Raw genomic sequence first — 144,179 nt, 5'->3', positions numbered from 1 at the left:
ACAGAGCAAACTCCCTAGCCCCCAGGCTGAAGTCTTTAATAAGATGGCTAAGATATGTTTCAGGGACGACATGAAATAGAAGCAATTTTTTGAAGAAAGTGGGGGATTTGTCATAGTTACCTTCAGCTGTCAACTTGACACAAATTAGAGTAACCCAAGAAGAGGGAACCTCAGCTGAGGAATTGTCTAGATCAGATTGGCCTGTGGTCATGTGATCTGTGAGGCATTTTCTTAATTGCTAATTGAAGTAGGAGGGTCCAGCCTACTGTGGGCAGTGCCGTCTTCAGGTAACTGGTCATGGGCTATATGAGAAAGGAAGGTGAAAATGTGGGTGGAAAGCCAGTAAGCAGCATTCCTCATGGCTCTTTCAAGTAGCTTCCTTGACTGTCTGCCTTGGTTTCCCTTGATGATGGGCTCTAACCTGTAAGCTGAGCTATGTCCCCTTCTCCCTAAAATGTATGTAACTTATTTTGGATTTTACAAGAACCTGATGAAGAGACTTTGAATTTTTAAAGGGACCTTGAAGTTTTGAAGTATTGAGCTATTAAAAGAATATAGGGCTTTGAAAGCTAGACTTTGTTTTATATTGAGTCAGTAATATGACATCTTGCAGACAAGAAAGGAAAAGTATTGGCTCAAGCGCCATGTTTGCATGTCAAAATTGACAAAAGGTAGAATATCATAGCTTCAACTGTCAACTTGGCACAAATCTAGAGTCACCTAGGACTCTACAGAATTGCCTAGATCAGATGGTCCATATCTATAAGGCATTTACTTAATTGCTAATTAATGTTAGAGGGCCCAGCACGTTGTGGACAGTGCCATCCCGAGGCAGGTGGGCCTGGGAAATAAGAGAGGAGGCTGAACAAGAACTCAAAAGCCCTTCAGTCAGAATGTCCTCTATGGTTTCTGCTTCACACTCCTGCGCTGAGTTCCTGCCTTGACTTCCCTTTGTAAGCAACTTGTAACCTATAAAATGAAAAAGAAAAAGAAAACCCTCTCCTCCCCAAGTTGGCTATGCCCATGGTGTTTATCACAGCAACAGGAAGCAAACTAGGGCAGGAGTTAATTCCACAGGTGCTGGAAGAAAGATATTCCAGGGAGGAAAGAACTAGAGCACACACCCTCTGGGGGAAATATGCCTTGCAATATTGAGAAACGTCCAAGAGGCCAGCAGGTGTGTAGCAAAGGGTATGAGACCTGAGGAAGAGAAGAAGAGAGATGAATCAGGGAGCACTGAGTTCATACGACCTGTGGACTAATGAGCATGATTGGCTTTTACTCGGAGAGAAACAGGAAGTGGAAGTTTAAGTAAAGGAGAGCCATTATCTAACTGTGCTGAGATTTATTCTGGCCAGTTCTGAGAATAGATTTGTTGTATGGCCAAGACAAAAGCAGAAAAACCTGTTAAAGGGTAATTATAGGTGAGGGATGATGAGGCTGCAGGCCAGAATAGTATGAACACTGCAAGGTGGGTTCTGGATTTTGAATCCTGATGGGTGGGATATGGGATGTAAGTGACAGAATGGAGCCAAGCATGATGCCAGGAAGTTCATTATGAGAGCCTTCTATGCAGGAGTTATCATAAGACTGCCAAGAGTAGTCAGCCTGAAAACATACAACATATACATTCAAGTACCATTCTACAGATTTATCAGGTTGTATTTATATATTTAGGAGCACACACTCATGCACGCACACACACTCACCCCACTCCTCAGCAGGTACCTGCACTTATATGCTTATATGTGTACACACACACACACACACACACACAACACCAACTAAGGAAAAAGAGGCCATGAATTTAAAAGCAAGCAAGATGGGGCTACATGGATGGAAGATTTGAAGGGAGGAAAGGGAAGGTGGAAATGATGTAATTATAATTTCAAAAAATTAAAAATGCAAATAGCAGGACTTGAGGACAGAATAAAAATGTGGTTGCTTGGCAACCTTCCATTGGCACTTTCTGGTAAGATAGAGCAAGCACAAGGAGAGTAGGTGTCTGTGAACTGAAAGAAACTTTGAGTTCAGCAGAGGGGCACATTTCAGATACACTCATCGCTTCTTCCCAACACTCCTGATGTAACAGCAACATTGCAAGAAGAAAAAAAATCCCCCAAAACCAATGTCTCTGAAGCTAAAAGTGTTCTAAAAGACTTAAACTCAAAAAAGACCAACTCTGAAAATGAAAAACTTCCAAAACTGTTTAAAATTATTTACCTATACTTGTCTTTTCATATATTACACAAGAATAAAATTTATGAATTTAAAATTCTACACAAAAATTCTAAAAGTCTATCAACAAATTTAACTCTGGTGACAAGAACTCAGATCACTTTTCCTTGATACAGAAGTATCCATTTAACTGGTTATAGCGGTTGTGACAATCTGCCTTCTCCCTGTCACTTCCAGTGGGCCAGTGTTGTGTGATGTATATGGGTCTTTCCATTTCACCCTCAAAACAATCTTGGGATGACATTGTCATCATTTTACCCCTTGAGAAAATCCAAGACAGTGGAGAAAATGTAGACACTTTCTGTGTGTCCTATATGATCTTTGTACTTTAAAAAATACTTATCAGTTGTTATTTAATGGAATAATACATCAGATATTGCAAGTTTGGTTTCAGACCACCTCATTAACGCAAGTTCCACACTCTCTTTGTTTCTAACTGCAAGTAAGAGTCATGTTTACGCAAGTGTGTTAGTTCATTGTGTCTAAATTAAGAGGTAGACAAAACTGTAATGGTTAATCTTTATTGATGGGATTTAAAATGAGCACTAGACATGTCCATGAGGAGTTCTCCAGATTAGGTTGATTGAGTTGAAAAGGCTACCCTAAATGTTGGGTAGTCCTAGAGTACTCCTGCACTGGGGGTCCTAGAGTAAATAAAAAAAGAATGTGAGCAAGGCACCTGCATCAACTCTCTCTGCTTCCTGGCTGTGACTGCAATATGACCTGCCACCTGCTGCTCCTGCTGCCATCTATGCCATCTTTGGTACCTTGTGGATGGTACTTTCTAGCTGTAAAACGAAACAAACCTCCCCCACTTAAGTTGCATTAGCCTGATAGTTTTTCACAAAGAATAAAGTAATTAGTATAATGCCTCAATTTTAAAGTAGTTCAATGTTGCAAGTCGCTGATCACCGGTGGAGTCTTCAGTGAGTAGTCATCTTTTTGCTCATAGGTTTTGCCCAGATGATGAAGGCTGCTGACTGGTTGTGTTGATTGCTGAAAGTTGGGTGGATACAGCGATTTCTTCAAATAAGAAAGAAATCAGTAAAGTCTGCACAATATTATGTCTTCCCTGCACAAGTATTTCTCTGTAGCCTGTGAGGTTGTTTGATGGCATTTGTTTGTTTGTTGACACAAGTTTTCAAATAACCAAGGCCGAACTTGGACTGAGTAATAGCTAAGGACAACTTTGAATGCTTGGTTGTCCTGTCAATCTTTCAAGTGCTGGAATTATGGGAGCGTGCTACCACGCCCAGATATATATATATATTATAATATTTTCAAAATAAAAGCCAGTATTGTCAAACCCTATCTATCTCTGCTTTACCAACTGAGATTATGTAATATTCAAATCTGTTGTCATTTCAACACAGTTCTCAACATCTTCACCAGGAATAAACGTCTTGAAATAAAGCTCTGATTATTTTCTTTGCTCGTTCACAAGAAACAACTCATCCACTAAGGTTTCATCATGAGACTGCAGCAATCCAGTTGCATTTCAAGGCCCTTTACTTCTGCTGCTGTTCCTGCTGCCTCTGGAGTGACTTCCTCCCCTGAAACCCCGACTACCTCACACACACCTGTGACAATTTTCCTTGTGTTAATGGAATAAGATTCATTTTAATATTGATTACTTTTCCTTTCTTTGGCTTTTTATTTTAGACCTCACAACGTACTGATTTCCTCCTGTTGACCCTGAACAAGTCATCAAAATTGGTAAGAAGTACAGTTTGTGTCTGCTACACTACTAGTTGGTTTTGACTACAAAATATTAGAAAAAACAGTGTACATGGACATGCATACTCCCTTCATGAGTAAATTCAAGTGACATACCCATAGTATTTCTATTCCTTCATAAGAGGAATGTACACTCAGTATCAGACACATAGCCCTTTGTTTTCATATTTGTATACCACCAAGAATAGCAAAATATACCAACCTTTTACTCTTATTGTTGTATAAATTTTACACGAATAAATAAGCATGCAAACTTTCCATTGGTATTGCCCAGCGTCATCGGAGAAATTACTGTCTATGTATTCCATGTGAAATATGTCTCTTAAATAGTAAGATTTGAAGTCAAAATTATTCCTTGATACATGACTACAGAATAGCTGTTGTGTTAGCAGACAGAAAAGCCACATGAGTCTCTGTATACATCTCCATCTGCAGCTGGAGTTACAGGCAGCTGTTGGGCATCTGGTGTGGGTGCTGCAAATCAACTTAAGCGTACATTCTTGCTGCTAAACCATCTCTCTGGCCAGAAAGAAGCTAACCCCTAGTTAGCTTCATCTCCTCCTTCTGCCTTTGTAGAACTGAAGAGAGGTAGTGTCTTACTGGAGATGGACATTGGCTAGGGGAATATTGAACTGCTTTGGTCTACCAGGACCATTCAATCTTTATATCATCAATAAGACATTTCTCTTTTATAGCATTTGGGTGATCATTTCCATTATATCCATTACTTAGCTGTTTAAGAGGCCTAGCTTTCAGCCTCTCCTGGCTTTTCTACATGCTAGTTTAACAATGTCTAGGTTTTAATTTAAAGTAAGACATGTGTGTCTCATCCTTTCCCTAGAACACACACAGTATATGTATGGAAATGGAGGGCCATTAACTGGTGTAATTTCAGTGTTGTTGTGTCTCAGGGACTAGAGAGGCTGGAGTAGAGGAGAATATGGGGAAGAGCTGATATTTGGAACACTCTGAACACAATGTGTCTTGACTCCATTGACCAGTATGAATAAGGTTCATGTCATCCCCAAACCACTCTGATGTTGACCTCAAGGATCATCATAACAGATATAATAATGATGAAAGAGTTTGAAATACTGTCAGAATTACCAAAATGTGACCCAGAGTCAAAAAGAAAGCTGATGTGTTTTCTCTACACAGGATTGTCACAGACTTTCAACCTGAGGTGCTTGGGGTGAGGGATCTACAAAACACAATAAAGTGAGTGCAGCACACTAAACTGAGACATCCTTGTAAGTCCTCACCTATAAGAATCCAGAGAAGAAATCCTTCCCTGCTGATTCCATTATGTCACCCCACATCTGGATGCTCTCTCTGCTCCAAGTCAGCTTCTTCTGTGTCCTATGGTTTTCCTCCCCTCTACTCAGGCCACTAACCAGAGAAAGGCTACATTAAGTCCAAAGGGGGTATCAAGGCTAAAAGGAAGAATAAAACTTGGCTCTTGGTTTTCAGGTACTTAGCGATTATAAGTTATACAACTGCATGAATGGGTAACAGACAATTGCATGCATAACACATGGCAGGTGTCTTGCCTCTGATATGCTAAGCTCTGACAAGAAATGGACAACTCAAGAAAAGTTCTGGGGAAAGAGAGAAATGTGCTTTAAACTCTTTGGCTTCACCTTGTATCATGGATCTTTTGGGCAAGAATCCCTAGCTGTAGCGACCCACTTAGGGAGTGTTTCAGTTACAGCTTTTCACATCTTATATGATGTAGGCCACAAGAGCATATGGTATTTGTTTAATCTTGAACTAAAGATGGTAGACCAGGTTATATAAAAGTTATGAAGATGATTCAATTCCAGCTTCCTGTGAAAAGCACAAGACATTCTGACACACAATTATAAAAGCATTCTACTGGTCTAGCACAAAACCTCAGCTAAAATAAAAACAAAAACAAAATGCTTAACACAGTGCCAGAGACTAGATAGGAGACAGTAACATTTACTGAGCATTAGGCAGGGACATACTGCACTTTTGTCCATGAATAGTCCACCCTGAAAGATCACAGATATGGTTAAGAAGACTGCTTATCACCTTCCATTCATATATGCTAAGGGGTCTCTTAGCTTAAAAGGACCTCAGAACTGAGGATGCATCTGCTCCATTCAATGCTTTATGATGGAACAGACTTCTTTTTTTTATTTAAATTAGAAACATGAATGCTTCACATGTCAATCCCAGCTCCCTTTCCCACCCCTCCTCCCTTGTCCCTCCACCAGCCCCCCCAGCCCCTCACCCAATCCCCACATCACTCCCCAGGGAGGGTGAGACCCTCCTTGGGGGGGATCTCCAAAGTCTGTCATTTCATCCTGGGCAGGACCTAGGTCCTTCCCCATGTGTCCAGGGTGAGAGAGCATCCCTCTATTTGGAATGGGCTCCCAAAGATCATTCATAAACCATGATAAACACTGATCTACTACCCAAGGTCCCAGTGATTTCTGTGGCCTCCTCACTGAGACTACATTCATGGAGTCTGGATCAGGCCCCTATTGGCCTCTCAGGCATCAGTCTGGGATTCAAGAGCTCCCCCTTATCCAGTCAGCTGTCTTTATGGGTTTCACCATCATGGTCTTGACCCCTCTGCTCATCACTCCTCCATGTCTGTCACTAGGTTCCAGGAGTGCAGTTCAGTGTTTAGCTGTGGGTATCTGTCTCTGCTTCCATCAGTCACTGGATGAAGGTTCTAGGATGGCATATAAGGTAGTCATCGACCTTACCATCAAGGAGGGACAATTAATGTAGTCTCTCCACTATTGCTTAGTTTGCCAATTGGTGTTATTTTTTGTAGATCTCTGGAGATCTCACTAGTGTCAGCTCTCTCCTCAAGCCTATAATGACTCAATCTATTATGGTATCTCTCATCCTGCTCTCCTCTATTCTTACCTCGACTCAACCTTCCTGCTCCTGTTGTGTGAATGGGTGTCTTTTGGGTATATGCCTAAGAGTGGAATTTCTGGGTCTTGTGGTAGACTGAGTCCCATTTTCCTGGGGAATCTCCACACTAATTTCCATAGTGGCTGTACGAGTTGGCACTCCCACCAGCAGTGGAGGAGTGTTCCCCTTTCTCCACATCCTCTCCAGCATAAACTGTCATTGGTGTTTTTTTTTTATTTTAACCATTCTGTTTACAGAACACCAAATAGAGTGAACCATAAAAAAGTCCCCTAATCACATAATAATCAAAACACCAAACATACAGAATAAGGAAATAATATTAAGAGGGGCAAAGGAAAAAGGCCAAGTAACGTATTCAAACAAACCTATCAGTATTACACCTTACATTCTGACAGGAGTAAGATGGTATCTCAGAGTTGCTTTGATTTGCATGTCCCTAATGGCTAATGATGTTGAGCACTTTCTCAAATGTCTCTCTGCCATTTTATACTCCTCTATTGAGAATTCTCTATTTAGTTCAGTTCCCCATTTTTTAATTGGATCCTTTGGTGCTTTGGAGACTTGCTTTTGAGTTCTTTGTAAATTTTGGAGATCAGCCCTCTGTCAGATGTGGGATTAGTGAATATCTTTTCCCAGTCTGTGGGATGTCTTTTCGTCTTGCTGACTGTGTCCTTTGCCTTACAGAAGCTTCTCAGTTTCAGGAGGTCCCATTTATTAATTGTCGATCTCAGTGTTTGTGCTACTGGTGTTATGTTCAGGAAGCAGTCTCCTGTACCAATTCGTTCAAGGGTGCCGCCCACTTTCTCTTCTAACAGGTTCAGTGTGGCTGGATTTATGTTGAGGTCTTTGATCCATTTAGACTTAAGTTTTGTGCATGGTGATAGACATGGATCTATCTGCAGTCTTCTACATGCCAGCATCCAGTTATTTCTACATGCCAATATCCAGTTATGCCAGAACCATTTGTTGAAGATGCTATCATTTTCCCATTGTATAATTTTAGCTTTTTTGTCGAAAACCAGGTGGAACAGACTTCTTAAAATACCTGTCATCTATTTATCTAGGGGTGGGGTCACGTGCCACAGTGAACATGTGGCAGTCGGAGGACAACTTTATAAAGTCAGTTGTCTCCTTCTACCACTCGGACCCTGGGATTTTAATTTCGGTTCAGACTTGGTGGTGGATGCTTTTCCCAGCTGAGCCACCTCATCAGGATTATTTTTACCTGATTCACAAATGAAAGCCCCTTGTACTGAAGAGGTATAGACATGTGTGCTCTCCTCTATCTCTGGTTGTTAAGAAGACATTTCCTGGAAGAAGAGACTGTAGTTTACACAATGCACACAAACACATACACCAAATCACTGTCATTTTGCACAGGCCTCCTGTAAGAACATATCAAATAGCAGAACACCAGAAATACATTAAACAGATGTCTTGCTAAAGAAAAAAATCTGCACAGAAAGGAAACATTCATACTCAAGACTGTTGGTAAAGGTTCTTACTTGTTATGGAGTAATCTTTCTGTATGCTATGAAGATGTGTCACTCAGGCTGGTTTAATAAAAATCTGAATCATCCATTCCTAGGCTGGGTTCCAGGCACAGAGGACACTGAGAAGAGGAAGGGTAGCTACGCCAGGGACACAGAGCAAGCAGGATGGGCACTATGGAGAGGAGGTAATAAAGCCACAAGGCAGAAAGTAAGTGAATAGAAATGGGTTGATTTAAGTTATAAAAGCTAGTTAGAAACATGCAAAAGGTATTGGCTGAGCTTTCATAATGAATAATCAGTCTCTGTATCATTATTGGGGAGGCAATGATCCTGAAGAGAAATGTATCTACAAACAGCGTCCAGTGTGGAGTATGAGAAGGCTTTTTAAAAAGGTTCCAAACACACAAAAAACAGAGCCAAATGTGCCTTCCTAGTCCCACAGTCTCTCATACGGGCTGCAGTACAGAGATGTGTTTCCCAGCCTCTGTCTGCAGGCTTGAACAGCTAGTGTGCCATGAGCTAAGCTGTGAGGCAGTTTAAAATTTTGCTAATGCAGACAGAAAAGATTACAGATATGTAGTTAAGCAGGTTCAGACTGAAAAAAAACCCAGCAACCTCTAAACAGGTTACACTGTGTTTAACAATGTGCATAGCTTTAATGGGGGAAAAAAGAAGGATATAGATTCATAAAAAATAGTTTAAAAATAACAAAGTACAATCTTTAAAGAGGGAAGTAAAGCAATAAAAACAAGCCACATTAAGGAAGGGAAATATTATTACACCAGATTTTGTGTGTGTGTGTTTGTGTTACCTTTGAAAGCTTATGTATTTTCAGAACAAAAGTGCTAAACACCAATGAAAACAGGTAGCCCAGGTGATCCAGCCTCAGAATGCCTCTGTTGCAATTTCCTCAAAATTCTGCATCCAGAACAACTTGGAAGCAGCTAGATGACATGGTCTAGTCTCATAGACTATTCTAGCCAAGACTTGATCATTATTAATTTTCTCAGGGTCGCCCAGAGATGCCAGTGCCCTCAGACAACAGGAAGCAGTCTAGAGAACACAATGCCCACATTCCTAAGAGATGGAGTGGGTGCGTTTTGGTCTTTTGGTAGGTTATAGATGTTTGTCATTGTTTAGGGGGCGTGGTTACAAGTTGTTGGTGGTCATGGTAGGAAAAAAGCTAAACAAAGGAGATTACATTCAGGGATGTCTTTCTGAAAAGAATAAAAGGGGGATATAGAAATGATAGGATAAAAATCTGAATCATCCTATTGAATTTACTTTTAAACTAAAAGAAGCAACTACTAGTCTTAAATATTTCATGTTGTATGGATTTTTGTATATTTATCCAAATTTAAAGTTATTTTATTATATTGTATATATGTTTCTATTCTCGTGTAAGATATTTTTGTATATTGATACAAACTTAAGGTTATTTTTATCATACTGTATTATGTGTTTCTATTTCTTGCTTAAGGTATTGTACTTATGCAACTCACTTAAAAATATTAAGTTCTACTCCTTGAAAGCTATTTAGGATAATAAGGAAATACAGGTTAATACGTAGTCATCTATAACAATCAAACTTATAGTCATGTTAGGTATGCTTTCAAGGTCAATCAAAGACATATTTTAAATAGATGGTCTTCAAACACTTCAGAGACCTACAGAATATGGTATTTAAAACGTTTTAATAACATATGGCTTTTCATGACAGTGAGACACATCTGCTCTTGGCAGCACTAATTTATTTCATAAAAGGATGATGGGATTCAAAGAAATTCCATAGGGAGTTTACTTTCTTTGTGGCAAGAAACTGCCCTTACCTCGACTGCTGGAAGTATGTTGTCCAAATTGAACATGCAGGACACAAAAGAAACCAACTTCCAAACTTTGCCAAGACAAGGTAAGATAGTCCTTCAACATTCCTGCCTTACAGAAAAGTCTGTCAGATATTTTAGGCCTGTAGGCCGAAGATGGATGCTCCAATGTTGCAGAGGAATTCTGGGGTGACTGTCCAGGAAGCCAGGTGTCTCTGTCATTTCATAGTTTTGGAAATTGCTTGATCTACACTTTCTGTTTATTCAGGTAATACTATATTCAGGAATAAACAGAGACTCATGTCTCTGATGGAGTTGAGCACTGGATAGTTATAGTCACAGTTTTCCTTAATTATGACAAAAAAGTAAATTAGGTTCAAAACCATGGATTCATCAAGAGAGGATAGATAATAGAGTATTTTCTCTAAATTTGTCAAATACAAATGGACGGAACATTGTGAGTGTAATTCTCACTTGATAATTGTTCTTATTGTATATAGTTTTACTACGTTAGAGTTAAAATCTTTCATTTTCATTTAGTCAAAAAGGGGGAAATATGGAATAATTTTTTGTACATTGTGAAGACATGTCACTCAGATTGGTTTAATCAAAAGCGGCATGATCAATAGCTAGGCAGAATTTTCAGGGAAGAGAGAATGCTGGGAAGAAGGGGGAAACATCAGGCTTCCTCTCTGCCCTGCTTGCAAGCAGGATGGGCACTATGAAGATAATGTAATAAAGCCACGAGGAAGAAAGTAAATTAATAGATACAGGTTAACTTAAGTTGTAAGAACTAGTTAGAAACAAGCCTAAGATATCCGCAGAGCTTGTATAATTAATGCTTTGTCTCCATATCATTATTGGGAAGTCAAGGATCCTGAAGAAAAATCCAGCTACACTTACTCTCATGTGTAGGAAAGTGGGCATATTAAAAAAAAAACTTCTTTTCTGGGGTTGAAGAAGAGATAGCTCAGCAGTAAAGAGGACTGGCTGCTCTTCCAGAAGAACCAGGTTCAATTCCCAGCACCCACATGGCAACCTATAACTACCTGTAACTCTAGTTTCAGGGACTCTGACACCTTCACACAGACATATATGCCAGCAAAACATGAATGAACAGGAAGTAAAAATAATAATTGAATTATTTCAAAAGCACTTCTTTTCAGTTCTAGAGAGCTTTATTCAGTTCTAGAGAATGTTGTGCACAGCACAGAAATTAGAACTAATAACAATGTATCATACATGGCAGAGTGAATCTTAACTGTTCCCACCACAATTCTCTTTTAAATAATGTTTGGTGATGAAAATGCTAACAGCTTACTGAGTCAGTTCACACACATCAAAATGTCACTCTGCACTTTGTAAGTATACACAATTTTTATTTGTCAATTATATTTTCTCAAAGGTGGGGAAGGGTAGATCCCAAATAGAGATGTAATGCTTTAGTCTTATTATCAAGGGAAATAGTTTCAAAAACAGTAACAAATAACAATGTATTTCTCCCTACCTATCATCATTACACTTAAATCCCCACCAAGGTGAGTGTGAGAAGGGATTGAGCCTTGGTGTGAGGAGTTTTCAATACACTACTGCTCTCCTTTGCTCCATCTGTAGATGCTATTGGTGGAAATGTATCAGAAAAAGAAGAACCTGAGAAAATCACCTTAAGTGTCTGAACATGTAAGTTAGATACCTCAGTATGATTAGTTGGAGGACACATGGGAACTCTACATTACAGGCCAAGCATTCTGTTACTCTTTTCAAATGTAGAGACCAGCTGCTTCCTTATTTGGTATCCCATACCTGGATTTGGGTCACCAGGATTCCTGTTAGGACATGAGTCTGCTATCATCTGCTTTTCAGTGTTACCAAGGCATTTTTCATGACAACAAACCCTAGCCGGGAACAGTTTTGTCTGGTTGTACACGAACTTCTATGTTAAGAGAGAGTTACTGACCATTTGATCCATTTTATTTATATACTGAAAGAAATCTCAAGTCTTCTTAAATACCCTGTGGTATTTCTGAACTACATCCTATGATAAATTGTAGTTTACTTCAAACAACATAAAGTCTTAGTTCTCTGGTCTAAGTAGTAATCGGTGTGGTCTTAGCTCTCTGCTTTATTTCAGTAAACATTGGGTGACATGGATAAAGCCTGAGACAAAGGAACAAAATACTAGAGAACCACTCAGAAAGGCAAGAACCTCTCTCTTGCTTTGTGTGATTACTGCTAGACTCGGATGAGTTGATTACCAGCATCAGAATGAGAATAGTACAGCTGGTCATAAACAGAATCTGAATAGGATTATTGCAGAGTGAAGCCTTTTCTTTGCCAGTCGCCTGGGCTCTGCCACATTGTAGTCGCCAAATATCACACAGGACACTGTATTAATTCTGAAGCTGTTGGCCATTTGCTTGTTTCTTACTGGCTATCTCTGACTTAAGTATTTACTCCATAATTGTTAATCTATGTATTTCTCTTACCGGAGAATAGGTCTGGACTTCTTACCCCTATGGCGGTTACATCTTGACTCCCTGTGTTTCTCCTACCCAGAGTCCTCCTGGACTCCTAGTCCCACCTATCTTGCTTCCCTATTGGCCAACAGTGCTTTATTGACATATACACAGGACTTCCCCATCAGATTATAAAACAGAAAACGTGTTATCATTACCCAATTCACCATCTCAGAGTCACCAACCCCGTTCGCTCACGGCTTCTTAGAAAACGGTGCCGCTTTCTTTGGTTTCTTTCCAGATGCCTTGGCAAAGGGTGAAGAGAAAGAAGCATCTTCTGAATTACTGTATAATACTGTAATACTGATGAGATGGAAATTCATTTACTGAAAAGGAAAGCTGATTGGAAAACAGCAGTCTCCTACCTCAACCTTCCCTGTCTTTCCAGTGCCCAGCAGAAAGGCAGCCATGTGCGAACCATGCTGGTCAGCCAAGCTGTAGACAAGAGTGCTGCACCTTGGCGCTGTCCTTCTTCCCACTCAATGTGAAGCCCTTTCTGAACCTGTCACACAGATAAAACACTCATGCACATTGGATAAAAGCGAGTAAAATTTAAAACTAATTAAATAAAAAAAAAAAAACAAGGCACTAAAGTGACCAAGTGAAGGTCTGTGTACATGGCCAGGACTTGGCAACTGGAGACCAACTGAGAGTAACTGGAAAGTGAGCAGAAGTCACTACTGGGAGGCCTTTCTTCTGCCTTTCTCAGAACGGGAGGAGAGAGTATGCCTACCTGTCAGTACTTTGCAGGCTAGATTCAAAGCTTTCAAATATTTACCTAAATGCTCTGCATCCTCCTTGAGTACTCTTTTCCTAAACCTGGGAATGGTTTGAAGAAGGCGTGGCCTCCCGTTCCTTCCACATGCTCAGGCACTGGCGCCCTACTCTGCCAGGCCAGGTGTGTTTCCTCCATTCACTTCCTATTTGTGATAAATTATCTCAGCTGCTATTATTTTCCTTCCTGTTGGTGGGGGTGGGGTTACACTATTTTTTAATGGACACTGTAACTAATTAACACAAACTTGATGGCTTAAAACAAAACATGTTTATTACTGATAGTCCTAGAGAACTGAAGTTCAAGACCTATCTCGTTATGCAAAAACCAAGTGGTAGGTCTGCCCATCTTCTGGAAATACTACCAGACATTGTTACGTTTGTCTTTTCCATCCTTTGGCAGCTGTCTTAATTCCTTAGTTCATGGCTTTATTCTCCATCTTCAATGACAACAGAAGAGCAAATTCTGGCTTCTCCTTTCTGACTAATGCCCCCTCTTCTCATTTTTATCAGTGTAATTCACCAAGCCACACATCCCAGGATACTCTCCCCACCTCCGATTCCTTACTTAATCCTATCTACAAAAATCCTTTCTGCCAGACCATAGAAATATTTAGAAGTTTTGACAATTAGGACATGGTCTTTTGTGAGGAACATTCAGTGTCAGTGTCTGAGGCAGTCACAGTGACCTCGTCCTTGGACAGTGTTCTGCTGGTTCTGCAGTAAGCTGGTGTGGGAAGAGGGTGACTAGCTATCTCTCTCCTTTGGAGAAGGCAGAGCAAGTAGAGAAATAAGGCCCAGTAGACTGCACACATCCATTAACAGTCAGCACTGGGACCCTGTTCTCTGGGATCTGCATTTATATATTGCTGCTACTGTTGCTGCTGCTGCTTGTAGGGGGTCACGAGGATCTTGGTCTCCCAGCTGCCTGGAAGACTGCATAAGCAACTAAAGATATTCAAACTCCCCTGGGAGCTTTCCAACTTCTTTCTTTGGTACTCCATGGACACTCTGAGGTCTTTGAAGCCTTGTGTTTATATAGCAGTATCTTTGGGGAAAACATTGCTTTGCCTCATGCAAGGTCTCTTCTTCCCTCACTGTGGAAGGTCGGGGAAAAAGGACAGCAGCATATGCTCAGCCACTTTGTTTGACCAGAAGCCCAAACAGTCTACGTCCTGAGTCCAGCCACTGAGGTTCTTCTCACGTCCATTACTGATATAAGTATACCAAGAGCATAAGCGTCATAATAGAAATAATCCAATCTCAATAAGGCCCTTAAGCCATTCATGAGGTTGTGACTGATCTCAGAAATGTCTTTAGAAACCCCACTAGTGCTTGAGAAGGAAGCTGAGGGCAAAAGTGAGAGGAACCTGGGTAAAAGTGGAAAAAGAAATAAGGGGAGATAAAAGGTATTTTTTAAAGGTGTGCATATAAAGATGAAAAAGTGTGTGACTTAGTAATTTGGGTGCTAGCTGTGAAGCAGTGGACAAGGATGGGGAAAGATGGAAAGAGTGAAGCAATGCATTTTTTAAAAGCATCACTTAGACGGGAGAGAGAAGGCTCAAAGGTTAAGAGCACTTGCTGCTCTGGCAGAGGACCCTGGTTCCGTTCCCAGCATCCACGTGGTGACCCACAACCTTCTGTAATTTCAGTTCTAAGGAATCCCGTGTCCTCTTTTGACCTCCACAGGCACCAGGCATACATACAGAACATACACATACATGCAGGAAAAATAACCATATGCATAAATTATTATGTTGTTGTTTGTTTTTCAGACAGGGTTTCTCTGTGCAGCCTTGGCTGTCCTGGAACTAGCTCTGTAGACCAGGCTGGCCTTGAAATCATTCTCCCTGCCTCTGCCTCCCAAGTGCTAGGATTAAAGGAGTGTGCCACTGATGTCTGGTCATAAAAATTATTTTTAAAATCTTTTTTTAAAAAAAGAATTTACAGCTGCAAGTTCTAAACTCAGATCTTAATTCTCAAATTCATAGTCTGATCTTGTACAAGTCCATTAAGTATTTTCATTCGATAGCACAGGAAATTGAAATCCAAAGACACTGGCAATGAGGCCACAACATGAAAACCCAATAGCTAGAAGGCAGCCTAAAGAAAAACATCTTCACTATCTTTAAAAGGATGGACTAGTCGAGCTATAGAAAATGTGTAATGTGGGTATGACTGCAGATAGAAGTACCCCTTCGAATCGTTCAAAAGATTTTGTTGAACTCTTCCTACATGCTAACACCATGCTAGGCATGAGGGATATGATGAATAAGGCATGAATAAGATAGGATGTCTGACACACAGAGGTTAGAGTTACTAGACATTAAACAAACAATCAAAAGTAACTGTGGCAAGGGCTTTTATGGGAATAGAGTTCAGCACCTAAGCCAAAGTAAACTGCTTGTTGGCATGGGACCAGGGTCTGATTTTAGGTAGGGGCCTCACTGTCACCAACACCTCTCAGAACTCAACTAAAAAGCAGGAGTTCCTGGAGCCAAGATGGAGGAAGAACTTGGGAAGAGAGTTTCAAGCATCCTGCTTCTTTGCTCTGGAAAGGGAAAGGGTCTCTTGGAGATCTTTCACCCTAACTCTAGTGTCAAGCAGGGAAGTAGACAGGGCTCACTGAGAAGACAGTGTTCCAATTGGTATGGTCCCTCCAAGTCATGGGATTCCTTGACTTGCTTTTCAAAGCAAGCTCCCCTTGTCCCATCCCTGCTGCATTTAACAGGAAGGACCTGGAGCACAGAAATGAAGGGCATAGACCATGGACAAACTGCAACTCTCCCACTCTAGGGATCCAGACATCTCCTTTATGACTTCTGGTCCCTCATCTGTAAATTATCCCTAATATCAATATTTTCTTTCACTGAGTTGTTATGACAAATAAATGAGATAATGTATTTTAAAGTGTCTGGAGGAGTGGCTGGCACAAAGGAAGCATTCAGTAAATCTTTGTTACTATTATTGTTTTCAATTGCCAACCACTGGCCTTTTAAATTTTTTCAAGAAGGAATGGGCCATGTGGATTTACTTAAGGCATTGTTTTCAGTTGCAGAAACACTGGAGAACAGCAACAGCACATTAACACCCGGTACTATATTGCAAAGCAACCACAATCTTGCTGATCACTTCTGCAATTCTGAATCTTGAGACAGTGGAAAGTCCAAAAGGCATCGGGGAGGTCCTATCTTTCACATTTTATGGAATAGAAACAAAACTGCTGCTGACTACATCCAGCTGTGTTGAAACCAGGTCCTCAGGAAAGCAACACCTTGCTGGAGCCTGCAGGATTCCGGCTGCAGTACAGAAAATACAGATGCACCCAGTTATGGTCCATCTGAGGGAGACTTGCTGTGTGCTCCAAATGACCAGAAGGTTAAAGCTAGAAACTCAACTGCATTCATTCAACAAATATTTAAGTACCAGTCAGTCTTTTATATATGAAAGATAAAGTAGGGATTGTGGGGTAGGGTCTACCCTGAAGAATGCAAACAATAAAGAATAATCGAATTAAAATATAGAATACCAGAAAGGAATGGTACTACGAAAGAAAAGAAAGCAACTGCTGTGTAGCTATTGAAACATAGCCTCGCAGAACAGGAGGGAGGTTCATAAGACTCAAGAGGCTAAAGGAAACTCAGAAATTCTAAGATTCACAAGGCTGTTCCCCAAGGTTACGCAAGCAGTGAATAGGTATGGAGTGGTGCCTGAAGTTGCTCCAGGGAAGCAGTTTTCCTGGACTTTTGATTTTGATGCAATTGCCTTCAAGTCACTGATGCTTCCAAAAGTCATCAAGGTGGACTTGAGTGAGAAAATCTCTCTCTCCTCTCTCTCTCTCTCTCTCTCTCTCTCTCTCTCTCTCTCTCTCTCTCTCTCTCGTCTGCCTTCAGTGCTCTGATGGGATGGATAGATGTTTGTTCACATTTCCCAGGATAAGTCACATAACAGTGAGAAGAGAGAGAGAGAGAGAGAGAGAGAGAGAGAGAAGAGAGAGAGAGAGAGATCAGAAAGGCAGAGAGAGTTGACGTGGGGATAAGCAATGAGGCAAGAATTATCTTCCTAGAGGCTATAAGAGCAAGGGCCTCAGGTAGAGTACAATCTGGTCACAAAACCTGAAAATAAAGAGAGAATATTTTAGTGAATAGCTTACAGACTTAGCCAAGGTAATATATAATCACAAAACAAGATGATGCCCTTGACTAGGTGGATAGTTCATGATCATCTCCTTGGTTGGGTCAAGTGACAAGCATAATGCACGTGCGCGCGTGCGTGTGTGTGTGTGTGTGTGTGTGTGTGTGTGTGTGTGTGTGCACGTGCACATGCATGCACTCGTGGCCATTGATTGAGCCAGCAATCTGCTCAGAGAATTTACCAGTTAATAAAAAGTACCCCAGTCTTTGTCCATTCTGCCACAATTTTCAGAAAAGGCCACTGTATCACACCACTCAGTAATATCCCTCTTTTGGGATCCCTTCCACTCTCCTTCTAGATTTTCCTTAATAAACCTAATTTCACTTTCTTCACTCATTTGTCCATGATGTCTCACATCAATGTGAGACAACCAACTCAAGAGCCACAGGCACAGGGTGAGTCTGTTGACCCTTGATCATCTGGTACCTTAGTTCCCACCAGCATTCAGAAAGGCCCCATCATCCTCAAAGATATGCCTACATCAGCATGAATGGTGTGCTGGTTTGAATAAGAATGTCCCCCGTAAAGTCATAGATTTGAATGCTTGGCCACCAGGAAATAGCACTATTAGGAGGTGTGGCCTTGTTGAAGTGGGTGTGGGTTTGCTGTAGGAAGTATGTCACTTGGAGGTGGACTTTGAGGTTTCAGAAGCCTAAGCCAGGCCCAGAGTTTCTCTCTCTCCCTGCTTCCGGCTGCTTCTCTAGTACCCTATCTTCCTGAGTGCTGCCATGCTTCCCACCATGACAATAATGGACTAAGCCTCTGAATCGGTAAGCCATCCCAAATTACATGTTTTTCCATTAGAAGAATTTCCATGGTCATGGTGTCTCTTCATAGCAATAGAAACCCCAACTAAGACGAACAGCGTATCTGAGTAGCTGGTGTAGATGTCAGGTGAATGGGGTCATTTAAGAAGCAAGGAACCGCCTGTGCAAGGCAGAACAGAAAACAAGAGCATGAGCAAGGTCTGTAGGGGAGACCTGGGAGAGTCGCTAGGCCTTTACAGTCAAATGGCGGACTGGCTGGGCAGTAAGATCAGGAAGAAAAATGAGGAGATAATAAGGTCTTGAATTCAGGATCAAATGTCAGAGTGTTAGCTTTTACTCTGGCTGGAGAGGGGAGCTGCTAGAAACTTTTAAACAGGCATGCTATAATACATGTCTGCTTTACATTTATTTATTAATCACAGAGGAAAGTCAGGTATCCAGGCAGAAGTCAGAGCACAACTTTGGAGAGTTGTTTTGCTCCACTCACATTTACGTGGTTTCTGAGGATCAAAACCAGGCAGCCAGGCTTCTAAAGCAATTTACCTTTAGGAGTTATCTTGCCAGCACAAGCATTTGTTTTAACATAACCATTCTGGCTGCTGTGTTGAGGACAGAATATAGGTTCAGGCTGGCTGGTAAGATCTTTGTCACATGTAACAGTGGTCTGCGGCAGCAGGCTTTCAGTAGAGATGGTCGTCTATTTTGAAGAGAGAACAGGATTTGACTATGAACTATATGAGGGTATGGAAGAGTGGCTGAGAAGTAGTGATATGACTTGGTGGCATGTGTGAAGCCCTGAAAAATAAAATAGCTGTTGAATTATCCCTGGCAATCAACTATGGAGTTGCTATTAACTGAGACAGTGACAGTTACAAGTAGAAAAGGTCTTGAGGGAAAATACTGATTGGGAATTTACGTTAGGATATATTAAAATGGATAGGTCTATTAAGCATACTAGCAGATGTGTTGAAGTAGTGGAATTAAGTCTGAACTTCAGATGAGGAAGCTGTGAGTATTCGTGGTTGAAGTCATAAGATCGGGAGTATTCAGGGAATATAAAAACAGATGGGGAGCAGTTCAAGGGTGGAATCTTGGGAGAAACCACAATATTAATTGGTCAAAATACCAAGGAGATTAACAACAGTAGCATAGGAATGAACCAGGGAGTAAAGTGTCTTTGTGAGATATATAAAGAAATATTCATGGAGTAGCAAGTAAGCTACTGGGACAATTATAACTGATAGGTCAAGACAGACATGGGAACTGGCCATGGGGTTCTCACCATGGAGAGCAGCTTCATAGAACACTAGGCATGAAGCTGCTAGGAACTGGAACAACGAATTCACTATAAAGAACAGAAAAATGGTACTGGAGGTGTAAGGGGAGGTAGATGACAAGGGCTTTTGATTCTCTTTGGGTTTTTACCTCTAATTTTCATTCATCATCTTTTATTTGTTTTCTCCCTTTCTCTGAATAAACTGATCTTAAGACACAACATATGGATTAAAATGGAAACATGTAACTGGTAAACAGATCAGGAATAGTCATGAGTACTTCCGTGATTTCTCTGTTTTTAGAAAGTCAAAATCACAGATGACTTAGTAAGCATTTATACCAGTGCCTCCCTGCACTGATTTCAACTATGAATAGTCTCAAGCATTCATCTACCCTGCAGGGGAAGAAGTAATGGATGGACCAGATGTTTGAAATGGCTGAGTAGGGCATACCAGCTTGCTTCAGAGAAACTCTAACCATCCATTCACTCTTTCATTCAAGAAACATTATGTGGGGATGTTGAGTTCAGTCTTCAGCACATGGAATAAAATATTGAACATCTATAATGTACCAGTGACTAGTGAGGCAAGTTCAAAGAAACAAGCTTTGCCTTCAAAGAGCTTATAACACAATAAAGCATGTAAACAAGTGAGTGGATGTGTAAATAAAATGCTTTAATAAAGACATACATGCATATGGTGGTTTGAATGAGATGACCCACAGACCCCATACATTTGACGGAACTGTTTAAGAAGGATTAGAAGATGACCTTGTAGGAGGTGTGTCCCTGGGTGGGCTTTGAGATTTCAAAAGCCCACACCATTACCTGTTGGTGCATTCTCTCTCTCTCTCTCTCTCTCTCTCTCTCTCTCTCTCTCTCTCTCTCTCTCTCTCTCTCTCTCTCTCTCTCTCTCTCTCTCTCTCTCTCTCTCTCTCTCTCTCTCTGTGCCTCATGTTGTCTCAACATATATGTTCTCTGTGGTAGTTTGAATAAGAGTGGACCCCATAGGATCATAGATTTAAATACTTAGTGGCACTATTTGAAAAGAATTAAGAGGTGTGGCCTTGTTGGAGGAAGTGTGTCACCTGGGGTTGGCTTTGAGTTTTAAAAGCCCAAGCCAGACCCAGTATCTTTCTTCCTGCTGCCTGCAGATCTGAATGTAGACTTTAGGCTTCTTCTTTAGTACAATGTCTGCCTGCAAGTCACCATGCTCCCCACCATGATGATAACAGACCAAACCTCTGAAACTGTAAGCAAACCCCAATTAAGTCATTTCTGTGATAAGAGTTGATGTGGTCATGGTGTCTCTTCACAGCAATATACCAGTGGCTAAGACACTGTCAGCTACTGCTTCAATACCATGCCTGCCTGTCTGCTACCATGTTCTTCACTCTGATAGCCACAGACTCCACTCCTCTCTGGAACTGTGAGCCCCAACTTAAACACTTTCTCTTATAAGTTTCCTTAGTCATGGTATCTCTTAACAGCAATAAAAAAGTAACTAAGACATTGTACATATAAGAGACAACAATGAATTATGTGACTTACTATTCAGAGGTGAAGACATTTGGGCCATTTATTGTATTAAGGCTCTTGGAGAAAAATATTTAGGATGTCAACTGTCATATTAGTACTTAAGGAAATCTTAAGGGAAAAATGCCTTACGTACTTCATCTTGATTGTGGGGGTAACCAAGAAAACAAACCTAGACTCAAAACAGACAAGTTGCAAATTTGTTTGACAACATATGGAGTATTGATTATGTCAGGTTCCAGATATTGGCTTTAGAATTTTAGCAGGGAGCTACTCATCACTAAACATAAAACATAGTAAATTAAGGATACAGAGTGTCAAGTCACGATTTTAATTTGTATGAGAAAGACCTCAGTAAGAACTTCAGACCTGCTCAGTGCAAAGATTTGAAGGATATAACAATGTTGGCTGTTTGAAAAACAGACCTGTTGAGTAAAGGAACATCCCAGGGTACCAAAAGCAGAAAGTAAGGGATGGCATGACAGGTTTTTTAAAGACGCTTTGTAACAATCCAGGAAGCAGATGAAGGTTACTACGGACCAGACTCACTGATACTAGTGAGAGTCAGTCAGTCTGGAGATAAAAGTTTAAGGTATCAATGAGATACCCTGCTGGAACAGATGTGGGACCTCACTAATTAAGATGGGAACAACCACACTATTTTGGGCACCTTACATTGTCACAGCCTCACTTGTGGCTCTATAGGAGGGCCTTTAACTACTATCCTACCGCTGCTGCACAAGTGACCCCAGGCAGTAGACACAACAGCACTCTGCCTTGTACCCTGATGACACATCTTAAAAAAGTTGAACACCCACACAATATGGAAGTATATGTGCATTACTGAGATGCAGGGGGCGTGGTGTAAGCATGCCTTTGAATGAAGTTTAGCCTCGCCTGCTCTTCTATTTTCTGAGATTCTGCTCTCTAAGAAAGTAGTACAGATGCTTTTGCCTCAAGTTCTGTCTTCTGGAAGAACACAAGCTAAGACAATATCTAAGTAGGTATTGGGGAAGAAGTTGTTTACAGGAGTCATAGTTTGGGAGAGTGATTTAGGAACATGAAAGTTTGAGTGTTGTGAATTAGACAGTGGTAGACATTATGGTCAGTGGAGACCAACCATCATGACACTGGTTGAGAGCACATAGGAATGAACAAAAAAAAAAAAAAAAAAAAAACAGACCCTGGGAGAGCAGAGACATCAGATCTGTTTACTGCTGGCTGTCACTTCAGTTTCTAGAAAAGTGTACAGCGTGTTCACCAGATAATTTTAGGATGAATAGAGTAGGTCATCAGAACTTTGGGGGTTAGACAGGAAGGAAAATCAAGCCATAAGGAGTGATGAACCTCGGTAAGCAGGCTCAAGGAACTTGAACCCCATGAAGGTAAAAAGTAGGTCTAACAGTAGAAGAAGCAAGAGAGGAAAATAACAGAAAAAGGAAGCTGTGGTTAGAGAAAAACTCTCAAGTACACTTTCTGCTTGAAGCCTTTTACAATCAACTCATGGGATGTTCCCCCAACCTATGCCTCTTTGAAGATACTGCATCTTTTAGGTGTCAAGTTTTATCCACGTGGCTTACTTTTATCTCTTTCTTCACCACCAGTGAAGACACTGCATCAGGTTATACCCACATGACCCATTTTCATCTCTTTCTTCACCCCTAGTATGGACCCTATCTTCCAACAGAGGCTAAATTAAAAAAAAAAAAAAAGGAAGTGATTTCAACTGTGTGTTTGAAAGTTTAGCATTCCTGGTTTGTATCTATGGTGTACAGACTGAAACAAAAGCAGAGTATTCATTGGAAGGCTGGGTTTCAAATCTAGATTATGCCTAAGTACAGCAAAACAACTTGCATTGAATGAATCAATACAAATGAGCAGGGTTATGCCTGTACAGAGGCCACTAGATAGAAAACATAACTGTTAGAGTCCCACTGGCCGGATGGTATGATGCAGGTGAAAATAATAAAACAAGCCTGATATTAGCGTGCACTTCAGAACTGGCAGATGTGCAAAAAAATTAAGGTCTTATGTGTGAACAAAAGGGGGAAAAACACAAAAGCAAATTGCAACGTGTGATGGGTATCTTAGTTTGCCTTCCATCGCTGCTAGAAACATTGCCCAAACCCAACTTGGAGTAGAAAGGGTTTACTTTAGCTTACAGCTCCGAGGTCACAGTTCCACAAGAGATAACTGGATTCAGACATGTAGAAGATTACAGGTAGATTCGTATTTATTGCCATGCAAAAACTTAAGTGCAAACGGATCAAAGACCTCAACATAAATCCAGCCAACATTTTTATGAATTCAAGACCTGTGGAACAGTGTTCTTGGTACATCTCACATTTTATCACCCAACAACATTATGAGGTAGGAGCTATTTTCTTTATTTTACAGATGGGGAAACTGAGTCACAAGAGTAATTTGCCCAGAGTCATTAGCTAAGTGGCTGAGTTAGTACCATGAATTGAATGTTTGTACTCATTGAAATCCTACTCATCAACATGTTGGTGGGTTTTTCGGAGATAAATAGGTCCTGAGGGTGGAGCCTATATGAATGTCTTACCTAGCTTGTTTCTCTGTTGCCGTGATAAAATACGGACCCAGAGCAATTTGGGCAGAAAGGGAGTTTATGCCATCATACAATTTCCAGTTCACCATCAAGGGACACTAAGGCAGGAGCCTGGAGGTAGCTCTGCATGACCTACTCAGCTTGCTTTCTTATACAACCTAGGACCACCTGCACAGGGGTGGCACCAATCACAGTGGACCAGGTCCTCCTCCATCAATCATTAATTAAAAATATGCAAGTCCTCAACTGAGATTCTCTCTTCCCAGGTATGTCAGGTTTGTATTGTTGATAAAACCAACCAGTATATATCTTTAAAGATCTAACATATATATATATATATACACACACACATATATATACATATATATATATATATATATATATATATATATATATATATGCACCATGTGTGTGCCTCATGCCCCTGGAGGCCAGAAGAGAGTGAGGAGTGGATAATGTCCCAAGTGAATGTGTATTGTTGACACAAACACAGTCATGTCAAGGACACCAAAGCCTATGGGAATGGCAAGGCCTTCCCCTTGTTCCAAGTATGACTGATGAAAGATTGTCCTGTAGTTTCAACCAGAACATGTATAAAGTACAGACTGCAGCTTTCTCATCACCATGAGTACAGCCTCAGGCGGCTCCTCTCCCAGCCTCCTCTTTTGTGCTATATATAACAAACATGCTGTTTCCCAGCTGTTTGTGGTGCATCTCCATCCAAGTGCAAGGCCTGGCCCATTCCAGCACCATATTACTTGTGCCTGTCATTTCTTTGTTCCCTGTTGCTCCATACAAGTCAACCCTAAAGCCATGCAGGTTAAGGCAGAAGATGGCAACAGATGCCTGGAACTGGAGCTACAGGCTGTTGCAGGCTGCCGGGCGGGTGCAGGCAATGAACCTGTTCCTCTGTAAGAGCTCTTAATTGCTGACCCACCTTTCCACCCAGTCAGTACCCTTAAAAAGGAACCCGAGAGCTCTTGACTGCTTTTTCACATTGTGAAGCTGCAAGGAGAAAGTGGTGACTTGCATCCCAGAAAATGGACAGGTTCAGAGCCTGGCCATACTGGTAGTCTGCTCTCAGACTTCCAGATTCTAGAACTGGGAGAAATTTGTTTATAAACCACTAAGTCGAAATGCTTTATTATAAGAACTCAAATCCACTAAGAGTAGGATATGAATCCAAAGATGCTATTAAAAAAATAGTCTGAAACCATAGAGAAATCCAGTTTGTTGAATAAATAGTTAATGAGCACTTGCTATATCTTACACATGACGTTGCTAGGGATGCTAGGAATGGGAAGGAAGAAAAGCAAGCAGTAAAAAAAATCAGGGAATCCTGCCCTGTATACACATTACAAGGTAAATTAACAAATACATTACAGATACCATGAAATAGAAAAGGAAGGGATGGATTACAACCTGGTAAGAGTATTCTGGGGAAAGGGGATGGCAAGTGCAAAAGCCGAGGTGACAGCCTGTCCTAGAAGGGAAAGGGGGAGAAGAGTCTGCAAAACAGAAACTAGTTAGTATATGTGGCTGGAAAACAAAGAGTAAAGGAGACTGCTGGGGAAAGTGGGAGAGACAAGTCCAGATAATGGCGCCCTAGCCAGCAAAATGAAACCACTTAAGGGCTTCGGAAAGATAGTGCCCTGACTGGATCTGTGTCATCGCAATTCATTTGGCAGCGGAGTGACAAACAGACTGGAGTGGGGCAAGAGCAATTTTAGGGAATGTGGACAGTGGCTACTGCAGGACCACAAGCAAGAGAGGAAGGCAGCTTAGCAAAGAGTGACGGTAAAGGAATGGCGAATGACATGGAAACAGATCGTACACCCGAATTTTCAGGAAGCAGACCATTTAGGCTAACCTATTTTGTATCAAGCGTGCTAGGTTTCTAGGATATCGGAATGGATGTCTTGACCCTTTGCTGAGCTAAGGACTGTGGGAAGAAGGTTGGGGGGGAATATGACGACTCAAGTTGAGTAGGACTGACAACACGCTCTGGTCACTCAGCCACATGGACCTGCAGCAGAGGCTGCTGGAAAGATGAAATCCGAGTTCCACGGCAAGGCTTAATGAAGACTGGAGGGTCTGAGAGAGGGCATCTGAAGCCAGGAGAAGAGGATGAAACCATCTAGGAAAGAGACTATGGGCACTCATGGAGGCTCACGGCTCGGATGATTCCAGCTCAGGAGTTAAGACAGGGAGAAGCTACTTGCTGAAGAGTAAGAGTAAGAGGAAAATTGGCAAGAGAAGAGAGGAGAGTGTATTTGGAAGAGGCCCAACAAGATCAAATGGTCTTCTAGAAGGAAGACTGAAAACTAGATAGACAGGAAGAACGTGACAACAATTCAGAGCCACTGCAAATGGAGAGGGGTGGAGCTAGAGAACTACTCAGGGAGGAAGGTTTTTAACATATTTGTTTATTTATTGGCCATAAATATGTACTGTAGTATAAGTGCTGAGGTCAAAGGGTAACTTATGGGAGCTGGTCCTACCATGTGGGTTCTGGCAGGTGACCCCAGATTATCAAGCTTGGTGGCAAGGGACTTTATCCATCTCACCGGTCCCAGAAGAATATTTTTAAAGAAAGGATGAGGCGTTAGCATGCTTACAGTTCTGGTTAGAAGCAAAAGGGAAATCAAGATACTACAGAGCAATACCCCTGGCAAAGTAGGAAGGGACGGCAAACTCAGTGTTACAAAAAGGCAATGAGGGCCAGAGTCCAGCAGGAACAAAATGATAGGGAGAAGGCTGAAAGCTTCCACAACAACAACAACAAAAAAAAAAAAGGGCGAAGAGCTGGTGGTAAGAGGCAACCTCAGTTGCAGTAGCTTTGAGGCTACGGAAGTCACACTTGTCAAGTTCCAGGGGTGGAAGCCGCGCCACCTCGCCGCAGCTGCACGCCACCACTGCAGAAATGGCTGAGAAAAGGCAACACAGGATGTTGCCTGAAAAAAGGCAGGCAGGTAGGGTTAGGATCGATTTCGAGTGTTAACAGCAGCATCAGCTAGAGCAGATCACTTCTCCCGCCTCAGAGGGAGGACAACGTACCACAGAGCTCTGGCAGTATGCGTAGCCAAGCTGAATCTCACGTGCCACGTGTTAGGTAGCTTTCATCCCGAAAAAGAACCATCTCGGGCCTCTGTGGACAGTTCTCGGCAGATTCCCCTTACCGGTGGCCGGCATCGGCCTGCCCTCCCAGCTCGGCTGCACCGCTCCGGACCCTCGCGGCTTATCAAAGTTCCCGGGCGGTCTGCTTCCGCCGCAGGATCAGACCGCACGGGGGTTTCCATCAAGTCCCCGCCACCCCGGGAATCCCCCCATCTAGCCACACTGAAACCCCGCTTCCTCCAAATTTCCTCAGCCGGTGTTTGAAGCCTCAGCTCGCAGTATTGAGGTTTGGACCGCTTCTGCAGAGCCGGTCCCAACACGCCTACACCTGCCTACCACGATCAAAGCCTTCGCTGCTCCCGGAAGAAGCCGAAGACCTTCGGCAGGTTCCGCCGCCAGCGCGGGGGCGGGGCCTCTCGAGCGGCTCCGTGCCGAGCTCGGCTATTTCCGTGAGTGGCCGCTGCGCACTCGGCACTGGGCGGCGCTGGCTGGCTCCCTGGCTGCGGCTCCTCAGTCGGCGGCGGCTGCTGCTGCCTGTGGCCCGGGCGGCTGGGAGAAGCGGAGTGTTGGTGAGTGACGCGGCGGAGGTGTAGTTTGACGCGGTGTGTTACGTGGGGGAGAGAATAAAACTCCAGCGAGATCCGGGCCGCGAACGAAAGCAGTGACGGAGGAGCTTGTACCACCGGTAAGAGGAGCAGGAGGAGGAGGCAGGAGCCGGAGAGAGCCGGGGGGACGGAGGGGGGCCGGGGAGGCGCCGGACACCCGCGCTCGGGGCCTTCCCCTCGCAGGAGGGGCCGCGGTAAAGATGGAGCCTCCGCCCGAGCCCCACAACACCGCCGCCGCTCGCAGCGAACAAAGAATAATGGCGGCGGACTGGAGCCAGCGGCGGCCGGGCGGCAGCGACTCTGCCTGCAGCCAGCGGCGGCGCTCATGGCGGGGGGCGGCCCGGGCGGGGTGCGAGCAGGCGGCCGGCCGGCCGCGGCAAGCTGGCGCCCGCGTTCCCGCCGCCGGGCCGGGCTGGGCCAGGCGCGGAGCCGGAGCGGAGCGGAGCCGCCCCGGGGGAGGCCGCCCGCCCGCCGCCGCCGCCGCCCCCCGCTTGCCGCCGCCCGCCCGCCGGCTCGCTCGCTCGCTCGCTCACACACCTCGGCTGTGCCGGGCTAGCCGCCCGGGCCGCCGCCTGGGTGCCCGTGGGGGGTGGAGGAGGAGGAGGAAGAAGAAGGCGACAGTTGAGGGCAGAGGAGGTGAAGGTGCTGCCGCCTTCTCGGCGGTGCCTGCTCGGCGAGCGGACGAGCTGCAGCGTCCGACCTGCTTTCCTCTCCGCTCTTTGTGCAATAAAGTTCGAAACCCAAGGTTTTCTCTGGTGCTGTATTTTATTCTTGCCCTACTCCCCTGCTCCCACGCGGTTGGAGAAAATGCTGTTTTCTGTCCTTGGCTGCTCGAAGGAGGATTTTTGACTATTTCTCTCACCCTTCGGTTTTGAAGATGAAGAATAAAAACAAAAAAAAAAACTACAATAACAACAAAAAAACTCAGTCATGGAAATGCATTCTTTTGGGAAGGAAAGGGGTGCTAAGAAAACATTTGTAATAACTTTTTACAGAAACTGTTGGGATCTTGTAAAAGGGAAGCTCATGTTTGAAAACAGTTTCGCTTTTAACCCTTTCCAATAAGATAATAATCATTTGAGGTCAATCATTCTGAAACCCTTCTTAGAAATGAATATTAGTCGAAGTACTTTTTGTTTATACCATGGAGGGGGGGCAGTCGTGCCAAGGTTTTTTGAGTCATCGGATCTCCCCTTAATCTTACCACCATGTTTCTCGCACACGTCTGTCCAAACTTTAATAGAAGATTGATACAATTCTCACTCTAAAAAGGCCATTGAAATTGTCCATTATTTGTGTATTGTGTAGTAGGCAATCCCAAGTCTGAGGTTGATGACAATTTAAAGCCAGCAGAAGTTGTGGTGTTCCTTTTCTTTCCCTTCCTCTATAATATTGGCAAAGGGGACTGACTGTCAGAAAGTCATCGATTACATTAAAGATTGAAAGACATTTTCTAAGAGCATTGCAGTATGACCTATTTAAACCTGCTGTACCTTCTCAAAAGTTACCGTTTGATTCCAGTTTGCATCACATCTACCTTCTAACGATTTAGCATAAGATACTTTTGGGCTGTCTAATAAAATCTTGTGCACCTACTGATCATTTCCCGACTTAAAAGCAAAGCCCCAAATAATTATTTTAATTGCTTTGAAAGATGCACAGTTTGTTTTTAAAACAACCAGCTACTGTACAATTGAATTGTGATTGATGCATACAAGGCTTTCGGGTAGGAATAAATATTGATTGACAATAGAGCCATTGTGTTTGATTTTACTGTGTGTCAGTAAGGACTTTGAAACTTTGTTGCATTGGTAGTCTTTAGCACTTGGACAATTTGCCATTGTCAAGAAAAATTAAGATGCAGTATAGGAATGCTTCCATAGGATTGAGATGACAGTTTTATTTCCACGAAATGAAGAAGTGATTAAAAGTAATGATGGTAAAATAGTTTTTTCAAAAGATTTTCTACAAGCCAATAGCGATTATACAAGAAGACGATTCTTCCCTTGTGAGAATAAAAAAACATTCCTGTCGTGTCCTTTCTTCAGCCTTGATCAAAAGATATTTTAATTTTTATTTATGGAGTCACTTATCGAGAATCAAATGATTCTCAGTAGTTGCAAGTGAAACTTGGAATACTTTTTGTCTACATTAGTTTTCAAGCAATCACCTGGAACCTGGCACTGGATTGTAATTCTCTTCTCTCCCAGGGGCTGGTAAAAATTACAGCTGTGTGTGCTTCCCTCCTTTCTCTCTTATTATTTTTTGGATGCATTTAGAAAACTAATGAATTATTTGAAAGACTTTACCTAGTGGATACTAAATGAACGTTCCTTTTGGAATTCGAAACTGGTGTTAACTACTTGTGAACAAAATTTCACTGGAGCCTGAAGAAACAGAAACCTGATCCATAAATTTCCTTCTTTTGTGTCCAGAAATTCACATATCAGCTCTAAATTAGTAGAAATTTTAGTGTTCTTAGAAAAGTAGCTGTGTCTCTCCTAAGGCACTTGTTTTTGTTTGTTGTGAGTAGTTGTGGAAGACCAAGTGTGTATTTTTTTTAAATCTCATATAACTTTTTAAAAAATAGTAGACAACATTGTTTACTTCTGGCAATGCTTGCACTATGCCACTGAAATGTAAAGTGTTAATAATTCCATAAACAGGTAGATTGGCAGGTACAGCCGTACAAACTTTCCAGTTACACATTCATGTAGATATCTCTCTTGCTGTGTTACTTCCAGCACTGGCTTCTGTATTTTGAATAGTTAGCGTTCAAATCTGATCTTAAGGACATAGCAGAAACCAGAAAGTAGATAATCACAGCAGTTTATTCCTTGTGCATGTGTGAACTTGAGTATATTGCTGTAACACATGACAGTAGTCCATGGTGATTTGAATATTTAACACTAACTGTTGACAGCGGTATCATGGAACAGTATCTGTCTGCTTTGGAAAAATTACAAGTCTGGTTTTGAATCCTAACATTGCCAGGCCTGTCACACACCTACCAAGGGAATGTGTCTGCTTTTCTCTGCCTCAAGTTTCCTCATTTGTAAAATTAGGATAATAGCAAATACTTCTGGTGTTTTGGGATAAATAGGAAGTACTTTCCTAAGGTGGGTCTTCAGCGAATTATAACTGTCCATCTTAGCTTTAATTTCCTACCTCATGAGCCTTCTGCAGGTGTCTTGATTTCTCCAAACTTCCTGTATTTAATATACTGGGCCAGAAAGTCCACAAATCTAATGAGGAATTTCACTGCCTAAAAAACTGTTGGGAACAGTTACTTATCATTAGAAAACAATCAAAGGAAAGAGAAGATTCTTGGCGAAATAAAAAGGAGTGCCCCCTTTTGTATTTTATTTTGTTTTTTTAAATTATTCATATGATTATAGTATAAAACAAATAAATAATAGCCTATATTCTCCTATCCACTGTTGCCCATGTGTCTTCACAAACACTACCCATGCACAAGTAAATATGTGTATCTTCATCTATACAAATAATAGTATGCAATAGAGACTGCCTTTAATTCTGGGTTCCCTTGCCTGTCTGTCTCTCTAACACACATTTCCCAGGCTAATTATAATGGCCTAGCAATTGGTTTGTATAAGTACATAAAGATCTTTAAATTTTATGTGTGTATGTGTATGCTTGATTATATGAATGGGCACTGTGTATGTACAGGAGCCTGACATGGTCAAGAGAGAACATCGGATTATCCCCTGGAATGGAGTTACAGACAGTTGTGAGCCACCATGTGGATGTTGGAACAGAATCTGGGTCCTCTTTGAAGAGCAGTAAATGCTCTTAACCACTTGGGCCCTCTCTGCGGCCTAGACCTTCTTTAAAAAGTACTTTTTATATGGATATGCTTGAATCTATTAATCTTTTACTGAGCTGATTCTATTTCTAGGTCATACATGACCTTTTAAATTGTAATGCCACCAAGCTTGGTAGATGTGCACAGCTTTAATTCAAGCACCCAGGGGGCGAAGGCAATTGGATCTCTGAATTCAAGGCCAATCTGGTCTACAAGTAAGTTCTAGCCAGGGCTACATAGTGAGACCTGGTCTCAAATGAACAAACAAAAACTTTATTTCAGCAAGAATCATCAGAGTGAGAAATAATGGAATTTGTTTGTGAAAGGAAGCTGACATTTAAACTTCTTTATTTTAACTGCACTTTATACACTTTATAGAAGCTTTAGTTAAAAGATGAAGATGTATATATAGGCAACTAGAGTGTGTAATGAGCGCAAAAGGTGAGTTTAGGCTGACATTGAAATTCTTACCATCCTGAACATTCAGCTAATTATTTTGACCAAAAAAAAAGTATCATGGGAGTTTTCTCTTGATAAAGTAAGAATTTCATTTAGTTTAGTGTTTTTTGAAGGAAGATTCTTTTCTTACTATTTATTTTGGTTGAGAGAAAGGGTCTTGTTATGTAGTCTAGACCATTCTAGAACTCATTATGTAGACCAGTTTGGCCTCAGACTTGAAATCATTCTGTTTAGCTTCTTGTAGCCTTTTGGGTACTGGGCTTACAGTACTTTTGATGGTTTGTTGGTTGGTTTGTGTGTGTGTCTGTGTGTGTAATCAGTAAGTTTTCTGTTTCTTGCGTAAATAGAAAATGGGTAATTTGATGCACATCTGTTTCCTGAGACACTGTACTTTCTTTCTTTCTTTCTTTCTTTCTTTCTTTCTTTCTTTTTTTTTTCCGTGAAAGCCCGTAGTCAGCTGGACTAAGTCAAATACATTTCAACCCCAGCACAGATCAAGACTCAGTAGCTCTTTGTTTCCTTCTTGACTCTTCAAAGCAGCATGAGGCTGTAGTACATTTGATATATACATGTGACAGTTTCTAAACAGTGCATCCCACTTTTTTCTTGTAGTGTTAAGCTGCCATGATAGACTTAATTGTAGATAGGCTTGAGTTGAGAATGAAAGTGATATAGCACACAGGCTACATTTTATAAGACTGTAACTGCTAACTTGGAGGTTTTGTTAGTGTTAATATGGTAGTAACATGCTATTTTTACCTGCTGCATAATTAAGGTGTACACAAAGCATCTAAATAGATGTGGTGAGTGAGAATTCAGGGAAGTTTATAAAGGCACGTGACTTCTAAGGATTTGCTAGCTATCTGTAAGGTAAATGTTTTTTCAGTGTGTTTGAGTTGCATCCTGGGGTGGAATCAGAGCTCATTGGTGTACAACAAACTGTTAATGTGAAAATGGCTATTTTGTTAGTTCTTCCTTCAGTTTAATGTTTGCTTGGAATCATTTTCTTTGTTTTTTGAGACAGGGTATCTCTGTGTAACCCTGGCTGTCCTGGAACTTGCACTATAGACCAGGATGGCCTGAACTCTGCTTCCCAAATGTTGGGATCAAAGGTGTGGCTGGCTTAGAATCATTTTAATATAAGTGTAAGCTTATTACATCTATATATGTAGGTTTTTGAAATTAAACTTTGAATAAGGGTAGCCATTTAGTTTTTCCAACATTCAGAATGTGTTTCTTCCATTAATTTGTGCTCACTATTGTCTCAAGTTCTGGTTTTGTTTGTCTTATGTTCTTCTCTTTTCTTAATTCTTCCAGACAAATTCATGGCAAAGTATATTTTGCCTAGATTTTTGATTATCTACTGGATTACCAAAGGAAAAAACATTAACAGCTTTCATATTTTAGCAGATAAATATAAAGTAGTACCTTCCCTAATACATACCTATCTGTAATTTATTCACACATTAGACATTCTAGCCATGAAACATTATCCAGGACTGCTAAATACTTACTTCTTGAGGCTGTTTATATAAATCTCAAAACAGTAGTTCGAACTGGTTATATAACACCGTGAGAGAGAACACTTGCCTACTGTAAGCAAGGGTTTGATCTAAATAAATTGAAGCAATGTTTTATGAGGAGGTGATCTAGGGGATTGACAGAATTTTTTTCTGAAAGGAGAAAAGATTGATCCTTACTTGAAGAAGAGTAAGTTACATGGAAAGACAAAGTAGCTAAGTAACGTTACCTTGATGCAGGAATGAAGTTGACTAATGCCAACTGTGAGGGAAGGTTTCTTTCCCACATGTTAATGGATCTTTTTTGGAACTGGGATTTCAGTTTTAGTTGTATCCTAAAAGCTGGTTATTTGCATGTAAGATTCTGGTTGCAATTATGATATAGATGTAGCAAACACTGTTTAATTTAGCCAGGATATAATAAAATATTTTTGAGAAATTTATCCCTGCTTGATTTAGCAATTGACAGGAGGAAACTTGGAGGCATCTAATTTTTCATCACCACAGTGATAATTATTATTGTTTATTTGGAAGCATTTATATTCTTCTTAGGGTTTTTCTTTTTTACTTTGTGATTTGTTTGTTTGTTTTGAGACAAAAGTCTCACCTTGTGCTTTGGGCTGGCCTGGAACTCACTTTGTGAACCAGGTTAGCCTTGGATCTAAGGATCTACCTCCCTCCACCTTCTGTGCTGAGTGCTGGGGTTAAAGGTATGCCCCACCATCAACATCCATTGTTACCCTGAAAGGGGTGTCATTTTCTTCAATCAGTAGAGGCATTATAGTGTGCTGCAAATAATAATAGTAATATTCTGTTCTTATTGGGCTGTTTATCAACCTAATTTTTTCATGGAACATTTGCTGATCATCGATTCATAGTTGGTAGAATAATCACAAGAAAGTGTATTCAGGTATTTAAGAAAATAATTCCTGGATATTAAGTGAAGATTGTTTATGTGCTATAAACAGAATGTTTGTATATGTCTCCTACCTACGAAGAGCTTGCAGTACACATACTGTAGGGGCTGGTGATTCAAGGACACCTCACTGCTGTCATGAAGAGCTGTAGAGTTTAGAAAAGAAAAAAATTCATGTAGTAAGTCATTGTGGGCAGGTGGCATTCAAATAGAATATTGAAGAATTTGTATAGGTAGATGTAAAAAGAGTGTATTCTAGGCAATAAAATAGACTACAAAATGAGAACTGAAGTTTAGGGAACTTGATATATACACAAATTGGTGACAAGAGTGTTAGAGTACTGTAGAGTAACATTATAAGGAATCCTAAATATGAGGAACAAGTTTGTTTTATATAAGAAGCAAGAAATACACACACACACACACACACACACACACACACACACACACACACACGGAAAATACAATGAATTATCTTAAAGTGTACATCTCTTGACCTCCAGTGTATTGTAGAGGACAATATGGTTTCCCTATCAGCTTTATTGAAATGTTATATACTATATAAAATCCACCCATTTGGTAGGTACAAGTCCATGGTTTTTAATGTTACCAGATTGTACATCTATTGCACTGAAACATACTCATTACTTTAGAAAGGAGGCAGCACTCCCTAAGCTCCCCACACAGCAGCTCTAGACAACTGCTAATCTGCTTTGTGCTTTATAAATTATCTGCTTTGGACATATCATATGAATAAAATTATACAATGTATTCTTAATCGTGATGAACTTAGTATATATTTTCAAAGTTCACCCATATAGTATTTATCAGTACTTATTTTTGTTGCCAAATAATCTATATTATGCTCACTGTTTTACTCATTAGTTCATAGACACTTTTTGACTAAGTGATACCTATATAGACATAGTTTCATTTATCTTGCACAGATATCCAGGAAAGTGTTGAGCTGTATATTAACCCCTTTGTAGCTGTTTAGAGGAACTGTCAGGTCATTTTATATATCTTTGAGAAGTGTCTATTTAGATCCTTAGCCTGTTTTTAAATTGACTTATCATTCTAAGTGCCTTACCAGGTATATGATTTACATTTTTTTCTCATTCTATAAATTGTCATTTCACTTCTTTTTTTCCAGACAGGGTCTTACTGTATAGCTCTGACTGTCCTTGAACTCACTATGTAGACCATGCTAGCCTCAAACTTATAGATACCTACCTGCCTCTCCCTCCCAAGTGCTGGGATTAGAGGTATGTGACACTACACCCAGCTCCATAACTTTTTTGATGTTATTGTTTGATGCATGAATAGTTTCACTTTTATTCCTAATCCATCAGTTCCTTTCTTCTGTTGCTTGTGCCTTTAGAATGTATGTTATGTTTGTTTTTTTCTTTGTTTGAGACAGGGTTTCTCTGTGTAACAGCTGGCTATCCTGGAACTCATTTTGTCCACGAGGCTGGCCTCAAACTTACAGACATCTGCCTGTCTCTGCCTTTCAAGTGCTGGGATTAAAGTCTTGTGCCACTACTGCCTAACTGAATCTTTTCTTTTTTCATTTTTTTTTAATGTCACATTTTCCAAATAACTCTGAAATCCCAGCAAACAATACCTACCAGTGTGTGGAGCTATATTCTACCTCCAGTTCTTCTCCTTTAACCTGTGGCCATATACTTTTTTTAATTAATTAATTTATTTTTTGGAGTGACTGATGAAAGGAAATGAAAATGAAGAACAAAGAAGTGACAATTTTGAACATAATAATTGGCTATTTTTTGAGTGAAATAGCCACTTAATGATGTCAGTGTGAGAGTAGTGTATTTACTTATAAACTCTTCTACTTGGGAAATTCAGTTTTAAACTTAGACGTGAGAGGAGTGTCTTCATTTTCTTTTAGAAAGACTAGACTGGCCATGTGGAATGTAAATGATGTACTCACTGTCATAGGAATGCATTTGTTTTTATTGTAGCATTATCTCTCTGTGGAAAAAGTTTGCAAGGATCTTGTTTTATTAACTTCTAAAGTTTGTCTTTAAGAAGCATCCGTTTTAGTTTATAAATAGATAAGTTAGAGGAAGTATTCTAGTGTAGATCTTAGAAACTGAACTAATTTCATTATTTTACTAATCAGCTCTGTATTAGTAGAGAGATTACAATAAGGTCATATACCCCTCTCCCCAATTTCTTATGTCTCAGTCATTCCCAAATGGAAGTGTGTGGTTTTAAAAGCTTATTAAATAGTAATACTTGTTTAGAGGGAATATTTATTGGGAGCCAGGTCATAAGTTTACTTTATACTTGTCTCCTTTGATGTAATATTTCATCTCTAAGTTGTAGCTCTTTGCAAAGACATTCTTGAGTATTTCATCAGAACATTCACTGTGCAGGAAGCACACCTCTTCTTTAGTGATTTACTCTTTGAGGGCCATAAATTTGAAAGGAACAGTCTTCCTTTAGCGTTGTACAGATTAAAAGAAGTAAACACGTTTGCTGTAATTGCAGACTTCCCAACCACCACCACCATCACCACCAAGCAGGACTTCTTTATGTAGTTCTGACTGCCCGGGACCTTGCTCCGAACTAAGAGTTCCACCTGCTTCTGCACGTGCATGCAAAAGGGGGAAATGCTGTGGAATAACCCTTCTGTACACTGTGAATATGTATTATTCTCATTGTTAATAAAGAGCTGACAGGCTGCTAACAAGACAGGAAGTATAGGAGGAACAGCCAGACATAGAGAGTTCTGGGATGAAGAGGGACCGAGTCAGCAGCTGCTAGCCAGCCACCAAGCAAGCAGGACTTGTAAAAAATGAGGTAACAAGCCATGAGCCATGTGGCAAAGCATAAATAGAAATATGGGTTAACTTAAAATGTAAAAGCTAGCTATTAACAAGCCTGTGCTATAGGCTGAGCATTTATAATTCATACTCAGCCTCTGAGTCAGTTTTTTGGGACTGGGCTGTTGGGACAGGACATCTGTTTACATATGGCACCCCGGGTTGGGTGCCAGATGAAACATTAATCTAATTAATAACAAATTAGGAGCCAAATATCTGGATAAAAACCTGGAAGATCAGAGAAGCAGTGGGGCAGCCACAGTTGCTTCCTACCTCCTCTCTCCACCTGCCTTATCACTTCCTGTCTGTCTGTACAGTCCTCCAGACCTCTATGGTTAGTGACTAGCTCCACCCTCTTGACTACAAGCAAGCTTTAATTTTTAGAACACAAACAAAACTGTCACACAACACTATACTGGTGAATACATGTCATTATATATTTGTCCAGATTCACAGTGTGTTGTACCAAGAATAAACCCTAATGTAAAAAGTAAATAAATAAAATTTGTGCCATTGTCTGCATGCCATTCATTTATCAGCGTTATAGAATAACCATGTCTGTTTTAATTAAAGTATGCTATATATTTGGAGTTTTTTCATTTGCTGACTGGTAAGCAACATATAATTAAAATAATTTGCATATTTCTTATTCTATAGAGTTTCGATGTTGACTATACAGACAGTTCTCCACTTTTATGATATTGTTGGCTGTAAGGATAGTCCTGAAGCCTGTAACAGACCTCTCAGCATCTCTAATTGTCTGTGAAGTCAAAGCTAAAGCTGGGATGTGTGTCCTATGGCCTCTGCCCTAACATGCAATCTCACCTCAGGGAACTCAGTTTTCACTGTTCCATGTCTGACTTGTAAACATTTCACCAAGAAAAGCATTTCAAGACTAGTTCAAAGTATCCAATATTGCTGCTTAAACTTACAGACCTCTTAAAAAAAAAAAAGTGGGCGTTCAGGCTCCATTGAACATAATGGCCTCACATAGTCACTTAGGTTTTACTAAATATTTAAGTTCAGGTCATTACTTTGGGATCCTTACAGTTTGGGAGTTGAACTAGATTATAAATCAGAACTTAAAATTTAAAGACAGCTTTACTCTCCTTTAGTGTGAAAACTACTTTTACAAAAGTAACTACTTGTTGAAAGTATATAATAATCATTTTTATTTTTAAGAAATGAGCTTCCAGACCCATTTTTATAGCACTTTATATAGAAATTTCCTAAAGGGTCGGCTCTTTGAAAAGATTCAGTGTAAAAGCTGTATGAAATGAGTGTTTGCAAAGAAAGTTCACTGGGAAGAGATGGGATTAAAAATGTTGCCATGTGAGGCCAGTGATAGGGCTCAGTGGGTAAAGGTGCTTGTTGCCAAGCCTCATGGCCTGGCAGTCCACTACAGAGTTGTTGCCAAGCCTCATGGCCTGACAGTCCACTATAGAGTTGCCCTCTGGCCACCATACTTGTGCATGCCTATGGTAAATATATTTGCTTTTTTTTTTTAAGGCACTAATGTCATCATTAAAAAAGAAAAAAGTCACTGTGTCAAATGTGTTGCTTGCCAGGTAGCACTATCTCTTGGTGACCAGATAGAAGAACACGTATTTTCAAAGCCATTTGTAGTCTCACCTAAAAGAGAACAAGGCAAGTGAATATTGCTGATATTTTAAAAACAAGATGAAAAACTTGGGTTTTTCACCTTTATTGTTGAAAAGAACTATATACAAAACTGCAGTAAATCATAAAATACTAAAATTAAGATTTCTCTGAGTTAAGCAAATAAATCAGGGAATTTATTAAGTAATATTGTGTGTTACCATTTGCTGTCTCCATTTTGGAGTGGTGGTTAGGTTATACTGGTGTTTACTGTTAGTACAGATTGTCTAAGAAAGTATGAAAACTAAATTTATTTATGGGGCATGTGTGTTTTATGCAGCACATGTGTTTAGGTACCTGTCCATCTCATTTCCTAGAATAGGAGTTATATGCAGTTGTAAACCACCTGATGTGCTGGGACCTAACTCTGATCATTGAAGGGTCAACAAACACTTTTATTTTACTTGAGCTCTCTCTCCAGCACCTAGAATTAATGTAAGTCATTACATTATCATCATCTTCATATTACAACTTTTCTTGTTTTCTGTTATCTAGAGAAGAGATTTAAGCATAAATTTATTCTCTGTTTGAAAAAAACTTTGCTAAGGGCTCAGAAATTTTGAGAACAGAATTTAATCAACTTGATGTAGATAGCTGTTTATTTTAATTGATCTCATTGCCTGTCTTGACTCATTCTTTCAAAATACGTACACTTTCTCTTTTTTTTTTTTTAGAATATAACCAATCAGTCTGAATCTTGGGTTTACACAGTTGGGGTTAATAAGTATTATGTGTCTAAAATGTTATGCATATGATGCCTGAATATGACTTATCTGGTTTTAATGAAGGAATGCTATTATTAGTCTCAGAAACTTGGAACTTTGCTCAGTTTTGAGTATTGATTTATATACATCTCAATTCTGATAGACTAGACAGAACAGATAAATGGCAAATGTTTCAAGGCAACAGCCAGAAAGAACTTTACAGGGGTTCGGTAGAGGAGAGCAGGGAGTGCTACATGGTTATTGGCTGTGAAATAATTTCTGTCCTGCAGAAGCTGAGCTTTTGCCATTCTTCAGTAATACCTCAGAGCGAAGCACATATTAGAAGCAGAAGGATGGATATACATTGTAAGGTTTATTTTTAAAGGTTATCGTGTGTGTGTGTGGTGTGTGTGGGGCCGCACGCATTTGAGCATATATGTGCAGGTACCTGCTGAGTGGTGGGGTGAGTGTGTGTGTGTGGTGTGTGTGTGTGGTGTGTGTGGTGTGTGTGTGTGTGGCGCACGCATTTGAGCATATATGTGCAGGTACCTGCTGAGTGGTGGGGTGAGTGTGTGTGGGTGTGTAGGTCTGTACTGAGGCCAGAGGTGTCAGATCCTGAAACTGGCCTTGGAACTCAGTGTGAGGTCCTCTGGATGAGTGATCCACACTCTTAACTGCTGAGTCATCTCTCTAACCCTAGTCAGTTTTCAAGTTGTGCTCAAATATGCCTTTTTCTGAAGTTGCCCTGGAAACTTCAGAGTTGTGTTTATGTGGTTTCCTGAAATCCCTGGAATTTTAAGAGTTGAAGATGAGTTGTGAGCTTGTTCTTGTGCTGGGGAATCTTTTTCTCAGTCCTAATTGAGGTCATTTCCATCTTAACAAACAGCATATATTCCATTAATTAGAAATGCATTTCTTTGAACTCTTTATCTGACATCTTTAAAAGAGTTAAATTTGGGAAGATTAAATAGGCAGGTTGTGAGAAGATGGATTTGTTCCTTTTTTCTTTTTAAGGTTTATTTAATTTAATATGTGTTTGCTTGTGTGGTGACACTAGGCATGTTTGTGCGGGTGCTGGCAGAAGCCAGGAGGTAGCCTTGGCTTCCCTGAGGTTGGAGTTACTGGTTATTGTGAACTGCCTGATATGGGTGCTGGGAGCCAAACTGAGGGCTCTGCAAGAGCCATCACTATGTACTCGTCACTTCTAAACCATCTCTAGTCCCTGAAGATGGATTTTCTTTTCAAAACCTGTAAAATATAGAGGATCTTAAGAACTGAGGTTCTTATGAAAATCAGAATAAAAATCAAGAAAAAGAAGTGAAATGAAAACCTCCTTTTCACCTAGTGATTGTAAAAGTGGCAGTTTGGCTGGCTCTGATGAACTTTAATTTGCAGTTTGATGACAATTTGTGTTAACTTGGTATAGACAGATAGGGAAGTAGTGCTGCCAGATTTATTTCCGATTCAGCACACTTCTATATAGGTGCTACTTAGGGAAATTAAATGCTACCTTGTTAGGACAGGTTCAGTGGTTAACCTTCATAATACTGAATAATATGCCACACACAATACTGCACTATTTTCACTATTCTGATTTTCCTACACACTTGCACCCTCTGACATGATAGACATTTTGTTAGCCTGCTCTCTTGTCCCGCTCCTGCCCAGCAGAATGTAAGCTCTATAAGGAAAACTGGCCTAAAGTTTCATTCTGTTCTTTGTTTTCTCTCAGTAGCTTGAACAATGCTCAGCATGTTCAGATACAGTGTTTTCATATAAGCATAGTGTATATAATGTAAATTGACAAAATTTAAGACTATTGTTAATAAAGGGAATTTTGTTGTGAATTAGCCCATTGCACTTTAAAAAGTGTAAGTCCAGTAGCTGCTTGAGTTATGATTAAAAAATATTACTATGCTCATGACAGGGTAGTAATGATGGCTATTGGAGGATGACTTTTTGGAATAAGTTTTTTTGTTTGGTTTGGTTTGTTTCTACCTTTGAGGGGGGCTTCCAGGGATCAGACTCAGGTTGTCAGGCTTGCATGGCAAGCACCTTTACCTGCTTTGCCTCTGCCCCAGGGGCTAATTTTTATATTCTTATTTGTTTAGGATCCCACACATTGTTTATGATAGGTTATTCTGTGTCTGGATACGACAGTTGGATTAATGAAAAAACTGAAGATTCTACACATGTTGCTATACAGTCTGTTCTTCTCATACTAGAGGACATAAGCGTAGACAAAAGGTTTTAAAGTGTGACATGACTGATCCTACTTCAAATGTCACCTCAGTCCAATTGGAAAATTGCTGTTGTGTGGTGCCTTGAAGGTGGAAACCAGGAGAAGAATGTCTGTAATAGTTGAACCTTCTCAACTGCTATAGTAATTCTTACCACCACTGTTTTCTTATGGAAGACACTATTTGTGCTGTTGACCATTTGGTTGTTATCTGTTTAAGCTAAATGTTGACAGTTTAAGGCTGATCCCTACCCTGAATAAGGTTCAGTAGCCACCTGAATGAACTGGTAACAAATACTAGCAGTTTAGTTGGGGGCTTGTAGCCACTGGAAAAAATCATACATAGCTTTCAATGAGAAAGAAGATTATCTAGTTGGAGTGGGGAAGTAAAAAAAAAATCATAGCCCTGTTTTTTACTTAAATTTTCTGTTCTTTTATTATAATTTAATAATGAATCTTATTTTCTGAACCAAAGTCCCATAAAGAAGCTTATCCCTTAATTTTTTTTAAAGTAGTAAGGTGTGTTGTAAAATAGAAACAAAAAGTGTGACCCTTTGAGCTGATGGTAAAATATAATTATGTGTGAATGGCAACATAGCTGTAAAAATATGTGTGGCTTGGAATTGTCTTTTTAAATGACTGTGTATTTTATCTGCAAATTTTCATGAGTGATAATAACAAGGTTGTTTCAAGTTTTCCCCACATTTGTAAATACAGAACAGTCAGCCAAAATAGGTAATTACATATAAAAAAGTGAAATTTGAGAAAATGTCAATGGGTGTCTCCAATCACTATTGAAATACACTTTTGGTCCATGGCTCAGAAATGTTATTGATGAGTTTTTTATTCTTAAAATTGTACAAACACTCTTGAATCCCTAGAAGTAAAAAATCCTCAACTAGTTCTGATAGTAAGGTGTGTAAAAAGAATACAGATGATGAGACTTGTCATCCTCTAAGAGTTCTGTAGGTAACACTTCCAGCTGAGTGTTTAATTCCCCACACTCTTCCCATGGATGCACCTTCATATCTCTTGTTTTCCTTTGTTTTGTAAACAGAAATGGGATTCCCTTCAATTTAATGTCATTGTGTTAGACAGGTTTCTTTTGACTGCAGTAATTCTTTTCATAATCCTCCTAAAGATGGTTATATGGTATTAAAAAACATATTCTACATCAAATACCTTTGAACTGCATTTTTGTAAACTAAATATTGAGTTTCATACTGGCTCAAATTCCACTTTGGATGATATTATGGTTATCATGGCAGTTATTTTTCCCAGTGCCTGGAGCTTTATGACTGTTTTAAATAACCATGTTGTCAAGTCTTTAGTTTGTGTTTTGTGAATACTGGTATTTCTAACTTTTTATATTTTGGAAGAAACATTTTATCTTCAATTTAAACTATTATGAATAATGATGTGTTAAATATCGAGTACATTTTGATAGTATATAATGATTATGAGTGTCAGTTTTGATTCTTAGTTTTAGAGTTGTTTGGTAAAGCATTGAGATTTCTCTGTTATGTGAGGGATGAGTATAGATACCACTCATCGTAAATTCATTTTTGTCTGGTAATATGTAGGCATTGAGCTAGAAGAGGGATACACCAGAACTATTCCCTTCACACACACACACACACACACACACACACACACACACACACACACACACACACACGTACGCTAGAAAGGACTGCTTACCCGATTATCTGAAAATTTACTAATCTGCATGTAACTACTGCCACTAGGAGCTCTTCACAAATACACAAACTCTTGGCAAAACTACTTAGCAAATGTACTAGAGTTCGTCAGGTATATAAAAAGGTATTTGCTTCTATGTTGCACTCTGCCATGGGTAAGGAATGTAGCACCACAACTTTCTCAGTGTTTGGAGTCTCTGATTAGGCTCTGGCCTTAATCTTACCTTTTTACCTCCATAGCCTACTCCATGGGCTTTTGAAAGTTGGGTTCATTTGCCTTGTTACATTTGTGTACTAGGGAGTGGCTGACAGTTGCTCTGCTTCTTGCTCTGACAGGAGGAAATGCCTAGAGGAGGGATGTGAAGCCAATATCTCAGACCTGACGCTCGCTCCTGCTTTCTACCCTCTTTCTGAACCTGGCTGGTGCAGCTTGAGAAATCAGCTTTGCTGACACCTCTGCCCTCCTCGTTAGTAAGGAAGAGGCATGAGAGGGACCATCCCTATTTCCTGTTAGGAAGAAACACCCGAAGGAAGACTTTGAATTTCTTCATTGTTTGTTTTTTAAAGGTACTAGGGTTTATAGCTCAGCAGATTTGAACAAGTTGAGTAAAGATCAGCTATATTGTTTTAACTAGATTTCTAAGTGCATTTACTAACCTAACCATCACATAGACCTATTTATAATTTGAAGTTTGCCTTTAAAGTCACGCAAGTACAAGGCACTGTAGTGCTGGTAACGCTCTTCCATATTATTGTAGGTAACTAAATGACCATGGAATCTGGAGCAGACAACCAGCAGAGTGGAGATGCTGCTGTAACAGAAGCTGAAAATCAACAAATGACAGCTCAAGCCCAACCACAGATTGCCACATTAGCCCAGGTATAAAATACATGGAGAGATTTCAGTCTGTGTCTCTTCCAAGAGAATTTAATTTTTAATGGAAATATACATAGAATGATGAAATTTTTCTTAAGACTATGAGAATTCAAATTCACTGTTAGTATTAGTTTATGTTTAGAAATGATAGTAATGATTAATTAACAGTAAAATACATCATTAAACATTAGTATAGTGTGTGTAGTGACATGATCCAGAAATAATTACTTTTTACTAACGTAAATTAACTGGCCCTCTCAAGGCAATGAAACATTGATTATGACAGCTGCCTTTTTTTTATGTTTTACTACCACACAGACTTATTTTGGAAGTACAGATATACTCTAAAACTAAAAAGCAGATTAAGCAAATAAACTGGTGTGTGAATAAGTCCTAAGAATGAAAGCAGTTTTTCTCCCCTATATATCTTAAGTACATTTAGTCTGATTGTGTTTTAAGCATCCTGTCCTTAAGGCCATTCATCATCTCTGTACTTGTTTTGCTCTTATCTGTTTTTCCCTTATTAACATTTTTAATCTCAGTATTAGTAAAAACAGTGCTTAATATAGAAACCAAATACATCTAAACCTGTAGGGTAAGACTGTGATATTTCCTTTCCCCATTTTTGAAGAAAAAATGTCTCTGTGTAGCGCTGGCTGGTCTCAAACTCAGAGATCCACCTTCCTCTGCCTCCACAGTGCTAGGATTTAAAATGTGCATGACCACACCTGGCTGCTTCCTCTCCAAAGTGAAGGCTCCCAAGAAAAATAATCCTGCCAGAGGCTTTGCTTTGCCTAGCTCAGTTTCTCCAAGAGTTAAGAATCTACCATGGAAATGGCTGATCAGAATAAGTCTTGGGAAATACAGGGCTCACCACAGCTGGGATGAGGGTAGAAGTGAGTCAGATACCGGGGCTCCTGCAGGAATAGTCAGAAAGAGTAGGCAGGCTGCCTGCGTTTTCTTGTAAGGGAACGGGGTTTCCCCTGCAGATCTCAAGAGTAAGACAAAGCCGGATATACTTGGAGATAAGTTAATATATCAGATGAGGCAGCACTTTGTCATTACAAACAGAGAAATGGAGGTTCATCTGAGCATTTAGCTGAGCAGGCTCCTTGAGGACAGCCTTCAACATTGTTCTGTCCTGGCATTATTCTTCTGGTCTGTTTGTTCCATCAGTTGACTATATAGTCACCTTGGAAATTCTTTCTGCTCTCATGACTTTTTCTTAGGGAATTCTTGATAAGATAGAGCATTTAGCTAACTGACTCTTGAAAAGAAGAGATTAACTGGAATAAGAACTCTTGGTAAGAAGACTTTTTCTTTGGAAATTTTCTGTTGTTATCTATGGTCCACTTAGTGTTGTTTACAAAATGTGAGGGGATTAAATTCCTTTCTTATATCTAGTATATTATAAAATGCCTTAGGTCTCAACTTACAGTGCATACTAATAATTTGGTTCATTTCTATTCTCTGTATCCAGTGGTCCTTTTATAGTGGGAATTCACATCCTCAGTTTGGGGAAATCTCTTTCAATTAGTTGGTGGTGATTTTGTTTTTCATGTCTTTTAGGATCCTTGTGATCCAGATGTTATACTTCTGGGACTTGTTTGTTTCTTCATTTTCCTTGCTGTTTTCAGCCTTTTTGCTCTACTTGTTGGGAGATTCTTCTATACACTTTATCCTGCCTGTGAAATTTTATTTTGCTATCATACTTCCTAGAGTTCTGTTTGTTCCCTGGGTGGTCCTTTGGTACCTTCTGAGTATCCCATTTCATAAGGCAGTGTCTTCTTCTATCCCCAGGGAAAGACTAGAGGCTTTCACCAAATTCTTAACACTCTGGATGTCTGCTCAGGATTAAAGTGAGGAGAGACTAGAAGATAGGATTGTAGCTTAATGGTAGAGCATATACTTAGCACACGAAAGCCCTGGGCTCATGCCCCAACATGAAATAGGTAGGTATAGATAGATAGGTATACATGACTAAGAAGCTACTTTGGAAGCTTCGTGGGTATGGTTGGAGTTCAACAGCTTCCAACCATGAACTTAACTGTAAGGTAATGGTGGTCTTAACTGTTAGTGTCTTGGACCTTCTCCTTGAGTTTGACAGGGTCCTCAGAGGTTTCACTCATCATGTTTATATGGAAAGGGCCTGGGAGCCAAGGGAGAGAAGAGAGCTGGGATTTAATACTGCCTCAGTCGACCTGGTGTTACGTGGTTCTGTAGTAGTTCTATACTGTTCTCTTATAGTGGGCCAGACTTTTCTTCTACAAGAAAGGATTCATTTGTTCCTAAAGAGGTTCCAACCACCCTTTTGTTTACTTGCAGCCCATCTCTTCATGCCACCTTTTACAGTATTGAAGATACCACACATCTAGATTTTTGTGGTACAAAGCAGGCTTTCCCTTCCTCCATGAATTGGCCATCTGTGGTTTTGGGGTGGTTTTTTGTTTGTTTGTTATTATTGATCCATCCGCTCTCTAGCCAACAAAACTCTGTTGCCTCCTTTCCTAGTTTCCACACTTATATGATTTTATATATGTATATATGTATATATATAATGTATACATTATAAAAGTGAAATCAATTTTGTGAGATATAATTCGGAACTCAGAAGGGAACATGTTCTGTTTATCATCAGACAACCCTCCAGCACTGAAAATTTAGAATGTGTAGTTGAACTTGAACTTGAAGAAAGCTTATCTTTTCTTTTTCCTTCTTGTCTAGTTACTTTTTGTTTGTTTGTTTGTTTGTTTTTTGTTTTTTTTGGGGGGGGTTGTGGCTTATCCAAGTCCTTAACAAACACTCCACACTTTTAAAAAATAATCTTTTTTTGACAGCTTGAGGCATTCATATAATGTATTTGGGTAACATTCATGACCTCTTTACCCTTTCCCTCCCACAAAACCCCTTCCTTCTTTCTAAGACCCCATCTACTCTGATGTCTTTTTGTTGTTATTGTTGTGACCCACAGAGTTTAATTATGGCTGCTTACATGAATGTTGAGTGTGGAGTTACTTACTGAAGTGTGGATAACTTGCAAGTGCCTATACTACTAAAGAAATGTCTGTTGCTCTTCCAGCAGCCATTAAACTGCTAATAGTTCCTCAGGGAACTTATGAAGCCCTAACCCCCATTCTGTCCATAACAGAATGGTACAAGCTCCATCTAGGCAGGTAATCAGAACTGTTTTGAGTTTGTTAGTGTAGCAGCAATGTCATGTCCACTGCAAAGAGTTTCACAGCGTTCCTTCCCATCCTTTGACTCTTGCATTCTCTACCCTTTCTCTTTTACTGTGCTCCAGGGAAGTGTATATCATGGATTTTAACATAACTTCCTGCTAATTCTGACTCCAGATAACTTTTTACTGCCAGATTTTCAAAACTAGAAAAACATTGTAAAGCTAAGGCAAGATGATTGTGATTTTGTCAATGAATAGGAGGACAAGAAAACAAAGTGAATCCAAGTAGTAAAGGAAGTTAGATTATCAACAAAAGTACATCTGACTTTAGAATTTAAGGTCTAAAGACGCCTCTGGTTTTGATCGTGAGAATGTATAGTTTTAGTTTATTAAGACAGTTCATCACTGTGTCCTTAGTTAGGCTGGCCTCACACTTGGAGCCGTTCTGCCTTCCCCTCCTCAATCCTAGGTTTACAGACACTCACCTTCACACTCAGATGAGAATGTAAAATTGTAATAAATCTAAGTAAAAAGTAATAACAGGACTTTATTAAACATTCTATAATATATCCTTTATATAGCCGTATTTTTAGTAAAACTATGCAGAGATATTTATAATAGATTTTAAAACTGTAAAACAGGTTTCATGATGTCATAAAAATTGAATACATCTGTGTGTCTCACTTGGGACCAGACCACATGTTTCCCAAGATAGCTGTGAATGTGACCCAACACATTTGTACCTGGCAACATCACTATGTCAGAAGATAGGACACCTGTAATAGGAACGTGCCTCAGTATAGAGTACTGGCCTAGCAGGCTTAGCAATTACACGGCCCTGAGTTTAACCCCTGGCACTGAGTAAAAAGAGCCGTCGTGGTTCTGGTAGTAGGAATATATGGAATTTTTAGCCAGGCTTTGTAGGACAAGCCTGTAGTAACTGCTGCTTGGGAATCTGAGGCAAGAGAACCACAAGTTCAAGGTCAACTTCAGTAATCAAGTGAGACCCTGTCTTAAAAGTGAAAAAAAAGGAGGACTAGAGATACTCTGTGCTAGAATCTGCTTCTCACCCACGTACACAGGAAGGGGGTAAGGCTATTTAGTACTTTATGTTAGACTTACATGCCTATGGAAGCTTCTAAGTAGGGTAGAAATCACTGGGTTAGCTTGTTAATGTTCACCTTTAAAGGATGCATGGAAGAAGACACTGCGCTGTAATTCAAATATTCAAACAGCTTTCCTATGGAATTAAGCTCATAGCAACTCTGTAACTGAACCTTTTAAACTTGAGTGGTCAGTATCCTTCCTTAGTTTCCTCTTAGATTATGATGTTATAAACAGGACAACCTATGTGACTCTGCAGATAATCCTGGTACCACATCTAGAGAACCAAGTAAGATTAAACAAAATTTAAGAGTGACCAGAGAGAATAGGACCAATAAAGAAAGGTTTTGTGGCCGGCTAAGAAAAGGAAGCTTCTACTTTTTAATCTGTGTGCTGAAGATAACTTGTTTTCGAAAGATCTTTTCCCCAGCTTCACTGAAGTACCCACTTCTTGCTGTATGTCTCTTCAAATCCACATTTCACTACAACCCTGGCTATCCCAAACCTGTCTCTCTTTCATTCTGTTTCAGTTGGCACATTTGCCACTTCTATCATCTTTAATTCCTCTTAGCTAGTCATTCAAAAAGCCCTTCCTTACCACCTCTTACTGCCCTGCTTCTGGCCTTTATTACCTTACCCTAACCACTATCTAGTCTTTCTCAGAGTCCCTCCACCTCCAGTTTTCGCCCTCTGAAGTGTTATGTCTTTTATTCATCCACTAAATCAATTGATCTAAAATGGAAACTTAACCATGTTATTTGATTTTTAAAAAAAGAAGAAAAAATCTTCAGCAATTCTTCCTATGTTCTCAGAATAGATGAAAGTCATTTTATATTATTTTTGAGACAAAGGCTCAAATGGTAGCTTAAGCTGACTTTGCTTAAACTTGTAGCAGTCCTCCTGCCTCAGTCTCTTTAGTATTGATATTATGAGATGCGATGCTGTAACTGATTAAAATGCAAGATTTTTGTTCGAGACACCATCTCACTGCATGTCTGGCTAGTCTAGAATTCACAGAGATCTACCTACATCTGCCTACTAAGTATCGGGTTTAAAGGCATGTGCCACGATGCCTGGCTTGAAAGCTTTTTTAAGGCAGCATGGAGAAGTTTTTATGATTAGACCATTGAAGCCTTTTGAACCTCTGTATCTCTGCTTCTGACATTGGGCAGTAGTGCACGCCTTTCCTCTAAAACACACACACACACACACACACACACACACACACACACACACACGAAAGGCATCTTAAAATTCCTCTGGTTCACCAGTTTAGTGATTTTTTTTCCCCCTGAATGGGAGGAACTGAAATTTTTAATTACAATTAATATACTTTCTTGTTAATGAAAAGACATGCTTGTAATTAGTCTAAAGTAGAATATTAAAATAAATATATTAGAATGTGTTGTTCTAAACTTAGTAAGTCCTGTTTACCCAAATTTGAAAAGTTAAGGTTTTAAAACATGGTTTATTTAACACCAGGGTATTCTGAAAACTTTATGCTTAAGGCAGGAATGCCTGTTGTTGACCTTGTGTGAATTAATCTCTTAGCATGTTTTTGTCTTTAAGTAAAAATAAACCTTATTACTCAGCCTTTAATTTAAAAAAGAAAAATCAGATATAAAAGCAGGCAGGAAAATGTAAAGCACCATATGAATCAAGTGTTCCTTAGCTTTCAGAGCATGACTGGGATTCGGGTGTAGATGCTACATGAGATAGCTGGCTTTTTTGCCACTTGGGTCAGGCTGAAAAGTAGAGGGGAGGAAGATTTGTGTAGGGTTTGAAATTTTCCTTAAAATATTAAATCATTGAAATATTGAAGTACTTATCAAGCAGGAAGGTCATAGTTTTGCTTTATTAGAAGTTATTTCATATTGAACCTGAGTAGTCTCACAGAGGCTTCTGTGATGGTAATTGCTTTCCATGTTTCTATAGGTATCCATGCCAGCAGCACATGCGACATCATCTGCTCCCACTGTAACCTTAGTGCAGCTGCCCAATGGGCAGACAGTCCAAGTCCATGGAGTTATTCAGGCAGCCCAGCCATCAGTTATTCAATCTCCACAAGTCCAAACAGTACAGGTATGTGTGTAAAAAGTTCTGCATATATTTAATAACTTATTTATAGCCATTTCTGTCTCTTTTTATTAGTTGTGGAAATAAGGACATATCTAGTTTAAATTTATTTTACTTCATAGTAAAGGAATATATTGTGTCTGTGTAGTTATGTTATATATGCAAGGACAGACCTAAAATACTATTTTTTTAAGCTACAGAAGAAAAAGCATTCATTTAGAGAGATAGTAAATACATGTGATAAATGGAAATGTTTAGGAAAGACTTGGAGGACTGATGTACCTCAATTAAGGAAAATGAACCTAAAATAAACCTACGTTTTTATGGGGGAAGACTTCATAAAGATTGGTAACCTTGCTTGAGATAGGATTTGTACTTAGAGATCACATCAGACATCCTATTGGTTGCTTAGAGCTTTTAGATAGAGTATATAACTTTGAAATAAAAATATATTCAGGAGGTACATCATAAGGATGCTGATTCTATCACATATGCTATCTGACTCTTTGGAGAGTCTGTTCCTTTGAGGTAAAAGGGAATAAAGGCATTCTAAACTTCTGAACGTGACTACTTAGTTCTAGGGACCCAAGAGCAGTAGCAGTATAATACTTTGCAATTCAGCTGATTGAAGAAAAAAACAAAGACTGAACATTCATGCAAGTAGGCCATAACCCCAGCCTCCCATTTCATATTTTTTACTTCACAGTCTTCCTGTAAGGACTTAAAAAGACTTTTCTCCGGAACTCAGGTGAGTCCTAGGTCCTAGATTTGAAGAAAACTATTTTTAGAAAGGAAGGTGAGAAATTATTTATGTCTTTGTCCTTCTCTATGAACATGGAATTTCAAGGTTTGAATCAAACTCTCAGTCTGAGTGTTGTACCTACTCATTGCTTGGTTATTGCTTATTTCCTCTATAACATTTTTCCTCCAACTGGTAGCCCAGAATTGCATGAAACTTTGAGAAAAAGGAAGCTGTACCTCCAGAGGACTGTACAATTAGAAGTGAAGCTATAGCTGAAATATTGGGTAGCAAGCCAGAATATGCCTTTCTGGTATTGTGACCTGGTGATTCTAAGAACTAAGCAAATCTAATTCTTTCCTGTAAGACTACTTCTTTTCCCTTCTTTCCCCACACCCTTCTTACTTTAAAGAAAATTACAGATTCAGCAAGCTTCAACTTTCTCCCACATTTATTATATGATGTAACCTTTGATTTCTCTTGCTCAGCCTTCATTGTTTTTTATGAGAGCTGTTACTTTTTCCTTGTATGCAGAACTGATTTGATATTTGCAAGGGGAGGGTGCTTCCTCTTTTGTCCTGTAACCATTTTGTTACTTTCATCAATACCCGTGTCAGGTTTTGTCAGCTTTATGCTGAGGTATTGAGCTGCTATTACCTCTTCTACTTTTTACTTTTCCTTCGTGCCTTTGGTTTGCTTTAACACTTAAGGGGGTAGAGAACTCTTGTCATGTGAAATCCTCCAGGAAAGTTACCAATTTCCTGCAGATACTGGTAATGGACTTTACTAACAAGTCAGTGACAGTATTGTCCAAGTAAAGTCCTATTTCTAGAAACCTCAATGATAATTAGTCTTTTGACTTAGTTTTTGTTTCATTGAATGCTACCTTGTCATCCTCCATATTATCTCATTACTAATTCCATACTTTAACTCTTCTCTAGAATATAATGGAGAAAAACCTGGTCTGCTAGTCAAGAGTTTTAGAGATCAGACCTACTTTGGATAATAATAAGTCAAGTGACATTGAACACATTGGCCTTTATTATCTTTTACGCTTATAGAAGGTTTTACGTTAATTAAAAACTAAAACTAGGCTACAAAATGTATATTATAGTTTTTAATTAAGAAAATGTGACGTTTAGTTGTTGCTTATATCCTTAGCCTTAATCTTATTTTGAGGCAACATAACTTAAACCCGGATAGTAAATGTCCTTAACCTTGTTAGAAATATGTATTTGTCTTTTCAAGAATACTTTTTCATCACAGTGAGCTTTACAATTTAAATATATATATATACTTAAAAGAGAAAAGTTGAACTCCTTGAAACCTGGACTATATGGAGATGTAAATTTTTCTTCTGTGTTAAATATGCTAAACTAGAGAATGTGCTAAATGTGCATGGTTATTTGAGCCAGCTAGCTAGCAATGGTTAGTGTTAGTAACTAGGAAGTGGTGGTTTACAAGAGGTTACCAAACAGAGTGAAAGTGTCCCTCAAACTTCTAGATGGTAGAACGTTAATGTTATATAACACAACAAAGTTCCCAAAATTTACAAGGTATATGTCTCTTAATGGGAGAATAAGAACAGTGGACTTCTGTTGATATATTTTAATATATCAGAGACTGTACTGAACTAATATTTCATGTACAGCTTCACTTTGTCATCCTAATTTATTTCTACATGTATAAATACATCTCACAGATAATGTGAGAATCCTTACAAATAATGGCAGTTTCAGTGTATACAGGGTTGGTAGTGGCACGTATCAGTTTGGGCCACATGTCAATATAGTGCTGTCTAAATGTATCAAAAAGGATTTATAGATTTTTATTACTTTAAATTATTACATCCATTTCTTCACCAAATGTTTATTGATCACATGCTATGTGCCAGTCATTGTTCTAGGTGCTATCAAAGACAGCAGTGAACAAACAGTACATCTCTGTTCTCATGAAGATCACATTTGAGTGAAGAGAGACATACTATGAAAAAATAAAATATGTCAGGTGAGGATAAGTGCTCAGAGGTTAATTAAACAGGGGAAAGGGTAGAGAAAGATGCAAAGGGAAGGGTGCTATAACTCATGTAAGGTGGTTGGGAAACACAGTAGGCAGACACCAGAAATCAGTAAAGTAGTTGAGCCAAGCCATTGATAAAAACAGTCAAAGATGTGGAAATGAGTATTTTGGAATTTGAAAGTATCTACTGGTTCCCTAAGTAGAGTATGGAGGAGGAAAGTGCCTGGAGACTCAGTATTAATAGACTCTTCTTTAATGCTTTGTTATGTGATGGGGACAGCAGTAAAAACCTTGTATAACGTAGTCATTCTGTGGCCATTATACAGCGTTACTGTCGACTGGTTTAAGAATAGGGATGGTCAGGGAGTGGCTTTTGTATTTTAATCTAAGACAAGTGTTCCAAAGTTTCTGGTTTTGGTGATGGCTAGCAAGGGCTTTGAAGGGATATTTTACCTGGTAGATTTTTGTTTTTAAAGACATCCATTTGTTTAATAATAATAAAAAAAATCATTTCTTGGGGGGGCCGCTACTAGCCACAAATGAAATAATAATTATTTTTTAGAAGAAACTTAAGCTGTGGAGAGAAATTTGAAGAAGCTTTCTTAACTTTTTTCATGTAAACAATGTAGGTTTTTCTTCTTTAAAAACTATATACTTTAAATTCCTAGACTTTCCTCACTTTTTTTCAGAAGTCTCAATCTCAGTAGCTGCTGGGCTTCCCAGTTAAATATAAAACTAGCCTGGGCATGGAGGCCATACCTTTAACATTGGCGTCAGGGAGTCAGAGACAGGGGGATGGGTGTCTATGAGTTCAAGGCAGTCCTGGTCTACAAGGCAAGGTTCAGGCCAGCCAGAGTTTTTTATAATGAAATTCTGTTGCAAAAAATAAAAAACCATACCTTCTTTCTAGAGCATAGTAACTAGGTAGATCCAGGGATCAAATATACTCGATAAATCTCATCAACAGCTTACCTCATTGATAGATGGAAATGAAAAAAAAATTTTAAGCACAGCTATAAAAGGACTTAGTTTTGTTAATCTGTACATTTAAAGTTCTCTTCAAATGTGGTATCCAATCACATGTCCAAAAATTTAAGCCTGGGTGGACAGGGTAAGTGCTGCTGTATAGGCAGCCCTTGCAGGGTCTGCCTCAGCGCTGGGATTAAAGGCATGTACCTCCCTACGTGACCAGAATCACTTATTGAAAGATGTTAATGGTCTTTCAGTGAAGCACATTTAAGGACATTGTTCTCACTCTTAGTAAAAAAAAAGAAAAAAAAACTTAATTCTACTTAAATAATTTAATATTTATGACATCCTAAGAACTTTTTATAAATAACATTTAAAATGTGTGTGTGTGTCCATGTCCATGTGAAATTTTCTAATGTGTTTGCATGTATTCGTGTACAAAGATGTGCATGCCTGGTACCTGTGGATGCTAGAAGAGGGTATCCTTGGGACTGGAGTTGGAGGTGGTTTTGAACTGCTATGTGGGTGCATTGAATCCAGGTCCTTTGGAAGAGCAGCTGGTGCTCTTACCTGAGCCATTTCTCCAAACCCCAGTTTTCTCATTTATAAGGGACATAAGCAGAACAAGTTTTAGGATCAGTATTCTAGGCTAAATTTACTAAGCTTTTTGAGTGAAAAATTATCTAAACCAGGAGTCTTAACAAATCAAAACACTTTAAGCTTGCAAAGGATTGTATAGTTTTAATATTTCTTTTGAATGTCAAATAAAAATAATGGTTTAGATTTTTGAAATGTCTAGACTGTTACGGATGGCCAAAGGTAAAGACCTGTTTAAGGAACTTGGGAAGACAGACGTTAAAGGCATGTCAGGAGGTGTGAGGACAGACAGAAGGAGCTCTGCTACTGGAGGATTATAGTTGTGGAGCCTGTATTTGCATTTTAATTTTTATATGTTTATGAATACTTATAAAATTGGATCTTGATATTTTATTAGGGTGAAAACCATGGATCATGTATTTTTTTAAAGATTTCATTCTCAAAAGCAGCTTATTTCACAGCAAAATTGAGAGTTACAAAGTTTTCTCATGTATTCCTGTCCCCACATGCATAGCTTCTTCAATGTTAACACCCCCACATACCAGATTGCTGCATTGGTTAGAACTGCTGCATCATATAATCATCGTAACTCCAAGTGTAAAGATGGTATACAGGCTTGTCTCAATGTTGGTACATTTTATATCCATGTGGTTTGGGTTTTTCTCATTTTAGTTAATTCTGTTTAAATTGGCAAAATTTTTTAGATTGGAGAGGGGCACAAAATCTATTGAGTTGGTATAGGAAACTTAAAAAACAGTATTTCATTTCAAAACCAATCTGTACTTAGTTTACTTATTTATATATTTTGATTTTTGTTGTTGTTGAGTCATGTGCCCAGGTTGGCTTTGTACCTACTATATGGCATGAATAACCTTGAATTATTTAACTGATCCTCCTATCTCCATCTCTCCAGTGCTAAGTTTATAGGCATAAGCCACCAGACCTGCTTTCATACGGTGCTGGGATCAAATCCAGGGTTTTGTTTCTACTAAGCAAACTAACTGAGCTACATAGGGCTTGTTTTAGTGAGTTTCAGAGTGAATGAGGTCTTCTGGGTCAGTGTGTGTCCTTAAAATCTTGCTAGTAGTTAAGAGCAAGACATGGTAGTACATGCCTGTAACCCCAGCAGGGTTAAGAGGATTGTCTGTTTGATGCCAGCCCGAGTGACCAGGAAAGCCTCATCTACCCCCAGGAGAGCTAAGGTTAGCAAAAATAAGTATACTTTCCATAGTACTGCCCACATTGAGTTTATTGGCTACTGATTTCTCATGTTATTTTATGTCGTGCCCCTCTCCCGTTTCTGATCTTGTATTTATCTGTGAGGTCATTTGTGTAGAGCCAGTGAGTAGGCTAGGTATAGCAGCTAAAGTGTTCCTTATTTCTCTCTGAAGTGGGTATACACTTCATGTAGTACTGTTAAAAGGGGAGAGTGTCCATCCTAGTCCTTGAGCTGGACTGCATGTGGAGTTCCTTTGGAATTTCTTTTTTGTCTGAGTATAGTTTTTCTTATTACTGTTGTCGGCTATTTTGAGGTGGTGCTAACCCACATAGGCCCTCTCATCTTGTTTAAGTATCCTTCTCAGTGTGACAGCATCATGTACTTCACATGAGGCCTCTGCAATATAGACTAGAAAAACTTGATAATGTAAATTTTACAGACAAGCACAGATGAGTGGACCGTGAGTCTAGAGTGACCTGAAGTGCTACGAGGTTGTTGCTTCTGGCAGCATTGACACTGGGACCACCAGGGTTTTAATGCTGGGAAAGTCTAAAGTGGAAGTGCTGACTGTGAGCAGGGGTCACACTCCAGCTATGTGGTCCCATTGAGAATCTACTCTGCTTAAGTCTCAGTTCTTCTATCTCCTACTATGAGCCTAAGACCAGTACTTACCTGATACCTGATGTTTACCTGATGTATGAAATAATGGACTATGTGGATGTGTTAGCATGAAATCTGGCACATAATAAGTTATTAGTAAATTCTAGTTTCTATTACTCCATGTAGTCTTTATCTACCCATCCTCATTTTCCAGTCTAAGGGAAATTACCTTGAAGTTTTAATTAAAAATAATTGTAGAATGCTAACTTTGAAGCATGTTTATGTATAATAGAGGATGTTTACTGACTTGCAGGAAAACAACAGTAACTTTGCTAGGATTACTTTTGCTCTGATGAAGCACCATACCCAAAGCAGCTTTGAAGACAAGGTTTATTTGGCTTATATTTTCTTCTTCTTCTTCTTCTTCTTCTTCTTCTTCTTCTTCTTCTTCTTCTTCTTCTTCTTCTTCTTCTTCTTCTTCTTCTTCTTCTTTTCTTTTCTTTTTTTTTATTTCAGTTAGAAACAAGCTTGTTTCACATGTCAATCCCAGCTCCCTCTCCCTCCCTTCCTCCCCTGCCCTCCCCACCAGGTTCTCCAGTCCCCCACCCAATCTCTTATCACTGATCATCATCAAAGGAAGTCAGGGCAGGAATCTGGAGGCAGGAGCTGATGCAGAGGCCATGCTGCTTACTAGTTTGTTCTTCTTGGCTTGCTCAACCTACTTTCTTACAAAACTCTGGACCACCAGCTTAGGGGTTGCCCCACCCACAATAGACTGAGCCCTCCTACATCAATCACTAATTAAGAAAATGCCCCACAGGCCTGCCTACAACAGGATCTTATAGAAGCATTTTCTCAGTTGATGCTTCTTCCTCTCTGATGACTAGCTTGTGTCAAGTTGACATAAAACTAGCCAGGACAAACAGTCTACAGTGTGGTAAATGTGTGTTTGCACAACAATTATATAAGAAAATATGTTGTTAGAGACTTAGGCCCAACTATTTGTTCTTCCCTGATGACAGAAACATTATTTTGGTTGGCAGTTCTGTTCTAACAACTGCAAGGAATAAGCTGTTAGTGATATATTCAGGATTGGTTGCTTGGGAGAAATTAAAGACATTTTCAGGACAAATATTTTTGTTTCCATGACATCATTTTAGTCTGTAGGAAATGAGTTTTGTTGGTACAGTGTCTCCATCAAAAACTGAAGAGTGTGTAAGAGTTATATATATATTCTTTGTATTGGACTTAAATATTTTGTGGGAATTAAATTTGATAATCAAGATAAAGTTATTCTTTGTTTTCAGATTTCAACTATTGCAGAAAGTGAAGATTCACAGGAGTCTGTGGATAGTGTAACCGATTCTCAGAAACGAAGGGAAATTCTTTCAAGGAGGCCTTCCTACAGGTATGTGATTTAGTAGCCTGAGACATGCAGAAAGGCTAAGTACTCGACAGATAGTAAGTATCAGAACACCTAGAAAGATGCTAAAGCAAGTATCTTATAGATGATTTTTTTCTCTTGAGTTATTTCTCAAATAAGTTAATGTTTACTGTGCAGAATAAGACTACTCTTTACTGTAAACCATGGATCATGACCCCCATATGACCATCAGAAAATGATATTTACATATTTACATGATTCATAACAGTAGCAAAATTACAGTCTTGAAGTAGCAACGAAAAAAATTTATGATTGTGGTCACCACAACATGAGGGATTGTATTAAAGGTCACAGCATTAGGAAGGGTGAGAATCATTGCTCTAAACAGTTTGAGAAAACATTTTCCCCCTCATTCTGTTGTTGTATCTGTTGACTGCTGCTTTTCCTTTAAAAAGTTTGCGATACATTTGAATTATAGCATTGTTTTGGGAATACACTAGTAATCTGCTTAGCTGTACATCTACAAATGTTTTTATGTCCTGGTACTTAGCAAACACCTGTATTTAATAGTTTTCAAGGTAGTGTTTGTTCACATCCTCTAGTTTGGGTTCAATCTTGTCTATGCCTTGCCTTCTCAAAGGAAGGTCAAAAAGAGTATGTACATCAGTTGACTCTATGTTGAATATATCCAGAAACAACATGCCTACTAATCTCTTAAGCTTACTATAGAATTCAGAATTTTCAGGTTACCTCCCCCCCTTAATTTAAATTGTGCCTATTTATCTAAGTTCCTATTGTTTATCATTTATTTTTTGTGGCAGCCAGTGCTGTTAACCACTGAGCCTTCTGTATGGCCTTGCTCCTTTTTCTTTTTTAACAGTAATTGATGCCTCACCTTCTGCCATGTACTTACTTATAGTTGCTACTAAGTTCTTTTTTCGCAAATTATGATTTATAAATCTTATTAGGCGATTGATTTTAAGTATTAAGACTTTTTATGTTGTGCGATATATATTAAAGGCAGTGTATGTAATCTATTTGTTATTTTTATCTCTTGTGTATGAGTGTCTGAATGTATTTCTTTGCACCATGTGCATGAAGTACCTACAGGGACTAAAAAAAAGATGTCAGATCATCTGTTACAAGCTGGAGTTACAAACATTGTGAATTGCCATTGGTGCTGGGAGTTGAAGCTAGTAACTGCTGAGCCATCTCTCCAGCCCTTCTCTTTTGTTTTAAAATATAGCAAATGATAGATTTTGAGACATTGAAATATATATCATGTTACTATATAATAGCTTTGATCCTGAAGCAAATCTACCAAAGTTTTACAAACAAGTCACATGACTTCTGTAAACTATGCAAATCATAGCCACCAAGTCATCCAGATGGCTCTATCAGATAAACATGCTTGCTCAAGCCTGATAAGTTCCATCTATGTAAGGCTAGAAAGAAGGAAAGAACCAGCTCCACAAGTTGTCCTCCACACACATGCCTCCTACCACATACACACTCAAAACAAGAAAAAGAAAAGGAAGAGAGAGAGAGAGAGAGAGAGAGAGAGAGAGAGAGAGAGAGAGAGAGAGAGAGAGAGAGAGAGAGAGAACGAGAACCCACTAAGACACCAACTTTATATTGAAGACAAATTTGCCTTAGTTTTTTTTTCTGGCCATAATTCTACCACATGATATTTAAATAATAATCTAATAAAGCTCTAGAGACAAATCATGTAAAGAAAGGGTTATAAAGGATGTTACCTTGCCTTATGAGACTGTCACACTAGGGTAATATTAATATGAAGTTTATGAATTCCTGAAATGTAACCTTTATATCTAGATTATAGAAAACTGTTTAACAGAAGCTTGTATAAAATGCTTGCAAGGTTGGGAAAATAACATTGGTTGATAATATAAATAGACTTTTATTGACATAACCTATCCTTATAAAGGAGTTGATTTGTATGTAGCAGGAAGGTGCTCCATTTGGGCTCATTTGACTTGATATTTCTACCAGTAATTGATCTGGTAGAAAACATAAGCCATACATATTGAATTTATAAATGACAGAACCAGAGGGTTAATGGGTGTCCTGGTGCTAGGAGAATGAGTACTCTAAAGACCATAGCAGGCAAAGAAAGTGGGTTAAAACAAATAGGGTGATACTATAGTGGTAGTAATTGGAAAGTCTTCAAAACCGATTATAAAGTAAACCAGTTATTCAAATATTTGATTCTGGATTAAGAATTTATTTCAAGAAAGTTAGTTATTTTCTTCAACAGTATGGTCTAGAGTAACCAGAAATAGAATGTCAACAATGCCTTAGTCTGTGTATTTGGATTCTCATACAAAAGGAAGCTGGATTAAATTGTGAGGCCAAATTGATAATTTTGAACCTTAACTATAATCCTCAATAAGGAATATATCTTCATGTTACAGTTTTGTATAATTATCTATAAATATGTATGTTTATGTTTAGAGCCATGGAATGCAGGACGTGTAACTAACCCCAGCATTGGGGAAACTGAAACAGGAAGATTGTAACTTTACCAACCTGAAATTAATAATAAGACACTTTTTCTTTTGGGGGGGCGGTTGAGACAGCGTTTCTCTATATAACAGTCCTGACTGTCCTGGAACTCTCTTTGTAGACTAGGGTGGCCTCGAACTCATAGAGATCCATCCACCTGTCTTTGACTCCCTAGCCCTGAGATTAAAGGCATGTGCCACCACACCCAGCAAGACAATGTCTCAAAATCCAAATTAAGCTGGATTATTAAAGTCACGCCCCTTTGGTCCCAGTACTCAGGAGGTAGAGGCAGGTAAAATCTCTTTGAGTTCCTGGACAGCCAGGACTACACAAAGGAATCCTGTCTTGGGTGTGTGTGTACACACAGAATTAATATATATGACATGTAAAAACTGGATAGAGATGGCTCACAGGTTAAGAGCACTAACTGCTCTTTCAAAGGATCTGGGTTCAATTCCCAGGACACACATAGGAACTCAAACCATCTAACTCTAGTCATAGGGTCTGTGGTGCCCTCTTCTGGCCTCTATAGGCACCAGGCATATGCAGACAAAACACTCAAAAGCATAACATAGCAAACAAACAAACAAAAAACCTGAATAGTGATATTTACTGTAGCCCCCACACACACACACCTATTTCTTGTATTTGAAATCCCTGCTTTGTTTGAAGTTTACTTATATAATTCATGTATTTTAAACTTTTGTGCTATATATTAGCAGTTTTCTAATGTTTATTATTTATACTTAGTGAATTTTATTTTTAATTAAAATAGCTTCTTATTTTTCTAGGAAAATTTTGAATGATTTATCTTCTGATGCACCAGGGGTGCCAAGGATTGAAGAAGAAAAGTCGGAAGAGGAGACTTCAGCCCCTGCCATCACCACTGTAACAGTGCCAACTCCGATTTACCAGACGAGCAGTGGACAGTATAGTGAGTAATAACTTTTTCTATTATGAAAAGTGAGTAGGAAAACTGTTAGATTCTCTCTAAAGAAATGATAAATGCCAAGACTTTAGCTGCTATTGTTGTTTGCCCCGTTATCAGAAATCTAAAATGAAAAGGCTTTCCTTTGTCATGTTAGGAGTACATAAGTGTGTGAGTCAGTTACATTTGCTTCAGTTTAGTACAGCTTCATGAAGCAGTCTGAAAGTTTTTGAAGGAATAAATATCTAGATTTAGTTCTCATAATGTTAAGAGAAGATGTTTTCTTGAGATAAGGCAAACATATGATGAAGACCAAAAATAGTTCCATTATTGTAACTTTTTATTTAATCCTACTTCCTAAAAATAGCATTTAAAAATCTTTGTGCTTAGTGTTTCAGGTAGGAGTGCTATTGTGTTCAGTTATTATTCTTTTCATAGAAAAGGTGATATAGTGAATTATAACAATATGCACATAACTACTAAAACTGACAGATACTGTCACTTTTCTAGTTTAAAAGAAAAAATCCTAGGTGTTCCAGGTATTGTGTTGCATGGCTTTAATCCTAGCACTCAGGAGGCAGGGGCAGGTGGATCTCTATGAATTTAAGATCAGCCTGGTCTACATAGTTAGTTACAGGACAGCCAAGACTACATAGAGAGACCCTGTCGGAGGGAAGGAGAGGAAAATACTATGTGTATTAATGTTTGCCTGCACGTATGTATGTGCACCATGGTGCCTACAGAGGTCAGAAGGTGGGCTCACAATCCCCTGGAATTAGATAGAGTTGTGGATGGTTGTGAGTCACCATGTGATGCTGGGAACTGATCAAGGCCCTTTGAAAGCACAGTAAGTGCTCCTAGCTGGTGAGCCATCTCTCCAGCCTTGCTGTGCTTTTCTGAAAGTAAAGACTTTTGACAACCATTACAGTTTCCATTTCATATCTGTACTGCATTTAATTCTATCTTACTTCTCTTTTTTTGTTTTGTTGTTGTTGTTGTTGTTTTTAGTCTTTTACCTGAATCCATTAGAAAGTACTTTTGCGTTGATAAAGGACATTTGTGAAATATGATTTTCCTCCCCCCATTCTTGCCTTCCATGTATCTCTTACATGATTCCTACACAAATTACTAGCTTTTTAATTTCAGCATAATTGGTTTGCCTACCTGCGATTTACGTTCCACCTACATTAAAAATAGATATTTAAAGCAATATTTTTAGCTTTTTCCAACACTGAAACTTTTGATATTATTTATAAGGAAGGGCTTTTGTTTTTAAAGATTCGTTATTTTTATTTACGGGTATGTGTGCACATCTGCATGAATTTATGCAAAGCCTCTGGATCAGACCCTTTGGAACTAGAGTGACAGATGGTTGCTGGGAACCAAATTCGGGTCCTCCACCAGAGGAGTAAGTGCTTATTCTTAGCCACTAAGTCATCCGTGATGTTTTTGATAACTACTTTACTATCATGATAACTCAGCTAAGTAAGCTTAGATGAATTTTTTTCCTTCTTAAATTCTTTATTGGCAGTTGTAAAAGGGTATCCTCCTCCCTGTGTATAGTTTAAGATCATTTCATATCTAGATAATTTTAGGTATTCAAGATGGTTCTTCTCTGACATTGTACAAGACTTCATTTTCCCCTAACATGAATGTTCTGAGAACTATAACACATTCCTGTCAACGGTAGATTCACTTACTGCAGAGGGTCTCACTTAAACTAGAAATAATGGTTTTTAGAAGAACCATACAGAGACTAAAAGGAAGAAGTAAAATACAGGATTGCCTGCCCTTAGGTACTTTATTTTTCAAACTGCTCCAACAACTGATTATTGATAGTGTAAGTACACTAGTACTTTGAATTTTTTCCTAAGCTTTATTCATTTTATCCACTATCATCTTTGTACGTGCATGTATGCCTTTGATGAAACTGATTTAGCATTATGTTCTTGATTTTTTTTTCCCGTAAGAAACATCATAATGGATACTCACATATATAGAAAGCTACATATTTTATAACTTGTTTATTTTTAAACTTTTTTGTTTGGTTGGTTGGTTTTTTGGTTTTTTTTTGAGACAGGGTTTCTCTGTGGCTTTGGAGACTGTCCTGGAACTAGCTCTTGTAGACCAGACTGGTCTCGAACTCAGAGATCCACCTGCCTCTGCCTCCCGAGTGCTGGGATTAAAGGCATGTGCCACTACCACCCAGCTATTTTTAAACTTATAAAAAAAATTTATGTATGAGTGTTGTGTCTACATGTATGTCAACACCACATGTATGCAGTGCCTATGGAGGCCAGGAGAGGGCATTGGATATCCTGGAACTGTAGTTACAAATTGTTGTTGATTGTCATGTCGGTGCTGGCTTGACCTTCTAGAAGAGTAGTCAGTGCTCTTAACCTCTCAGCCATCTCTACAGCTCTGTATTTTTAACTTAACATGGTTATCAAAATGTAAGGGTTAGGGTTTATAATATCTATAAACTGTAAACCTCTCTCATCCTTTCCCAGTAGAAAGAATTGTATACATCCCTCCTTTTTCATTCTAATTTTTACATAAACTGCCCTATATGTGTACAGAATCTCAGATAATACAACTTAATTGAATTTAGATTATATTAAATTGTAATGTATCTCTTTAGTTTGTATTTCTTGTTAGTCATAAAGTAGACCTAGAGTTATAAGTTATGATTGTCTTTTTATTCCTGTTTTAATGAATTTGGTTTCGTTGGAACTATCTTACACTTTTAAAATAATCAAGTGTACAAATAAAACATAACAGTTAAAAAACATATATAAGTTTTAGATGAAACATTTTCAAAGAATTATATATATATGTGTGTGTGTGACCTTATTTAATGTTTACAACAACTACACATCTCTATGATCAGATGTTTTTAGATTTCCAAGAAAAGTAACAGAATCAAATGATTGCTTATCAAACAAGTGCCTGTATCTTTTCATATGTAGTTTTTTCATTTCACTTTGAGCTCACTTGAATTTGTAAGTTAACGCTATATGAGGAATGAAGATTTGATTCTGTTAACCTTATGATTCTTTCAAGTGTATGGATGTTTCACCTGTGTACCAGATGTGTATGTGCCTGCAGAGGCCAAAAGAGGATGTCCAGTCCCCTAGAACTGGTTGTAAATGGCTGAGAGCCTCCTTGTGGGTGCTAGGAATAGAACCCAGGTTCTCTGAAAGAACAGCCAGTGCTCTTAACTGCTGGGTCATCCCTTCTGCCCCTTCTAGGAGATCTTACAAAATTAATTGTAGAATAATTCTTAGGCATTCTTTTCACATCAAAGATAGTAAAACTTGGGATTGGCTAAGCTAGTGTGTTAATTTCCACAAGTTTTCATCTTGATAAAGTGATCAAATAATAACCATTCTTGATTGAGCAGTGAATGATCAGTTTTCTGTGTACACGTCACTCAGGATGATATAGTTCCCCAGAGCTTACTGGTAGTGGATCCCAAACTAACTCCCTCTCTGATCAATGGTACCATATTTAAGTCAAATACGTGGTTATCACATTTTTGAACCTTTCTTCTGTTGCAATTATAATCTATTATGGAGAGCTGGAACATAACTCAGTTGATAGAGTGCATTCTTACCATGTGTGAGGTCCTGGATATACACATGTGCAAGCACATGAGTACACGTGTGCACACACACACATACACACACAATATGAAGTTTGTTCAGGTAATCTTTTTTGGAAAACTTGGTCCTTAGTAAGATTTGTAAGAGAAGGATCAACCTTTTTTTTTTTCAGCTGTGCTGTCTAAAGGATTATGGCTTACCAATAAGATTATAACTTAGCTTTCCATTAGTTTTGTGTGTGTGTGTGTGTGTGTGTGTGTGTGTGTGTGTGTGTGTGTGTGTGTGTGTGTACCATTGTATAAAGGTGGTTTAGGTTAAGAATGAAGTGTCTATTAGGTATATATTCGTTAGTTTCCATTTGCCAGATAATGGCAAATGTGCTTATTCATCAATCAATGAAAGACCTTATATGAGGACTCAGAGATGGCGCTTAGAGTGTAGTGAGATATTTTATCTAAATGATGGTCTTGGCCTTTAATTTTAAACTTCATGAGACACTCATAATGACTAAAGTCCAGACTATTTCGATCCTCTCATTGGTGAAATTCTTGGTGGGGATGATGGGTAGCATGTGGAAGAGACTGAAGTCAAGGCCTTAAACGTTTATGGCGATCTGTGTATTGCTGGGTTCTTATTTTTCTTTTTTTTTAATTATTTATTTAGTTTATTTTGAGATGGGATCTTACTATTTTTCCCAAGCTGGTCTCAAAACTCCTAGGCTCAAGTGAATTTTCTGCCTTAGCCCCTTGAGAAATATCATGTCATTCCCATGACTGTTTGAGTGCACTACCGACAGATTTTATAACTCGCTCTAAGAGTTAGAAAGTATAATTCACTGACAAATGGCTTTATTAATTATATTTAACAAGCATTTATTGAGTGCTCTTACATTAGTTAGTTTCTACCTACAAGAAATGCATTTATGATTAAGGCAACAGATATAAATAACAGATGAGGCAGTTAATGGTCCTGTAAAATATCATTGTGAAAGGAGGGCCTCCTCAGAGTTTAAATAAGATCAAAAAGAATTTGAGTTTTTTCACTTAATTCTTATATTATTACCACACATTATTTATTGTATTACAGTTCCTAGAGTTCACTTCTCATGAAAATTGAATATGTTTTCCTGAGTACACATTTACTTGAATATACTGAGTTTTTCTTAGAGATGTTACTGTTTATAATAATTTCTCCTACATTATGCTTTGCTAATTGCATGGGTTTAGTGTGTTTTAAAAGTCGTACTTGGTATTAATTAAACTTGTAACAATAAAATTCATTGGGTTTTAGTTGCCATTACCCAGGGAGGAGCTATACAGCTGGCTAACAATGGTACCGATGGGGTACAGGGCCTTCAGACATTAACCATGACCAATGCAGCTGCCACTCAGCCGGGCACCACTATTCTACAGTATGCACAGACCACTGATGGACAGCAGATTCTAGTGCCCAGCAACCAAGTTGTTGTTCAAGGTAATGGAATTAAGAATTCATATATATGGTACATTCTTTTAAAAATCAATGTGTACACAGGAAAAGTAAGTATATTGCACTATTAAAGTAGTTTCTTCAGTGTAGATTTAGATATTAAAGATTTGGCTATGTATGCATTTACTACATAAATAAATATTTCTCATGAAATTCTATTTTTTTCCACTTAGACAAAAATGTCATGGCATAAAAACAACTATCTTTTAACTTTAAAAGGGTAATACCTATCTTTAATACCTTCAGTTGTCAGGGATAGAAGAAACATGATAAATCAGAAGAAAAACTAAGGAGATCACAACTAGGCTGTATGACTCAAGTTAACACCCACCTACTATGGGCCTCTTTTTCTCCCCATACCTCATGTGTGCCAACTCTTTTTTAAAGAATTTTTAGTGGATCTTGTTCTCTGTGGGGTTTTGGTATTTCTGTGTTTTGTTTTTTAGGTTTTTTTATTTATTTAAAAAGAACTTAGATTTTTTTTCTAAAGTTATCAATTTTGATTTCAGATAAAAACATTCCAAAGAACATATGTCATTATGTAAGTCTTGTGCTCTTTGGAGAACAAATTGTTCTCAAGGAACTAGAGGAGTCTGGAGAGTGTTAACTATTCTCCATTAATTCATTTGAACAGTTCATAGTTTATACCAGGTTAAAAATTTATAGGCTGAGAATAATATTTGTTTCTAAAACATTTTTGTTAATAATAACAAAAATTGCCTGTGTTAATGAGTTATATCCCTTCACCATGGATAATTACTTTTTAATGGTACCAAAACACTAAGTAGAAAGCCTTTTATTTACTCAATCCCTAGTATATTTATACAATATCCTGTTATTAAACCAATGATATTTGAAGAAATATTTTGCTTATTAATGGGAGTAAAACACCTTTTCACTTTACATGCAGGTACTCAAAAAATTGTAAAGCAGGATGTCAGTGAATTTGAATTCTCAACGTCAGTTTGAAGATGGTAACATGTTTAGTATATAAATATTTGTCACTCAAACAATACAATTGATATTTTAACTGATGAATGATTTTATAACGACCTTCAAAATCACTCAACATAGTGTTAGGTTACTTATTAGGACAGTGTATCATTAAGCTGTTTTTAGAAGCAATTAATTGACAAATTGTGGTTATGTTTCTTTTCACATATGGTAGATTGTATGTTTAGAAAAAACCCAAAGCCATGCAAGGTGGTGGACACCTTAATCCCAGCCCTTGGGAGGCAAGGCAGAGGCAGGTGGATTTCTGAGTTCTAGGCCAGCTTGACCTACATAGTGAGTTCCAGGACAGCATAGTGAGACCCTGTCCCAAAAAAAACAAAAAGAAAAAAAAATCCAGCTTGAGTTTATTTATTATCACTTACATTAAACTAGTATGTTTAAATATACCATGATTGGCACCCAGTAGTCCACTTTTTCATACTTTGAGTTTTGTTTGAATTAGAAATTCGTAATAGTTGACCATATGCTTATTTTCTCTTCCATTTTGCTATTTATGAAAAATCATGGTCGTTTTTATGTCGTGGCAAGAGTCTGCTTGAAATTTTTTAATATGAATTTATCCAAATCAAAGGAGGACACTGAGGACTTTATCTAGGAAGATCATCTATGGTGGGCCTCACTTTCCTTTTAGACTTAAGGTTGGTAAGCATGTTAACCAGCATAGTTCTCCATCCCAATGCAACATAAATGTAAGACCCAGCAGAGACACTAAGACATCCTTACCTGTACTTGCACTAATAGTACAGTAAATTGGCATCTTCTTTTTAGCCAGAATCATCTGTTCCATTTCCCTTCTAATCCAAGTATGTTTAGATTGATTGACACATAATTGGATTAAATTATAGTGTTTCTGTATCTTATACCTTGTTCGCTCTTTTTTGCAGCTGCCTCTGGCGATGTACAAACATACCAGATTCGCACAGCACCCACTAGCACCATCGCCCCTGGAGTTGTTATGGCATCCTCCCCAGCACTTCCTACACAGCCTGCTGAAGAAGCAGCCCGGAAGAGAGAGGTTCGTCTAATGAAGAACAGGTATAGATATTCCAGATACTTAAATGCTGTGGGTCAAGTACATCTATACATTCTTCCATGCGGGCCTTTGCATCTCCTGGCAGTAGATTCTGTGCACTGATTTTTTTCCTAGTAGAATTAACAGATCTTGGCTTCTTTATTAAGCTGCATTATTGGCACTTTAGGTCCATCTTCAATCATAAAGTATTTTTTTCATAGTTTTTCCACAAAATATTTAATATATAGCTTTAATAAATTTGTACTTTATCCCAACCAACTGGGTAGGTTAATGAACATTTTTTTCATAAATAATATTCATCAGTGTCATGTATGTACTAACATTAGATTCTAGTTTTCTTTCACTAAATTTATTTGTAATAAATGTATAGTAGCCATTTTTTGTTTTAATGAATGCTTTTGCATTTTATTCACTTTAAAGATTTATTTATATATATTTTATGCATATGTGTGAATGCCTACGTGTAAGTATGAGCACCACATGCATACGTGGTGCCCACACAGGCCAAAAGAAGGCATTGGATCTCTTGGAATTAGAGTGACATATAGTTGTCAGCTACCTGATGTGGGTGCTTTGAACTGAACCCAGGTCCTCTGCAAGAGTAGTTAAGTGCTCCTAGCTGCTAAGCTCTTTCTCCAGCCCCTTGTTTTGTATTCTTACGTCTTTTTGCTATGTGGGCCAGAGTGGCCTGGAACTCTTGCTCCTGCTGCCTCGGTCTGCTGATTTTACCGTCCCGTGCTACCATGCCAGGCTTTGGGAAGCATTCATTTTCTTTACTCAAAATAATAATTTAACATCCAAACATTCTTTTAAAATAGATTAATTCTAAAAAATTATGGTATTCCTGACAAAGCCTTAATGTGCAGTTCTTTTTAGTCTTCAGTAATTAAAGTGCTAATAGGAGAATCTATAAAACATACATAAGACTTTCTTAGAAACTTATTAGCTTTCAGTGGTTTCGACATCTAACAACAAAAGGAAGTTATTAATGTGAAAATGATTAAGAAAAAAACAAAGCGAATGATCCAGGGAAATGGATCATTTGTTAGAGCACTGGAGTCAGATCCCCAGAACCCACATGAAATGATTGGTAGGCCCTGCCCGGAATCCCAGTCTGATGGTGGAGATATGGGGTTCCTGGACAGGCCGATTAGGTGAACTGCCTGTTTCTGTAAGCTCTGGTTTTTATGAAACCCTACCACCAAAAGGGTAAGCTGAAAGTAGCATCAAGGAAGATAGCCTTCACTTACAAAAAATGTGAAAATAATGTGGTGGGGTGGGGTGGGTGGAGTGAAAACCAAGGGTGTACACAGATAGAAACTATTTGAAATGGTGAAGTTCTTGTACTTATCCCAAGAGCTCATATTCTATAATAAATTAATTGAAACAAATTGAACTTAGAAGATCTCACTTCAAGTCACCTTTCAGCTATGATTCTGAAAAAACTCATGACTTGAGTAAAATAAGGGCACTCCTTGTACTCGGGGTCAGGTAAGATTAGTCCCGAGAGCATGCAGTAACTGTGGCGCTCCAAGAAATGCTGCTCCTCTTTGAGCAGTTCTGTGTTTCAGAGGACAGCCTCTTTGTTGCTAAAATAGTTTTAACTATCACAGTCTAGTAAATCATACCTAGCCCTGAGAAAGGGGAGAGCCATTCTGAGACATTAGGGGAAAGTTAGGAAGATGCCTAGTGCACCAAACAGCTATAGGTAGTTAAAGCATAACAGAAATGTAAATGCCTAACTTTTATTTAAGTATATTTGAAAATATGAATTAAATTACAGATTAATGTGCTGAGTTTTAAAAGTATTTGTTAAGAAATGGTTGACCTTCTCTAAAATAAGAAAGTATTGTGTTTAAGAAGTCTCAAGTAGACCTAATTATAAAATCTAGGGCTGCAGCACTTACTAAAGAAAACAACTCTAAGTAGACACAGTAGTCAGAATTAGAAAGGACTTTAGATTATGTCCACTTCGTTAGGCTCTGTTGAGCGGAGCTCCATCGCCTGCACAGACAGATGAAGAGGCTGTGGGACCATGTGCAGGAGGAGGCAGCACTGCAGCTTCTTTCCTCCCTGCCTTCCTTACGGTACTGGGGCTCGACCTTTGAGCCATTTTCTGTTAGACAGGCACTCTACCACTGATCTGTGGGTTGTGTTTATAGCAGTAGTGTAACACCATGTGGTTATGTTAAGCAAACAAAAGCAGTGGCAATAGCCTAAGTTGTTTTGAGAATCTTTGGGGTCTATCTGACCAGTAACTTGTAGGGAAGTATTGTTATGATAAAGAGTGTGGGGGACCTTGGTACATTCCATGGCAGGGGAGGTTGACCTAGGGAAGGGACAAACATACCAGGCAGACAGAGCTTAAGTGAGAAGTTTTATTAGAAAGGGAGATGGGGAGGAAAGAGATACAGAGACAGAGAGGACAGAAGAGAAGAGGAAGACAGGAAAAGTCCTTTCTGCCCCAGGGGAACAGCAGGAGAGAGATGGAGAGAGAGAGGGGGGGGAGAGGGGGGAGGGAGGGAGAGGGGAGGGTAAATGGGTGTAGGTCTTTTTTTTAAGGGTTCCTTTGCACCTGGGCTGACCAGGGTACTGCCTGAGTGCATTCTGCCAGGTGACAGGAGTAGGCGAGCATAATAAATCCTTACAGGTATCTCCCTGAGATTTTCATTTAATAAGCTATGTCTTCTGGAAGCAGCATTGTCCATCCATGCATGCTATGATATTATGCTGCCAGGTAAGATGTGCCTATCCACAAGTGTAAACACAGCAGTTACACTGCTTTTACAGCAACAGTGAGTTTTCACTGAATTGAATTCTCCCAAAAGGGAATTCATGTCTGGTACTTTATGATGCTTTGAAAAATACCTGTGAGAATTTTAAGGGGGATAGGTGGGACTTATTTTAGTTCATGGATTCAGAGGTTTCAGTTCCCTGTTAGATCCCCTGCTTTAGGCCTGAGGTAGTGCAGAGTATTATGCCATACAAACATGAAGCTGAGACCACTGACCTCATGGCAGATGGGAGTAATAGGAAGGGGGTCATGCCCATGTTACATCTTTCAGAGGCAATACCCAGAAACACACTTCCTCCATTTATACCCAACTCTACACAATCCTACCACCTCCCAATAGTCTAGAGTTTGAGTCCATCAGTGAGTGAAAGCATTGAGTCTGAGTTCTTGTGTTCTAATCATCTCTGGATACATCCTCACAGACAGGTGAGCATGGTTAAGATGTAGCAAGTCTTCCTCTTCCTCCCCACAGAATCAGCAGCAAGGTTCAGTTGGCAGTCCCTATGTAAATAAGTAAGATGCTATCTAACAGGCTGGTGTGGCAATGCATGCCTGTAATCACTGCATTTGAAGGCTGGGGGAGGATGGGCAGGAGAGCTGGGTTAGTTGCAAAGAGAGACTCTCTCAAATAAAAGTCTTCCCATGAGAAGGATCCATTAGTAACTTTTCCTGGACATCTCTGTCAAGCCAGACAATTTGAGAGTCAAGATTAAATATGCTTCTCCTGTTATTAATTTTCTATATCAGGTTCCTTTTAATTAGTATTTACAGTGTGTCCTCACCAGTCTTTTGATCCTCACATATCTTTCTTTGTCTTTTGAGGTAGACATCTTCAAGAAAACATATCATTAAGACATTGCCTTGGGGCTGGAGAGATGGCTTAGTGCTTAAGAGCACTAACTGCTCTTCCAGAGGATCTGAGTTCAGTTCCCAGCACCCTCATGGCAGTTCACAATTGTCTGTGGCTTCAATTCCAGGGAATCTGACATCCTCACACAGACATACATGCAGGCAAAACACTAGTGCACATAAAATAAAAATAAAACCATCAAAAATAAAAACTTATTATTATTTATTTGTTTATTTATTTTTAGGCTTAGATCAGGAATTCACAAACTGTGTCCTATGGATCAAATCTCGCTCAGAGTCAGTTTCACTTATATATGTCTATGCTCATATGCCAACAAGCCCTAAAATACTTACTATCTGCTATTTTATAGAAAAAAAGTGTCTTCTGATTTTTCTATTTCTCATTTTTCTTTTTGTTTTTTGTTTTTTGTTGTTGTTGTTGTTGTTGTTGTTTTTGATGGGGGGAGGTTGAGACAGTTTTCTCTGTGTAGCCTTGGCCCTTGACTGTCCTGGAACTCACTCTGTAGATCAGACTGGCCTCAAATTCAAAAGATCCCCCTGCCTCTGCCTCCCAAGTACTGGGATTAAAGGCCTGACTTTAATTGATACTTTTTTTTTTTTTTTTGATTTTTCGAGGCAGGGCTTCTCTGTATTGTTTTGGAGGCTCTCCTGGAATTCGCTTTGTGGACCAGGATGGTCTCGCACTCACAGAGATCCGCCTGCCTCTGCCTCCCGAGTGCTGGGGTTAAAGGTGTGCGCACCAACGCCCGGCTTAATTGACCCTTTTTAAAAGTATATTCATATTGTAGATAATTTGTGTGTATGCTTGCACACTTGCACAGGTCCTCCTTGAGTGTGTATACAAATGAATGTGGAGGCCTGAGAATAGCAAGTGGTGTCTTCCTCCCTCATTCTTCACCGTACTTTGTAGACAAGTTCTCTTATTGACCCATAGACTGTCCAGCCTTTGGCCTAACAACATAACATTGTAATGAGTATATTCATAACTACCCTGGGACATATGCAGCCTGTGGGTTATAAGTTGGACACATCTGTTTTAGAATATTTTTTAAAATTGGAAATTTTTAATGCATTCAACTTTCAACTCTCCCATGGTTTAGACTAATGTATTGTTTTTACCATAAAAGCTAATTTGAAATCTATTTTTCAGAAATGTGTGTCTATTGGCAGTGAATTCGTTCCAGTTCTGAGAAAATGTTTGATCACATTTAAGATCGTTTTGCCTCCCTCTTTTTCTGTCTTCAGTTTTACCTTTGATTTCTAGAAATGCCCATGTTATGCCTCTTCCCTTAACTCTATTCTTTTACCCCTACCACATTTATTATCATGAATTTTGCAAACTTCTCAATTGCAATTCTACCAGTGTGGTATCTGAGATATCATTTCACATATGTTGCAGTGTTTGAGACTATGACACAGTCCTTCGTTGTTTTCCCCTTGTTTTTCAGTGTAAGTGGTTTGTAGTGTCCTGTGTTCAACTACACTTGTGCTTTCTTCAGCTCTGTTACTTCTATTCCTATGGGAGATCAAAGGCATTTTATCCCTGTTGCTATTAGTGTCCACCTCACTGCTGAAATGACCCTCTGTTATGCATATCGTGCACTTTTCTGTGACACTGACCCATTGGTTAAGAGTTACCTTGCATTTTCTATTTAATGTTTCCAACATCTGGGTCATAGTTTGTGAATTTGCTTGCTTATTCAAATCTGTCTAGTACTTGAAAGCCAGATAAATAACAGGGTAGGGTGGGTCATTTTTTAAGCCTGGAAGTAGGTACATTTTTTTTCTACATGGAAGGAAGGGCACTGCTGGTGTCCAGGGAAGGAATTGGACTATTCTGTTAGGGTCACTGTCATCTTTGTACTGTGGCTTTCATAGGGTATTTACATTTAGAGCCATTTTCCAGGGGTTCTATCTGTTCTGATTAAGGCTTAGCCTCAGGGTCGGTCAGTCTCTCTCTCTCTCTCTCTCTCTCTCTCTCTCTCTCTCTCTCTCTCTCTCTCTCTCTCTCTCTCTCTCTCTCTCTCTCTCGAAACTTTTTACTCAAAGAACTAGACCGCTCACACCTCTCTCAGCTACAGTGAGTGCTGCACGATGCCCTAAAGCCAGGAATTCTTTAAGCCTTCTCAACCAGGGTGTGGTGGACTCCTGTAATCCCAGCACTCAGGTCAGAGGACTGAATTTTGAGGCCAACCTGGTCTACTTAGCATGACTCTAGGGAGGAGGAGAAACGTGCTGTCATGCACATAACTCAGCACAGTTCAGTTTCTTGTTCCTCCCACCCAGCTGCATTCCTTCCTCCAGGTCTGTACTAAGTAGAATTCCTTGGACTCTGCATTCTTTCCTTACTGCCTGAGGGGGTTCTTAGAGAAGTAGACATGGAAAAACTTGTAAATTCCTCCATTTTCCATACTCTTCAGAAGTTAAAACTACCCTTCTCTGTAAATTTCACATATTTTAGGCGAAGTGATAAAATGCATTTACTGTTACCCTGTTGCCTCTATCCCAAGTGAGGGTGTGATTTTTGTCTCCTGAAATTTTAGTAACCCTCTTTATAACAGGTAGAGTAGGAATAACTTTATCCTTTCACTACATCCTGGGGCAAAAGCCAGAACCAGTATACATTTTGTTGTTGTTGTGTGTGGTGGTGTTCTTAGGTGCCATCCATATTTCTCCCATTGACCTGAAGCTCAGCAAGCAAGTTTGACTGGCTGGCCAGTAAGTTCTAGGTCCCCACTATCTCTGTTTCCCCAGGGCTGGGATTACAAACACATGCCACCATGCCTGACTTTTTTACCTGGCTCTGGAGTCTAACTTGTGTCTCCATGTTTGTAAGACAAACCCTACCAACTGAACCATCTCCCTAGTCCCCAGTACACACAGTTTTTCATTGAATAATTAATGCAGATTAAGATTGGAAAGACTTGTATAAATTGTGTATTTTAGATGGGATGTTATTTGTAGCACAGGTTGGCCTGATACACAGTACAGATGTACTTCCTGCTTCAGCCTCATGTGCACTAGCTTTTGTAAACTTGTATCACTATGCCCAGTTTCAAACTTGTATAGGTTTGTAGGCAAAAGAGAAAAGATGGATAATGTGGAAGGATTAAAGATGCTGAAAAGGGAGTCAACAGAATACTAAATTGACCCCTGACTCATTCCCATTGTCAGCACCTTCCTCTAGACCCTAAGACACTCCACTTGCCTTCTTTATTGTTTAGTGGTATGTTGAATTTTCTAAGTATTATTTCTGGAGAGAATTTCTTCAGTACTAGTATAATGTCCACATCTATCATAATACAGTAGTACCACTTGAAATATCAAAAATAATAACATAGCAGGCAGTGTTTTATGTGTTTTACATATTGGTTTATTCCTTGTAAAACTTGTGGTACATGACATTGTCATCTCTTTTTATACTCAGTAATAAGGCTGAGTACTTTACCTCTTCCTTGTATAGTTCATAGTTACAAATGATTAGCTGTAAAATTGCTTAGTTTTTCATATTTTACAAAACTAGAATCTTTACTTTTAAATGCTAGGATCATTGAACAATAGATGTAGCTTTTGAGTTTGTGAGTTTGTTTTGAAGCTTGCTAAAGAATAGATTTTTATTTTCTTAATCTGTTAAGATTTTTTTCTAACCTTTTTAAAATAAAAATAACAGCAGAAGTTAATATCGACTACTTTTAAATTTACAGTTCAGTAATGGTGTGTATATTATCATCATGGTTCAATAGATTTCCAGAACATTTTTATCTTGCAAAACACTCAGCCTAATGGATCATGCCTGTAATCCCAGCTATCCAGGTGGCTGAAGTAGAAGTTTTGCTCTGAGTTTGAGACCAACCCAGGCTACATAGTGAGTTTCAGGCTAGCCTAAGAAGTGGCGTGAGATCCCATCTCAAAACAAGACCCTAAAACCCCCTCTGTACTTAAACAGATCCCCACTAATTCCATCGCTATTCCTTGGCAGCCCCATTCAGTGCTATGAATTTTACTTTAACTACCTTTTCAAAGTATAACTGTACAGTTTTGTCTTTTATGACTACCTTATTTCAAATAGCAGTGTCCACATTATAGCATTTATCAAGTTTTCCTTCATTTTAGGCCAAGTAACATTGTGTTTATGATTGTACCACATTTTCTTCATCTGTCAAGGGACACTTCATTGCTTTTGCATATCTTGGATATTGTGAAGAGTGTTATAGAAACAGATATATAAAGATCTCAGATTCTTGTTAGCCCAAGCAGTATAGGTATGGGTTCCATCTTGTGGAGTGACCCTTAAGTCAACTCAGATATTGGTTGGTTACTTCCTCAAACTTTGCACTACTAATGTCCTAGCATATCTTGCATTCAGGATACCATCGTAGTTCAAAAGGTTTGTGACTATGTTCATGTTAATGTTTCTCCTCTAGTAACCTGCAGAATACCTTCCTATAAAAACAAACACTGGAGCATACACATGAAGGCTTCATGTAGGCACTAGCTCGACTTCAATTTGGTCAGAGTAGTGTAGATGTTGGTTTCAGCAATAGATCACTACCCATCAGTTTATAGAGAGCAGGGGCAACACGGAATTGTTTGTGGATTACCTTGGGAACACTTTGGCCAACAACTCAGATATAACCCCGTTCCAGTACTGGAAGCTTCTACTATATTACTCAGATAGCCCTTGATTTTAGCTGTCTCTCCCCATATTCCCTCCTTTGTCCTCTCGCATCCCTCTCCCTACTTGATCCTCCTGTCTCAGCCACATTCACACACATTACCTCCATCCAGAAAAAACTATATTCTGTTTTGCTTTCCATATGACACCTATCTGTCCACTGTCTAGTCCCTCACTCCATACATGACCTCTGTGGTTTTACAGATTGTAGCTTGGCTATCATTGACTTACGAGCTAATATATATAAATGAATATTTACCATATTTGTATTTCTGGGATGGGCACTCAGGATAATTTTTTTAAGTGAATTTCATAATGTCTTTTTTTTTTAACAGCTGAGTGATGCTCCAGTGTGCAAATGTACCACATTTTCTTTATTTTATTATTCTATTGATAAAATATAGGTTGTTTTCAATTTCTGACTTAAGAATAGAGCTCGCTTGGCAGTCCAGGCTGGTCTCAAACTCACAGAGATCCGCCTGCCTCTGCCTCCCGAGTGCTGGGATTAAAGGCATGTGCCACCAATGCCCGGCAAGAATAGAGCCTCAATGCACATGGTTGAGCAAGTGTCTCTGTGGTGGGATGAAGCGTCCTTTGGGTGTATGCCTAGGAATGATATAGCTAGATCTTGAAGTAGATGTATTCCCATCCTTTTGAGGAACCACCACACAGAGTTCCAGAGTGGCTGTACAAGTTTGCGCTCCCACCATCAATGGAGGACTGCTCCCTTTACTCCTGACCCTCACCAGCATGAGCCATCATTTGTTTTGCTACTCTTAGCCACTCTGACAGGTGTAAGAATCTCAAAGTAGTTTTGGTTTGCATTTCTCTGATGACTAAGTATGTTGAATGTTCCTATGAGTGTTTGTTAGCCATTTGAGTTTGGGTTTCCTCTTTTGAAAATTCTCTATTAGATCTATATCTGCACCCCTCTCCTTTTTGGTTTTTCAAGATGGAGTTTCTTTGTTTACCCCTGACTGTCCCAGAAGTGTATAGACCAGACTGGTCTCCAATTCAGAGATCCACCTGGCTCTGCCTCCCAAGTACTGGGATTAAAGGTAGGCACCATCACCACCTGGCTCCACTTTTTTTAATTGTTATTAGTTTTCTTGACATCTAGTTTTTTTGGTTCTTCTATGTATTTTGGATATTATCCCATTATTGGATATATAGTAGGTAAAACCTTTTCCCATTCCATGGGTTGCCACTTTGTTCACAAATGGTAGTGTCCTTTGCCATGCACAAGCTTTTTAGCTTTATGAGGGCTCCTTTATTAATTGTTGCTCTTAATGCCAATGTTAATGGTTATTCTGTTCAGAAAAATGTTTCCTTGTGTCAATGATTTCAAGGCTATTTCCCACTCTCTCTTCTATGTGGTTTGGTGTATCTGGTTTTATGTTGAGATCTTTGATCCATTTGGAGTTGAATTTTGTGCCGTGTGATGAATATGAATCTATTTGGACTCTTCTCCATGCAGCCATTCATGTTAACCACCATTTGTTAAAAACACTGACCTTATTCCAATGTATATTTCTGGCTTCTTTTTCAAAAATCAGGTATCCATGGGTGTGTGGATTTATGTCTGGGTCTTTAATTCAGTTTTATTGATCAATGTGTCTGTTCTTGTGCCACTACCATGCTGTCTCTATTACTTTAGCTTTTTAGTACAATATGAGGTCAGGGATAGCGATACCTCATGCAATTCTTTTATTATTCAGGATTGTTTTAGCTATCCTGTTTCGTTTGGGGGGGTGTCTGTCTGTCTGTCTGTGTTCCCATATGAAGCTGAAATTTGTTCTTCCATCTGTGTAGAATTGTGTTGGAATTTTGATGCGATTGCATTGAATCTCTAGATTGGCTTTGGTAAGATGGCCATTTATACTGTGTTAATCCTACTGATCCATGAGCATGGGAGATCTTTCCATCTTCTGATATCTTCTTCAATTTCTTTCTTCAGTGCCTTAAAGTTTTCAATCACACGAGTCTTTCACTCGCTTGGATAGAGTTACACCAAGATATATTTATGTTATTTGAGGCTATTGTGAAAGGTGTTGTTTCCCTGATTTCTTTTTCAGTCCATTTGTCATTTGCATAGGAGAGTTACTGATGTTTGAGTTAATTTTATATCCAGCAACTTTGCTGAAAGTGTTTCTCGGATGTAGGGATTTCCTGGTGGAATTCTTTGAGTCACTTATGTATACTGCCATCATCTGTGAGTAACGATACTTTGACTTCTTCCTTTCCAATTCGTATGCCCTTGATCTCCTTCAGTTGTCTTATGTTCTAGCCAAGACTTCAAGTACTATATTGAATACATATGGAAAGAGGGTCTTGTTCCTGATTTTAGTGGAATTGCTTTGAGTTTCTCGACATTCAAATTGATGTTGACCATGGGCTTCTTGTATACTACCTTTATTATATAGAAATATGTCCCATGTATCCCTATTCTCTCTAGAACTTTGATCGTGACGGGGCTTTGGATTTTGCCAAAGGCCTTTTCTGCGTCTAATGAGATGGTCATGTGGTTTTTGTCTTTCCATTTATTTATATGATGAACTTTATTTATTGATTTACATATGTTGAACCATTCCTGCATCAGTGAGATGAAACCTATTTGATCATGGTGGATGCTCTTTTTGATTTGTTCTTAGACTTAGTTGCAAGTATTTTATTGAGAATTTATGCATCTGTGTTCATAATGGTAAATAGGTCTGTAATTCTATTTCTTTATTGGGTCTTTATCTGGTTTGTATATCAGGGCATCATATGGCCTTGTAAAACAAATTGAGACATGTTCCCTTTTTCTCTGTTTTGTGGAATAATTTGAGGAATGTTGGCATTGACTCTTTGAAAGTCTGATAGAATTCTATGGTAAAAACCATCTGGTTCTTGGCTTGGGGGTGGGCAGTTAATGACTGCTTCTATTTCACTAGGATTTATAGGTCCATTGAAATTGCTTATCTGATCTTAATTTAACCTTAGTAAGTGGTACCATTTCTTTTAGGTTTTTCCAATTTGGTAGAATAATGGCTTTTCAAGTATGTCCTAAAATAAAAATAAAATAAATACCTTTAGCTGGGCAGTGGACAAATGCCTTTAATCCCAGCACTTGGGAAGCAGAGGCAGGTAGATCTTTGAGTTTGAGGCCAGCCTGGCCTACAGCGCAAGTTGCAGGACAGCCAGGACCATCCAGAAAAACCCTATTTAAAAAAAACCTAAAAAATAAAGTGTATGTCCTTATGATTCTCTGGATTTTCTCAGGGTTTGTTGCTGTGTCCTGCTTTTCATTTTTAATTTTGTTAATTTGGATATTCTCTTTTTGCCCTTTAATTAATTTGAATAAGGGTTTGTCAATCTTACTGATATTTCTCAAAGAATCAAATTGTTGTTCCACTAATTCTTTGTTTCTATTTTATTGATTTCAACTCCAAGTTTTATTATTTCTTGCCCTTTACTCCTTTTGGGTGTGATTCCTTCTTTTGTTCTAGAGCTTTCATGTGTGCTATCAAGTTACTAGTAGATCTCTGCAAAATCTCATTTCTTTTTTCCTTTCTTTTTTTTTTTTTTAAGGTAGGCACTTAGTACTATGAACTTGCCTCTTAGAACCCTGTCCTGCATGTTTGGATATGTTGTATATTCATTTTCATTCGATTTTAGAAAGTCTTTCACTTCTTAATTTCTGTCTTGACCCATTTTTCACTCAGTAGTGAGTTGTTCAGTTTCCATGAGTTTGTAAGCTTTCTGTTGTTGATACCCAGCTTTAGTCTGTAGTGGTCAGATAGGATGCTGGGTGTTATTTCAGTTTTCCTGTGTCTGTTGAGACTTGCTTTGTGTCCAAGTATGTGGTCGTCTTTGGAGACCATTATATGAGGTGCTGAGAAGAAGGTGTATCCTTTTGTGTTTGGGTGAAATGTTCTGTAGATATCTATCTAGTCCATTTGTTTTATGGTGTCACTTAGTACCCACATTTCTCTTGTAGTTTTTGTCTGAATGGCCTGTCTGTTGGGGACGTGGATTATTGCAGTCTCCCACTATCCAAGTATGAGACTGAGTATGTGATTTAAGCTGTAGTGTTTCTTTTATGAACTTGGGTGCCCTGGTGTGGTGTGTAGATACTAAGAATTGCAGTGTCCTCTTGGTGGATTTTTCCTCTGATGAGTATATAATGTCCTTCCCTATTTCTTCTGATAAATTTTGGTTTGAAGTCTTATTTTGTCAGGTTCTAAAATGGCTACCCCAACTTGCCTCTTAGATCCATTTGCTAGGAGTTCCTTTTTCCATGCATTACCCTGAGTTGATGTCAAGGTATGTTTCTTGAATCAACAGGATGGATTCTGTTTTCTCATCCATTCTGTTAATCTGTCTTGTTCGTGTTCCTAAAGTTTTCATTTCTAGGTTTTTCTCAATTAGGGTTTTCTGGCCAGGTAGTGGTGGCATACTCCTTTAAGCCCAACACTTGGGAGATAGAAGCAGGTGGATATCTGTAATTTCGAGGTCAACCTGGTCTGCAAATTCCTGAATTCCAGGACAGCAAGGACTGTTACTCAGAGAAACCCTGGGGGGAGGGGGAGTCAATTTGGATTTTCTTTCTTGAGTCTATTTCCACTTTCAAGTTTTGAACTATTGAATCTTTCTGCTGTTTGTATTATCATAGATATCTTTAAGGGATTTATTCATTTTTCTTTAAAGACCCCTATCATACTGATAAAGGCTATTTTAAGGTCTTTGTCTTGTCTTGAGCTATGTTGTAGTACTCATGGTCTGCTGTGGTGGGGTTGCTGGGCTCTAGTAAAGACATTGTCCTGGCTGTTGCTGTTTATATGCTGATATCTAGGCATCACTTTGAGAAGAATATAACTCCTGTCTTCTTTTGTTGGGAGGGTGTTTTATTCCTTGGTTTCTGTTTCCTTCTCATTCTTTTGGAGAATGTGGTTGCCATGTGTTGCCTAGTAGGAAATTCTCATGGGATTCTGATAGATGTGGCCACTGGGGGTTCTGGGTGAAATGTGTGTGTAGGTATTGGGGTCTGACACTTAGGAATAGAGATGGTCTAGGATGGGTCTGGGGGTAAGGTGCACAGAAAAGGAGGAAAGCAGGGTGTTCCACCAGGATCTGCTTAGTCCCCTGAGAATGGAGCCAGAGAGTGAGGAGAGGCCACCAGAGGTAGTCTGCTACATAGCTGTGGATGATACTGGGGGATTGGACTTGGAGGAATGGAAGGAGAGATAAGGAGATAGGAGCATGGTGAGGGGGGACACAGAATCCTCAACAGGTGATCTGCTGCAAAGCTATGGATTTGGAGGAGAGATAGGTAAAGATGAGTAGTTAGCCTGCCAATTTCCCTGGTCAGAGTGTCCTGTGGATTCCCAGGGAGTGCCTGCTAGAGTTGGGGTCTGGGATATAGCAATGAGTTGGGGGAGAGAAGCCAGGAGGGGAAGATCTGTGTGATCCAGTGGAGATAGGAGCTGCTTCCAAATTACCACACAGAGTCTTATATTAATTGTAAATGTGTGGCCAATAGCTCAGGCTTATTACTAACTAGCTCCTAGATTTTAAATTAACCCATATTCCTTATTTGCCACATAGTGATACCTCTATTAGCATGGCACATTCATCTTGATTGTTTGAGTCTACGGACTCTCATTCTGTCCTCCCCCACCACTACCACATCCTCCATTTGATCACCTTGCCTGTACTTTTTGCCCAGCTGTTGGCCAATCAACTTTTATGAGCCAGTGAGAGTAATACATATTCATAATGTACAGAAGGATTATTTCACAGCAAGGGTGTGGGAAGCCCCAGCAGGTATTCTACTGCAGAGCTGGGATGAGACTGGGGGATTGGATTTGGAGGAGCAGAGAGGGAGAGATCTGCGTCAGCCTGCATGCTTCCCACCAACCTTCAGTTTTGAGACCGTCTTAAATCTGGAGGTCAATATTGGCTAGGCTTTATGGCCAGTTCATTCCATGGAGCCTTCTGTCTTCTGTCCCACCTCACTGTTGGCTTTTACCAAGGTGCTAGGGATGTGAATTCAGTCCTGGTGCTAGTAGTGCATCTGACATTCTGCCTACTGAGCTGTTTCCCCAGCTCCCAAAAGAATTGAAAGAATTTTTTCACGTTTCCTGTGTGTGTGTGTGTGTGTGTGTGTGTGTGTGTGTGTGTGTGTGTGTGCGCGCGCGCGTGCACATCTATAAAGAAAAAGAAGTAAGTTCTCACCTTCTACCATGTGGGATCCAGGGTGAAACTCAGGTTAGCGATAGGGCCATTCCATACATGCCATCTCTCCAGGCATCCTCAACATCATTTATTGAGTATTTATTGTCCATATAATACTGACCATTTGTTCATTTCAGCTGTTTTCTCTAGAAAACATTGTATTCTAAAACTAGTGGAATGGAATTCATGAAGTGATTTTTTTGTGTGTGCTTTCATTTTTAGGGAAGCAGCAAGAGAATGTCGTAGAAAGAAGAAAGAATATGTGAAATGTTTAGAGAACAGAGTGGCAGTGCTTGAAAACCAAAACAAGACATTGATTGAAGAGCTAAAAGCACTTAAGGACCTTTACTGCCACAAATCAGATTAATTCGGGATTTAAATTTTCACCTTTTATGGTGGAAAATGGACTGGATTGGCCACAACCAGAAAGACAAAATAAACATTTATTTTCTAAACATTTCTTTTTTTCTATGCGCAAAACTGCCTGAAAGCAACTACAGAGTTTCATTCATTTCGCTTTTGCATTAACTGTGAATGTCCAACACCTGCTTCCACTTCTCCCTCAAGAACTGTGCAGCACCAGGAATCATGAAGAGACTTCCGCTCTCCACCTCCCATCCTCCTCAAGAAGTAATCATTTGTTTACTTGTAAATTGTTGGGGGAAATGAGGAAAATGAAATCATGGCTTGTTTTGTTTTGTTTGTTTTGTGTTGTTTTAAATGATTTCAAGGTTTGTGCTGAGCTCCATGATTGCCTTAGGGACAGAATTACCCAGCCTCTCGAGCTGAAGTAATGTGTGGGCGCCTGAGGAAAGTAGGTAGGGTGCAATGAAGAAGTGTTGATTGCCAAACTGATGTTTCTACAGTTTCATTGTGAATTATGTAAAACTGACTGTTCAAAGACATGCCCTCTACAAAAGGATTTTAGTTCAGTGTTGAAGAGTAGATTTTCTGTGTATGTTCTTTTCTTCAGTACTAACTAAGAGTCCTTGGTTCTGAGAAGCATTCTGTATTAGCCCCAGCTCTTCTGTAGGGCAGTTGTTACTTCTGAATTCAGTTCTGTGTGTTCAGCAATTTGAATGCATTAAAAGAAGTAACCAACTGAAAATGAGCGTGGTATTTGAGTTTTAGTTAAGTTAAAATCCAAGTGCAAAGCTTATTTTGGTTAGTACTAAATCTTAATGAACAGATGCTGGCCAGGAAGCCAACTCCTTGAGTTATATTACAAGGTTTTAATAAATAAAAGCTTTTGCCCTTGCTTTCAAAATCCTATATTGTCACTCATTTCCCTAAAAGACTATTTCTGATTCATTGTTGCATTTACATTGTGCCACCAACAGGAAAGCTTTCAAGATATCCAAGCTGCTGACTTTAAAGAAGTACTAAATTAACAACCATTTCTATATTCAAATAGTTTATCAGAAGACCTCTTAGAATTTTTCTAAATGAAAGAAGTCACAGGGTGTGGAATTAAATGCACACAAGAAAAGCAGTTTCTCTGGACACAGCGTGTCTGCTGTGGTACACAACTGGCAAAGCTCCTCTCCTCCCATAAAAGTGGCGCTGCTCTAGCTGTGTAGAAGCTATTCTCTTGTTCCTAAAGTCGCTCCCTACGTAAGTCCTGACTGCGTTTATGTGTGATGTTTCTGATAAGACTTAGTAATAACTCATCTTTGTTCACTAAGTCTGATAAGATCTGAAAGTTCAGAGACAGATATGAGGAAGATGGAGGCTGTCGTATTATATTCATGTTTGAGAAAGAACTTGGACTCAGAAGCTTGTTTTATATTTGCTCATGGGATATTAAGAAAGCTGGTTTTTTAATATCAGCATATACATACGAGCATTAGATGTTTGGCCCATTTTTAAAAATAAGTCTTTAGGTTACTCTCTGTAAATGTTATATCTTGTTTGTAATAAACCATTGTCTTTTTTCAAGGATGACAGTTTGTGAAGGAGCATCATTCTAAGACTTGAGTGATGTAATCCTTATGTTTGGACAGTTCACCAGATTCTCAAGAAGGCTTTCAAACGACTGTAAAGTTTGATGTTTGTCCTGCTGAGCTTACTGGGAAAGAGATAGTATAAAAACTGTGTACCAGCATGTAGATGTATCATTTGTTAAACAGAGATGAAGCAAAAACCACAATCTGTTGACAAGCTGGAATTACTTCACTTGAAGTCAGAATGTCAGTCTGAGCATTTTAAATGTCACAAGTGGAAAGTTGCCTAGTGTGTAGAAACTGTGATCTCTAAGTGTCTGTTTTCAAAACTTGAGGCTTTCTCCATACTTAGGAAATGGGTGGTCTCCTTAGTCCTTTGTAGGCCAAGGCAGCAGTCTCAGGCACATTTACTAGCTAAGTGGGTTCGAATCCAGAGGCCTGGGTCCTTGTGCCTGGAGCACAGCTGCACTGATTTGAAGCTGTCTACTTAATAAGGTGAGAAAGAAATGTGTGGTGTTGCTAAATCTGACCTGAAGATTCAGTTTATACAGAAAAAATCAAGCCTCTTTAATGCAAGCTGTTTTTTAATATAAGAATTAGAAAAAAAAACCTTTGTTTTTGAGCTACTTGGAGAATCTTTATTAAGAAAATGACATAATTTTTTAAAAAACACTTATATCCAAGATTGTATGTGGCCACATTAACAGTGATGTTTTTCTCTTGATATTGGCCAAAAGGGAATGAAAATGTTGTCATAGGAATCTGTACATATGCTACTGATTTACCTAGAAAATAGCAAGTTTGGTATTGCTCACTTTGCATATATAGGGCCATGTGGCACTTTTATCTATAGGACAGATTAACTCTAATAAAAATGAAATGGGGAGGGGTTTATTTTTGATATATTACTCTTCTGAGTTTTCAAGCTTTGATAGTGTTTAACTGAAAAGTGGTTTAGAAAGGGCTAGATCCAATATGTTCATATTAAAAAATTGATATGAGACACAGTTTAAGTTCTTTATCAAAAACCATATTAGCAACCATCATATTGTCATAGGTGCTGTGCTTGTTTAGATGTTATAGAATGGGTGGGGAAGTGGCATTTTGTAATATATGTGTACATATATACATACATATAGTATATCATCTAAACGCTCTGAGAGAGCTGTTACGTCAGGAATGCTGAGTATTATAGCGTATTGAGGTCAGATGAAATCCCACACTTCTGCGCAGTCTTCGCATCTCTTCTGGTTTCAGTGATTCTATTACTCCAGCACTCAGAATTGGTTTTTATCCTTTATTTTTTCGTCCAGTTTTTTTTTTTTTCATTTTCTTTGGCTTGATGCATTTGGGTATGTTACCAGTCACTTGAAAACTCCTAGCCCCCACAGCTTTTTTGTTTTTGTTTTTCCTGCTTTGTTTCTGGCAGCTATAAAATTGGTAAGAAATTTTGACAATAGCTTTTCAAAGATTTTTTTTTTTTTTGAGAATCATATTGGGCAAAGACTTCTGGTGTTTCATTTGAACAGGGATTTTGTCAGGAAATGTGTTTTGATGGCAGGTCAGCAAGCAGTGCTAGTGTCCAAAGCTCAGAGCCAGGCAGGCAGGCTGTCCACCACAAGTCACCTGGCTGAAGTTTGTCTGTCTCTCAGGACTCCTCCCTGCTGCTTCCCACCATTGAAGGTGACGTGGAATCATACAAAGATTTGGGGCTTAGCAACAGAGTTATAACCCAGGTGCTTTTAGTTACTTGGAGTGACTTCAATCTAAATGTCTTCTTTCTCTGCCAGCTCCAGTGAGCTAATAACATGTTCATTTCTCTACCAATAGCTGCTTCATTTTCAGTTCCTTCCAGAGGCTTGGTTTTGCCTTTGTAAACACTGAAAACTGGTGGCATATCATTCCCTGGGGCCCAATACAAAGGTTGTATATTTACTTGGGGTTGTAGTTACATTAATTCTTTGTAAATGTTCGGTGTAATTTGCACTTTTTTTAAATGACCCAGTTTGGGTATCAGCAACTTGGGAAATTCCCTCATCAATTAGTTCTCCCTGACTTTTCTGTCTTCCTCCTCTCTCCAAATCATGGCTCCTTAATGGAAGCTTTTCGTTGATTACAATATCATAGCTAATCTAAAGTATGTTATAAAAACCTCAATATCTGGAAATTAGATTTGACTAGTCCAATTAATTAAAAAGTGAGCTGAAACTTTTTCATCATGAGCAAATATTGAAAGAAAAAATAAATACCTGTAACTTTAAATTTCATCCTCACCCCAACATTATTTCTATGTAGAGTATGCCAAGAATTTTTCCAGAATAGTGCAAACTTTGTTAAAGCAGCTAACTTATTGTTATCACGGGAGATTATGTAATAATCATTGTTACTAAAGTATTTTCATCTTAAATTTGGCTGTGTTAACATCAAAGAAATGATGCCTAAACTTGGCTGGTTTCAGATGAGGGGGCAGTAAAGGATGCTTTGTTAGGCCTGTACAGGTGAATCACCATAGTATAAACTTGTTCACAGAGTAGTACAAAGCACAACTAGAATTTCTGTTGGGTGGCTCACATGTGTCTTTCAATGTTAATAATGTTGACTTTTAAGTTAACTGTCACTGTTTAAGTCCTAGGAACTGGTTTCCTTGACTTTCTAGAATCAATGGCCAAGAGAGGCATATAATCCTTGAGGGGTTGAACATATCATGAAGTTGAGTCAGTATGGAAGAATTTCAAACAAATCAAACAGGGTGCTGCGGTTCCGGCTGACTCATCTGCTCATGGTATGCTTCCTCATGAGTGAATGTAGTTTTAAGCCTTTGTATGTGTCCTCAGGGGCAGACAAACTTTCACAAGGACCAGAACCATTTGAATGGAGGAATTATATTTCAGGTGTTTTAGCTTGAAATTTATTTTTTAAAAAAAGAAAAACTAAAAAAATAAATAAGAGAACAAAGTTTGGGAAGCAAGTTGACAGTTTAAGAGCAGGCAGAGCAAATGCTGGCCAGTCCTCTTTCTGGTACTTGTGGGGGCAGGTCCCAGCTGGGTAAATGTTAAATTATTACCAGCAAGTAAAGGAAGATGAATAATCTATAGGAAGTATGTGAGAAAGGTCAAACAGTCGGACACAGCTACTTCCCAGGCATGATTCACTACTTGCCATAGAAGAACAGCATTTCTAAGCTTCTGTCTGAGGGCCGTCTCAGAGATGAGAGTCAATCTGAGATGTGGAAGAAAAACAGTAGGGAAGAAAGGTCTCTGCGGATCATGATCTATGTTGGCCACATGAAATGATTTATTATATTTGGGAGGTTTTATTTTCTTATGTTTTTTAAAATTGAATTGGTAAATGCTTTATAGACGTATTTTTACCCAGGTGCCACTTCAATGTGTATGTAATAAAATTATTTATATTAAAAGTGGGAAATCTGTCAACATTTTTCTGTGTGTGTAGATTTATTAGGATGGAGATGTGTGTTAGCAGTTTTTTTGTGTAAAGCTGTCTTCAGCTCATCTGTGCACATCGGTTATAATGCCCCCACTGAAGGGATTATTTCCAACCTAGACATGTGTCACTTGAAATAACCAGGAAAGTCCTTGAATGGTTGTTTGGCTTTTTGGGTTTTCCTTGAGTACTGGAGTAGAGAATACCTCCCCTAGAACTGTCAGCACAAAACAGGGTATCTGCTTTTAACTCTGATGTTTCTATTGGAGTTGAGTACTAATAACTATGAGGAGGGAAATACATTTCTAATAAAATTCCCTACAATCTAGAAACATCCCTGTTTGAAATTTTTTACCTAAATCTTTTTGTGCTTTATGTGTAAAGAATAAAAGTACCAAGATACCATGCATTTTATTAACACTATGTACATACTGGCTGCTTTGTGTTCAGAATGGTAGCAGTTGCTTTGTATATTAAAGTGATCCTTGTGAATTTGTGAAATATTGTCATAAAGTGCTTTTCTTACTGTAATCTTTGTGGTATCAACTGTCATAATGCCCTTTTTACACAGACATTTATGTGCAGACACATAAACATGCTTTTAAAACTCTGTAAAGTCTCTTTTTTGGGCCGGGATATCTCCCCTCTCCCTTTCCCTCTCTCCCTGTTTCTCTTCCCTCTCTCTCCTCTCTCTTCCCCCCTCAGTTAGTAGATGTTTAGCCTCATTTTCTTGAACTTGAGTTTATTAATTTTGTCAATTGAGCAAAGAATCTAGAGTCAATTTTATTGAACTTGTTTTTTAGCACTTTTTTTCCCCAGTAATGTTGAGCAGTGACCTAAAGATTTGCAAGTGTTGCTGTCCTGTTGAGTAGCTAATGGAGGCATGTACAGCATCTTATAGTTAGGAAATGTGTGTATTAACAATAACATAACTTCTCAGATCACCTTTATTCTGAACTAGTGATTGTATAAATTGCAGTGGGAAAGAGGTACAGTAGTATGCTTTTGTAATTCCAGACTTGAGAACGTTCGAGGCAGCACCAAAGGCTAGGTTGGGCTATCTCTGGTGAGGTCCTGTGGGGAAGCAGGGAAGGGTGTGAACAAGGGGTTCTAGGATGGGTGTGGTTATCATTGCCAAAGAACTAAGACTAGAAGGTTCCTGTAATATTCTGAGGTAAGTTCTGGAACTTGTAAAAAGGTAACTTAACTTTAGTCCTAAGGTGTGTAATATTTCCTGGTCATCAAATGCAGTCTTGAAGCTTGAGTCACTTGGATTCATGTTTCTCCATCTACAAAACAACCACACTTACTGAATTACCGAGACCTCAAGAGTGAAAGGATGGAACATGGCATGGTCGTGCACACCTTTAATAGCAGCACTTGGGAAGCAGGAGCAGGCAGGCCTGATCTACAAAGTGAGTTCCAGGGCAATGAGACCCTTTCTTTACAACACACACACGTGTGTGTGTGTGTGTGTAAGGCTGCTATCAATTTTATGAGGACAAGAGTTGGGCCAAGCATTTCAGTCCTGTGATCACATTTTGGTGAGCTATGGACCTCTGGAAAAACTAGAATACCTGTCTTCATGATGGCTGTCACCTGATGTTCATTTGAGGACACACTTCTAGAAACTGGAGGGACAGGAAGTTCTTTTTCTGAAATTCTAACATTTCTCCAAGAATAATGTAGTAATTTTATATAGTTGGTAGCCCTTTCCTCTGCAGTGAATTCTAGACTTTCATGTGTTACACTCACTGTGAAGCACAGGTCCCAAATAGAACTTTTAACTTCTCCAAAATTTTCATGTCATAAATGCTGTCACTTTCCAATGCCTTCCTCCATGCTACCTTGCCCATTAGGTACTACATTTTCTCCACATTTTAAGCAGGCATCGGATGAGGGGCTAACATCAGGTAGAATTCAGACTCATCTCCAGGAATATTATTTTTGTTTTTTAATTGAGATACAAGTAGCAAAATTACATTGTAGACTGAAGCACTTAGCAGTAGCAGTGAGTGCACTCACACACTTATGCAGCCACCATTTCTGTGTAGTTCGAAAGCATTTCCATTACCTGGATAAAATGCTACTCCCACTAAATGTTTAACTTTCCTCTTCGTGTCTCTGGCAACCCACAATCTGCTTCCAAGGAATCTACCAATTCTGAGAATTTCATTCACATAATGTGTACGACTTTGTGTCTAGCTCTATTCATTAAACATATTTCTGACACTGGAATTGAAACCAGTACCTGTTTATACTAGTCAAGTGCTCTGTCACAACCTATATCTTCACATGTGTGGGGACTGAACCCTGGGTTCTTGCATGCTAGGCCAGTAATTACGCTGAGCTGCATCCCTTGACTTCTTTCATGTCTGACTCCATTGCTGTTGGTTTGGGAAGAAAAACTGGAATGGCAGAGCCAATTTCACACAAAGTTATGATATGGGTAGACTTTCTAGTCTTAGTTTTCCCTCTAGCCCTCATAGTTAGCTTCCCATGTTGACAGTATTTCTTTTCTGAGACCATCTCAGGATTTTTAAACTTAACCCTTTCCTGGTTATACCAAGAAGCATTTACAGTTTAAAAGCATTAAGAACCTTTGGGCTAACAAGCCTTCAAATGTTCAAGCACAACTGAAGACTGCCTAAATTGCTCAGCTTGTGTGAACACGCCTCTAGCTTGCTAATGCAACCTCTCACAACAGTGATTCCCTTATTCTTTAGAGAACTTAGGTGCTATTTTCTATGGGGTGATTATGGGCAGCAGAAAAGTTACAAAACAAACACATGCCTCCTACCAACTCAAGTGCTGAAACCAGCACAACTTACCAATACTGTATATTGGTGGGTTGTTTTTTTAATTTGTTTTTAAATACTCTAAGGTTTTTGTTCTGTTAAAGAATTGGTAGAAAATTATAGCAGTTTTCTGGGGTTATAGCAAAGTGTGTAAGAGTGAGACAGGAGGATAAGTTTAAGATCATTCTGGACTATATGAGACAAGGTCTCAAGGGGCAAAAAGTATAGCAGTTAAACAGCATTGGTTATTGGTAAATCTTATATACATTCATGTAGCTTCATAACTGAGAACATGTTTTATTAATTTAATAGCCTGAGAGTCTATTTCTGCTTAGGTAAATCATAATAGACTTTTTTTTTTGCATCAGTGTTATTGAGCTGCCTTTATGACCACCTGAAATTTAGTGGTATGCTGTTTTTCCAGTATAAATTATATTTGTTAAGAGAATATCATAGGCAAGCTAGGAATGACGGCATGTGTCTGGTGTTTCCGGCCAGCCTGGACAACATGGCTAGGTTGTCTAAAACAGTAAGTTGTTATTCCATCCCAAAATCAAATCTAGCAGTCAGGGCTGGAGAGTGGCTCAGTGGTAAGGAGCACTTGCTGCTCTTTCAGAGGACCAAGTTCAATTCCCAGCACCCAGGCAGCTCACAATAACCTGTAATTCTAGCTCCAGGGGATACAACAACTCTAGCTTCTATACACACTAACATGCATGTACCTGCACACAGGCATACATAATTAAAATACCAATTTTTAAAATCTGCTATTCCGTTCATTTACTTGAATGAATTACAATTGTGACTTCTATGTAAAAGAATTTCTGACAATTGCACCCCTCTACAGGTATTTTCTTCAGCCAAAGGTTGTACCCCTTTTAGCCAATGGCCAGACCACATTAGGATGTAAAGGTCAGTGTGTGTGTGTGTGTGTGTGTTCCCCCCAGGGAATCTGACTTGAAAAAATATTCCAAACATCAAACCACTAAAAGCACTTAATTTTCAGCCTAGCATTAGTGGCGCATGCCTTTAATCCCTGGGGAAGGGGGGGCCCAGAGGCAGTGGATCTCTGTGACTTCGAGGCCAGCCTGGTCTACAGAGTGACTGCCAGAACAGGCTCCAAAGCAATGCAGAGAAACCCTGTCTCAAAAAACCAAAAACCTTAATTTTCACTTATAATGACCAAATTAATTCTTTCCCCTCCCTCCCTCACACACACACACACACACACACACACACACACACACACACACACGCGCGCGCGCGCGCGCGCGTGTGCTCTATTTGTAAAAAAAAAGGAGTGGGAGTGGCAATACTTTCAACCTTCTCTGATCCTTAGGTACTATTTTATGAAATCACGCCAAGAAGCCTACTAACAGCAGCATCAGGTTTTCATTGCAATGTTGGTGATGCTGTCAGGCTTTCATTTTGTTTAGAGCTTCAATGTCACGGTACAGTAGTATTTCAGAGTCAGTAAGCTATGTATGTTCCGGTTTCATATCATCAGAACTGTTTAAGCAAGACATCACCAAACACTCATAGCTTTTAGCCCACCTTTACTAAAGTAAAATTTTAACTTAACTACACCTAAAATTAACTAAAACCCCAAGGAGCTGGGTATACCTGTGAGGGATTTTTCTTATTTAAATAATTTGATAAGGGAAGACTCACCTAAACATAGATGTTTTGAGATGGAAAGATCCACCTAATCTGGGCCACAGCTTCCGGTGGGAGCCTATATAAAGGACATGGAAGGAGGAAATCTTCTCTCTCTGCCTGTTTGCCCTCACTCTCACTTTAAGCAAGTTCATTCCTTCACTGGCATTAGAACCTACTTCTTTGGGATTCCAGCATATACTGAATGCCAGACAGACATCCAGCCTTGTGGACTGAACAGTTAGTGGATACTTGGACTTTCCATTAGTAGATAGCCATTGTTGCACTATGTGAACCTCACAGCCTATAAATCACTTTTAATAACCCTCCCCTCTTCTCTCCTCCCTTCCCTGCTCCCCCCGCCATTCTGTTCCTCTAGAGAGGATCCTGACTAATATATCTACCATTTTAAATAGATGTAGAAGACAACAATATCAGATATTTTCATATCCAAAATATTTATTAAAAGAAAATGAGGTCTTGAATCATCTATACAACAAATACAACAAATTTCTACTACTAAATGCCATTGTAAGCTCATAATATCCCATGGTCTAAACTTGTAGCTGGGCGTTGGTGGTGCAAGCCTTTACTCCCATCACTCGGGAGGCAGAGGCAAATGGATCTCTGTGAGTTTGAAGCCAGCCTGGCCTACAGAGCTAATTCTAGAACAGCTAGGGCTGTTACACACAGAAACCTGGTCTCCAAAACCAAAAAAGAAAATTAATAAGAAAAGCTTGTATTGATAACTTTTGAGAAAACTCAAAAGTCAGTAACTTTGGCTAGAGATGTAATAATTCAGGGTTAGTGTTTGCCCAGTGTGTGCACAACCCTGGGTTTGATACATAGCACCACAAAACATCAGTGACCAAAATGGAATTTACCCTAAGCATTTGGTTATATGCTTTTTACTGGACACCAGGGAAGGAAAATGAGAGAGGGCTCCCAGCAGCTTACAGCCCAGCAGGAATCTGTCAATCCAAGGAGTAATTGCAGGTACAATACAGGGTTTGTACCTTGAGAGCTAACCTTTATGAAGAAATGAGAGTTAACTTTTAAAAACTAACATACTAAAAGGCAGGAAAAAAGTCATCTAAGAAACATACAACAACAGTGAGAAATGCAAAGCTGAAACAAGAATCATTGTAGAAGAAAATTTCAGCCCACAATTTTATGTAATTTTAAATGTAAAAAATTTATTTTTATTTATTCCTTTGCTTACATACCCCTGAAATCTGGCAAAAAAAAAAGGTATCATATGAGAACCAGAAAACTTATTCTTATCTCAAGATGCTTAAGAACTAAATGGTAAGCCAGATGTCATGGCACACACGTGTTGTAACCCCAGCACTCAGAGGTCAGCCTGGTCTACACAGGTTCAGACCCACCCAGGGCTACAGAGTAAGGCCTTATCTCACAAAAAAAGTAAGAGACTTCAACAGCATAAACATTTCAGGAATATATGCAGTAAACCCCGTTTACACCAACAGCCAAGGAAACAAACATACAGCCCAGGACATATGACTGAATCTCACCAGTTTAAAGATACCTCTACACCATTCTTTTCAGATTGTCAGTGGAAACTGCTTACCAAGTGGGCACATTGGCTAAGGAAAGAACAGCAGCCAAACCTCACATGTACATTTACTGCTCAGCAGAGTCAATCGTGACAGACAGTTATGGCAATGGCTCAAGGTTTGAATTTGTCTGCAAAGAGCACAAATGCTTTGTTCTTGAGCAGCTCTGGTTGGACAGACTTGCCGTCTGCCATCACATTAACATGGGAACTCTGACTGTTCTTAAAAACAATGCCCACTACAAGTCCTCCCTCTGGTCTCTCTTCTGTGCTTTGTAAATATGTACATCCTTCTCAGGATCGTAGTGGACCTTACTCACAGCAAACTGCCTCTCCAGCATCATTAAGAAGTTGTTGTCCCGTTCATAGCGAATTCTGCAAGCTAAAAGAATCACAGAGCGGCTGCTACAGAGATGTTCCAATGTTTTAAGAAGATCTGTGAAGGTATCTTCTAAGTAAATGACATCAGCGCCAAGTATGAGATCAAATTCTCCAGGCGAAAAACTTTCCAAATTTTGTCCCCAAGTCAGCTCCTTAACAACAACTTTGGGTTGGATATGGGAAGGTAGATTGGCTTCAACATTTGACTTAAGAAACTCTAATGCTACTTGTCGATCCGTGATAGTCACATGAGCACCTACAATATGGGACAAACAGAAAGTAAGGTGAACATCATACAACCATGGTGGACAGAAAGGATCTACTCCAGTTAATACAGGGCATTATCTATCCCAGATGTTATGCAGAATACCATGACCTTCCACAGAGAGGTAACCAAACCAGAACTGTGTAAATAAACCTTCAGCTTGCTTCTGTGGCATACCTACTGTTTGCCAAAGCGTTTCTAGTAAATTGTCGAGTCACAGAACGACACAAGCTGATGCTCCTCAATTCTCCAAGTAGAGCTGGCCCAACTTGATTCAGTGAGTCATAACCTTCAGATTAGTAGGGCTGGGGTAAAATAAAATTCAAGACTGAAAAACTGAGAAGTTGAATATGACTATCAAGATGAGAAGATACAGATGCAAACCAAGTCTGCTTTAGAGGGACTAATGGTAAAACGGAGTTGTCACAGGAGACAACTCAGCTACTGAAAATGTCTGGACTACCTTCATGCTATTCTAAAGCAGCTGAGCTTTTATGTGATACAAACGAAATTACCGAAAACCTGTCCTCTCAATTAGTGTACAGACTTAGTGTGTACTGGGTGATATGTTAAAGGGTAGTTCATGTTCTCCAAGTGCTACTCTACATGAAAATGAGGACATTAATGACACAGTATTCTATTCATCTGCCTTTATGGCAGTGAGACAGTGAACTCTAAGAGCTATTTATATTTCTTTATGGCAGTGAGACAGTGAACTCTAAGAGCTATTTATATTTCTTTATGGCAGTGAGACAGTGAACTCTAAGAGCTATTTATATTTCTTTATGGCAGTGAGACAGTGAACTCTAAGAGCTATTTATATTTCTTTATGGCAGTGAGACAGTGAACTCTAAGAGCTATTTATATTTCTTTATGGCAGTGAGACAGTGAACTCTAAGAGCTATTTATATTTCTTTATGGCAGTGAGGCAGTGAACTCTAAGAGCTATTTATATTTCTTTATGGCAGTGAGGCAGTGAACTCTAAGAGCTATTTATATTTCTTTATGGCAGTGAGGCAGTGAACTCTAAGAGCTATTTATATTTCTTTATGGCAGTGAGACAGTGAACTCTAAGAGCTATTTATATTTCTTTATGGCAGTGAGACAGTGAACTCTAAGAGCTATTTATATTTTTTTAAACCAATGTGGGTATGAGAAAACTGAACCTCGACCAACCATATTTGGTTTTACTACAACTCATCTATGAAGTATAATCATGTCTAGTTTTGACATCAGAAAGCTTTACATTTAAAACTGTTTTTATTCCTTCATAATAGTATCTTTGTATTTTTTTTTCTAAGCTCCCACAGGAGTCCATCACTTTCCCAGTGGCAGCTTATACCAGGTGTTTCTTATCTTAATAAAACACTAAGACGGTATGTAATTAAACCTGAGGTTTACAGTTCTAGATGGTGATACCGATAAAAATGCTGTCTGGGTCTTCAAGCCTGGACCTACCATTCTAATGATTCACTGACAGACTGTGTTGCCCAATGAGCAGAATTCAATGGCTGTTCTCTGAGGATGAAAACTGCAGCAGCCTTCCTGGTTTGAATTAGTACTTTTACTTGTGAATTTCTTGGCAGGATACACAGCACTCAGCTGGAAATACCAGAGTGACCTACTCATTCAAGCTTCACCTCAGTGCTTACTCTGAGCACTCCTCTAGTGCCTATCCTGGGGTCTCTACCTACTAGATACTACTAACTTACTAGGTATTCCAGAGCTGACACAGTACCCTGAACATCTACCAATTCTACAAATATCTAAGTGACTAATGCCAGCCAGGGAGCCCAGCAGTGCTCACTGCAGCCACACTTAGTTGAGCCAGCACAGGCCTGGTAGGAAAACCTGCATTTTACCTAGGTCAGTTACAGCGTGGTGAAGAAGATAAGGTAGGAAGGGCATGACGCTGGACCAAACAAGAAGACATAAAATGGCTTCCTGTAAGATATATACTACAATTAGAAACGCAAGTTAATATTGTTCATAAATGACAACGGAAATGACCTAGCAAAAACGCAGTGGGGTGTCACTCAGGAACGGAAAAACAATGTGTAAACCTTTATCACCACTTTTAGTTTTTGCATTGTTCTTTTGCTTGGGTGGGTGGGTGGGTGGTTGGTTTTGGTTTTTGGAGACAGGGTTTCTCTGTGTAGCCCTGACTGCCCTGGAACTCATTCTGTAGACCAAGCTGGCCTTGAACTCATAGAGATCTGCCTGCGTCTGCCTCCCCAAGTCCTGGGATCAAAGGTGTGCACCACCACTGCCCGGCTTAGGTTTTGTTTTATAAGCACTGCTTTACTTTGGATAAAACATAACCCATGTGCTAGAAACACAAAGCTGAGCGATAAAATCCTTACCTGGAGCAAAGTCTCCCGAGTGAGAGAAAGCTAAGAATAGCCATGATGCAGTGGGGGACAGAGAGAGAGACAGGAATGTGCTGTGCACCAGGACTCACACAATCAGAAAGAAATTCCTCAAGAGAGGGAGAGGCCAAAGCAAGGGAAACCTGAACCTACACATTAGAGAAGGTCGTGAACTTACACATTCAAGGCAACAGGCTGCAGGCATAAGCAGTGTGCGTCCTGGGAACTTCTCAAAGCATGAAAGAAGCTGATAAACTGTACAGGACGAGACTACAAAACCTACCCAACAAGCCAGGGACGTGGTCCGCAGCAACAGAAAGGCACCGGATGTGTTTAAACACAGACCACACCATCAATTAATAGCACATTTTAGATAAGTATCTGGCAGCTACTCCAGGAAGTGAGTCTGAGAAAGCAGAGGCCAGGTGGGAGGAGGCTACAGTCCTGCAGGGGACAGATGGGCAGGGCTGCAGTCAATAATAGAGAATAGTTACGACACAGAGTTCAGGGCTGCTGAATCTGAAACCGTAACCCGTTAACTAACTCTGTGGTCCCATCCATTATACCACAAGAGAACATAAGTCCACCAGGTGTACTTGTCATGCAGGCTTTTGTAAGAATGACACTAACCGTACAGTCTATCCCTCAACTCTGGAGATACTAGGACAATGGTCTAATGCAGAAGTAAGAAGGAAAGGGAAGAAGTTCTGGGGAGAGAATAGTCAGGGGCGATGTTCAGGGATGCAGGTCCAAGGCTCAGCTGTTAGAGAATGACAGCAAGTCAGCAGACAGCATTTGCCTGAGCACTGTATTTTAGGACAGGGGTCTCCAGGCTTAACTGGGCATCAAATTACACAGATTTTTTTTTAATTCAGATTCTCTAACCCAACCCAACTTACAGAATTCTATCTTCAAATGGGATTTGGTTTTCCCCTATGTATAAGTAGTTCCCAAGTAGCATAAAGATTCAGGGGGTTTTGAAAGTCAGAAATAGATTCAAAGTCTTGCCATAATCCATATCTGTGCAACCTTGAGCAAGTGACTGACTTCCATTAACTCTTTTTCCACACTTAAGGAAACTCATGAGGGAGTCTACTTAGATACAGGTCACTGTGAGAATGACCCTGGGAATATACAGCCTAACCGCACACAGGAACTGGTCCTCTTACTGAGGGAGCCTCACACCGACTACTGCACAGCATCATCTACTTTTTACCTAGTCCTTCCCTCTGAACTAAGCTTCGCAAGATGCCGATCTGCTGTCAGGTCACCGTGTGCTGCTCACACTGACCCAGCTGGCACTTGGTGAGTAATCAATCACTGGATTCAGGGATAAGTGACTGAGTGCCAAAACATGAACCTGAAAAAGAAAACAACCAAGCCCTTTCCAAATGTTTCCAAATCCCTACATGTTTTGGTTGTTTCTATTTTTAAAACTTTTTCTTACTCTCAGTTTCTGGCATCAAAATGTCTCCAATCTAATCCTTTGTAGTGAGTATGAAAATCACACAGCAACACAGATGCTTATGACAGGCATAGGAAGAAACACACACTTGTACAGATGCACACAGATATATAAAACCATAGCAATAACTGTGAGCATGTAAAACACAGATGGAGAAAAGAATACACCAAAATGCAAATAGGAATTCTGCTACGATGCTAATTACTTTTGTAAAAAGTTGTATCCGTCTTATGATTTTTCATAATTTCCAAAAAGTCATCAATCTAGTTGGTTCATGTTTGTTTTTTAAGCTTTAAACTACGTGTATGCATGTGCGAGTCAGGTGCCCAGAGACACATCTCCTTTGGAGTCTCTGGCCAAAAAGCAAGGTCAGCTGGCTGCTTCTCAGCTTCTCTGGTCTAGCAGGGTTTCACACACATCTGATTTTGAATCTTCGTTGGTAAATAGAAGGATAGAGATTTAATTTAAACCTATATTATCAACGGCCACAGCAGAGGGAGGTGTGGGACCAAAAGCCCCTCCCCATCAGGCCACAGTGTGGTGCTGACTTTGCAGGCTATACCCCCAACACTGCAGACAATATTTAAAGTATCAATAGATTCATGTGCAGCCACTAAGCCAACAGAAACACATTACAGTCTTTGCTTCTAGACAGATGAAACAATCAATGTGTATCTCAAAAAAATTTAGCCTTCATTTTTATTTTATGCATGTGGGTATCCTGCCTGCATGTGGTCTGTCTGTACACCACTTAGATACGGTTTCTATGGAACCAAAAGAAGGTGCTGGATCCCCTGACACTCAAGTTATAGGCCTTTGTGAGCAGCCTCGGGGTGCTGGGAATCAAATCCAGGCTGTCTGGAAGAGCAGCCAGTGCTCTTACCTTCTGAGCCACTCCTAGCTGTAAGAGTACTTTATCCACTAACCCCACCCTTGTTCTCCAATCAAGACTGAAGAAAGCAACACTGACTATAGAACCAAAGCAGAAAAGGGAACATTGAAAACTAATGAGTCATCAGAGAAAAGGATGGGACAACAGACACTTAGGTTGGGCCTAAAATACCAGTAGAGTACAAATAATTCAGTGTTCCGCTATTCCAGACCAGTCATTTTCTCAACAATGAGGGACTAAGTCTACTGGTCTATGGATTTAGCACTTTAAGCCAAAGAAACTGTACACAAGGGATATTGTCCAATTCTACTGTCTGCATCATAAAATCAAAGAGAGCAAGGAGATCTCTCAGTAGAAGTATGAATTAGGAGAATGATTGTCAGCCCCCAGAGCTGAGAGCATCAGCCGGTGGCCCACAGCTCATAAGCATGGGAGAAGAAGTTAGCTCAACAAGGGGGATCCCAACCACAAGGAAACAGCAAGTACCTCTCAATGAGTTCTGCTCATAAGGAGTGAGCGAGCCCAGTGCACTCACCCAGCAGGGCAGCCACTATGCCCACGAGCCCTGTGCCAGCACCCAGCTCCACAGCAGAGCAGCCCCTGAGCTCCACGGCACCCATCTCCAGATACGTGGAAAGAACGATGGCCTGAATCAGAACACAAAATATTTGAAGAGCTGTATGGCTTCAAGATGCCAAATGCTGGCAGGAAGAAACAATGACCCAACATATTCATTCTCATTCTCCCTCTCTCCCTTTTCCTCTGCCTCTGCCTCTCCCCCCCCTTCCTCTCTACCTGCAAAGTATAGTTCCCCACAGACAGGAACTTACCTGCTGCTATAAGGTAATCTATTAGAGCAAGCACAGGCACAGTGGTGCCCAAAGCTCCTGAAGTATGGTACATGCCAGCTAGGGCGCAGCTACATCTCAAAAGCTCAGTGTTTTACCCTGTCACAGCACATTTCATGAAGATTACAAAATTATTCTGAAGAAGTGACTTGGATGACCTCTGATTTTCCTCAAGGCAATGTCCAGGTCCTGAGTCAAACTAGAAATAAGCATTACAGTGCCCACTGCTTTCTGGGCCCCGATGCTGAGTCACTGCCCAACAGAGACCCTGGCCATGTTCTGCACATCAGAAGGTAGGTTTTCACCTAGCTTTAGAATTCCACATGTTCAGTGAGCATAATCTTTACTCTTCTTTTTCATAGCTATATACCAGTAGTATAACGGAAGTGTCTTCACGCCAATCATTTATTTAACAAAGACAGAGCTATCAGAAGCAGAAAAGCAAGAATGTTTTCAAACTATAGAAAATGTAAAACCTGATGTCAATTTTGGGCTCTGTCTCCACACATCTTTATATGATATTTCAGAAACTCACCTAATGAGTAACCAGGACAAATAGGCTCCTGTTTTCCTTTGAGTTTTCTGGTACTCACAGGGCAATCACTGCTCGGTCACTTCACTGCCCTCAGCTTTCAAACTGCATCCCTCCAGGATGACAAAAGCTTGTAAACTGCGTTAGTAGTAGGTGCACTCCCATGAATGTACTGAACAACCCAGGACTCTTGCATACTTCACATTGGAGGAGAGCACATGTGAATTATAGCTCAATAAAACAATCAATTTCCTTTTAAAAATTACAGTCTAGTCTTGTGATTGCAGACATTTTCAGAGCCCTCCAGAATTGACTTACCGCGTCCCAAACCACTGCTGCGACTCCCAGTTGCCTCCAGTCCTGATGGATTTGGATGGTGTGGTTTGCAAAAGAGAAGGTAGCGCGAGGCTTATGGAATTTCTGGAGCCCTATCTCCATGCTCTCCTCATAGGGTACCAGGGCCATTTCTCCTGAGTCCAACTGTCTGCTGAAACCTGTCATGCAAAAAGAATCCTTGGTGACATCGTATCTTTTGTTTGTCTGGTTTGGTTTTTGTTTTGTTTTTCGAGACAGGGTTTCTCTGTGGGTTTGGAGACTGCCCTGGAACTCTCTTTAAAGACCAGACTGGCCTCGAACTCACAGAGATAGCCTGCCTCTGCCTCCCGAGTACTGGGATCAAAGGTATACACCACCACTGCCTGGCTTGACTTCGTATCTTAAGTAACTTTAGAAAGCTGTTGAAGCTATCTACAAGTTCAAGCAAGAAACAGGTGGAGGTACATGGGATTTCTTCAACAACTTTTTCTCCAAGTTTTATGGGAAGTGAAATTTGGTTCTGAATTCCAGTCTACTGATACCTCTGGGGGAAAGTACCTAGACTCGCCAACTCTATGAGGGGCGTCCTACACTCGACATTATGCAGTTTGGAGCTGCATAATGGTGCATGAAGTGACAGTGACAGCCCTGGCACCTGACCTGTCCCAACACGACAGGACAGCAGCTTCCGGTTCCCGTGTGTGTGTGTGTGTGTGTGTGTGTGTGTGTGTGTGTGTGTGTGTGTGCGCGCGTGTATGGCGGAGTAGGGTCACTTTGGAGGCGTTTGGAGGCGGGAGTCTACCACACTGGCAGAAAACGTGCACAGCAGGAAAGCACGGCTGCAGGACCCACCCCATGCCCGCCCTGTCCAGCCCCATCCCGCCCGCCACCTCGGGGCCACAGGTGTGCCTCCCTCACTGCCACGACACAGTCGAGGCCGCCGCGGGAGGGAGCGGGACTCCGAAGGGCGATCCACCCGGCTCTTTGGGACCCTGGCTGCACTGCTCGCAGGCCACTCTACCGCATCTCAATGCTGATACTCACGGTTCCCGAGGCTACCAGAGCCGCGCAAGCGCACTAACCTTACCCTGGAGCCTTGCAAAGTTCCTCCTTAAAAGGGCAAATGGGCAGGAGGCGGGCGGAAGCTGCTTCCGGGAAGGGAGGTTCGGCTTCCGGTCCGTTACTTTACTAGCGTTGCACTTGGTTGACCCCGGTTGTGGAGTTCCTCCGTGTAATACCGCACGGTCTTGGGACGCGGGGAAGGGCGGGTGAGTGCGCAGGTGCGTGGGGTGCTCGTGACGCGGAATCGCCGCTGCTTTGCACCGTCTGAGCCCTTGCGACCATCTTACTTTTAAAAGTGGTGGGTGAGATTGGTTCCCCCAAAGTAGGGTACGAAGCGAAGTCAATGTCCGTTTTGTGGCCATGGGGTGGGAAAGTCACTACGACATCTCTTACTACGACGCGGGTGCAGTGGGGAGTGGCCGTGCGGCGCCCCGGCCACGTGCAGCCAATTCGGGCGCTCGCGTCGCCCCCGACACCCATCCCGCCGACGCGGCCACATTTCTAGATCCTTCCCTTCATCCTCGAATGCAAAGCCCCGTCCCTGGACCCCGCCACCCGTGGGTCTCCGCGTGCCTGGCCCTGCCGGGTCGTGGCTGCCCTCGCCTCGCCCTGCCGGCAGGCGGCGTGCCTGACCTCCGCATTTCCAGCACCAGCCCACACAAGGCTAGCGGCAGGTGGCCTGGAGTAAACCGAAAACCAGTAAGATCCCTTTCTGTTTGAGTCGTTTCTTCCTCTCCATTTTTCTCTTAGTAGGACCTGTCCCCCTACTTGCTCCGTAGATCTGTGCTGTCTCAACCTCCCACCTTCTCTTTTTCCTTCCCTTATTTTTAAATCTCACTTTTTTTCCACAAGGAGAAATGTTAATTACTCAGATTTAATAGTGAATAATTACATTCACGAGTAAAAAAAAAAAAAATCACACTGTACCCCGTAGATATGCACAGTTCTTTAAAAAAGGAAATCCCTTCCTTGTATTCTCTTCCCCATTTCTTTCCTTTAGGGGCCCAGCTCTAGGCACAAAAAAGTGTATGTTTTGAGGCGAGAAGAACGTTTAAGTTTTTAAATGGATTGAATTCCCCAGATTCCTGGAATCTGGCTAGCCATTCTGTCTCCCTGTACTCCATCTTTCCAACTTCCCCAAGCAATCCAGCTCTCTGCTAAGAGCATTTACAACATTACATTTACTTAGGTGTCCTCTTTGTCCCCTCCTTAGCTTCCCACAGTGTAATTATTACCGACTTGCTCAGAAGGGGCACATACATGCTTAGGGAAATACAACTTACATAGCAGTGTAGACATTAGAGAGAGCTCACAGTTTATCAAGCCAAAACAACCAGTGGTCCTCTGAATATCTGAAAAAATAAAACTGTCGTTAGAAAAAAATGAGCATGTATGAAGAGTACATATTTAACTGCTCAGCCTGCCCCAGGCCTGTTTAATGCCCCTCAAAGGGGTTCCCACAGCCTTGATTCAAACTTGACCATGTGAATTGCCTTGGCCATCAGAACATGCATGAAAGAGCTCTCACAGCTGTGTTGTTGCTCCTTTCCCGCTACTCCAGGACCTTTTGTGTGTTTTTTTAGAATAGGGTCTCTCTTCTCTACATAGCCTTGGCTGTCCTGGAACTTGCTCTGTAGACCAGACTGGCTTCGAACTTAGAGCCACTGGCCTCTGCATCCCAAGTGCTGGGATTAAAGGTTGTATACCACCAGGCCTAGCTAGAACTTGTGTCTTTCATTCTTTAGGACAAGGTCTCCAGTTGGAGCAGAACTGAAGAAGAAGTAAATTGTGATCTGGGGATGTTGCATCATTACTTAGATGGCAGCAGAACAGGGGTGTGAACAAGCTAGGAGACTTCAAAGTGAGGTAAAGGGGCCTAAAGAGATGACTTAGAGAGTTGAGAGCACCTTTTGCCCTTGCAGAGGACACAGGTTCAGTGCCCAGCACCCACAAAATGGCTCACAAACATCCAAGACTCCAGTTCCAGGGACCCAGTGCTCTCCTCTGACCTCTGCAGGCACCAAGCATGTATATGGTGCACATACATATGTGCAGTTAAGAGTTGTACAAAATAAAAAGTGGCTCAGAAAAGAGTGAGGTAAATGTTTGAGTAGGTTGAGCTGTTTGGCAAGGAATTCTTTTGGAGACTCACCAGGCATGTAAGAACTTACACATTGTCCTCTTGAATCTCAGTGTCAGCATCAGCTGAGGATTCTTTAATTAAAATGCAGTTCTAAGAACTGAGAGGACACTTCACTCACACCCTCATTTGGTTGTGTTTTGGTTGGGTTGTGGAATATTGGTTTAACTATGTAAAGATGTGTTGCATTTTTTTTAATCGTGGAAAAGATGTGTTGCTTGCTTAAGGCACCTGTTTGATCTAGTAAAAAGCTGAACTGCCAATAGTGAAGGAGGAGGTATAGGCAGGGAGAGTACATAGGAGGAGGAATATAGGCTAGTGGTGAGGTAGGGAGGAGAAAGAAAAAGAGACCACAGGGAGACACCAGGGGCCAGACAGACAGACATAGAGGAAACAAGAAAGCAGGACATACAGAATGAAGAAAAGGTAAAAAGGCAAAATGTAGATGAATAGAAACAGGTTCAATTAAGTTAGCTAGTAGGACAAGCCTAAGCTAAGGCTGAGCATTCATAATTAGTAATGTCTCTATGTCTTTATTTGGGAGCTGGTTGTCAGCCCAAAGAAAATGCCAACTACATGGCTGTTTCAGGCAGGCTCTCACTCTATAGCCTGGCCTTTTCTTGAGCTCATCACAGTTCCCCTGCCTCAACTTGCTGAATGCTGGGATTGTATGTGTGCGCCACCATACCTGGCCTCATTTTGAGTCTTGCTGGGAATATGCAAAAGAGTCTACTCTTTGTATCGTCTGGGTGTGATTCTAAAGTGCATTTAGATATAACGATCCATAGAAGTGTGCTTTTTTCCTTCTAGAAAGATGGTGTGGGCTCCTTTCTGTGGTCCTCTCCTGGGACTTTACAAGCAGATAGGGAATGTGCTTGATGCCTCCTCCAGATGTGCAGCCTCCCTATGTACCATCACAGGACAATGGGTGGCTACCTTCCTGCACACTTATGGCAGGCTGGTGTACAAATAGGCCAAAGCCCACTAGTTGACAGTGAAGGAGTTCAGGAAATGGCATCCTGAAGTGGTAAGTCTGGGGATGCTGTTCTACTGAGGTTACCAGAGGCATTCTCTCGAGTTTCCTTCATCTCCTTGGATAGGTCTTCTAAAAAGAAAGCAATGGTCATGGATCCTCTCTTCTGGGAAGTGCCTCAACTAGGCAGGACAGAACTAGGAGGTCATTGTCTTGCTCAGATGGTCTCCATCACAAGACAGAGTGATGGAGACCATGTGACAGGGCTTTCTGACAGTGCTCTTCTGTTTTTTTGTTGTTTTGGTTTGGTTTTTTGAGACAGGTTTCTTTGTAGCTTTGGAGCCTGTCTTGGAACTCACTCTGTAGACCAGGCTGGTCTCGAACTCACAATCCACTTGTCTCTGCCTCCTAAGTGCTGGTATTAAAGGCATGTGCCAGCACTTCCCGGCTGACAGTGCTCTTCTGACAGGGCCTCGCCGAGACAACTTTCATTACGTGAGAGCTTTGGTTCCTAACAAGATAGTCTGCTTTTTCCACTTCTCCCCTCACAGCTTGCTATCAACACCTTCAAGAAGGCCCATGCTCCTGTTGCTGTCTGTAGTCCAGGATCCTCTTAAGTTTCCAGGTCTCATAAGCTTAGAGGTATTCACAATCCTTTTCCCTTTTCACCCATGCATATAATAAAATCGCCTTTCCTTCTCTTAATCTGTTCCTGTCTCTTCAAAGACAATTAGTAAACCTTCAGAGATAGATACATGGAAAGTTCCCTCCCTGTGCAATAGCTGTGTGAGTTTGAGTGTGTGTGTGTGTGTGTGTGTGTGTGTGTGTGTGTGTGTGTATGCCATGACACCCTTGTAGAAGTCAAAGGAAAGCCTTGTGTGTGTGTATGTCCTCACTTTCCTCCTTGGGACAGGATGTCATTGTTGTCTACCTGGTCTGCAAGCTTCTGGGAGTCTTTCTGGCTTCTCCTGTCTCACTGTAGAACCCTGAGATTACAGACATGTGGCCTTAGTGGTCCTGGCGATGCAAATTCACGCCCTCACACTTGCATGGCAAGTGGTTTACCCAGGAACCATCCCCCCACCTCTGCAACACCTTTTTATTTTTATCAGTGAAACAAAAACTGCCTACTCCCATCATGCAAAAACTCCAAGAAGAATTGAAGAGGACACTTCTTTTGTCCTTCCTGTTTTCTGGAATTCTTCCATGTTTGAGGTCACAGAAGCAGCAGTCACCTTGCTACAACTTTATTGCTTACTCACCTCCCGCCAAGTGGAAGTCCAACCCAAAGCTTTACGTAGAATTCAGAGCTGCTGTGGGTATCTGCTGTTGTTGCCTGCTCAGCATTTATTTCCTATATTCCTGGAGCAGTTCTCCCCTGCTAATGGCCAAAATCCTAGCTTCTGGGATCCAAGTTCTGAGTCAGCTCCCAGTTTACAATTTGCAAATGCCCCACTACTTACAAAGCGGTTACATTCAGACAAGCCCACTATCAGTCAAAATCTTGGGAGTTGAAAATGCACAGGATACACCACACAGCATAGCAGCACGCAGTGCTGCAGACAGTCCGTTGTTTCTCCTTGTGACCCTGCGGCTGACTGGAAGCTGCAGCTTGCTGCCCTGTTCAGCATCCCAGGGGAGGTGTGTGCTGCATATACCACCAGCCTGGGAAAAGCGCCAAGCTCAAAGTATGGTTTCTATTAAATGCGCATCATTTTTACTCTGATGTAAGGTCAAACTATTACAAGTTGGAGACTGTGAGGGCTTCTGTCTCAGTTTTCCATAGATAAAGTAAGAATAGTGAGATGACTGAATTAGAAATTGAGGAAGGTACTGAGTTCCGACTGAGAACTGTTCCCCCAAACCGCTCTGTATTTGGGGTGTATTATCATCGGACCCAGTTCTAAGACTAGGCACAGGTCCCAGGCCTGGCTGTTAGGCACATTCCTTCCATCTGAAACACATGCAGATTAGAAGTGTGGCTACAGCAAGGCTTGAACAGAGCTACCTAAGTCTTGTTGGCACTCCCAGAAAACCAGGCTGTTGCTGAAGGGGAGAAGCTTGGGTGGTCCAGGTAGTTATCTGGTCCCGAGAGAACTGTACTAGTAGAGAACATTCCTGATAGAGGGAAAGACAGCTTCTCTTAGTGCCATCTGACCACCTGAATTCAGTCAGCCTAGAATTTTCCATTATGTGAGCCATTAAATTCCTTAACTAGATTAAGCCCTTTGGGGTTTTTGTTGTTGTTGGTTTTCTGTTTGTTTGGTTGCTTTTTGGGTTTTTTTTGTTTTGTTTTTGTGTGTATTGTTTTCTGCAGAAGGAAAACAATCCTAATCCATTCAATCTGGTTGATCCCTTGAACAAAGAAGATACAAAATCACACTAATGGGGACTGTTGTCAGAGTGCTGTGTAAACGGAGAAGCAGATGCCTGCAGAAACCCAGGGGCAGAGCGGCCAGGATGCCAAGCATTTCTAGTACTAAGACCTTCCTGGGAACATGTGGATTCCTGGATGCCAGGGGTACCAGAGTAATGGGATAAAGTACCCTTTCTTTTTAATGGTGCTTGAGTATCTGATATACACAACCCAGGATTCCAATGAATAGGTGAAGTGTGTGTGTGTGTGTTAATAAGTCCTGTAGACAGGACACAAACATTCTGTAAATTCCTCATACATGATTTAGTGATGCTAACTGGCCATCACATTTGCCCAAACAACCCTATCCTAACAGATGAAGGTATGTCAGGAAGATATCCTATTCCTACCACATGGTCAGAAAATGGCTAGAGTTGAATAAGCGTCCATAAATATTTATAGCATGACAGTCCAGGTGTTATGGCGAATGCCTTTAATCACAGCACTCAAGAAACAGAGGCAGGCGGATCTCTGTCTACATAGTGATCTACACAGTCAGATCTCTATACATAGTGATCTGCATAGTGATCTACACAGTCAGATCTCTATACATACAAGTATAGTCAGATCTCTATTCATACAAGTATAGTCAGATCTCTATACATAGTGATCTACATAGTGATCTACATAGTCAGATCTCTATACATACAAAGTGAGACTCAGTCTCAAAAAAAAATGGCATGAAACATGATCTTTGCTCCATCTTTCTGGCCATGGTGGGACAAAATAGTGTACCAGCCCAAACGCCCTAGAGATTGGTCCGGTCCCGTCTCAGGTCCTGAGGAAGCACATGCTTCAACGGTTTCCGGTTTCCTTTAGGCTCTTTAAACTCCTCGCAACCTTCTCTCTACTGTGCTCTTTTCCTTTCCAACGTGGTCAGGATTGTAAGTGGCCCAGACTTGCCTCAGTTCTTGTGACCCGGTCCCTACCTGCAGTCTATCTTCTGCCAAACCCAGCCAGCCCCCAGATCCTGGTCCGGCCTCATCCCTCATCACCCTCAGACTTTGCAACAGCGCTTAAAGGGACCCCTCAGGCCTCACAGCTTTCTTCCCGTACATTTTAAGCCACCATCTCTGGTCTTGCCTTTCTGCTGCTTCCTCCACGCCGCCACTAGGTTTTCCCTGGGCTACTGCTCCTGAGGAAGCTTGCTTTTCCTTTTTTCCCCTACAACCCTGATGACTTGGCCACTTTACTAAAATCCAGCTTGTTCAAAGGTACCTCTTTTAAAATAAGCCAAGTCCTCCGCAGCAGCCAGAAAGATGCCATGGCAAAACAAGGGAATTTCCTATGATAGGCCTTGAACTGGTGCTGTTCTCTAACAGTGTAACCTTGATAGAGTTCACCAAGACTCTGTGAGCTTGTTTCCTCTTCTGCAGACATGGGCTACAGATGAGGACCATCCTGCACTGCGTGGGGCTAGCAATGAGGTCTATCCTGCACTGCGTGGGGCTAGCAATGAGGTCTATCCTGCACTGCGTGGGGGCTAGCAATGAGGTCTATCCTGCACTGCGTGGGGGCTAGCAATGAGGTCTATCCTGCACTGTATGGGGGCTAGCGATGAGGTCTATCCTGCACTGTATGGGGGCTAGCGATGAGGTCTATCCTGCACTGCGTGGGGGCTAGCGATGAGGTCTATCCTGCACTGTATGGGGGCTAGTGATGAGGTCTATCCTGCACTGTATGGGGGCTAGCGATGAGGTCTATCCTGCACTGCGTGGGGGCTAGCAATGAGGTCTATCCTGCACTGCGTGGGGCTAGCAATGAGGTCTATCCTGCACTGCGTGGGGGCTAGCAATGAGGTCTATCCTGCACTGCGTGGGGGCTAGCGATGAGGTCTATCCTGCACTGCGTGGGGGCTAGCGATGAGGTCTATCCTGCACTGTATGGGGGCTAGCGATGAGGTCTATCCTGCACTGCGTGGGGGCTAGCGATGAGGTCTATCCTGCATTGTATGGGGGCTAGTGATGAGGTCTATCCTGCACTGTATGGGGGCTAGCAATGAGGTCTATCCTGCACTGTATGGGGGCTAGTGATGAGGTCTATCCTGCACTGCGCGGGGGCTAGCGATGAGGTCTATCCTGCACTGTATGGGGGCTGGCGATGAGACCTTTCCCTGCAGAAACACATTTAAGCAACTGACTATCTTTTTCTCCTTGTGAACCTGAACAGGGGACTTCGTGTTTCTGCCTGTCATTTCCCCATCTGCAAAGTGGGAACAGTGTCGGGCCCCTGATGCAGGTGGAGGAAGGTCATGGCCCACACTCAGAGATTAGGAGGGTACCCAGCATGTGATAAGCATCCATGTCTCTCATTTCTCCACTATTGGGCCTGCTTTCCCCCAGAAAACAGGATTTTGTAACCTGAGAGAGTCACACCTCACCCCTTTCTGACTCTCAGGGTCAACATTTTACAGGTGCTTAGTGACCATTTGTGTAATCCCAGGTGGCCTCTGTCCTCAATGGGACTCTCTACAGAGCCTACCCCAGGAAAGAGGCCCAAGTTTCCATCTCCCTCAACCTGGGCGCCCCCTGCAGCCCTGACTGTGGAGACCTGAAAGTCCTGTGAAGAACCGAAATCGGGTTATTCATCTGAACTTGACACTTCATGCAAAGCAGTCTTCTTGCTTTTCCCTGAACCCATCTTTTCCCCTCTGAGGCAAACACTAGTATTTCTAGACTGGCCACTCTTCTGTCTTTGGGCCAGCAGCAGCAGCAGCAGCAGCAGCAGCAGCAGCAGCAGCAGCAGCTAAGGGTGACCAGATTGACACTGTCCTGTGGTGACCTGAGGGGCCATATTGTCAGCTGCTGGGCATCACAGGGAGTTTCAGACCATTGGTCAGTGCTCTACCTCTCTAGGTCTTCCCTCTAGGCCACCCCCTCTGCGGTCTTCTCCTTGTAACAATCGCTGCCCCGCCACATCCCCAACCCTACCCCCTCTGTGCCTGTTCATCCTCCCTACTGCTACATTGTTTTCAAGAGCTCCTCATTGCCTTTAAGTGTCAAATTTAATATACTACTCTTTAGCTGAGGCAGTATCTCATTACTCCATTTTAAGATTCTCAATGACCTCATTCCATAACTAGAGTCAGGACCGGACGCTGAGCATTTATTTCCTCCAAAGCAGACCATTCTCCCTTGGGACTGGGAAAGCCTCAGAAAGTAAACAAAACTTGGCAGTATTTGTAAAGGCCCCATCTCAAAGTTACAAAACCAGTAAGAATGGCTCAGGAGGGTAGGTAATCTCTCCCATCACAGCGTAGCCTTCAAGCTGGGCAGTGGGCTCCTAGGATGTGGCTTTCTTGACTCACCACTCAGGCTGGGGCAGCTTTGGAGTGCTGCAGCTGCCTTTGAGTCATCGTGTGTCTGTAAGTGACCCCAGTAAACTCACTAGATGGATAGAGTAATCCTCATTCTGTTGCCAGTACCCAGAAAAGTCATCCAGCATCAGATTATGAGTTCAGTTCATTCTAGTCAATGCTCCTTCCATGGCCGTCTCTCCAGAAGAAGTCACTTGTACCTGCCACAGCAGGACAGGGTCATGACCCCATTCTCTGGCTCTCGTGTTCAAATGGTTCCAGACCAGCAAGCCACTGCATGAATTCCCATGGCTGCCGTGATAAGAAGGACAACAAACTACTTAGTTAAAAACATGTCCATGTACACACAAAGAATTTTGGAAGTCGAAGGTCAGCAGGGCCAGGTTCCCTCCACAGGTGCCAGGAAAGGACCCTGCCTTGCCTCTGGTAGCCTTGAATGTGTCCCTTGGCTGTAGGATAAGAAACCCAGGCTCTACTGCCACCTTCATGTGGCATCTTCTCTCTGAACAAGCTCCCTCTTTTTATAGGACATCCGTCACTGGGTTTGGGGCCCACCCTAACCCCATACTACCTCATCTTTACTTGATTATATAAGTATAGATGGTCCCTCACTTACAGTGGTTCAGTACAGCAGTAGGAAAAGCAATGTACATTCAGAGAAACTGCACTTTGAAGTTTGTACTTCATCCTTACCAGGCTATCAGTGTTTGGTAAGTAACATGAGATGCTGGCCATTATCTCACAGCCAACCTCTTGATCTTTTTTTTTTTTTTTTTTTTTTTTTTTTGAGACAGGGTTTCTCTGTGTAGCTTTGGAGCCTGTCCTGGAACTATCCCTTGTAGACCATGCTGATCTGGAACACACAAAGATCTGCCTGCCTCTGCCTCCCAAATGCTGGGATTAAAGGTGAGTGCCACCACTACCCAGCCAACCTCTTGATCTTAAGGAGAAACAATACACACACCGCAGTGTACCATATTGCTCAGCTATGCTGTTCCACAGGCTAGGTACTATTCAACGCCTCCCAGTTTTCTGGTACTAGATATTAACCCTATGGCTTCAAGTATGCTAGGCAAGCACTCTATTCCTGAGCTATCTCCCAGCCCTCTTTTTACTGTTTAGAGACTTGGAGACAGAGTTTCATTAAATTGCCTGGGATTAGCCTTAGACTGGCTCTGAAAGCCCAGGCTGACCTCCTGCCTCAGCTTCTCGTGTGGCTGGGATTCCAGGCCTGCACCGCCATGTCCTCTCTTCAGTACATTTTTGACTTAAAACATTTTCAACTTATGATTGATTTACAGGGAGCAAATCCCACACACTAAGGAATATCTGTATTTGCAAATAAGGCCCCATTCAAAGGTCTGGGTGTGTGGTAGTTCAAATGAGAAATGCCCTTCTGGGCTCAGGTATTCAAACTTGGTCTCCCGTTGGTGGTGCTGTCTGGGGAGCATGTGGGACCTTTAGCAAGTACAGACTCGCTGGAGTTGATAGACTTGACCACTTCTAGCTTGCTTTCTCTGCTTCCTATCTGTGATTGAGATGTTCTCTGTCAGTTTGTTTTAAAAATACTTTAGAATACTTTAACTAAATCCCTTGTTATCAAACCCCAAACATTACAGTGCACTTGGGCAAATCTTAGCTGTCATTTTGTAAATTGTATACTAGTACCCATAGCTTACTTTCTGGGTTAAAGTCACATGATTACAAATAGCAAGTTATTGTAGTGGGCTATAAGAAAGTAATTTTACTTAAACCAGTGTGTGTGTCTGTGTGTTCATGTGTGTGCACAGGTCCATGAGTGTGTGTGTGTGTGTAGATCATAGGTCAATCCTCAGGCACTTTCTATCTTTTATGTAGACAGAGTCTCTCATTGGCTTGGAACTTCTCCACATAGGCTAGACAAACTAGACATGGAGTTAGTTCCAGGGATCATACTCTCAGCCCCCACCCCACCATCGCTAGGATCTCACATGTACACTACCATACTTTGCTTTCTATGTTTTTCGAATGGATGCTGGGGATCAAACTTAGGTCCCCACACTTGCAAGGTAAGTGCTTTACTACCTGAGCTATCTCCATCTCCCCCTAATCCCTAGCCCCTAACCCCACCATATTGAGAGCCGCAAGATACACCATAAGTTTAAGAACTGTTTTCAAAGTATACAGTCAAAACTTAGTTTTGTTGCCAGAAACACGAGGCTGTGGTGCAAGCCCAGGCAAGCTGGTTAGGCTATGAATCTCCAATACACTGAATAGTGAGGAGACATCTTAGATTTCTTGTGTTTCAGAACCGTAACCCATGCTACTTGATTAGTGCTCTAGGCTTTATTGACAGTGCCCTGCAATGTAGTGAGTATGAAGAATATTCTGTAATCTCAGTTTATAAACGAAGATACTATGAAATAATCCTTTTTAAAAGATTTCTTTTAAATTTTGAACAGTTTAAATGTAGCACTTCTCTTACTCTTAGGTCTACGAAACCATTACTCTGTAAAATCATTGAGGACCCTAAAGGACTTTTAATTGTGTGGGTTATAACTATGTCTGCAGTGTTGATTTTATGAAATTAAACTTAAAATAATTAATTAATTCAGTTTAAAGTTAATATGTAAGAACTGGAGAGATGACTGAGAGTACTTGTTCTGCATGTATGGTAATCTGAGTTTGAATCCCCAGCACCCATGTAAACATCTGGGCATGCCTACTCTTGCCTGTTACCCCAGGTTAGGAGACAGAAACAGGCCGCATTCTAGCCAGCCTGCCCTGAGTGGCAATCTTCCAGAGAAAAATGTTCATGGCAATAAGGTGGAAAGCAATAGGGAAGAAAATGGATGTCCAGCTCTGGCCACCACATGTATGTGCACAGGTGCAGAGTTACATGCCTACACACATACATATACATATGTGCATACAGAGAGAGAGAGGGAGGGAGGGAGGGAGGGAGGGAGGGAAGTAGGGAGAGGGAGAGGGAGAGAAAACAAGCATATATCTGCACTTGGGCCAGGGAAGCAGATAGGCTAACTGAAGATCTTCAGTTTACCCCCCTCTCCTCCAAATCCAAACATCCAGTCTCATCCCCAGCTCTATAGAACACATGCTGAGACCTCCCCTCCTCCATTACCATCACCTGGAGTAGATCATACAGCTCTTCTTCTCTCAAATCCCCTCCCCCAATCACTTTATCCCAGCCCCCAACTCCAGCAAGAACAGTCTGAAAATCCAAAGGTCACTCTAACCAGGGACACAATTAGGCTAATTTCAGACCTTCACCTCTCTCTCCATTTCTCTAAATTTAATCTCCCTTTCTCATCCCCAATTCTGTAGCCAACACATCCATCAACGAAAATGTTAAATCTAAAAAAAAAAAAAAATCCTGGCTTGAAACATCCAGGAAATCTAGGAATCTAAGAATAATAGGAATAGAGGAAGGAGAAGAAGCAAAGGCCAAAGTTACAGAAAGTATTTTCAACAAAATCATAGAAGAAAATGTCCCTAACCTAATGAAGGATATACCTATTGAGGTACAAGAAGCATACAGAACACCAAATAGACTGAACCAAAAAAAGAAATTCTCCTCCACACATAATAATCAAAACACTGAACATATAGAACAAAGAAAGAATATTAGAACCTACAAGGGAAAAGACCAAATAACATATAAAGGCAGACCTATTAGAATAATCTGGGGCCGGACATTGGTGGTACACACCTTTAATCCCAGCACTCCGGAGTCAGAGGCAGGCAGATATCTGTGAGTTTGAGGCCAGCCTGGTCTACAGAGCGAGTTCCAGAACATCCTCCATAACAATACAGACACCCTGTCTCTAAAAACCAAAAAAAAAAAAAAAAAAAAAAAAAAAAGAATAATCTGACTTCCCAGTGGGTACTCTAAAACCAAAAAGGCACAGGGCAAATATCCTACAGACTCTAAGAGACCAAAGATGCCATCCCAGATTACTATACCTATAAAACTTTCAATTATAACAGATGAAGAAAACAAGACATTCTATGATTAAAACAACAAAACTTAAGAAATATTTATCTACGAATCCAGCCCTACAGGAGATAGTAGAAGGAAAACTCCAGCCTAAAGATGTTGACAACACCCAAGAAAACAAAATGAATATATAATCCTAGACCAGCAAATCAAAAAAGGGACACACACTCCACAAAAATGGCAAATAACCTGAATTAGCAAACAATGCTCATTGATATCTCTCAACATCAGTGGTCTCCATTTCCCAATAAAAAGACACAGAATAGCAGAATAGATGCTAACACAGAATCCATCCTTCTGCTGCATCCAAGAAATGCACCTTGATATCAAGGATAGACATCACCTCTGAGTAAAAGACTGGGATAAGGCACTCCTAGCAAATTGACCTAAGAAGAAAACTGGTGTAGCTATTTTAATATCTGACAAAATAGACTTCAAACCAAAACTAATCAGAAGTGATAGGGAAGGAGACTACATACTCATCAAAGGAAAAATTCACTGAGATTACATTGCAGTTCTTAACATCTATTCACCAAACAAAGACACCCAAATTCATAAAAGAAACACAAGTACAACTTAAACCACAGACTGACCCTCACACAATGATAATGGGAGACTTCAATACCACACTTTTGCCAATAGACAGATCATCCAGACAAAAACTAAACAGAGAAATGTTGGAGCTAACTGACATCATAAAACAAATAGACCCAACATATATCTATAGAACATTTCAACCAAACACAAAAGGATACACCTTCTTCTCAGCTACTCATGTAATATTTTCCAAAGTTGACCACATACTTAGACACAAAGCAAGTCTCAACAGATACAAGAAAACTGAAATAACACCCTGCATCCTGTCTGACCACCGTAGACTAAAGCTAAGTATCAACAACAACAGAAAGCTTACAAACTCATGGAAACTTAACAACTCACTACTGAATGAAAAATGGTTCAAGATAGAAATTAAGTAATGAAAGACTTTCTAAAATTGAATGGAAATAAATACATAACATATCCAAACTTATGGGACACAATGAAGGGGGTTCTAAAAGGCAAGTTCATACCACTAAGTGTCTACATAAAAAAGTTTGTAGAGATCTCATACTAGTAACTTCACAACACAAATGAAAGCTAGAACAAAAAGAAGAAATCAAACCCCAAAGGAATAGAGTACTAGAAATAATAACTTGGGACTGAAATGAATAAAATAGAAACAAGCAAAAAGATAAGGAATCAGCTGGGCATGTTGGTACATATCTTTAGTCCTAGCATTCAGGAGGCAGAGGAAGATGGATCTGTGACTTCCAGGCCAGCCTGGTCTACAGAGTGAGTGCCAGGATAGGCTCCAAAGCTACACAGAGAAACCCTGTCTCAAGAAACAAAAACAAAAAAACAAAAACAAAAACTAGGGCCAGATGATTTTAGACCAGAATTTTACCAGACTTTGAAAGAAAAGTTAATAGCAATACTCCTCAAATTATTCCACAAAAGAGAAACAGAAGGAATATTGCCAAATTTGTTTCACAAGGCCACAATTTCCCTGATACCCAAACAAGATACTCAACAAATAAAGAGAATTACAGACCAGTTTCCCATTATGAACATAGATGCAAACATTTTCAATAAAATACTTGCAAACTGAATCCAAGAATACATCAGAGATCACACACTATGATCAGGTAGGCTTTATCCCACTGATTCAAGGATGGTTTAACATATGTAGAATGATAAATGTAATCCACTACATAAAAGAACTGAAAGACAAAAATCACATAGTATTCTCATTCAATATAGAAAAGGCATTGACAAAATCCAACACCCCTTCATGTTAAAAGTCCTACAGGTATTAGGGATACAAAGAATATACCTCAACACAATAAAGGTAGTTTGCAGAAAGCCCATAGCCAATATCAATTTAAATGAAGAGAAACTCAAAGCATTTCCACTAAAATCAGGAACAAGACAAGGTTGTCCACTCTTTCCACACCTCTTTAATTAGTACCTGAAGTATTGGCTAGAGCAGTACGGCAACTGAATGAGATCAAGGGGACATAAATTGGAAAGGAAAAAGTCAAAGTATCTTTACTCACAGATGATGGTAGTATACATTAAGTATTCAAAAATTCTACCAGGAAAGCTTACAGCTGAGAAACACCTTCAGCAACGTTAGTTGATATAAAATTAACTCATAGAAATCAGTAACTCTCGCATATAAATGGAAAATGGACTGAAAAAGAAATCAAGGAAATAACACCTTTCACAATAGCCTCAAATAATATACAATATCTTAGGATAACTCTACTCAAGCAAGTGAAAGACTTGTGAGATAAAAAATTTAAGACATCCAAATTGAAGAATATATAAAAAGATCGAAAGACTCCCATGCTCATGGATCGATAGAATTAACATACTATAAATGACCATCCTACCAAAAGCAGTCTAGAGATTCAGTGCAATCCCCATCAAAATTCCAATACAATTTTATACAAAACTTAACAGAACAATTTTCAGCTTCATGTGGAAACAAACAAAACAAAGTCAAAAGGCTAAAATAATCCTAAAATAAATTGTAGAAGGTATCAGTATCTCTGACTTTAAATTGTATGACAGAGCTATAGTAATAGAAACACCATGGTAGTGGCACAAGAATAGTCACACGGATAAATAAAATTGAATTCAAGACCAAGACATAAATCCACACACCCATGGATACCTGATTTTTTTTTATAAGGAAGCCAGAAATATACACTGGAAAAACATACTCAACTACTGGTGCTGATCAGACTAAATGGCTACATGTAAAAGAATCCAAATAGATCCATACTTACCACCCTGCAGAAAACTCAACTCCAAGTGGATCAAAGACCTCAACATAAAACCAGGTAAACCAAACCTGATAGAAGAGAAAGTGGGGAATAGCCTTGAAATCATTGGCACAGGAATAGGGAAAGATTTTTTTACCAACAACACACTGTAACGTGTACCCTTTCCCACCAGCTTCCTGGGTCCCACCACTGTCTCAGTCCCCAAATAATACATGAGACACTATATTAATTATGAAGCTGTTGGCCATTTTCTATGGTTTCTTAATGTCTAGCTCTGACTTAATTATTAACCCATAATTATTAATATATATTTTTATAAGGACTTATCTTTCTGAGGACGCCATCCTGATGTGTCCTCTCTTCCTGGGATCACATGGCGACTCCTACTCTTGACTACATTTCCCAGAATCCTCCTTGACTCCTAGTCCCACCTATCTTGCTTCCCTATTGGCTAGCAGTGCTTTATTTATCAACCAATAGGACAACATATACACAGAAGGACTTCCCCCATTATCTCCTTTTTTCTATCTAAATAAAAAGAAAGGTTTTAACTTTAACATAGTAAAATATATAACAAGGAAGTTATTAAGCAAGAACTATAAATTCAAAATTTAGTCCTTTAACATTTATCAAGATTTAAAGAAAATATAATCTATCCTATCTTTGTGAGTCTAAAGTCTTATATGTAACTTACCTTTTATCATAACTAAGGAAAACTATAATTATAATTATCTGTCTTCAACTCCATCAAAGACCACAGAAGGATAATATATAAACACTAGAATTGACAGAGACATCTCACTACCTGGACAGTCACCCAAAGTTCCTCTGTAATGTTGAGGCTTCTATCTTTAGCCCATAGACCACAGTGTGTCTGGCAAACTTCTTAGTTGTTGGGGACTGCTAGAACCTTGAACAAAATGGAGTCTGTCAACCGTTTCTTGGCCTTCTGACTACGTGACTACTAGCACACATGCCCTTGAGACAAAGGAAAAGGCTAACCATTAAAGTTAAATTTACACAGGGCAGCCCACCCGCCTAGCCAGGGGGAAGTAACCCTTACAGAGCAATTGTCTTTGTTAACAAAATTATAGTGTTCTGCTGTACACTTCCTATCCTTCCCTAATTCTTGCACCTGACTTACACTGACAAGCATTTGTGGAATGTAACTAATGACTGATGGAAAATTACAGCTTTGTCTTTTACCGTATTTGGTGTATATTTGAATTGAGACTTGATTGGCATGCTTGTACCACCCCCTGAGGTCCTTCCTCTATAAATTCCAGCGCGCCCCAAAAAATAAAGGCTCTTGATCAGCGAACGTTGTCTTGAGCCTGTTTCCATTAACCTCTTGAAGTTCACTTTCCAGATCGGATCTGCTCGTGAAGACCCACTAAATTAGTAGCGACCCTCATCACCTCACCCCCGCAGGTCGGGGGTCCCTTCCCGGGGGTCGCAACTGGCGCCCACGTGGGACACGAGTTACAGACCACCGATCGGACGGCAGAGGCGCGACGAGTCCGGAGCCCACTCATAAGGCGTCAGGTAAGCCCCATCCGGGTGGCGCAGAGTAGGGTTAGTCTAATGACCTAGGTTAACACCGCCGTCCCATCCGTCCCGCGAAAATGGGGACTAGTATCAGCAAAGAAGCTAGATTTATTAAAGGAATTCAAGAAGAATTAAGAGATAGAAACATTGAGGTTAAGAAAAAAGATTTACTTAAGTTTTTGCTTTTTGTACATGAAGTTTGTCCCTGGTTTGTCATTACCTGCCCAAAAATAGTTTGCAGTACTTGGGAACGGGTCGGGGCCGAATTAACTAATTATTTCGAAACCAAAGGCTCTGAAAGTGATAAAAAGATTATGCAGCAGTATTGGGATCTCTTAAAAGGTATCATTGTTAACGCAAAGGAAAGCCCCCGAAATGAACAAATTCTTAAAGATGCCCAACAACATCTAGAGGTTGCTTCCCGAGGGTGCTCTCGTGCCAGCTCCAGAGCAAGTTCTGTCGCTGATCTTTCTAAAGATTGTTCCTCTTCCTCTGCTAACTCTGACTTTGATAAGCTTCCACCTTCTCCTCCTGATCAACCTACCTCATTTGCCCCTAAAGCTCGCTCTTCAGCCACCGGTGGCATCTACCCCTCCCTACGGGCTGTCGCCTCTGCTCCTACTGAGGAACCTCTCGATCCTGGGGATGCCCAGGAGCTAGAGGAAGAGGCTGCTGCCTACCTTCAGGCCTTCGGGCGCGAGGTCTCTCTGGCCAGGAGACCTCCTCCCTATGATCTTTCCTCGCTCCCTGATCCCCCTCGATCTGTTGCTCCCAAATACTCCTCCACTGTCGATTCTCTTGCTTCCTCTCTCGTTCAAGCTCTCAGCGACAAGTTTTCACAGCTCTTCTCTTCAGCATCACCTAAACTCCAGTTCCCTCTTTTTGGCCCTGAAGGGGAAGGAGCCGAACCGCCTCCCCCTACTAGACCTCTTCCTGCGGCACAGGGGCGACCACGCACTAGACAGGCAGTTCGAGCCGAAGAAGCGGCTCGCCAAAATCCCGACCCCGATGCCATTGAGCCAGACCCCACTCCTGATGAGGGAGGCACAGCGGGAGGATTAGACCTCCCTGACCGCCCTGTTCACGAACAGCTCTTAGAGTATAGGGTTATTAACAAAAAAGACCTACATGAGCTTTTCAAGGCAGTTAATACCTATGGCCTTATGGCCCCCTACACCTTGTCATGCCTTGAATCTGTGGGGGGCGGCGGAGTTGTCATGCCTTTTGAATGGAGGGGTGTAGCGAAGACCGCACTGAAAAGGGAGGTATATTTATTATGGGAAGTTGATTTTTTAAGCCGCTGCAAAGAATTAGCTGGAGGGGACAATGACTTATTCGCTCGTATCTCTGGTTCCGCTCCTTATGATAAACTTGCTGAGCAACGGAAGTTTCCCCGCAACCTCCTTGCCAATTCAGCCCTAGCTGCTATGGGAGCATGGAAGTCTCTACCCCGGGCAGGCACCTCCACGGCTCCTTTAGCCCAAATTGTTCAAGGCCCTGATGAATCCTATAGCAGTTTTATTTCCCGCCTCCTTGAAGCTGTAGAAAGAATTTTGGGTGTCCCCTCCACTGATACTGATAATACTTTAGTGAAACAGTTGGCTTTTGAAAATGCAAATGATACGTGCAAAAATATTCTTAGGGGAAATTTGAAAGGAAAAACTTTACATGATATGATCAGCCTATGTAGAGAGGCCGATCCCTTTGTTCACAAAATAACTAAGGCCCTTGTTGCTTTTCAAGGGCAGAACAAAGGAAAGACTTGCTTTCAGTGTGGTGCCCCTGGCCACTTTGCCCCCCGCTGTCCCCAGCGGCAGGCCCTAGCACCGCAGACAGGCAATTTGGCTCCCCGCCCTCCCCCTTGTCCTCGGTGCCGCCGCGGCCGCCATTGGGTCTCGGCTTGCCGCTCCACACATGACATTGAAGGCAACCCCTTGCCCCTTGTTCAGGGAAACGGGTTGCGGGACCAGCCCCGGGTCCCACAACTTACCAACTTTCAACCGGCCTCGGGGAACAGCCGGTCCCGCCACCAGTTTGGCCCTTACCAGCATTCACTACAAACCCCACCCCAGCCAGCACAGTTTGCAGCCCTGCAGCATGCACCAGCAAGCCAACCTTTGGTGCCTCGCAGTATGCTGCCCCCACAGCAACCTCCCTTGTCAGGGCCACCGCCGGCAGTGCAGGATTGGACCTCTGTGCCTCCTCCCCAAGGATATTAAAACCCGAGGATGGGGTACAAGTTATACCCACTGGAGTCTATGGACCCCCACCCTCCAATACTTTTTTTATGGTTATTGGCAGAGCCTCTGCAACCATCAAAGGCCTTATTGTCCAACCTTCTTTGGTGGATAATGATTACACAGGAGAAATCATGCTCCTTGCGGTGGCCCCCTATCACCCCGTACAAATTGTCCCTGGCCAACGCATTGCCCAGGCTCTCCCTCTACCCATGAATGCCCAATTCCCCGCCTTGTCACAAGATCGAGGTATCACCTCCCCTGGCTCCTCTGAGATTTTTTGGGTCCGCGCCATGTGCCGGGTCCGACCCCCGCTATCTATTACTATTGAGGGAAAAATCTTCTCTGGCCTATTAGATTCTGGGGCTGACACCACGTGCTTCTCCCCTACCCAGTGGCCCCCCGAATGGGCTACGGTTTCCTCTTTTGATACTGTTTCTGGGGTGGCGGGCTCTGTCAAAAAGGTCCTCATTAGTGCTAACAGGTTAGTCTGGCAGGATGAAGATGGAGACACAGGTCTTGTTCGCCCCTACATTATTCCTGACTTGCCTATTAATTTGTGGGGCCGGGATATTATGGAACAGATGGGAGTTTACATTATAAAATGTAAAAACCCAGCAGCAGTAAAACAAATGCTTGCACAGGGATACACCCCAACTAAAGGTCTTGGAAAGAATTTACAGGGCATATCACGACCTGTTAACCCTCCCATAAAATTAGATAGAGCAGGCCTTGGCTACAGCCCCCCTGCTCAAAGTTTTCAGTAGCGGTCACTGCCTCCCCTGCGCCCCAGGCAGATAAAATCACCTGGATAAATGATGATCCTGTCTGGGTGGGGCAGTGGCCTCTAGCTAGAGAAAAACTAGAAGCGGCCCAGCAGCTTGTGCAGGAGCAATTCAATGCTGGCCATATAGAACTCTCCACATCCCCTTGGAATACCCCTATTTTCGTTATCAAAAAGAAAACAGGCAAGTGGAGACTTTTACATGATCTAAGAGAAATTAACAAAACCATGGTACCCATGGGAGCCACCCAACCTGGGCTCCCGTGCCCCTCTGCTATTCCCAAAGGAAGCTTTAAAATTGTTTTAGACCTAAAAGACTGCTTTTTTTCTATCCCTCTACACCCTGAGGACTGTAAGCGTTTTGCGTTCTCCGTGCCCTTAACAAATTGTATTGGCCCCAACCCTAGATACCAATGGAAGGTTTTACCTCAAGGCATGGCCAATAGCCCTACCCTTTGTCAAAAGTATGTTGCCTCCATTATAGATCCATTTAGAATTCTTTACCCTTCGATTTATCTCATTCATTATATGGATGACATTTTATTGGCCTGTAACGATAAGTTACTTGTCCAACAGGCTGCAAGAGATCTTATTAACACTTTACAACTTAGAGGATTTAATATTTCAGAAGATAAAATACAGGTCCACCCTCCGCAGCTTTTTCTTGGTTTTGAATTACTTCCTAATCAGGTTAAAACCCAAAAGGTCCAAATTCGCACACATCATCTTAAAACACTCAATGACTTTCAGCGCCTCTTGGGTGACATCACCTGGCTTAGGCCCTATTTACAGGTGTCTACCGGTGATTTAAAACCTCTATTTGACATCCTTAAAGGAGACTCCAACCCCAACAGCCCACGGCGGCTTACCGCCGAGGCAGCCAAAGCCCTGGCAATAGTTAATACTGCAATTCAAAATCAGTTTATCACTTACTATGATGCCGCCCAACCCCTCAACCTTATTGTTTGTCCCACTGCCATTGCGCCCACTGCGGTCTTATGGCAGCTAGCCCCTCTTTTTGGATACATCTTCCCTCATCCCCTAACAAGGTGCTAGCCACGTATCCCCATTTAGTACTTCAGCTCCTTATACAAGGCTGTGAAGCCTCTGTTAAGCTTTTTGGTTGCCAACCCACTAAAGTTATTGTTCCTTACACCAAGCCAGAACTTCAATGGCTAATGGAAAACCATCAAGAATGGGTCGTTTTCGCTTCAGGGTTTTCAGGCACCATGGATAACCACTATCCCCCAAATAAATTGCTTCAGTTTTTGCGTTTGCACCCTGTTGTTTTTCCTAAGATTACCAAACTTCAGCCCATTCCTAATGCCTCCTTAGTTTTTACAGATGGCAGTTCTAACAGCATGGCTGCCTTTAAGGTGGACGGCATTATTCATCAAGTGCCCACACAGCACACCTCGGCACAGCTTGTCGAACTTGCTGCGATAGTTAAAGTTTTTGAGTTAGTTCCCCAGACTTTTAATTTGTATACAGATAGCTGCTACATTGCAGCGTCCCTTCCTCTTTTAGAAACAGTCCCTTATATTAAGCCCTCTACCCCTGCCTCTGCCCTTTTTGCCAAGATACAGGAACTCCTTTTACTTCGCACCAACCCATTTTTTGTTGCTCACATTAGAGCACACACTGATCTTCCTGGCCCTCTGGCTGAAGGAAATGATTCAGTTGATAAGGCTACACGACTTCTAGCTGTTCTTGATCAGTCTAACTCTTTACAGTTAGCACAACAAGCTCATAGATTACATCACCTTAATGCACAAACGCTTAGGCTACAATATTCCATCACTCGAGAACAGGCTCGAGAGATAGTTAAATCATGCAAAGCTTGCCTTTCCCTTTTGCCTGAGCCTCATACAGGAGTCAACCCCCGTGGTCTTGTGCCTGGTGAGCTTTGGCAAATGGATGTTACTCATTATTCTGCCTTTGGTAATCTTAAATATATTCATGTTACGGTGGATACCTTTAGTGGCTTTGTTTGTGCCTCTCTCCAAACAGGAGAGGCCACCAAAGACGTTATTGCCCATATTTTACATTGTTTTACTATTATTCCTGTCCCTATCGCCATTAAAACTGACAATGGCCCAGGGTACATTAGTTCTAAATTTAAGGATTTTTGTAAAAAATTTGGCATTACCCACAAAACAGGAATTCCCTTTAACCCTCAAGGACAGGGAGTTGTAGAGCGAGCTAATCAGACCTTAAAAAATATGCTCTTTAAGCTTTCTTCCGAAAGCGAAACCCTGTACGCTCGCAAAGGCAAGCATCGCCTACTTTTAAATCATGCACTTTTTGTGCTCAATTTTCTCTCTCTGGACAACAATGGCCGATCAGCCGCTGATCGGCTCTGGCACCCTTCCACCCGTGAAAACTTTCGACAGGTTCTCTGGAAGGATGTGCACACGGGCCAATGGCTCGGTCCTCACCCAGTCCTTATCTGGGGAAAAGGACATGCTTGCGTTCATAATACCAGCAATGGAGAAACGCGCTGGCTTCCAGACAAACTGGTCAAGCTTTATAACCCTCCCAGGGAAAGAGCCCCTGAGGAATCTCCTGTTTTCTCTTTCAGATGCTGTTGATAACAAAACTCCCAGTGAAGATAACACCACATCGCCTGCTACTTCTTCCATTTCTCCTTTTGATTTTTAGTTTCCCTCCTTGCATCCCTGCCAATCCCTACCGAGTATACAACTATACTTGGATTATTACCAATGAGGCCGGGGACATAGCCAATGCTACCTCACAACTTGCCGGTTCTATCCCATGGCCTGATCTTTTTGTCGACCTGTGTGCACTCGCCATGGGCGCGGCTGGAAAAACTTGGGGCACACCTAATAACTTCATGCCCCAACCCAAACCCGTGAACACAAATAACCGCTATAGTAGTGTTCCTGGGTGTTAAAACCCCATTGCACATACCTATCTAACCATGGCACCCATTTACGTTTGCCCCGGCCCACATAGGGAGCGATCCCTAACAGGAAAGTGTGGGCAATCAGAAAGTTTTTATTGCGCACAATGGGGTTGTGAAACCACAGGTGACACCTATTGGAATCCCTCCTCTTCCTGGGACCTCATAACTGTAAGGCGATTTAATCCCCCTGCCAGACTGCTTACTTCTGGCCCACCACCACTTAATCCCCTTTGTTCACGCAGTTGGTGCAACCTCCTGCATATCCAGTTTACGGCTGCAGGAAAAAGGTTCCTCTGGGAAGGTTCCCGAGGCGCTCACTGGGGTCTACGCCTATATGTTTCTGGCACGGACCCAGGCCTCACCTTTTCCATTAGACTTTTGAAGGAAATCCCTTCCTTTCGCCCTATTGCTGTTGGCCCTAATCCTTTTTTATACCCCTCTGGTGGTGGCTCATTCCGACCCAAGGCTGCCGCCCCTCGCCCTCTTCCTAATCTCCATTCTCCAGCTCCCGCTGCTGCCACCACTGTTTATCAACCCACCATGCCCGCCGGTCCAGTCTCCACCGTGGACCTCATCCTTCAGATGGTCAACGCCTCAGCCCTGGCACTCTCCAACACCACCTATGAGCGCTGCTGGATTTGCTATTCGCCCATTCCTCCATTCTACGAAGGAATTGCAGCCTTCGGCTCACCCATCTACACCAACGACACCAATCTGCTTCGCTGGGGCACGCAGCCACAACCACGCGGCATGACCTTAGGATAGGTCGTGGGATCTGGACTCTGCCTTTTGGGACCACGTATGCTTCCCCCCACCCCGCTGTTAGAAGCATGTACTCAAACCATGCAAGTTGCTGCTCATGCTTCCTTTCTTATTGCCCCCAACCTCACCTTTTTTGCTTGCTCCACAGGGCTATCCCCGCATATTATTGTAGATGTTTTTCTTGCGCACAAGGACTACTGCGTCCTTGTTGTACTTGTGCCCAAATTGACTGTTCGCCCTGAATCTGATTTATTGCCCCAAAGTGATCTAACTGTAACTCTCTCTCGCCAAAAAAGAGAGCAGGTCACTGCCCTCACATTAGCCATATTGGTTGGTCTGGGTGCAGCAGGTGCTGGCACAGGAATTTACTCCCTAATCCACACAAAGGACTCTGTTAATGCTCTAACCCGCACTGTTATTAGAGACGTAGATGAGCTAAAAAGAGGTTTAGATTACTTAGAACAAACTGTTGGTTCCTTAGCTGAAGTAGTACAGCAAAACCCCCGTGGTCTCGACCTCGCCTTTTTGCGGGAGGGGGGAGTTTGTGCCACCCTTAAAGAGGAATGTTGCTTTTTCAAAGACAAATCAGGATTAGTTAGAGATAGTATCAGAAGAGTTGAACAGAGTCTGGAAGAAACAAAAAGAAATTTGGATCAAAGTGAATCTTGGTACAAAAATTGGTTCTCTACCTCCCCCTGGCTATCGACTTTGCTGCCTAGTTTGTTAAGACCGTTTATTGGCTTCATGTTACTTATTTCCTTTGGTCCTTGGGCATTTCGTTGCCTTACTGGTTTTGTTAAAAATCAGGTTGATGAGGCTACCAAAAATTCAGTTCAGGTTCACTATCAGCAGCTCTCTCAACAAGACCCCGAAGAACCTGAGGCTGTAGACAAACCTACATTCCAGCCTTTGAGCTTTCAGGAGTTTGAGTACCTGGCTAACCGCCCGCGTTCACTCTGCTCCAGGCTGTGGAGATGCTTAAGACGGGGATAGCTTGGTGCCAGAATCTGGGAGCAAACATGGCTCTCTAAACATTGCCGGCAAAAACTTAATTCGTATCCTCTCTCGCCATGTCCAGAACTGGAAGCCCACCAGGTAACCTAAGCCAGGCACTTCACCCAACTGCTCTCTTCTTTTACTATATAGAAAAGGGGGAGATGTTGGGGACTGCTAGAACCTTGAACAAAATGGAGTCTGTCAACCGTTTCTTGGCCTTCTGACTACGTGACTACTAGCACACATGCCCTTGAGACAAAGGAAAAGGCTAACCATTAAAGTTAAATTTACACAGGGCAGCCCACCCGCCTAGCCAGGGGGGAAGTAACCCTTACAGAGCAATTGTCTTTGTTAACAAAATTATAGTGTTCTGCTGTACACTTCCTATCCTTCCCTAATTCTTGCACCTGACTTACACTGACAAGCATTTGTGGAATGTAACTAATGACTGATGGAAAATTACAGCTTTGTCTTTTACCGTATTTGGTGTATATTTGAATTGAGACTTGATTGGCATGCTTGTACCACCCCCTGAGGTCCTTCCTCTATAAATTCCAGCGCGCCCCAAAAAATAAAGGCTCTTGATCAGCGAACGTTGTCTTGAGCCTGTTTCCATTAACCTCTTGAAGTTCACTTTCCAGATCGGATCTGCTCGTGAAGACCCACTAAATTAGTAGCGACCCTCATCACCTCACCCCCGCAGGTCGGGGGTCCCTTCCCGGGGGGTCGCACTTAGTAAAGCAGGAAATTTTAAGCTGTCCATCTGTATTGGCAGTTTGTCAGTCATTTTTCTGTGTCCTGCAGAAAGTCTGGCAGACTCTTCTATGAAGCAGAAACCCTTTAAGACTGTCCATCTTGTTTTGTAAGTTCAGCAGTTACTTTCCTGTGGGTCCTGTATGTCCAGATTATACAGCAACTGTTAAACAGTCAAGGCAAGAGTAGTTTCTTGTCCAAATGGCTAATCTTGCCATGCTGAAAGCAAATACCATAATGAGTTTCTTTGATGCCCATCTTCCTCTCAGATGTAATTGGTGTGCCAGGTGTCTCACTATCATGAAAAACCCTAAACCATTTAAATGCCATATATTCTATAGGTCTTTGAAAGGTTTGAAGAATATCTATCCATCTCAAATACATGTCTGTTTATCTAAAAAATCTAACTAACCTAACTATCAGTTTTGACTATTATAGGTAACTATTTATAATCTGTATCTAATTATACATTACTTTTTTAAATGAGTTATACAAACACAATACCTAAACAAGAGGAGAAATATATATATATATCACAAAATTGATCTTAAATTTGTATCAATAAATGAAAATCCATACCAATACAAAGTATTCATTTCTATATCACATTTCCTTTCTCCCTTTAGAAAGAGATTGACTGTGATCATTACCATTTATAAGCAACCCCATTTAAATGAAAACAAAAACTTATAAACAATATTTGGGAATTTGGGCATTTTTCGTTCCAAACTGCTTCCTGCTGTTTGAGGGCACTGTCCACACCATGGAAATCATGACAAAACACAGAAACCTGGTTAAGTCCTTGTTTTTTGTAGTTCTTAAGGGTGCATCATCTCAGCTGTTTTAGATGTTGGGTCACCTGGGCCACTACTTGGGGGGAGAGTCTTGGTTCATTAAACCATATAAATCTGGAAGGAATCCATAGCTTTCCATTTTCTGTGGAAACAAAAATAAAATCTCTTTTCCAAAGTAACATATCCTTATACTTAAATTTTGAAGTCAAAGCATTTTTAAAATATATATAAGTTGGATTAATTTAGCAGCATTTATAATTGAGTATATTTCAGCAGTTGTTCTTTCCTTAGCAATTGAACAACTGAAAAACACAATAGCATACAGTATCCAGACTCTCTGTATATTTTCCATCTTTATGTGGCTTTTTTATTACTCCATATATTTTAATTTTACTTTTTTGAGACAGGGTTTCTCTATGTACTTTGGCTGCCCTTGAACTCCCTCTGTACACCAGGCTGGCCTTGAAATCACAGAGATCTGTTTTCCTCTGCCTCCTGAGTGCTGGGATTACAGGTGTGTGCCACCACACCCAGCTACTCTCTTTGTTTATATTTTTTTCACTATCCTGTTTCTCTTCCAAGCCTAGGTATATTTTTAAATACACTATAAACCTTTTAGAGGTTTTGCTTCATCGGAATCTGACTTTACTATAAGTCTTTATGCTTTTCTGGCCACGTGTCTTTTATCTGCTAAACAATATTGCTAAAGTTAAAGGGGAAACAGCTTCTGGCTTCCCAACATGTGGGCGTAAGTTTGCTGCCAGCATTGGGAGCTGTGCTCACCGCCTTAGTCTATGCCGACTTAGAGATGTGGTCACTGCCACTGCCAGCTGCTTGTGCACACCATTCAATTGTTGGCAGGGCCTCTTAAAAGAGCCTTGCAGGTTTTTTTGTCGATTACACTGAGTCAGGAAGACTCCCTTAAGGGAGCCACATGAGTCTGCTTGTCTCTAGAAAATAGAGCCCACCTGAGAAAAATGCTGCTACCAAGAAGCCATGCTTCTCTCTGTTCTTTTGTTTCTAAAATCCCTTTTAAGCTCTATTCATAATAATCAGAAATTGAAAACAACCTAGATGATTATCAATGGAAGAATTGATAAAGCAAAAGTGTTACATTTACACAAATGAGTATTACTCAGCTGTTAAAAAATGGCATCATAAAATGTGTGTTTAAATAGATGGAACTAGAAGAAAGTCATCCTGAGTGAGGCAACTCTTACACAGAAAGACAAATATTGTGTAAACTTACTTATATGTGGATATTAGCTATTAAGCCAATGATAACAAAGCTACAGTCTGTAGAACCACAGAGGTTAGGCTAGTGGAGGGATAGATCTCTCTAGGAAAGGAAAATAGAATAGTTATGGGTGCATGGGGGTTGGAACAGGAGGATCAAGTGGGGAAGAGGAGGGAGAGAATGACAAGGAAGGGAATACAGGTAGACACAGTGAAAATTAAGGGCCATTTGAGGTGTAGTATGGAAACCTAATATAGTAGAAGCTTCCCAAAAGCATAGATGAAGATGATCTATGTAAAAATTGCAAATAATGGGGAAGACAGATCCCCCAGCTGGATATCTTGTTAGCAAATGAAGTTTCTAACCAGGAATGGGTTACACCTAATTGAGCTGTTGGCCAAAGTGATCCTGTAGGAATCCTCAAACAACCCAGTCTGTTCCAAAGACTGCTCCACAAACTGACAACAGAGACCCATTGCTGAAACCAACATCTGTACTATTCATTGACCATATGGAAGCTGAGCTGGTGCCTACATACAGCCTTTGTACCTATGTTCTAGCATCTTTGGTACAGAAAAGTATTCTGCATGCTACCTAAAAAGAAAAATACACACCAACTCAGCTACCAACCCAGCTACAAACTATAATGATACCATGTGCTGCAAGATATGCTAGGGCAATAGTGGCACAAAGCTTATGGAAGTAACCAACCAATATCTGATGTGACTTAAGGCCCCCTCCACAAGACATAACCATACCCAACACTACAAACTGAGACTAGATAGCCCAGAGACCTAGGGTAAAACCAAATACTACACTGTTCTGCTAAAAGGGCATAGCAATAAAATGACCCCTAATGACATTCTGCAATACCCTAAATCAGTGCACTGCTCATCCGTCATCAGAGGAGCTTCCTCCTGCCACAGATGGAAACAAATACAGACACCCACAGCCAGAGAATATGACAGGCCTTGGAACACTTGGCCCTAAAAGGGATGTCTCCATCAAATCCCTCCCCTCAGGATTCAGGGGACCTGTGGAAGAAGAGGCAGAAAGAGAATAGGAGCCAGAGGGGATGGAGGACACCAAGGGAACAAGCATTAAATCAACAGGACTGATAGACATATGAACTCACAGAGACTGAGGCAGCATGCACAGGGCCTCAGGTCGGCACTAGACAGGGCCCTAGAGCTGAAAGAAGTGGACACACATCCCCACCCCTAACCCAGAAGCTATGTCCAGTTAATAACCACTTGCAATTAAAAATTATTTTCTTACAAGGGAGTTTCACTGGGGAAAAAACTACTCTTAAGGATAGGTTGCATGCCCAGCAGTAGATGATCAACAGAAAAAGAATTCAATGGCATCTTTGGAGGCTCCTTTTCTCAGTGTCATAGCATAGCTCTTTAGATACACACACACACACACACACACACACACACACGTATGTAGATAGGTCATATATTCAAGTTCTCTCTCTCTCTTGTATGTCCTTTGTATATATTTTATAGCTTTCAGTTCAATGTTTTTTTGTTTTTCTTCAAGACAGGGTTTCTCTGTGGCTTTGGAGACTGTCCTGGAACTAGCTCTGTAGATCAGGCTGGCCTCGAACTCACAGAGATCTGCCTGTCTCTGCCTCCCGAGTGCTGAGATTAAAGGCGTGTGCCACCGCCACCACCTCCTGGCTTCAGTTTAATGTTTTTACAGGATTCCTGAGAGTGCAAACAAGTGAGTGTCTGCATCTATATTTGTTTTTGTGCCTTTCCTTGGACTCATTTCCTTCTGTTTGTACCATTCCAATGTATTCATTTTTGTTTTTATTTTATTTTACTATCCTTAGAAGCCTGATTTATTTCCCAATGAGAGACAGAAAAGGGGTGGATCCAGATGGGAGGGGTGGTGGGAGGAGTAAAGGGAAGGAAAACAGTAGTGCATTAGTACACATGACAGAATGAAAGTGTACCATGATTCTCAAGGCCCAGGGGAAGGATCCCAGGGCAATACCCCTGGCTCTGAAGTCTTTTCCTCTCTTCTAGCTTCCAGCCAAAGTAAGTAGCTTCCCTGAGATCAGGTACAGCCTGAGGCTGGCCAAGATCCACTCACTAAAATCCCATTGTGAGGTCTGGAGAGATGGCTCAGAGGTTAAGTGCACTGGCTGTTCTTCCAGAGGACCTGAGTTCAATTCCCAGCAACTACATGGTGGCTCAAAAAATAAAAGAGGAAAAATAACAAAAATAAAAAGAAGAGGGGCTTAAGAAACAAAACAAAACATCCAGTGCCTGGCAGCTAGACCCTCGGCTTTGGCTAGAACTCCAAGCTAGCTTTGCCCTCTTGAGCCAAAGCGTCATTGCTTCTCTCCACCAACAAGAGCTCATCCGACTCTTCCTGCTTCCCCTCATGCTGTGGTGACTTCAGGTGTCTGGCCATTCCACACCCCACAGCAGAGTAGTGCCCAGCAGGTAGGTAAAGGTAATAAATGGCTGAGCACCCAGAAGGATGAACTCATTCTCCTCAGAGAGTGTGCTTGACCCTCTCCAGTCATCAGAAGCAAGGGTTCCAGCAAAGAAGAACCTTCTATGAAGATTCCTTGATGCCTGCTTCAGTCAGGATGCCCTGGTAACAAGCCTAACACATGGCCCACCTAGGTCATGTTCACTCAGCCTTCTTCTAAGACAGCAAAACTGGAAGTTCCTTAATAGGAGATGTTTTTAGAAGGAACATATGGAGACTCCAAGTGGGGCTAAATATAAACCTGTAGTCACGGGGCTGAATCAGGAGCAAAGAAATTTTGAACAGAAAGAGCAGGATAGAGAGGCTTTCTCTGAAAACAGACTTTTTCATGGGAGTGCACGTGTTTTGCTGAATGTGGATTCATAGGAGAGACACCTATAATTAAAAGTGAAAACCAAGTGAGGCATCTTCTGAAGCCAAAAACAGATGTTATGCCAATCACACCGCAGAAGCACTGAGGCTGTGTCCATCCGCTTTCAATGCCAATCACACACTACAGAAGGGTTTGGATAGTGGACTTGAGATGATCAATGAGCTTAGACAGTTCTGATCCATCTCCACACCGAGACTGCCTTTGGTGCTAGGCAAAGTGATGTATGCCTGTGAAGGAAGCACCCAGGAGGCCCAGAAAAAAGCAAGTTTCAGGCCAACCTGGACCACAAGGTAAATCTCAAGTCATCATGAGTTCCAGAGTAAGGTCCTTTCTCAGAGCAGGAGCTTTGTCCAGCTAAAGAGGCCAGGAGAAATCTCTACCTTGTTAATGACGAAAGAACAGCAATAACAAAAAGAAAGCAGTCTCAGGATGTAGCTCAGTGCTACAGCTTTACAGAACTTGCCTACCATGTGCGGGCCTGGGTTTGCCTCCTGGAATCATACACGCACACACGCACACACGCACGCATGCACACACACACAGGAAGGGACAGCAGGAAGGACAGAGGGAGCAAGGAAGGAAATGAAGAAAGTAATATTTACTAAGCAACCACCATGTGTAAGATGGCTGGTCAGCATCCTCTTTATCACTACTTGAAATATTCACAATGCAGAGTTGATCAAGCAGATGCCTAAATCCTGTGTGTGTGTAATAAAGTTGAATTTATGAATTAAACACAATAGAATAATTATAACAATATTCTACAATAAAATTAACAGGAATATGATCTCTTTTAGTATTTTGTAGTATTCTTGCCTTCTACCTCAAAGCAAGCACTTGATGTCTTCTCTTTATCATGTCCAAATTGCCACCACCACTGCTCTAACACTGAGGCAATTGTTCCATAAAATATGGATGACTTGTCCACCTGCATTATAAAACTATCTCACTGGGTCTGATAATTGATGCTGCAGGGTTTTGAGAGTGACAGGACTTTTCATAGTCCAGTTGTATGTCACACAAGAACCTAAGAAGCGGGATACTCACAGTCATCAAAGATTGACCTGGACAGTGGCTCCAATATTTCACTGCCACACCAATGAAAATTAAAGGTGTGGGCTCTGGGGGAAGTCAGCAAAATGGAACTGTCACAGGAAAGTAAGAAATTCATGAAAAGAAACTCCTGAGAGTTGGGAGGGGGTTCAAAGAAAGGAAAAAGCCATTGAATTTCCACAATCCAGGGGTCTTACATAAAATTACAAAAGCTAAGCAAAGGCTCAAGTAGTCTCTACTGAGACTGGGTAATCCTCTGGACTTTCACAAACCAAACCAATGGAGCACCATGTACACTGATCATGTGCTCAATCAGCATGGTCATGCCCTGCTCATCCAGTCAGAGGTAGCTGGAACCCCCTTCTATTCATCCTGACTCCCACTTTGACCTTGACTGTCTGCTACTTATTAGGCACTTAGCCAGCATTAATACCCTATGGTGGCGCAGGTGTCTCAGTGCTGTTCATTATACTATAATATTTCTGTGCTCTCCCCTTCAGTGATCAGCCTGTAGCGTTACCTTGGCAGAGAGCTAGCTCTATCCTAGCCACTAAGATGTAGTTTCAATCTTCCTTAATTGTGTTGCATATTTAGTTCTTTATCCATAGGGTATCCTGGGTCATTTTCTGCTTGGAAGGTTTTTGTTAAGACCCATCCCCACTTAAATCTATTATAACTAACTGCCCCAGATACAAAGATGTCTGAAGAGCAGAGGTGACTTCAAGGCCTGGGATGCCCTCCCTTCGTCTGGCTAGCTTGGTTACCAAACATCCAGTCATAGGCCATTTTATTTAATCTTCCTCAGTGTCTCAGGTTTGCCATGTTAACCCTTTATCTTCCTTTCATCTCTGCCCTCTGTTCTGAATGCAATGTGTGTGAGCAACTTGCAGTTTTCACCGCAGCTCCCTTTCCCCCTTTGCCTACTGGGGGCTAGCTGCTGCCTCACCCAGACAACTTCTAAGTGAATAAAAACTTGGTCTTTTTCTTCACTTTCTAAGTAGTCCTAACAATACATTAAATTAGAAATTTAATAATGACCAGAAAAGATATCTCTAAATTAACCAGTTTCAAATTTTTTTTACCCACACTAAGAAATACTTAACTTTGCCTTATATATAGCAGCTTGGTGTTATAATATAATAGCAACCTAAATCCTAATGGAAGACTCATGAAACTATATTTACCAACTTCTATATTGCTCTGATATCAGAAAGTGTGGTGTGACTCAATACATTAATTTGGTTTTAATATTTAAAGTCTCTAAAAATGGTGTAAGTCATCATTAGTCTATGTGATTGTCACTATTGCTATCTTGGCAGAATCTAGAGTCACCTGGGGATAAGACTCTGAGCATGCATGAGGCTTAATCTTGATTACGTTATTAGATGTGGGAAGAGCCTTCTTAACTGTGGTCAGAACCATTCTCTAGACTGGAGATACTAGGCTAAGCAGAGAGACAGGGCTGAGCAGCAGCAGCACCCATGCATTGCTCCCTCCTCACTGAGCAGCAGCAGCAGCCCCCATGCATTGCTCCCTCCTCACTGAGCAGCAGCAGCACACGTCCACTGCTCTCCACGTGACAGAACAGTTCAGACTCTTGCCTCATGGACTTGCCTCCATGATAGACTGTACTTAAAATGTGACCTGAAATAGACCTCTTCTCCTTTAAGTTGTTCTCACAACAAAACAAAGAGACACTAAGGCAGCCTATCAAAAAATCTGGGCCTGAGGAGAAGTCGGCTGGCTGGCTGAGTGCTGGTTGGTTTGAGAGCTTTTGTTGTAAGCATGAGGTCCCTCCTAGGTTCCATTCCCAAAAGAGACATAATTTTTATAATAAATTTTTATTTAAATTAGATATTCTCTTAGTTTACATATCAATCCCAGTTCCCTCTCCCTCCCATCCTCCCATACCCCCCACCAACCCTTCCACCCCACCCCCCATCCACTTCCCAGGGAGGTTGAAGCCTTCCATGGGGAATCATCAAGATCTGTCACATTATTTGGGGCAGGGTCTACACCCTCTCCTGTGTATCTAGGCTGAGAGAGTAACCTTCCATGGGGAATGGGCTCCTAAACCCATTCGTGCACTAGGGATTAATACTGGTTCCACTGCCAGAGGCCTCATAGACTGCCCAGGCCTCCTAACTGACACCCACGTTCAGGGGGCCTGGTTTGGTCCTATGCTGGTTTCCCAGCTGTCAGACTGGGGTCCGTGAGCTCCCACTTGCTCAGGTCAGCTACAAAACAGACATTTTAAAACGATCCAGTGTGGTGGCTCACACTTGCAATCCCAGTGCTGGGGAGATGGAGACAGATCAACACTGTGTTTGTCCCCTGGATCCCCAGCTGCATATGGGCAGGCCTTGGATTAGGGTGGATGGGGAGGAAATGAGCCACTGGGAGTGGTCCTTGAGATTGCTAGTTCGGCATCACTTCCTGTCTGCTCTCTGCTTCCTGATTGTGGACACAGTGTGATCTGCTGCCTCTTGCTCCTGCTGCATGTCTTTCCAACCATGACGGAATAGACCTTCAAACTACGAACCAAAATAAGTCCTTCCCTACTTGCTTATTGTTGGGTATTTGATTGCAGCAGCAAGAAAAGTAACTAACATGGCATGTTTCAGGGAAAACAATCTGATGCTACAGTAGGCCTGTTAGGTAATTCAAATGATGGAGGAGTGAAAACTAATCAAAAGAAAAATGTCTCTAAACTTACTCAATGAAAGCTTCCTTACTGAGCCAGAAAAGATATAAACTGAGCTAATAAGGTTAAAAATGTAAGAAGATTAAAAAGTACCTCCAGCAAAAGATATGGAGAAAAGGAAAGGGAAGACGGGAGAAACAAAGAAAGGAGGAAGGGAAAAGAGAGGAAGAAGAGAAAAGAAGGAAGGAGGAAGGAGGGAGGAAGGAGTAAAGGAGGGAGGGGGGAGGGAGAGAAGGCTGTATGCCAAAACCTTGCTGTTATCTCTTCATTGCTTTTCCTGTTTTAAATTGCTTGTAAAGATTTTTAAAATTTTTATTTGTAAATGTGTATATATATGTGTGCAGATCTGTGTATGCTAGTGCAAGGCCTGTGGAGCTGGAATTATAGGCAGCTATGGGATCCAGGGACCAGACTCGGATCCTCTGCAATAGCAGCAAACACTCCTAACTGCAGGGCCACCCAGCTCTCCAGCCCCAGATCCTGGTATTCTAGGATAACATTCAATCACACTGAATTATCCTAAAGCTGAAATGGAAGGACTAAAGATTCAACCTTGTTTTGACTGAGGATACTCTGGGGCTAAGGGATAGCTCTCCTTTTTGACCCTACTTCAAGCTCAGAAGTAATACCAGCCATAACACTATCAGTTTACAATGAACTAATTGGAATGTGTGTGGGAGTGTGTGTGGAAGTGCCATTGGCCAAGGGCCCTATTTACTAATGGTGCCTCGTCTGGAAGTCTGACTCAAGAATCTGACAATCAAACGAGTACCTCCATCCTGCCATTATGCTCACAGTTACACCATCTGGCTTATATAGCCAGAAGAAACTTTGGCATCCACATTGGCCACAATGACCGCCGGTTTGCAAAACGTCTTATTTTTTCTTTGCCAAGACAAAGTGACAACTGCTTACAAAGTGTAAGCACATAAGTGCTTACAAGCTAAATGATTTTATACTCCCTAAAGCAAATTACTTGGGGAAGAGTCTTTTTTCTCCTCTGGGAATCAAAAGCAGGTCTTCATGCCCACACGGCAAGTACTTCCCTGGCTGCTCCATTTCCCCAGCCCTCAAATGACTTTGACAAAGGAACCATGATAAAGGTTTTTCAGAGAGGCCATTTCCATAAGTGATGCTAGAACTAGACATCCTCATATCCCCCAAAAGGAAAATACCTAGACACAGGTCTTATATCTTTCACAAAAATTCACTCAAAATGGTTCATAAATCAAAATTTAAGGCACAACACTATAAGTCTCCTGGAAGATAAAAAAGCTAGATGACTTTGACCACAGTGTTGTTTATACCATCAGCAAAAGCTCAATCTACAAAAAACAATGGACATGCTAGACTTCATCAAAATTCACAATATTTAAGTGAAGACAATGACGAGAGAGACTGGCAGGAAGTGTTCTCCTTTTCTGCAGTGCTGGGGATTGAACTCAGGGCTTGGAAACACTCTACCACTGAGTTGGAGCTGCATCTCAGCTCCATCAACCCACACATGATTAGTGATTATCATGGAGAATATGCAAATAACTCCTTAATTTTGCTGAGGTGGGGGTGCTGGAGATTACACGGAACTCAGAAACTCAATAATAAGAAAACAAATGATCTTAACAGAGGCCTCATCAAAGAGACTATGTAGCCATCTAAAGATTCTTCCACATTGTAAGACATTAAGTAAATGTAAATTAAAACAACAGTAAGATACCATTGCTAATGTATCTGAAACTCTCAACAGTGTCAATAACAAATGCCAACAGAGGAGAAGAGTAACACTTTGGGTGATGATGTAAAATGATACTGAAGAGACCAGACCATCGCTCAGTCTCCTGCTTTAGCAGCTATGACAGGCTACAGAAAATACATGTAGGCCTCTGACACAAGGAAACTCCAGATTCTCTGGCCTTCCAGAGCCTAGGGCCAAATCTGAACACAAACAAACTTCAGAACCCGCCCCCCCCCCCCCAAGTCTCCTAGGTACTTGGTTCCTTGCAATTGTTTGGTCACAAAAGAAATTCCAGTGGAGACCAAACCTCCCCCTGTAGTCTCCAGGATACAGTTCTGAAAACTATTGATGTCTATGAACAACAAGCCACCTGCAAGTAACAAGGCAAAGCCATAGAAACCATAGAATGTTCCCTCTCAGCACTGACCAATGAGAATAATTGGTATTCAGGTGTTTCATGCCAAAATATGACTTTGAGAAATTCTCCTAATTGTTCCCAAATGTCAACCAATCAGAAACCAACCTGTACCTACTGATGTAATCCTGTTAACTTTTGTCTTTAAAACCTAGCAGTTGGCAGGGAACTTCAATTCCTCTGGAGCTGCAGTGTTGGCTTGCTGGATGGAGTCCCTGTCAATAAAACCTTGCTTTTACAGTTCAGTGGGTCTGTCCCCCTAGTGGTCTCTAGGGATCTTTGCAACTTGGGCACAAATTGGTAAATAGTTTGATGACATGCCAAAATTCATATATAGTCATCACATTGACCCCATGATTGTGAACCCAGAAAGTTTTCCAAAAGATCTAAAAATGTATGTTTACAAAGAAACCCACAACTTTGCTCATAATTGCCAAAACTTGGACTCTTCAGGGGGTGAATTAATAACCAAACTGCATTATAACCAAATAATGGAATATTATTCAGCACTAAAATAAAAAAGGCCTTGAAAATATATGAAGGAACACTAATTTTGTGTCATTACTGAAAGCAAGAAGCCAATCTGACAGAGCATGAGAATCTGAGTTCAGATCCCAACATCAATGTAAAAGCTCTTGGGGCAGGGTTGTGCTGAGGGCGTGGAGACAGAAGATCCTTGGCGCTCACCAAGTAACAGTGAGACACCCTGCCTCAGACTAAGGTGGGCCGTGATAAAGAAAGACAGCTAACTTCAACCTCCACATGCACCTACACTCACACACGTACATACTCACAAACATGTACACAGGAGCAACACACACACATACACATGTGGCGGGGGTTGGGGGGAACCAGTCTAAAAGGGACATGTGCTGTATAATTTTCAACTACTTGGCATACCAGAAAAGAGAAATCTATGAAAACAGCAGAAAGATCTATGGCTTCCAAGGGTAGGTAGGTGGCATAGATTGGCTAGGGAATACAAGCGATTTTCAACACGGTGAAAATACTTTCAAAGGAGCCATGATTGTGGATGCAAGTCGTTACACATCTGTTCTAATGCACAGGCTATACATCACTAACAGTACACTCTAACATAAACTGTGGCTTCTGGGTGCTCATGAAGTGTCAGTGTCAGCTCACTGATTGAAGCTCTGTACAAACCTGGCACAGGCTGGAAAGACTACACACTCATTAAAGAAGAGTTCCTGGGAGGGAGACGTCATGGGGGAAGTGACACTTGAGATGAGCCATGATTGACGGAACTTCCAGACAGTGTAGTAAGTGGAGCATTCTGGATGGCCCTTACTGAGGACACACAGCGAATGGCTGCAGGAAAGAATGCTGTACACCTAGTTCCCCAAGAGCAAAGCCTGGCACCGAGGAGAGATCAGGCTTCAAAGTCTACTGAGTGACCTGCTATCTAAGGCCTTGAATGTCAGGGGAGAGTTTGATTTCCACTCTCCCATTATCATGGTTTTTATGCATATTTTAACACAAAGGCTCCAGAACAACGGTGGTATTGATGGCTAGCAAGTAACATCACAGGCAGGCTAATACATTTTATATGAAGGAATTTTAGTTTTCCAACGACAGCGCCAATGGCAGCATCATATTTAACAGATTCCAAAGTCTTATACTTGTTCCCATGCATCTTGATGTTTAGGAAATACAATCCAGAGATTTCCACTCCACTCTTGCTCCACCTCTCCCATGGCTATCTTTCACTTCTCTAGAGATAGCAGAGGTAGCCTTTCATGCTGATTTCCCGTAATAGCCATGACACCTTTAACCGGGGAAGAGAAGCCTACTGCAGGCCACAAATTCTAAATACTGCCTCCACCGACATTGCATTAATGTGATTTCCCTTCCCCTTCAACAGTGCAGTTAAAATACTAGTGTTTACAATTCACACCAGACATTTAATCCACATCACTATTTTAAGTAACAAGAGCAATACAAACAGCAGCACTGGGATGTTGTTGTATCTGAGTGAGCATGGTCCTCATAGGCTCAGATGTTTGCTTAGTTAGGGTTTCTATTGCTGTGAAGAGACACCATGACCATGGCAGGTCTTATAAAGGAAAACATTTAACCGGGGTTGCTTGCAGTTTCAGAGGTCTAGTCCATTTTCATGGTGGCATGTGGCAGCTCGAAGGCAGACATGGTGCTGGAGAAGGAGCTGAGAGTCTATATCTTTATCAGCAGGCAACAGGAAGTGAACTGTGTCACTGGGTGTAGCTTGAGCATAGGAGACCTCAAAGCCCATCCCCACAGTGACACACTTTCTCCAACAAGGCCACACTTGCTCCAACAAAGCCACATCTCCTAATAGAAACACTCCCTATGGGGGACATTTTCTTTCAAACCACCACACTGTTTGAGAAGGATTAGATGCCCTGCTCTAATATCCTCTACCCTCTTCCTATGAGAGGGTTCAGTCTCTCGCTGAACCTGGAGCTAGGCTGGCAAATGTCAAGCCCCAGAAATCCTCCTGTCTTCAGTCGGCATAGCGATGGGTCACATGCACGAGGCCAGGGTGTGGCTGTGTGGCTGGATCTAGCCATTTTATGTGGGTGCTGGAGATTCTAACCCAGGTCCTCATGTTTGCACAATAAAGTGCTCTTAGCCACAGAGCCATCTTCCTCGGTCTTGGGTGTTGTTTTCAGTTCTGGTTTGATTTAGTTTTTAATTTTGTTAGCACTGTGCTTGTGTTAGTCTTATATTGAGAAGGGAAAGTCATAGAAGAGAAGTTTTCTCTACCAAGCATTGTACTCTATTGTACTCATTGTTCTAGTTACCGTGCCTGTCAAGCCGTCAGCTTCCTGAGTTACAGAATGAGGGGATTAGACCACACAGATGCTAAGACATCTTCCAGCTCTAAAAGCCTCAAGATCAATGGACTGCACAGCCAAGGGCTGACAAATATGACTATGTATGGTATAATAATGTTTCAGTGACAGATGACATACATGAGGGTGGCTTCGTGAGATTATAATGGAATTGAAAAATGCTTATCACCTACTGACATGTCAGGTAAGGCATACATGTCTCCACAAGTCTATGACGCCATTCTTGACCAACATCCCATTAGTTAGGGTACAAAACGCTTGCTAATGCATGGCTGTATTACTGATCTGTTTATTAGACTGTTTACTGTTCCTAGTATATACTGCTTGTAGACTAAAAACAACAGTTTAGCTGCTTACCAGGCAGACCACCACGTGCTAACCAACAGCAGCCTCACACACCCAGTGCCTGCTGTCCATCTGAGTGACTAACCCTTACCATCCAGGCATGTAGGGATACTCTGTGACAGTCCTCCACAAAACTGCCTGAGGATGCATTTCTTAGAGCAGATCCCCATCATTAAGAGACATGTGACTGTAATTATCCTAGCAGCGGACTGCACCTATCGGAAATCCGCAAAGGCTCCGACCTCGGGGTGTCATGACATAATCGCCAGAGCTCCCTGCTAGTGAAGACGTCAGGAATGCTGAGTGCAGAGGCTGGCAAGCCGGCACACCTGGAGGCTTTTGTACCTCATCAATGGTAACTTTCCCCGAAATAACCCGAGGCCTGATACACAGCTGCCAGACTGCGCTGAACCATCAGTGTGCAGTCCTTGAGTCTCAGGTCCTCTGTGGGCCCTTGCTTGACACAGAGGGGGAGGATATTGAACTGACAGGGCTTTTGATGAGACTCCAAGGCATCTGGCTGGGCCCAAAAGAACGAGGATCCTACTCCTGTCTCCCACAGTACCTATTTGAACTCCACCCCCAACCTTCAGAACTTTTGATGCCTTTGCTGCTTCTAGGTTTGTTTTTTGTTTTATTTTTGTTTTTGTTGTTGTTTTTTGTTTGTTTGTTTTTTGAGACAGGGTCTCACCCTATATAGCCCAGACTGGCCTAGAACTCATTATATGGCCTAGTCTGGCCTTCAACTCATGGGTAATCCTCCTTCCTCAGCCTCTCTAGCGCTTGGAATTGCAGGAGTGAGTCACCACATGCTTCTCCCTTAAGAAAATACTAACCCTGCAATCACCACGCTAACATACAGGGTTTGAAAGTCAATTCTATTGGGCCTGACTTCAGGGAGTTTAGAGACTAGCTGAGGGGTTATGTGTAGAGCAGGGAGTAAGGGTTATGCAACATGGTGAGAGATGGCTTTCTCGAGGCAAATCCCTTCAGGCACTCTGTCTTTCTGACTGAGTCTACACATGTGGCAGAGAGAACAGACCACTGGGCACTGCCCATGGAGGTGGGAGTGGCATGACTTTGTTGGGAAGCCTCAGTCGTCACTACTCAAGAGAAGTGTGAGACAGAAGAGGGGATTGAGGCCCGAGGCCAGAACATGAGAGGTGTAGAAACAAGCTTATGGATGGGTATTTCATGAAATTGTGGGCCATTCCTGTGGGGGTTTCAGAGGTCCCCGGGGCATGCATAGACTAGCATGTTAACCAGCACCTCTGCAGACAATGCTTCATAGAGCGGTAGAGTAGCTGAAGACCAACTAGGGTACCTGCACAGTCCAGAAGATGGCTGCTGAGGGTGGGACAGGCTCAGAGAAAAACAGGAAGGAGGTGTGACAGCACTGGGGAATGCAGGAGTGCCAGAGAGCCACTATCATTATCTCTGAGGTGTATAATCATGGACAGTGCCTAGCTGGGGGGAGCGGGGCTGAGCATTGTCCCGCTTGGCTATTACTGAACTTGCACTAGAGATAGTTGGAGACAAAGGACTCACTGTCAGAATTCATATTAACTGGCTTATAACCGTTGCTCTGCATGAC

At 41.0% G+C, this 144,179-nt stretch overlaps 2 protein-coding genes and 1 long non-coding RNA gene across 16 annotated transcripts; 1 reads left to right on the top strand and 2 right to left on the bottom strand.

Moving 5' to 3' along the window:
* Positions 1 to 7,810: 7,810 nt before the first annotated feature.
* LOC110340960 lies at positions 7,811 to 13,072 on the bottom strand. The gene is made up of 3 exons (XR_005879915.1): positions 12,882 to 13,072; positions 8,397 to 8,556; positions 7,811 to 8,201 (listed from the first exon to the last, which is right to left on the bottom strand). It is a non-coding gene; the product is annotated as an uncharacterized LOC110340960 (long non-coding RNA).
* A 14,358-nt stretch (positions 13,073 to 27,430) lies between these two features.
* On the top strand, positions 27,431 to 89,341 carry Creb1 (cAMP responsive element binding protein 1). Of its 9 annotated transcripts, none has more exons than XM_013113632.3 (10): positions 27,434 to 27,641; positions 43,770 to 44,000; positions 44,192 to 44,313; positions 50,528 to 50,674; positions 51,375 to 51,416; positions 58,119 to 58,219; positions 61,513 to 61,655; positions 66,545 to 66,727; positions 68,641 to 68,791; positions 83,567 to 89,341. In XM_013113632.3, exons 3-10 carry the CDS (start codon positions 44,200 to 44,202, stop codon positions 83,709 to 83,711), a joined length of 1,026 nt encoding a protein of 341 aa, XP_012969086.1. In that variant the 5' UTR covers positions 27,434 to 27,641; positions 43,770 to 44,000; positions 44,192 to 44,199; the 3' UTR covers positions 83,712 to 89,341.
* A 4,283-nt stretch (positions 89,342 to 93,624) lies between these two features.
* Positions 93,625 to 103,302, bottom strand: Mettl21a (methyltransferase like 21A). 6 transcript variants are annotated; one of them, XR_002382813.2, is made up of 5 exons: positions 102,916 to 103,301; positions 101,832 to 102,007; positions 100,669 to 100,780; positions 95,585 to 95,712; positions 95,258 to 95,398 (listed from the first exon to the last, which is right to left on the bottom strand). XR_002382813.2 is itself a non-coding variant. In XM_013113801.3 (4 exons), exons 2-4 carry the CDS (start codon positions 101,976 to 101,978, stop codon positions 95,001 to 95,003), a joined length of 657 nt encoding a protein of 218 aa, XP_012969255.1. In that variant the 5' UTR covers positions 101,979 to 102,007; positions 102,916 to 103,069; the 3' UTR covers positions 93,625 to 95,000. The 6 variants fall into 6 exon arrangements, 4 of the variants coding, with proteins under 4 accessions (XP_012969255.1, XP_005070625.1, XP_012969256.1 ...); XR_002382814.2 differs by having other exon boundaries at positions 95,279 to 95,398; positions 95,589 to 95,712; positions 102,916 to 103,302; XM_013113801.3 differs by lacking the exon at positions 95,585 to 95,712 and having other exon boundaries at positions 93,625 to 95,398; positions 102,916 to 103,069.
* Between the last annotated feature and the right edge of the window lie 40,877 nt (positions 103,303 to 144,179).

Source organism: Mesocricetus auratus, unplaced genomic scaffold, assembly GCF_017639785.1.
Source record: "Mesocricetus auratus isolate SY011 unplaced genomic scaffold, BCM_Maur_2.0 Super-Scaffold_100010, whole genome shotgun sequence".
Taxonomy (NCBI): Eukaryota; Metazoa; Chordata; class Mammalia; order Rodentia; family Cricetidae; genus Mesocricetus; species Mesocricetus auratus.
The sequence above is the reverse complement of the archived record's forward strand: the minus strand, read 5'-3'. Positions and strand labels throughout refer to the sequence as shown.

Coding starts and splice junctions, on each gene's coding strand:
- Mettl21a (XM_013113801.3), bottom strand. CDS start 101,978: ATGGCCCTGGTACCCTATGAGGAGAGCATGGAGATAGGGCTCCAGAAA. Junction 100,781..101,831: donor CAGCAGTGGTTTGGGACGCG/GTAAGTCAATTC, acceptor GTTCTGATTCAG/GCCATCGTTCTTTCCACGTA. Junction 95,399..100,668: donor CATAGTGGCTGCCCTGCTGG/GTGAGTGCACTG, acceptor CCCATATTGTAG/GTGCTCATGTGACTATCACG.
- Creb1 (XM_013113632.3), top strand. CDS start 44,200: ATGACCATGGAATCTGGAGCAGACAACCAGCAGAGTGGAGATGCTGCT. Junction 50,675..51,374: donor CACAAGTCCAAACAGTACAG/GTATGTGTGTAA, acceptor TTTACTTCACAG/TCTTCCTGTAAGGACTTAAA. Junction 66,728..68,640: donor CAACCAAGTTGTTGTTCAAG/GTAATGGAATTA, acceptor TCTTTTTTGCAG/CTGCCTCTGGCGATGTACAA.